At 39.1% G+C, this 144,179-nt stretch overlaps 1 protein-coding gene, 2 long non-coding RNA genes and 2 pseudogenes across 3 annotated transcripts in view; all 5 read left to right on the forward strand.

The window, feature by feature from the left end:
* Window positions 1–17,867: 17,867 nt before the first annotated feature.
* LOC127422457 (uncharacterized) lies at window positions 17,868–38,082 on the forward strand. The gene is made up of 3 exons (XR_007894170.1): window positions 17,868–18,155; window positions 28,569–28,678; window positions 37,953–38,082. It is a non-coding gene; the product is annotated as an uncharacterized LOC127422457 (long non-coding RNA).
* A 15,410-nt stretch (window positions 38,083–53,492) lies between these two features.
* LOC127418003 (myosin heavy chain, fast skeletal muscle-like) lies at window positions 53,493–70,239 on the forward strand (annotated as a pseudogene).
* A 9,172-nt stretch (window positions 70,240–79,411) lies between these two features.
* Window positions 79,412–107,526, forward strand: LOC127418012 (myosin heavy chain, fast skeletal muscle-like; annotated as a pseudogene).
* LOC127422454 (uncharacterized) lies at window positions 87,540–90,505 on the forward strand. Its single transcript, XR_007894167.1, has 4 exons — window positions 87,540–87,784; window positions 88,146–88,380; window positions 88,985–89,074; window positions 89,518–90,505. It is a non-coding gene; the product is annotated as an uncharacterized LOC127422454 (long non-coding RNA).
* Window positions 107,527–135,622: 28,096 nt separating the features above from the next.
* The window catches only part of LOC127421984 (myosin heavy chain, fast skeletal muscle-like), an 11,141-nt gene continuing 2,584 nt past the window's right edge, over window positions 135,623–144,179 (forward strand). The window contains exons 1-31 of the mRNA XM_051665271.1: window positions 135,623–135,714; window positions 135,925–135,955; window positions 136,364–136,582; window positions 136,680–136,823; window positions 136,902–137,058; window positions 137,157–137,184; window positions 137,288–137,402; window positions 137,652–137,744; window positions 137,840–137,903; window positions 137,994–138,092; window positions 138,184–138,287; window positions 138,368–138,506; window positions 138,655–138,773; window positions 138,900–139,049; window positions 139,134–139,304; window positions 139,390–139,690; window positions 139,782–139,846; window positions 139,931–140,018; window positions 140,097–140,214; window positions 140,304–140,427; window positions 140,527–140,663; window positions 141,336–141,591; window positions 141,686–141,928; window positions 142,047–142,223; window positions 142,304–142,449; window positions 142,541–142,631; window positions 142,736–143,125; window positions 143,202–143,328; window positions 143,479–143,597; window positions 143,673–143,869; window positions 143,956–144,139. Coding sequence (XP_051521231.1) covers window positions 136,376–136,582; window positions 136,680–136,823; window positions 136,902–137,058; window positions 137,157–137,184; window positions 137,288–137,402; window positions 137,652–137,744; window positions 137,840–137,903; window positions 137,994–138,092; window positions 138,184–138,287; window positions 138,368–138,506; window positions 138,655–138,773; window positions 138,900–139,049; window positions 139,134–139,304; window positions 139,390–139,690; window positions 139,782–139,846; window positions 139,931–140,018; window positions 140,097–140,214; window positions 140,304–140,427; window positions 140,527–140,663; window positions 141,336–141,591; window positions 141,686–141,928; window positions 142,047–142,223; window positions 142,304–142,449; window positions 142,541–142,631; window positions 142,736–143,125; window positions 143,202–143,328; window positions 143,479–143,597; window positions 143,673–143,869; window positions 143,956–144,139 — 4,353 coding nt within the window. The 5' untranslated portion in view covers window positions 135,623–135,714; window positions 135,925–135,955; window positions 136,364–136,375. The remainder of the gene's footprint in view (window positions 135,715–135,924; window positions 135,956–136,363; window positions 136,583–136,679; window positions 136,824–136,901; window positions 137,059–137,156; window positions 137,185–137,287; window positions 137,403–137,651; window positions 137,745–137,839; window positions 137,904–137,993; window positions 138,093–138,183; window positions 138,288–138,367; window positions 138,507–138,654; window positions 138,774–138,899; window positions 139,050–139,133; window positions 139,305–139,389; window positions 139,691–139,781; window positions 139,847–139,930; window positions 140,019–140,096; window positions 140,215–140,303; window positions 140,428–140,526; window positions 140,664–141,335; window positions 141,592–141,685; window positions 141,929–142,046; window positions 142,224–142,303; window positions 142,450–142,540; window positions 142,632–142,735; window positions 143,126–143,201; window positions 143,329–143,478; window positions 143,598–143,672; window positions 143,870–143,955; window positions 144,140–144,179) is intronic.

Here is a 144,179-nt window from a genome sequence, read left to right on the forward strand (position 1 = left end):
ATATTGTTTATGTCTTGTAGCCATACTTTTGAAATAGTGAGTATTTTAAAGTTTACAGATTGGCCCCATTCACTTCCATTGTAAGTGCCTCACTGGAACATAGATTTTTGCATTTTTTAAAGAAAAGGAGGGGCAAGTCAAAATTTATTTTTGTGCTAATCAACATTATGCCACAAATGCTGTTGATTGAGCTTACATTTTATTGAACCCAGAATATTCCTTTAAGCAGCAACAGTTAAAGCTAGCAATAAGAAGTTCAATGCACATATGGAGGAATGAGAGGTGAATTATGAAAAGTTTGAAGAGGTTTTGCATGCATACAATATAGTAGGGAGACCAGGGCTAGATGTCACAAGGGCTATGTACACTCACCGAGCACATTATATGGAATACCTGTACACCTACTTATTCCTGCGATTATCTAATCAGCCAATCGTGTGGCAGCAGTGCAATGCAAAAAATCATGCAGATACAGGTCAGGAGCTTCAGTTAATATTCACATCAACCATCAGAATGGGGAAAAATGTTATCTCAGTGATTTCAATCGTGGCATGATTGTTTGTGCCAGATGGGCTGGTTTGAGTATTTCTGTAACTGCTGATGTCCTGGGATTTTCACGCACAACAGTCTCTAGAGTTTACTCAGAATGGTGCCAAAAACAAAAAAAAAACATCCAGTTAGCAGCAGTTCTGTGACCGGAAATGCCTTGTTGATGAGAGAGGTCAACGGAGAATGGCCAGACTGATTCGAGCTGACAGAAAGGCTTCGATTACTCAGACAACCACTTTGTACAATTGTAGTGAGCAGAATAGCATCTCAGAATGCACAACACATCGGACATTGAGGTGGATGGGCTACAACAGCAGAAGACCTCTTCTGGCACTTTATTAGGACCATAGTGTTCCTGATAAAGTCCTCGGTGAGTGTATATTGTACGTCAGAAACAAGGCTATATGTTTATGAGTCAAAGGTCCACCTGCATAAATGGTTGTTTTCTCTAGCAGTGGTTTTGTTGGTTTGAACACCTAGTCAAAGTCCCTTTCAAGGCAAGTCAGTCCACTCAGCCACCATCTTGGGTAGACTTCTGGGAAGCTATTTTCTATATATATATACAAGCAGCATAAAAGTACAGCCCCTATCTACTTGAATGGGGAAAGACAGACATCTCCAAAATGGTTGGTCAAGATTACGATCAAATAACATACAGTAAAGTCTTTGGCACATAAGATGTTTTACAAAAACATTTGTCTTAAGATTATTCTTTATATCTTCAGCTTTAGTGTGCCCATAGGAAATATACATTTAGACTCCCAAACACTCCTTTATCAAATAGAATAGAATAAAATAAAATAGAAGAACAGGGAGCACTGCAACAGAAGGCATGGCCCCCACAGAGCCCCCCACTGAACACTGAGTCAGTCTGGGATTACATGAAGAGACAGAAGCAATTGAGACAGCCTAAATAGATAGAAGAACTGTGGAAAATTCTCCAAGAAGCTTTGAACATCCTATCTGCCAAATACCCAGACAAACTGTGTCCAGGTGTACCTAGGAGAAAAGGTGGTCACACTAAATATTGATTTAGCTTTTTTAATACTAGACTTTTTATGACGTTAATTGATAAATGTAAACAATTTATGACATTATTTTTGAGAAAGCCACACTATGCAAATTTTTTCACTAGTGCCTAAAACTTTTCCACAGTATTGTATATAGCAGAACAATCTGACAATAATGCTATCATAAATTGTACTTCTTAACTCAAATCATGCTAAAAAACACTATTTATCAGGCTAGTCCATCTAATGTCCGTTCTCGAATTTACTAACAGCTAGTTTCCATTTCTGAAAGGTGATTGGCTCTTTTGCCTGTAAGGCGAGACTTCCTTTTCTGCATTCCCATATTGGGTGTTCCAGTTTCTCTCATTCATTCATTCATTCATTCATTCATTCATCAGTGCTCCATCTCAGGCTAAATAGTCTCTGACCTAGTTCAAAACCTAATCTTACATTTTATTTATACCTAGTCTTACATTGAGACAATTTTGTGAATTCCACCCTACAAACAAAAATTTTAATATTACATCTAAGGGACACCGGGGCTAGTTGTCACACTTTTTAATCCAGTAAATATTTCTCAACGTAGGATTATTTACCCCGAAAAACAAACAAACAATATAGTTAAATGAAAAACACTTTAACCTTTCGTGACAAACTGTATATGTAATTTACAACACATGTGACAACCACCAGACCAGACATTTTTGAAAAATAGCTTTGTCCTACACATTTAAACCTCTCTGTAAAAACCTGTCTGCATCATACAGTTGACCTATGGCAGTGTGGTTTATGTTTGCTTGTTTATCCGAAATCCATTACAAAAATGTGATGATGGTGAAAATGTACTGTTGAGGGTAGAATTCACGAGGCTTTTAAAAAGTGTTAAACCAGTTAAATCTGACAAGAATGGTATTATAAATTGTTCTTCTTCAGCTCATATCACACTAAAAATTCTATTTTTCAGGCTGGTCCAGATAATACAGTTGACTTACAGGCTGATGTTTGTATCTAAAAGATGATTGGCTCTTTTACCTCTAAGGCGGGACTTCCTTTGCTACATCCACCATATTGGGTGTTCCAATTTGTCATTTCAGTCATTTTAATAGTCAAGTCATTTTTATTTGTATAGCACTTTTCACAACACACGTCGTTTCAAAGCAGCTTGTGTAGTTTGATTAAATATTATTGTAAAATATGTATAGAAATTAAATAATTAAATAATAATTGTATTTAGAACCCCTGTGAGCAAGCTGAAGGCAACTATTGTAAGGAACACAAAACTCAATAAAATGTTGGTTAATGGAGAAAAATAACCTTGGGAGAAACCAAGCTCACTGTGGGGGCCAGTTCCCCTCTGGCTAAACAACATGAATATAAAGCCAATATTAGTTATTTTTGTGCAGTGCAATGGTTTTAAATTTGTAAATTAATAAGCGTTAAGGTCCAGTGTTTTAAAAATAAAAATTAAATATTTTTTGAACTTTAAGATTAATGACTAATGTCTTTGAAGTCCATCCTGGATTAACTGCAGAGGTTCACATAGATGCATTGTCTTTTGTTAGTTGGCTGATGAAGGCTTTTGTTGGCAATTAAACGATAGTCTATGTATTCCATTTCAAGAGTGTAGTCCATCAATAGACAAAGGTGATGCAGGCTGACATAAATGATGAGGTGCATCGCAGTTCAATCTGCAGGTAATTTCGGTGAGGTTTGGTGGAGACCATCCTAAATCCAAGGTTCAGGCAATGGCATATGAAATATCCGATATCTTACAGTTGGAGTTGGCATCAGTTCATCCTCTGAAGTCAAAAAACTGAAGTGATGTCTGGCTAGCACCAGCTGTAGTTTGTCATCATCTCTCAGCGACACGTAGCAGTGGAGTCCGACAACAAGCAGGAACAGAGTTGGATATGGCAGGCTCTGGTAACCTCGGGATATGAATCCCAAGGTTGAGACATGGAAACAAACTAATATACTGTAATATTAGCATAGATGCCATTCAATTTTATACAAAGTTATAGATCATGATGGATGTGTCTGGTTCCGGCAGACCTAACTAAAGCAGCCTAATTGTGAGTTGAAGGAAAAGTCAAGTCATTTTTATTTGTATAGCGCTTTTCACAACACACATCATTTTCACGTTATGCAGTTATATCATATCTAGCATACCCATTTCAATCGGTAAGCCATTTATTCAATATGTATATGAGTAATATAACATGTACAAATATAACATGTTTAATATAAGGGAGTTGTTTTACACAGATAATTGTGTTAAATATACATATTTTCAAAATACATTGTGTGAATGTTATCTATGCATTAGAGAGGGGGTACACAAAAGGATGTTGAATGTTTGGAGGGGTACGCCACTGTAAAAAGTTTGGGAACCACTGCCCTAGACTTACACTGAAGAAGGGACCTGAGGTATGCTTGAGCTGAATATATCATTGAGACTTTTGACTTTGGCCAGTACAGCCTAATAACCACATAGCAACAGATAACAGCCACTTAGAACATCTGAGCAACTGCATAACACCATGAAAACTGCCCAGAACATCCTTGCATTGTGGCGGCGGCTTGTGTTACAAAGGGAAAACGTACAAATCTAGCTGTATGTTACTATTTCCATGTTTGCTGTTTCATAAATTGTTTTATGTTTTAAAACACACTATAATACTTAAAAAACAATAAAAAATAAAAAAAGTTTACTTTTGATATTTCATAATAAAAATAAATTAAAAAAGGTATATTTTTCTTCAATCAGAGTCAACAAACAGCAGTTTGATGTGCAGGTTCAACTTACCCCATAAAGTTAATATGGGGCATGATGTCGCAAAAGGTCACCATTTGCTAAATTAACTATCTTTTTTCCTGTGGAATGGAAATTTTTCAATAACCTTTTTGTTGACGAGACTTAGATATGTGTCTAAACAGGAATGAACACCCTGAAAAATATTTACTGGAGTAAAAAGTGTAATATCTTTCCCATGTCTCCCCATATTTTGATGAGGTGCAGTTACGAAATAATTTTCAATATTTACAGCCAATACAATCAAATCAAAATAAAATATTTTTTAATAATATTTTTTCTCGTACATACAATACTAATGCAATGGGTTACAATTAGACTACAATCATCACATTCATTACATGCAATAGTTGACAAGACGTTATTGAAGTAATTAAAGCATTAAGCTCTTTACCGCATTCAAAGCTATTTCCTTAAATCTTGTGGCAGTTCTTAACATGCACAAAACTTGATTGGCATCCTATTTGCACCTTCCTGCAAATGTTGCCAACCTCAGGGCCATAATCTGCTGTAACTTTCCTGTGCCCTGTAGCTCAGTCTTGTCCGAGCCAAACAGTCTACAGAAACATGCACTATTTATATACTAGCTCTCTGGCCAGTATCTCTTACGGGATCTCCATGTAAAATACATGTGATACAAGTGCCCCAAAAGGGTGGGAGGGTGGAGTGAATTCTTGTTGATTTATTATCAATAGAACTACAACCATAAAATAGTTTTGACCAATAGATAGGACAAATTTTGCACAGATGTGGGTACTGTTTATTTGTGAAGGTAGAGCCCTTGTTAACAAGGTGACCACTATTTTGAATATTGCCCATGTCTATGGTGGTTACAGCCCTATCTGAAACTAAAAAAAAAAAAAACAATTTGATTGAGGCTATAAAGTGAGTAAATTGGTCTAAAAGCAATTTTACCTGGTGACCAGATATTTGTACTAGTACACTGAGGCTTGATTAAAATGCACTTGGAAAAAAAAGTCCTAACATTTAAATTCCCTTGTGTGTGTATACAGAATCTACTGTAATGAACCATGAAAGCATTCTCAGTGATTCTCCAGCTTAAATCTCAGGCACACCTGTGGCCTAACATGCCAAAAATCATTGGAGAAGTGTCCAGTCTGTCAACTTAGACTCTTAAACTTTAATAAACACATTTGACAAATTCACACCTACTATGTTTATCTCTCATTTGGAATAGCTATGATTCTGAAAATACTTAGAGATCAGCAGCTCTTCAGGGCTTCCTCACAGCAATAATTTATAGCCACAAACCAGCCAGCAGCTATCAAGCTACTCATCACTCACTGTACTAAATACTGTCAGGGGCATTTTGTCCTTAGCTCAGACAGTCCTTCAACATGAACAGCTTATTCAAATTATAATTTCTATAGAGTTTTAATGAACCATTTTCACTGAAATGTTTAAACCAAGAAGTTAAATTAAGAAACTGCCCTCATTTAGAGTTGATATATACTGTATATACATGAACATTACCATGTTAATGTTATGTAAATGTTAAAACATTTCTATAAGTTTTAGATGTTATATTTTTTGTTTATCTTATTCTGTTGCATGTTTGAAGGGAAAGGTTGTATAGGTTTTTATTCAAAACTGTCCTTAAGATGTCCAGGGCTTGTATTTATTGGTCATTTTCCATACAAGGTATTGAATTATGACCCTTGGGTGCAGTGACCCATAAAATCAAAAAGCCTGTGAACCTGACACCCACCTTTGCTTATCACATTTTCGCTGTCAAAGCTACATTTATTTCCGACCATGTCAACTGCTAACATCTAAAACAACCATAAGGAGACCGAACAAACAGCTGCAAGCTTAGTTCAGCACCAGCTGATTGCCATACATGCGCATGGCATAACTTAGTTAACTGCAGTACTGAATGGTGTAAATTTAGCTAATCTTTAATAGAAATTATTAATAGCTGCACATGTTATGACATGTTTACTTATCTGATGCCCTTCGCAAATGCTCAAGTGCAAACTTCTAGATTTTGAAGACTATAACGTCAATAATTTTTAGAGGTACTAAGTGGACTGCTGCAATGCAAATGAGATTACATTTTGATGGTTCACAGATCCATCAAATATATTTTCTATAACAAGAATCATCACCTTGATCATTGACTTAAAAAAGTATGATAGTATGATAGCCGAGAAGTATGTATTAAATACATAGTTTGTATAAAGTGCAGAAATGAAAGGAGTTAAGAGCTTCTGGCATTCATTTTTTAAACCATGCATGTGACAACACAATTACACATGCAGTGCACCAACATATTCAGTAATTTTTGCATGATAGGGGCTTCAAGAGTGTGTCTCTCATGTTCTGCTGCTTGAAAATGCAAAGATCAGCATACATTAAATTTTAAGAGCTCAGGCCCACAATAGGGAGACACTGTCCACAAAATGGAGAATGCTATTAAATAACTTTACCAGCACTACCTATTCCTTGAAAGGTTTCCATTCTTAATATTCTGAATTTATTTCTTAATTTGTTCTTCAAAGTAGCCCCACTTTGCCTTGATAACACTCTTTATATTCTATCAACCAACTTCATGATGAAGCTGTCTTGGGAGTTCCCATATATGATGGGCAACTGTTGGCTGCTTTTTTTTTTTTTTTTTTTATTAAAGTTTTTTTTTTTTTTTAAATACATAAAATAATAGTTTTGTTAAGCAAATTCAGGAGTTTAAGCAGAAGCCTTCAGATAATAATAATAATAATAAATAATAATAGGTTTTTTTATATATAGCGCCTTTCCACAAGCTCAAGGACACTTTACACTCATATACATTTAACAGGACAAAGTACATTAATATACATTTCAACAGAAATTACAATCTCAATTACAAAGGGGGAAATAAAACATCAATCAGTAACAGATAGATAATGCGCTGAGAAAAGATGTGTTTTAAGCTGAGAGTTAAAGATAGAAATAGAAGAGATGTCACGGAGGCTCTGAGGTAGAGAGTTCCACAGTTTAGGTGCAACTACACTGAAGGATCTCCCACCAAAAGTGGATAGACGAAATCTAGGAACAGACAACAATTTGGAATCAGAAGAACGAAGAGTGCATGCTGGTGTGTATGGATGCAGCAGATCACATATATAAAGAGGTGCCAGATCATTGAGAGCTTTGTATGTCAGGAGAAGAATTTTAAATTAATACGGCATGAGTGAAGACTAAACAGATGAAAAATCTTAAAGATCACGTGAAAAAAAAATCAGGTGTTCAAACTTTTACTGGTACTGTACAGCATATAGTCCAATAGTAAATTCAAATAAACCATATCATTTTTTATTCTTTATTATTTGTATGCATGTATTGTTTGGTTAAACAGCTAAACCTGCTCCCTCGTGCGGTCGATTTATGTAACTGCATGATAAGTTATTCTATCAGAATGGGTTCATTGCCTTTAGATGAAAAGTTCTTGAAGATCACAAGACTCCTGCATTCAAGTGTGTACAAACTTTTGACTGGTACCGTATACAATCAAATAGTAAATTCGAATAAGCATTATTATTATTATTATTAGTATGTGTGTTTATTTTTTAAAAACTTACACCCTGCTCCCTCGTGTAGGGGATAAATGTAAATGCATGAAAACTCATTGGGTCCATCTCATTGTGTGGCAAAAGTTACTCGCTTATATCTATTTCTTATGGGACACAAAGTTGTCTTCCTCCATGGAGTGCATGGGGGCTCTGAAAACGGAATTCTCCATTGTTTTTGTGATGTGATTTAAAAAAAAATCCATGAAACCATGGTTTTACTACAGTAATATTGTATTAGTAACCATGGTTAATTGTGTAGTAACTATGGTTTAACTAAATACATGGTTAAACTATAGTTACTTTAGGCTCACAAATATATTTAAACAATAATAATAATAGTGACTTGAATTATTACTAAAAATAATATTTTAAATTACCCATTTTATCCCAAAAAATGTTTTTCAATTATGAATGAATGAACGTTACATTTATATAGTGCTTCTCTGACACAACACTCAAAGTGCTTTACACAGTGAACAGGGGACTCTCCTCAACCACCACCAGTGTGCAGCATCCACCTGGATGATGCAACAGCAGCTATAGTGCGCTGACCACACACTAGCTATTGGTGGAGTGGAGAGAGTGGAGTGATAGAGCCAATTAATTGATGGGGATTATTAGGAAGCCACGATTGATAAGGGCCAATGGGGGGAATTTGGCCAGGACACTTCTTGAAAAGAGTAGGGGATTTTTTTAATGACCACAGAGAGTCAGGTCCTCAGTCTCATCCAAAGGATGGTGCCTTTTTACAGTATAGTGTACCCATCACTATACTGGGGCATTAGGACCTACACAGTCTGAGCACCCCCTACTGGACTCCCTATTACCTCTTCCAGCAGCAACCTTAGTATTCCCAGGAGGTCTCCCATCCAGGTACTGACCAGGTTCAGCCCTGCTTAGCTTTAGTAGGCAACCAGTCTTGAGCTACCAGGTGATATGGCTGCTGGCTTTATCACAGATAAACATTTGTAGAGGGGACAAAAGAAAAGCCTTGCATTAATGCAACACAAATGGACATTCTAAACAAATTAAAGGGATCAAACAACAGATAAAAAACAATGCATCTGTATGATCACAGTATTTTTTTATTGCCCACCCTAATAGCTGCATTTGTTTCTCTCTCTCTCTCTCTCTCTGTGTGTGTGTGTGTGTGTGTGTGTGTGTGTGTGTGTGTGTGTGTGTGTGTGTGTGTGTGTGTGTGTGTGTTGGCAGGTTTAAGTGGTTTACGAGGACTTTTTTTAGGTTATAAACTGGTCATTACAAGGGTATTATGCTATAAAGGTGGTTTATGAGGACATTTCTAGTGTCCCCATAATTCAAAGCGCTTAAAAAACATACTAAACGATGTTTTATTAAAAATGTACAAATGCAGAAAGTTTTTTTGTGAGGGTTAGGTTTAGGGGTAGGGTTAGTGTTAGTGTTAGGGGATAGAATCTATAGTTTTTACAGTATAAAAATCATTACGTCTATGGAGAGTCCTCATAATGATAGTTGCACCAACATGTGTGTGTGTGTGTGAGAGAGAGAGTCTTGTCAGAATTGTCCTAAACAAGTAAGATAAAAGTGTCCTGCCCTTCTTTTCTCCTCAACCACTTCCTCCTTCCTCAATCTCTTTCAGGGGCAAACTGAAGCCATCTCTTTACATTAACTTCAGTCTCCTGGTCGGTGGTGTTGCATATCAGGTGATTTTTATCCTCACAGCAGCTAAAGACACAAAATTAATTAATAAATAAATATAAATCATTAAAACAGCAGGGTCGAGTGCAGGATGAGCAAAGATCAGGATCTGCTGACCGACTGAAGGAGTGGAGACAGCTTGTCATTCTTTAGTTCAGCAATCTTGTTTAAAAAGAGAAAGGGGCTGGATAAATTATCAGTAAAAGTAATTTATGACATGACAATGTCATCAGGACGTAATTGAACTTCGAATACTTTCTGGGCCATATTGTTGTCTTTTTTGTATAGTCATGCACAGTGGTTCACAAAATGAAAGATATGCTTTGATTTGTAGGAAAAACTCTTCTAAGGCTTAAAAACTGCTAAATTCTCTTGGTAGATATGTAGACATGCAAATATTAATAAAGTATAATTATGTTGGTTTGAGAAAGCCAACACACTGATCTACTACATAAGCTTATTATTATGTTGCCTTGACAAAGCCAACATACTGATCTACTACATAAGCTTATTATTATTATGTTGGCTTGAAAAAACCAACATACTGATCTGCTACATAAGCTTATTATGTTGGCTTGACAAAGCCAACATACTGATCTACTACATAAGCTTATTATTATTATGTTGGCTTGAAAAAGCCAACATACTGATCTACTACATAAGCTTATTATTATTATGTTGCCTTAACAAAGCCAACATACTGATCTACTACATAAGCTTATTATTATTATGTTGGCTTGAAAAAGTCAACATACTGATCTACTACATAAGCTTATTATTGTTATGTTGGCTTGAAAAAGCCAACATACTGATCTACTACATAAGCTTATTATTATTATGTTGGCTTGAAAAAGCCAACATACTGATCTACTACATAAGCTTATTATTGTTATGTTGGCTTGACAAAGCCAACATACTGATCTACTACATAAGCTTATTATTATTATGTTGGCTTGAAAAAGTCAACATACTGATCTGCTACATAAGCTTATTATTGTTATGTTGGCTTGAAAAAGCCAACATACTGATCTACTACATAAGCTTATTATTATTATGTTGCCTTGAAAAAGTCAACATACTGATCTGCTACATAAGCTTATTATTATTATGTTGCCTTGACAAAGCCAACATACTGATCTACTACATAAGCTTATTATTATTATGTTGGCTTGAAAAAGTCAACATACTGATCTGCTACATAAGCTTATTATTGTTATGTTGCCTTGACAAAGCCAACATACTGATCTACTACATAAGCTTATTATTATTATGTTGGCTTGAAAAAGTCAACATACTGATCTGCTACATAAGCTTATTATTGTTATGTTGGCTTGAAAAAGCCAACATACTGATCTACTACATAAGCTTATTATTATTATGTTGGCTTGACAAAGCCAACATACTGATCTACTACATAAGCTTATTATTATTATTATGTTGGCTTGACAAAGCCAACATACTGATCAACTACATATGCTTATTATTATTATGTTGGCTTGAAAAAGTCAACATACTGATCTACTACATAAGCTTATTATTATTATGTTGCCTTGAAAAAGTCAACATACTGATCTACTACATAAGCTTATTATTATTATGTTGGCTTGAAAAAGTCAACATACTGATCTACTACATAAGCTTATTATTATTATGTTGGCTTGAAAAAGTCAACATACTGATCTACTACATAAGCTTATTATTATTATGTTGGCTTGAAAAAACCAACATACTGATCTGCTACATAAGCTTATTATGTTGGCTTGACAAAGCCAACATACTGATCTACTACATAAGCTTATTATTATTATGTTGCCTTAACAAAGCCAACATACTGATCTACTACATAAGCTTATTATTATTATGTTGGCTTGAAAAAGTCAACATACTGATCTACTACATAAGCTTATTATTGTTATGTTGGCTTGAAAAAGCCAACATACTGATCTACTACATAAGCTTATTATTATTATGTTGGCTTGAAAAAGCCAACATACTGATCTACTACATAAGCTTATTATTATTATGTTGGCTTGAAAAAACCAACATACTGATCTGCTACATAAGCTTATTATGTTGGCTTGACAAAGCCAACATACTGATCTACTACATAAGCTTATTATTATTATGTTGCCTTAACAAAGCCAACATACTGATCTACTACATAAGCTTATTATTATTATGTTGGCTTGAAAAAGTCAACATACTGATCTACTACATAAGCTTATTATTGTTATGTTGGCTTGAAAAAGCCAACATACTGATCTACTACATAAGCTTATTATTATTATGTTGGCTTGAAAAAGCCAACATACTGATCTACTACATAAGCTTATTATTATTATGTTGGCTTGAAAAAGCCAACATACTGATCTACTACATAAGCTTATTATTGTTATGTTGGCTTGAAAAAGCCAACATACTGATCTACTACATAAGCTTATTATTATTATGTTGGCTTGAAAAAGTCAACATACTGATCTGCTACATAAGCTTATTATTGTTATGTTGGCTTGAAAAAGCCAACATACTGATCTACTACATAAGCTTATTATTATTATGTTGGCTTGAAAAAGTCAACATACTGATCTGCTACATAAGCTTATTATTGTTATGTTGGCTTGAAAAAGCCAACATACTGATCTACTACATAAGCTTATTATTATTATGTTGGCTTGAAAAAGTCAACATACTGATCTGCTACATAAGCTTATTATTGTTATGTTGGCTTGAAAAAGCCAACATACTGATCTACTACATAAGCTTATTATTGTTATGTTGGCTTGACAAAGCCAACATACTGATCTACTACATAAGCTTATTATTATTATGTTGCCTTGACAAAGCCAACATACTGATCTACTACATAAGCTTATTATTATTATGTTGGCTTGACAAAGCCAACATACTGATCTACTACATAAGCTTATTATTATTATGTTGGCTTGAAAAAGTCAACATACTGATCTGCTACATAAGCTTATTATTGTTATGTTGGCTTGAAAAAGCCAACATACTGATCTACTACATAAGCTTATTATTATTATGTTGGCTTGACAAAGCCAACATACTGATCTACTACATAAGCTTATTATTATTATTATGTTGGCTTGACAAAGCCAACATACTGATCAACTACATATGCTTATTATTATTATGTTGGCTTGAAAAAGTCAACATACTGATCTACTACATAAGCTTATTATTATTATGTTGCCTTGAAAAAGTCAACATACTGATCTACTACATAAGCTTATTATTATTATGTTGGCTTGAAAAAGTCAACATACTGATCTACTACATAAGCTTATTATTATTATGTTGGCTTGAAAAAGTCAACATACTGATCTACTACATAAGCTTATTATTATGTTGGCTTGAAAAAGTCAACATACTGATCTACTACATAAGCTTATTATTATTATGTTGCCTTGAAAAAGTCAACATACTGATCTACTACATAAGCTTATTATTATTATGTTGGCTTGACAAAGCCAACATACTGATCTACTACATAAGCTTATTATTATTATGTTGGCTTGAAAAAGTCAACATACTGATCTGCTACATAAGCTTATTATTGTTATGTTGGCTTGAAAAAGCCAACATACTGATCTACTACATAAGCTTATTATTGTTATGTTGGCTTGACAAAGCCAACATACTGATCTACTACATAAGCTTATTATTATTATGTTGCCTTGACAAAGCCAACATACTGATCTACTACATAAGCTTATTATTATTATGTTGGCTTGACAAAGCCAACATACTGATCTACTACATAAGCTTATTATTATTATGTTGGCTTGAAAAAGCCAACATACTGATCTACTACATAAGCTTATTATTATTATGTTGGCTTGAAAAAGCCAACATACTGATCTACTACATAAGCTTATTATTATTATGCTGGCTTGACAAAGCCAACATACTGATCTTCTATTTAAACTTATTAGTGGTGCTTGCAGAGCAAAGCATCACTATTGTAATCTCACATAATTATTATTAAGTTGGCTTGAGAAAGCCAACATACTGAAACTCTGTTTAAACTTATTATTCTTATAGTTCTCGTTCTTCTGAGACTAAAATCTTCAACTGCTACTACTCCTAGAGCTTTAATGCTACAAGCACCAAACTCGCCACAGACCTGGGGACTGTTCAACGTTTGTTGCTACATCTTTTCTACCTGATCCGACTTAACGGTTTTTATATAAATGACGATCAAAAAACAAAAAAGGATTCAATTCAGTGCTCGCGAGCTGTTTTGTGTGACACAGACACCGGAGCCGCGTCGCGTCTCTGACAACGCCCGAGCCCCGATGCCATATGACTTTCGCTTGCGTCTTCACGAAAGTTTGTCAATTGTATGTGTTTAAAGGCTCGCCAGTTTGAACAGTCATGCAATTTTACACCAAGCACAACAACTTGCAAAACAACTCACTTCAGTGCTCGTGACCTGTTTTGTATGACAGAGACCCGAGCCGCGTCGCGTCTCTGACAACGCCCGCAGCTCCTAAGCGAGATCACGTTCACTTGCGTCTTCACGAAAGTTTGTCATTTGTATGTGTTTTAAGGCTTGCCAGTTTGAACATTCAAGTGATTTTACACCATTTAAGCACAAGATATGAGCTGTTTTGTGTGACACAGAGACCTGCGTCGCGTCTCAGACAACACACGCGCCCCGAAGAGAGATGACTTATGCTTCCTTTTGCATTTGAACGGACAAATACATACAACAATGTCAAAATACATGATATCTTGGCGAGTCTGTTATGTCTCAAGTGAACAAACAGTTGAGAAAGAAATCGGATGTGTATCATTATAATGAATTCTGGCATTATGTTTTAAACCCTCAGGGGTCGACGGACGCACCAGCGCATCCTGCTGGATTTTTTCCTCATAACAGCGGAAACAACTTAAATAAAATACTTCGTTATTTAAACTTATTATGTTGGCTTGACAAAGCCAACATACTGATCTACTACATAAGCTTATTATTATTATGTTGGCTTGACAAAGCCAACATACTGATCTACTACATAAGCTTATTAGGTTGGCTTGAGAAAGCCAACATACTGAAATTCTATTTAAGCTTATTATTATGTTGGCTTGACAAAGTGGTTCTACAACCACCAAACTCGGGTCAGACCTTCAGACTGTTCTGATCAGACTTCCGGTATTCCCATATTGGACTTCCGAACTGGAAAGATTTTAAATTGACTCCCATTCAAAGTGTGAAAACTTTTCCCTGTAATAACTCCTTTAGAGGATTCAATCTACTTACTATCACTCCATCACTCATACTTTCTATCTTTGCATCACTCCACTCTTTTTATTCTTTCTTTCACCCCATCACTTTAACACCCTAGCAACTGCATACAACCTAGCAACCATTCAGTGCACCCTAGCAAACAAAACCCATTGACTGCCATTCAAAATGGCTTAGATGGATATCTCCTGATCATAATGTCCTACAGACATGAGAGTTGGCTTGTTTGAATTGGGTGAGCAATCAGTCCTCATGTATCATCATGGAAACTGCATAGCCACGCCCTAGCAACCATTTAGAGCACCCTAGCAATCAAACCCCTTTGACATCCATTCAAAAAGGCTGAGTGTGATATCTTCACATCAGAATGTCCTACAGACATGAGAGTTGGCTTGTTTGAATTGGGTGAGCAATCGGTCTTCAAGTATTATCATGAAAACTACTTAGCCACGCCTTAGCAACCATTTAGAGCACCCTAGCAACCAAACCCCACTGACTTCCATTTAAAATAGCTTAGATGGTATCTCAGGATCAGAATGTCGTAGAGACTTCATTTTTGGCTTGTATGACTTAGGACAGCAAGCAGCCTTCTTGGTTTCACAGTGGCAACTGCCTAGCAACCACGTGGGCTTACCCTAGCAACCAAGTAACAAATCAAATAACTATGCACCAGAACATCGTAGAGATTTCCGGGTTGACTTATTTCACTCAGGATGGCAAGGAGCCTAGATAAGTATCACCCTGGTAACTGCTTAGCAACCAGATTGGGTTAACCTGGCAACCAAGTAACAAATCACATATCTCTGCACCAGAACATCATAGAAACTTCTGGTTTCGTTCACTGGACTCAGGGTAGAAGGAGCCTTTTGAGTATCACCCTGGTAACTGCCTAGCAACCAAATTAGCTCACCCTAGCATCCAAGTTGAAAAACACATCTATCTATCTATCTGTCTATCTATGTGATAGAATGAATGGTCTAATAATCTATAAACTATGAACTTTTAAAACTACTACTTTAACTTGTAACTAATTCAAACTTAAAACCTTCAAACTTCAAGCTTTTACAACTACTTCAAACTTTCAGGCTAGGCTTTCTCAAGCCAACCTAAAGTTTGTCCACAAACTTTTCAATCTAGTTCTTCTTCTTCTTCTTCTGAGCCAAAATTTAAACAGTATCTCCTCCTAGAGCTTTAAAGCTACAACCACAAACTCGGGTCAGACCTTCAGACTGTTCTGACTCGGGTTGCTATATCTTTTCTAACTAATCGGACTTCCGGTATTCCCTTATCAGACTTCCGAACAGGACTGATTTTAAAATGACTCCCATTCAAGGTGTGAAAACTTTTCCCTGTAATAACTCCTTTAGAGGATTCAATCTACTTCCTATCACTCCACCAATCATACTTTCTATCTACCACTCCATCACTTTCTTTTCTATCTTTCCATCACTCTTTTTATTCTTTCTTTCACTCCATCACTTTAACACCCTAGCAACTGCATACAACCTAGCAACCATTTAGTGCACCCTAGCAACCAAATCCCATTGACTGCCATTCAAAATGACTTAAATGGATATCTCCTGATCAGAATGTCTTACAGACATGAGAGTTGGCTTGTTTGAATTGGGTGAGCAATCAGTCTTCAAGTATCATCATGGAAACTACTTAGCCATGCCCAAGCAACCATTTAGAGCACCCTAGCAACCAAACTCCATTGACTTCCATTCAAACAGGCTGAGTGTGATATCTTCAGATCAGAACATCGTAGAGACTTCCGGGTTGAGAATTTTTAAAACCTTGTAAACAAGATCGGTGCGTCTGGAAGCGAAAATCACACGGAGAGGGCTAGCGGCCGTGGCGTTGCAACAAAGCCGAAAAGACTCAAAGCGGTTACGGTCGCCCAGGTGCACGCACCGGTTGATGGGTGTGTGAGAGATCTTGATTTCATACCACAGACACCAAAACGGAAATGGTCAAGACTTTCGCTCGGAGCATCAGCTGGTATGTGTGTGTGTGTGAAGTTAACTAGATGCTAAAGTTTGTGAACATTGATGTTGGCTTGATTTCTGTTCGTTCTAAATCAGATGCAGATAAAGTAGTACAGTACAATTACATTTATTTGAATGCAATAGTGAGAGAGCGATTGTGTGTGTGTGTGAATTAGCCCTACCTGTCCGTGCCACGTTTCTCTACTAATAGTGAAGCTGAGGATTTAGTCACCTCAAACAGAAAGAAATTGTCAAAAATATTTAGTCTCAGAAGAAGTAGAATAATAATAATAATAATAATAATAATAATAATGTCTTAAATAGTATAACAATATGTATGACTTCTCAAAGCCTACATAAATATGTTAAAAACGTTATTTTATCTTTTTCCTAATTCATTCATCCTCCCTAATTCTATTTTTTTTCTTCACAGAGTTGGTTGTGGATCACCATGCAGTACCCGATATAAATGATGTTCGGAGCTGGGGTGATGGACTGATAGAATCGTGGGACGCCTGTGCATTTTCCCAGGTTTTTTTCAGGCTATTTGATGATTTAAACCTAATTGGAATCCCCGTGATCTCAGATACATCTTTCCATGCATCATTTTTCTTAAATATGTCCCTGAACATGGGCAGAGACATATCATATAACATTGGTAAATTGCTAACAGCAAGGATTATCCTTTCCTCCATCACTGCAGGAGCTGAGAGAGAGAGAGGGATCACGTGAGCTCTACCATCTTCTCTTGTATTGGCTGTCGCTCCCGAAAGTCGCTCTTCATTTGCATAAAGTTAAACATTTCTCAACTTTGTTGCGTCGTTGGACACGCCCACATCCGGTCGCCAACCTGCGCCGTCGCTCGTGTCACCGAAAGTTGCCAGCTCTCATTGAAAATGAATGAGATGAGGTTGTTTTGTCGCTGGGTGTCGCTGGCAGTGTGAACGCAGCTTTACAGACTGGGATCACATCCAGTTATAGACAATCGACACATAATCGGACTGATACAGGGCGGTTTCAAGACCATTGAGGGACGTTTTAACGCCACTGAGGGACGTATTAATGCCGTTGAGAGGCGTTTTAACATCGTTAAGGAGCGCTTGGGTGACTTTGAGAAAAAGCAGGATGATTATAAGCAGTCTGTGACGGCCACACTACAACAACAAAGTATCTGGATTAAACAAGTGATAGGATGCAGCGTTTGTATGGTGGGGTGAGCCAATGAGCAGCCCGCGATCAAAACCTGAGAACCGTGCTCATGCTTAAAAAGAAACTCGGGTGAGTTGTAAAAACATTTCACATATCAATTTTTTTTTTTTTTTTTTTTTTTTTTTCAACATTTAATCCCACTGTATGTCATTTTAGTTTGGTTGTAATAGTTGATGTTTCGGTACTGTTTTTGTTTTTACTGTATGGGACTAGTTTTATTTCCTTAGTTATTTTAAGTGTACACCCCTACGTGTGGTTTAAATAAAAAAATATAAAAAGATCTGATGATGTCGGGAGTTGGATGGTTGTGATCAGGGGCCAGCAGCTAGGTTTAGATGATGCGACGACAGTGAGATCCCCAATTGAACAGTGCAGCAACACAAAAACATTGCTCTATTTAATTCAGATAATGGAGGAGATGAATAGATCTGAGTCTACAACTGGTACATTGCAAGAATTATTAAAAATTTTGAGATCAATGTCAGATGATCAACCAGAACCAAATCCAAAGTCAGTATTAGACTGTGTTTTAAATTCTCACCAGGTGGGCGAGGGTACAGATAATCATCCATATCATTCATTTGATCCTACAGTACCAAATATGGGATTAACAACCACTGATATTGACATGCTTGTAAGAGAGGGTAGTGATATTGGTGGTTATACTGTGGTCCCAAGACTCAGATTCAGTAGTTTGGAGATACGTAGGTGTATAAATCTGCGTGTGATATCTGCCACAGATTTAGCAGCCTACACTATATTTTTGCATGATGTTTTGTCCAAAATAGTGTCATTTTCCAGACTGTTGGCTGGAGATTACGGGTTAATTAACATAACATTGAGAGGGCCTAGTCTAACCACTGATGTTAAAACTGTCTTGTCACCTAGCAATGATTACAGTGATGATGTCTTCACAAATCAGATTGAAAAGATAATGCAAAGTAACTCTGATGTGCGGGTTGATGATAGTTTGGATCTAAATGTGACTATAGCAAGGAGTAAACAAGGGGGTGTGTATCGAAAGATACGTGATCTTGCCCATAACAAAGTGATCACCAGAAACAGGATGAATCTGTTCTGCCCCATCAACACTTCAAATGATCTGTGTTTTGCAATCTGCTTGGCACATTTTCTAAACCCTCAAAAACCACACACAGATCTAGAACCTATAGCAGTGGCGATGCAGAAGATGGCGGGGTATTCAGAACAGCATAAGATAGGTTTTAATGATATCACACATTTTGAACGGATGTTACACATTAAAATATTGGTCTTCCATAGGTCATGCACTGGTGTGTTGAAGTATACATCCAATGACGCACATCATCACAAGACAGTGCTCTTGTACCTGCACAATGGCCACTATTTTATGATTAAGAAGTTGAATGCGTTCATAGGCACTCCATATGTGTGTGACTACTGCTACCAGGGTTTTACTAACCGTAGAGATCATCGTTGCAAATACGTCTGTGATATCTGCAATTGTCCTGATTGTTATAAGTACCCCGTCAAAAACAAAGCAATGCTGCGACTGTTTGCGGTACTGCAAATCTGACTATTGTTATGACGTGCATAAGCAACCGCCATTAGGTCAACAGTTTGCACAGTGTGCTGTTACAAAATACTGCCAAAAATGTAATAGATGTTATCATGTCAGTGCCACCAACCCCAAACCATACAAGTGTGCAGCCGAAAGGTGTATCCATTGTGGCGAGGAATTGATTAATGACCGTGTACATCAATGCTTTATACAACCAATAAAGCTCGAGGCACCTAGCAACAAGTACATATTCTATGATTTTGAGATGCAATACGTAAATGGTAAACACGTTGCAAACTTCGTTTGCGCCATTACATTTAAAGGGGAGGAGTTCACAGCCGCTGATCCAGACTGTATAGAATGACTTGTTAAAAGTTTTAGACATCCACGTTATCAGAATTTCACATGGATTGCCCACAATGCTCTGGTTTTGATAACTTTATACTTTTGGAATATTTCACAAAAGCAGGGCTCACACTTAAAATCACGATGCAAGGATGTCAGATAATTTAATGTATGACTACACATTCAAGCAGCGCTTTATTGATAGTTATTCATTCATCCCTATGCATTTGGCCATGACATATGCTGCATTAAATCTAACCTGTGCAGAGAAGGGTTATTTTCTGCACAATTTCAACAGATTAGAAAATGAGAATTATATAGGACCATACCCGGACAGGCGTTTCTACGGCTATGAGACAATGTCTGACAAAGAGAGGGCTCTGTTTGACGAGTGATATGTTACAGTATCAGGTAAAGTGTTTGATTTAAAAAAAGAACTTGCTATGTATGGCAAGAATGATGTCGTTTTGCTCAGGGAGGCTTGCATGAAGTAACACGATGAATTCATACTGTGTACCAAACTTGATCCGTTTAGATGCACCACTTTAGCAGCATGTTGTATGGCAGTGTATACAACCCACTTCCTACCAAGACACCCTAGCTCTGACCCATAACAATGCGTACACCAGTCAGAACAAGACATACTCAAACATTTCCATTGAATGGCTCGAATATGCTGAAACAACACGCGGCGTAGACATTCAGCATGCGTTAAAGATGGTTATTGGAAAATACCATCTCGATGGTTATTATGAAAAGGACGGTGTAAAAAAGGGTCTCGAGTTCAACAGCTGTATGTTTCACAGGCATGAATGTCATTCAAATCCTAACCATTTACACCCGTTATCAAAACTGCCCTACGGCACACTCAGAAGACAGATTGATGACAAGGTTGAAATTTTAGAGCGTGCTTGGAACACTGCTAAACAGACTGATGTTGATGTGACCACTTACATCCTGAAAGATTGAAACCATGCAACGCGCTATTTGGTGGTCGTACTAATGCGTACAAGCTGTATCATAAAGCTGACAATGGTGGAAAAAATATGATATGTCGACTTTACAAGTTTGTACCCCTTTTGTCAGGATTTTGAACCTCTTGAAAATTATTATGGATTTATCAAAGCCACAGTACTGCCCCCGCGAAAACTGCTTCACCCCGTCCTTCCCTATAGGACTGGTGGCAAGCTTATGTTTCCGCTCTGCCGTACATGTGTGAATCAGCAGAATCAGACCACCCTGTGTAGACATACTGATGAGGAAAGGGCTATTTCAGGCTGCTGGGTCAGTATCGAACTGTTAAAGGCTGTGGAGAAGGGTTATGATGTAACGAAGGTGGACGAGGTATGGCATTTCCCTCAACGATAAGAAATCTTGTTCTGTGATTGTTAAAACATTTTTACAGTACAAACAAGAGGCCAGTGGATTCCCCACGCATGTTGTGACAGAGGCAGACAAAGAATCTTACATCGATTACTTTGAGAAAAAGGGGATTAAGCTGAATCTTGACAAGATAAGTCTTAACCCTGCATGCCGGTCTATTAATAAACTTCTGCTGAACTCACTTTGGGGGCGGTTCTCTATGCACCAAAATTTGCCCTGTATGGAACTACTTTCAGACCCTGAACCGTTTGCCCAACACATTTTTGGCGACGGTTATGACATTAAACACTTCTCGTTCGTGTCAGACACTGTTGCACTAATTCAGTGGTGTTACGTGGACGGGAAAGGTGGTCAGACCCATGACAATGTCTTTCTTGGTGCGTTTACAACTGCACATGCATGTCTAGAGCTGTATGAACTAATGGATAAGTTGGGGGATAGGCTGTTGTACAGTGACACAGACAGCATCATCTTTACTTCTAGAGATTGCGCCTGGGAGCCTCCATTGGGGCCTTACCTCAGTAATCTGACTGATGAGGTTGGGGATGGGGATCATTTTGTAGAGTTTTGTTCAGGGGCCTGAAAACATACGGCTACCGCACTGCTAAGGGTAAGGTCTGCATGAAAGCCAAGGGTATCACTCTCAATGCTGTAAACACAAAAGTCATTAGGTTAGACACTCTGATTGGACTTATTGATCACTGTGTCATGGGGGAAGATAATAGTCGGCATATACTCTCATACACTGACACTATTGTGAGAAATAAAAAACACTTCACACTACACATGTCAGTCGTTAAAAATGTTAAGGTGTTGTATAACAAACGTGTGCTGCTCCCTGATTTCACCACGCTCCCATTCTGACAATCTTTTTGGACATAGGGTCTTTTGTGACACAGATGGTTTTGATTTCAGATTACAGCATCCATTTTCATGTGTGATAAGCGGCCCTTCAAACTTGGGAAAGTCATATTTTGTAAAAATGTTGTATTCTGTACAGTTGATTTCTAAAAAAATATTGTGTATATTTATGATTGTTGGCAACCATTGTATGATGAATTGTTGAAAATCTACAAAATTAAATTTGTTGAAGGACTACAACAGACTCTGAATGATGATTTGTTCCCCGTCAACAAAACTAATTTGCTGATCCTTGATGACATGATGAAAGAGGCCAGCGGTAGCAATGAGGTGGAGAAGGTGTTCACATTGTGACATTGTGTGAAGTAGCTATTAATGTTCTCTACGGCAATATACTACTCACGTCACAACAATATCAGAAGCTGAGTAGGAGGAAAAGGGAGATCAGATTTGTTGCAGATAAGATTGGGGTTAAAAGAAAAAGACGGCTGATAAACCAACAGGGTGGATTTCTTCTTCCCCTCTTAGCGTCGCAATCCCTTTTATCTCCAGCTTGGTTGCTTCTAGATAACTTTGGGGATGGAGTATGCAGAGGTGTTTTTAGTTCCACAGCATCAATTGGATAAACTAAAGACTGGTACCCCCCGCGAGTTTATTCAACAGGTTGTGGAGAATGATTTGGACATGACTATAAGAAGTATTTTGCACAGATCTGATTTGGACAATTATGAAAAGGCAAAACTGTACACAAATACTTTACATCGATTTTTTTTAACACTTGCTAGACAAGGGGACAGGGAAACCAACACATTAACATTAGCCTGACCACGCTGAAAATGAAGACCCACCCGTGACGGCCGGTGTAAGTGTCCAGGATGTTTTAGATAATGTTGTGGATGACATTTTGAAGAATGTTCCAAAGAGGAGTGTAAAAAACCGTTTGTTACATTTTAGATAAAATGTCTAAAAATAAAGATATCACTTCATGGGCTGAGTCGGGCGAGTTTGTGTTTAAAAGTAGAACAATCCCTGGTTCACACATGCTCGATTTAGTTAAAGGTGTCATGGCTCCATAAAAGATTGCTGAAGCACGGAGACCTGTTGGATGGAACGAGTTTCTGGAGGCTTTTGCTACTTTAAACATACCATATTCAACGGTGCCAAATCATTATGTCTGACATGCAATTAACTTTCAAAACCAAATCGACACCGCCTATAACCAGCTCATCTAAGAAGAGTGCACCTGAGTTCGCCATCAACACATTCAGATTATTCAGATGGCCATGTATTCAATTTGCCCTCTCTTGACCGGAGTCAGTGGCTAAGTTTTTAATCTCAGAGTTTTGAATGTTCTGTGTTCTCATGTTTTGATCTTGTTATTATCTGTATTGTTGAATGTGATGTATGTATAATAAAGAGTCAAAAGAAGACATTTCTGTTCTTTAGTTGTTTATTGAAAATATTAAGCATAAGACAAACATTTCACCTGTCTGAACACATTGAACACACTTGAAAACATTTAATTACAATGAGATTGTTTTTGTTTTAGTTTTTTCACAAAAGCTGACACCTTTTTGTCATTTTTAATAAAATCATTGGTATACAGCTTCAACACAAGCATAATCATACCCCTTTGCCATGTGGTAGAGAAAGAACACACAATGCTAACCACAATCTTGGACTTGCACTGATGAATGCTGTACCACACTAGAACTGCGGTTTAGGACATTTTTGATAATCAGCGGAAAACGGGGGTAATCTGGTTTATTACCAAAGCTGTTGAAAAAACACCCCACACCATCCTCATTTATGTAGATGGCTAACCAGTGTTCACCTGGGAGTCCTGAATAATGTGTGTTGATTATAACCATTGATGGTAATTTTCTTAAAGGATCTTTTGGTAGATAGTCACACGGGAGCACACCGAGAAAATGGATGTTGCATGAGATCTTATCCATGATAGTCATAAGATGGACAGTGTCCATTTTTACATATTAATCAACCATGATCTGTCGGCGATTTGACACTTCTATGATGCTGTCGAATATGATAAGCGATATGTGCTGACTGCACTCCTCATCTGGTGTGAGATTGAATGCGTAGAGATTATAGCCATGCAGAAAGTCCTCCCTATCAATAGATAGAGCCTGATTTTTAAGATGATTTCCAGAAGTCAACGCTAACTGGTAAAATTCCCACACTGCAGAACCACTTTCATATTCAGGCTGCAGAGGCTTCGCTGGGTGCTGTTGTCCGTCCAGATAAACGGCCAAAAATTCTAGGTCATAGTTTTTAAATGCAAATGGGTTTTTATTATAGGATCCTGTAAACGCATCATTATCAACCATCACCAGAACCACAGATTTTGGTAGCATAAGTTTTCTTGATTGCAGACACGTGAGCCTGCAGGAATTGAGAAGTTTTTCAGGCACACTCTGTCGATGGGGTACTTGACAGTTGTTGAGAGCAGTGCTTGTGCATGGCCCAATCTCACAGCTGGTGATACAGACACCTTTTTCACAAATAGTGAGGCTGACAGGATGTTTAGTTTATAGGCTACAGTGTCGCTTCTCATCAAGCAGAATTCATCTTTACCTCTTGTCGTGCAAATTTTAATGTCCACCCCGTTAAGCATCAGTTTTTCTTGAAAGAAAATATCACTGTGAACGGGTGCGAGTAGCTCAACCACATTATTGGTGTTAGTAAAGGCCGCTCTCTTTGTCAGACCGCGATTACCCCCAGCGGGGTCTGCCACATCCATATGTCCAGCCATGTCTTTGTAAAAGAGCCCTGCAGAGAAAAGCGTTTCAAGGGCATCTTTACCATAATTGGTAAGACATTCTATAATGCAACGATAAGGATGTGTGCTAGAACTCTGTGATTATAAGACAGTCTCCAAGCGACACATACACTTGTGAAAATATTGTTGCCCCTGCATAGTTAATAAGACCCACGGGGGCTCCATCTGCAATATCTGTGCCGTCACCATTAGTGAATTTGAGATGCAAAAACACCAGTGTGTTGTTTAGGTGTACATAATCCTCTTCAGTCCCCGCAATAAAAAACTCCAAAGGTGATGAGTCCGATATCGCTGATAATGGTGGTACTTCTATATAAGTATTTTTTTCAATAGCGGTTTGAGTCAACGGCACTGTGAACAGATTCAGTTTGGTTTTTAAACACTCTTCTGTCATGTTGTGTAGTAAAGACATGCTCTTTGGTCTTTTTGATGTAGCACGTTTTGTTGTCTCCTTGCGCTTGCATTTTACGACTGCTTTCTTAGGTTGTTTTCTTCTGCGTTTGGCCACTCCTCCGCACCCCTGGTGGCCTAGATGCTCTTTTGCGAGCCATCACCATTAGCCCAGATCCGTCTTGAGTATTGTTGTTATTAAAAGACCATGATAATGTGTTGCTAACAACGTTGCTTAGTATGTTTTTTGCAGCTGATTTAAGATGTGGCTTGGCTATGCTAAATCCTTGTTTTAGCAATGGTATAGCCATTCTAAAGAGTCCTCTAAACATCCCCCCCCAAACCAGCTCCATACATAACCCCGCCCTCGGCGTAGCTGAGGAGTCCATTGCCGGCCTGATTCTGGTAATAGGCCACATAATGCGTGGGGTCGGCATTGTGATTGTTGAAATATGCAATTTTTTTAAACAAATTGTTTCACAGGTCTAAAGTGTAGCTTAGCACACACCTTCCCGTAACTGAAACATACGTCTTGAATTTGATCTTCTTTCACTTGTATGGTAATCTCGTGATGGACGATTTATTAACTGATACGTAATGAGAATAATACGTAGTTGAGAATGAACGCAGCATCTTCCTCATTAAATATGTAACATGACACAGGATATTCAAATTCGATCAATTCAACATGCCTTTAGTGATGTTGCTTTTAGGTTTATAGTTCTCGCTAACCTGGTTGTATAACTAGATATGCGGTTTTCCGGATAAACAGATAACGAGGCATTGCAGGGCAGCGTGACATAAAATCCACCCTCAGCCATGGTTGGTTTTTACATGAATGTGTGCGACCTATGTAGGTCTTTTGTTTTTATTGCTTCTGTACATCAACCAGTTATTTCTGGTCGATCCATGACGTGAATTTTGCAGGCCATCCGAGCCAGCGAACCAACACTAATGTTTTCTGGCCTTGTTTCTTCTTGTCTAAATTTTTCCCCACTTTAAATGACATGTTTTTGTTCACAAATATTTGTTGTAATTCCTCATAAAAAAAAAAGCCATCGATGACATCGCCGTCATAATCACACAGTCTGTAGAAGGGTGGGTCGCGTGGGATGCACACTGTTATAGTGAAAAACTCCTGCATATAGTTTTTCTCATACCCTTTTGTGAATGGGCCTCTTACTTTAGAAATTCTAACAATGTCGCCAACTTTATATTTAAATTTTGGGTTGACACCGTGACCCCCACTAGACCAATATAGATTATGAAACACCACAGATTCATTTTCTTTGTTCACATCAAAGTTTGCAAAACAAGTTTGTAATATTACTCTTCAACTCAGTGAATCAGCGGTTAGATGCTGGATTTAAATTTAGACCCTCAGAACACTTTAGACATGGGTATTGAACCCATGGATGGCAGTCAGCAGTCATGAGAACAGGATGACCAATCGTATAAGAGCCCACATCATTTTCAGTCTTTTTTTCTCCGGACTTCCTCCTGGAGTATTAACAGTTTCAATAAATCATCTGGCCCAGCCATCTGCAATGGTGAGGGACTGGTTCCAGGCTGAGTTAATGAAACAACATACACATAATGAATACAAAAGAAAGGGTAAAACATAGTTAGTATCAAAGACACACAGAATAGATGCATGAATATGAAGTTATTTATGATGTTCGATTTAATCTTAATGTTTCTCCATGGGTTTCACTTACTACAAATTACCAGTTTTTCCTTAACATTATCAATATTTTTTACAATCAAATACGTCACAGATATTTCTTAAATCTTCAAATCTTTCATGTCATAGTAATGTGATGCTCAGACTCAGGAATAGGCCATGCACGTTCGTGGACCTTTGTCTTGTCATTGCAGCAAAAAATATAAGGAATCATGCCGTCCCACTCGGCGATGTACAATGACACAGACAGCACTCACACTTTCAGTCATAGTGCTCGTTCAAAGAGGGAGCAGTGCTTCCTGAGGTAATGACAGTATCTGGAGTTATTCACACTAAGTAATGACAAACCTAGACATGGCATGTATTATAATGGGCTTGTTTGACCATTTTTACAGGTTTATTTAAATTCAGAGTTAAAACATTGATAATGTTCTGTAATCTTCATTAATAAATGATACCCTTATGAAAACTTACCATGGATTTACTGTAGTAATATTATAGTAACCATGACTGTAGTAACCATGTTTTTTTTTTCTTCTTCTTTTTGGCAGTAACCAAGGTATCGATACAATTAACCATGGTTTTACTACAGCATTATGTGGCTTATACTAACAAATTTTTAAGGGGTAAACAAAGCAGCATAATAATTTTCTGTTTAGGCCCATAAATCTATGTATATAAAAAATTAAGTAATAAAAAAGTTACTAATTTTATCCAAAGAATTCATATAAATTCAATTTAATAGAGGTATTGGTGTAGGTATCGATATCGGCGAAATTGGCCTAAAAGTACTTGGTATCAGATCGAAAAGAAAATAAGTGGTATCGCCCATCCCTACTGCAGGGGCTGTTTTTGGTGTAAATGAAAATTGGAATTGAGGCAAATTGACTTGGGTATGGAGGGTAATTGGACTTCTGATAACAGGAGCAACATGAGATGACAAGCATTAAACAAAGTTTAATGTAAAGTACAAATGAATGTACTCTATGTGTCCACCAAACAAAATGGATGTTGTCAAGGCAATAAAAAATGAGGAAGAATATGGGGAAGGATGGACTCCACACCATGCTAGAATATTCACATCAGGTTAGTGCAGTCTTGTAGATTCTGTTTATGTTGGCAGTCAAGTGATATATTCATTAGTAAACATGTCATGTCCCACACATGTAGAATAATATCTTACCTTTTACATATCATAAAGCCATATTGTATAATTTCACATGTTATGTCAGAGTTCTGTCAAATTGGTTAATCTGAAATGTTGCCTGTGCAAAACAATGGACTGTATGGGGACATTCTTTTTTTTGTAGATAATTACAATGAAGCAAGGTTAAAGTTGATTTCTTTGCTAAGAAGAAACCAAAGCAAAGGAAAGCATAAGTTTCAGTTGCTTTAAGTTTGTTTTCTATAATCAGTTTATAAACTGTCAATTAGATTTCTCTCTCTCTCTCTCTCTCTCTCTCTCTCTCTCTCGTTTAGTGTGCAGACTAGAAGAACTGCCTGGTGGACAGCAGATTTTTCACTCATCTCTTTCTAACTCAAGGGGCTGACACCACTGAGAAGAACGTCTTGGCAAGACCAAGGAAAACGTAAGAATTTGTTAATTTGCGATTTATAATTATTTATTCAACTTGTAAAATGTTCTGATATGTTCTGTAAACCACTCAAGTCACATTTAATTGAGTGAAAAAACTTTAGATAATGTCGATTTGTCTGTCATTAACTTCGACTCGATTCTTTGAATTTGTTCACCAAAAAGATTGATTCACTGATTCGTTAAGTGACTGTTTTTGTGAAAAGACAAAAACAAAATTCTCATTTACTCACTCTCATGCCATCCCAGATGTGTATGTCTTTCTATAGGTCCATACAATGCAAGTGAATGGTGATGAGAAAATTGAAGGTTCAAAAAGGACATAGAGGCAGCATAAAAGTAATCCATATGACTCCAGTGGTTAAATCAATGTCTTCAGAAGTGATATATGTGTGGGTGAGAAACAGATCAATATTTAAGTCCATTTTTATTGTAAATCTACACTTTCACATTCTGGTGTGGAAGTGACTTCCACACATTCAGCCACATACTGGTCGGGGCTGGTCAAAGGTGGAGATTTATTGTAAAAAAGGACTTCAGTGTTGATCTTACTCACCCACACCTATCATATCGCTTCTGAAGACATGGATTTTTCCACTGGAGTCATATGGATTAGTTTTATGCTGCCTTTATATTAGAGCCTGAGCGATACCAATTTTAGAGGGGGAAAATTCACCGATTACCGATATAGTTAATTTTTGAGCTGGAATGAAAACAGACCTTTTCTATGTGGACTGTTCACCGATTCTGCACCGATATGACTATGCAAAGGTACTCATAAGGCTGCTTTCTTAAATATTTTTATCAAAGAATATTTGACATTATTATTATACACTGTCAACAAATTTTAGAAATGAACACTGAGAAAATAAAGAATAAATAAAAATACAATAAATAGCTAAATAAACATCAATAGTACTGTTTAGTATCAGTCACATGCTGACTATTTTAATACTGCCAGTCAATTAGGGGCAGGTTGTAAAGAAGAAGCATTTACACCTGCCGAGACAAGAGAAAAACAGCAGCAGCGGTGTTGCACCTTATTCTGCTATACATGTTCAGGGGAAACGTTCAACAGTGGAAAATAAGTATTTTCTTTTAAATATTAAGTATGTTAAATATTATAAGACTTTTAAATATTACATTTTATAAATGCAACAACTGGAATTGTTTGGTTGAAGGGGGTACCAAACTGTGAATCCTGAACAAAACAGTTTGGTGAATACATGTTTAAACATTAGCTTCCACTCAACTGACAAGGGATGAAAGTAGCTACGTGGTTAGCTAGTTAGCTATGAGCTTGTTGTCACGGAGAGCAAAAGATGGACTTTATTTACTTTCCAGCATTGCGTCTCACCAACTAGGTAACAACGTAGCATAAAATCAACACTCAACAGACACAATCCACCACTGCACCATTGTCTGCTGAGCTGCAAACATTATGCTCTGATGTTTACCTTTCAATCTGCTACATTACTGACTGCACTGACAAACTATAGCTAGCTAACATAACAAACAGATGTGATAAGGTTGTCGGACAGGGTTAACGTTATATTAGTTATATTGAAAAGAGAAAATGATGGGGTCATTGTTTAGTAACTTTCCATTATGTATTTCATAAACTAGTTAGCAATTTACAGAGAAGACACCGCTAAACTCCGCACCGCTTAACTCCCTGTCTGCAGAGCCACTGTCAGTTCAGAGTCAGCTCTGTAAACAGTGGAGTCGGAGCATGCTCTGCTGAGCAAACTACGTTATGACACCAATTCTAAAGCATTGTTTTCTGCATTATATGTTCTGCGTTTTATATCTGCGCATATCGGTAAACATATACTGCGATACCGATATATATCGGTGAAAGGCTAACAGTCACTGATATATCGGTCGGGCACAAAGCATGTGAGCGGAGCGGTGATAATTTCACCTGAGCGGAGAGCGCCTTTTTTTATATATATATTGGACAAAATCTCACTTTATGCAGGACATATATACTTTTTTTTTTTTTTTTTGTTAAATCCATGGTTAAATCATGCTGTACTTATAAAGAGCACATACACAACACATGATCATTTGACGCATATAAAATTCAGATTCACTTTATAATGCTTTAAAAATATAAAGAAAAATACAAAGGGGGTACATGCTATCTACTAAATTATTATATAGATAACCACAGTCCTTTTAGATTGCATATGATTCGTACATATAAAATTGTAGGGAATATTAATAAAGCAACACCACTGAAAAAGAGAAAAATATTCACTGCTCTTTTCTGGATAACTTAAACCCTTCAAAACTGAACACAAAATTAGGATGAGAAATTGCTCATTTTAATTTACAGACCCAAAGTCTGATAGCATTAAATCAGAAACATATTAATGTATCAAATCTATAATCATTCCATGGAGACAACGCAACTGAAAAACAATTATGAATTTCACTTTTACCTGCAATATTTTTCCTGGTACCAGTCCATGTTTTCATTATTGACATAAATGACTCGAACAAACTTTTCAAAGTGGAAAAGATTGTGGTTTTCTGGGTCGGTTGTATCACTCAGGTCCAGTTTAAACTGAAAAGCACAAATTTGCGCATAAGCCAGTTTCTGCGCCAACGCACTTACAGTCATGTGAAAAAGAAAGTACACCCTCCTTAAATTCTATGGTTTTACATATCAGGACATAATAAAAATCATCTGGTCCTTAGCAGGTCTTAAAATTAGGTAAATACAACCTCAGATGAACAACAACACTTGACATATTACACTGTGTCATGATTTATTTAACAAAAATAAAGCCAAAATGGAGAAGCCATGTGTGAAAAACTAAGTACACCTTATGATTCAATAGCTTGTAGAACCACCTTTAGCAGCAGTAACTTCAATTAATTGTTTTCTGTATGACTTTATCATTCTCTCACATCGTTGTGGAGGAATTTTGGCCCACTCTTCTTTACAACGTTGCTTCAGTTCATTAAGGTTTGCGGGCATTTGTTTATGCACCGCTCTCTTAAGGTCCCGCCACAGCATTTCAATCGGGTAGAGGTCTGGACATTGACTGGGCCATTGCAACAGCTTGATTCTTTTCTTTTTTTAGCCATTCTGTTGTAGATTTGCTGGTGTGCTTGGGATCATTTTCCTGCTGCATGACCCAGTTTCAGCCAAGCTTTAGCTGTTGGACAGATGGCCTCAAATTTGACTCTAGAATACTTTGGTATACAGAGGAGTTCATGGTCGACTCAATGACTGCAAGATGCCCAGGTCCTGTGGCTGCAAAACAAGCCCAAATCATCACCCCTCCACCACCATGCTTGACAGTTGGTATGAGGTGTTTGTGCTGATATGCTGTGTTTGGTTTTCACCAAACGTGGCACTGTGCATTATGGCCAAACATCTCCACTTTTGTCTCGTCTATCCAAAGGACATTGTTCCAGAAGTCTTGTGGTTTGTTCAGATGCAACTTTGCAAACCTAAGCCATGCTGCCATGTTCTTTTTAGAGAGAAGAGGCTTTCTCTGGCAACCCTTCCAAACAAGCCATAATTGTTCAGTCTTTTTCTAATTGTACTGTCATGAACTTTAACATTTTACATGCTAACTGAGGTCTGCAGAGTCTGAGATGTAATTATTGTGTTTTTTTAAATTTCTCTGAGCATTGCACGATCTGACATTGGGGTGAATTTGCTGGGACATCCACTCCTGGGAAGATTGGCAACTGTCTTGAATGTTTTCCACTTGTGAATAATCTTTCTCACTGTAGAATGATGGACTTTAAATTGTTTGGAAATGGCCTATAACCTTTCCTAGATTGATGGGCAGCAACAATTGCTTCTCTAAGATCATTGCTGATGCCTTTCCTCCTTGGCATTGTTTTAACACACACCTGAATGCTCCAGACCAACAAACTGCTAAAACTTTGGCTTTTATAGAGGTGGTCACACTTGCTGATGATCAATTAATCAAGGGCATTTGATTAGCAGCACCTGGCTACTACTTAGCCTTTTAATTCCTATGGAAGCAGTAAGGGTGTACTTCGTGTTTCACACATGGCTTCTCCATTTTGGCTTTATTTTTGTTAAATAAATCATGACACGGTGTAATATGTCATGCGTTGTTGTTCATCTGAGGTTGTATTTACCTAATTTTAAGACCTGCTAAGGACCAGATGGTTTTTATTATGTCCTGGTATGTAAAACCATAGAATTCAAGGAGGGTGTACTTTCTTTTTCACATGACTGTATGTTTTATCACTTGTAGAGGCATGTTTGATGACTTGTTTAAAGTAAATAATGGTAATTTAGAACAGAATTTTAAGGTATTATTTGAAGATGTTGATGGTGTGCTAACAGAAATATTTGACTGATTACAAATGATAATTCAGGTCTGGTAGACCTGATTATCTAACAGCCATGTAAACCAGTCCAAAATAAACAGCGAGATTTTATATACAAAAACACAACAATACAAACACATAATTTCAGATGTGTACATTACTAATCATTTGATCATTTAATAAATGTCAGCCTATAGTCTATATTTCACCTAGAGGGGCACATCAGCCCATGTGAGCAAAGGGGCAGTTGCTTGGGCCACTGTAGCTACCCCCTGTGTACGTGCTTGGAACCAAGTATACTACAGAGAAATGTAATGTTGGAGTGGGATTTGAGGGAACGCTTTTTTACCGGTGAGTGTGAGCGGTACTTGAGCAGAGCGTCTGCTTGGGCCGTGAGCGGCTGAGCGGAGCGCACACGCATGGAGTGGGTTATTGAGCGGAGTGTCACACCGCTCTGCTTCACTCACATGCTCTGGTCGGGCACTACTTTATATCCTTTTAGGACCTTCAAGTTTTTCATCACCATTCACTTGCATTGTAAGGACCTACAGAGATTATTCTTCCAAAAACCTTCATTTGTGTTCTGCAGAAGAATGAAAGTCATACATATCTGGGATGGCATGTGGGTGAGTAAATGATGAGTTCATTTTTTCTAACCAACTATTCATTTAAATCATTGACAACTTACTGAGTTGTTCATGACCGAAACAAGTGTAATTATACTTTATTAATATTTGCGTGTCTACAAATCTACCAAGAGAATTTAGCAGTGTTTAAGCCTTATAAGAGTTTTTCCTACAAATCAAAATGTCCTGGTTACTTGCGTAACTGCCGTTCCCTGATGGAGGGAACGAGACATTGTGTCGATGTAGTGACACTAGGGGTCACTCTTGGGAACCCGAGACACCTCTGGTCTTTGATAAAAGGCCAATGAAAATTGGCAAGTGGTATTTGCATACCACTCCCCCGGACATACGGGTATAAAAGGAGCTGGTATGCAACCACTCATTCAGGTTTTATGCTGAGGAGCCGAGACAAGGTCCCTCCATCAGGAAACGGAGGTTACGCAAGTAACCAGGACGTTCCCTATCTGTCAATCACTCGACATTGTGTTGATGTAGTGAGACTAGGGGTACCATTACGAAATGCCGCAACTGGCTGAACTGTTACATGAACTGGCAGTGTGTGACGGGCAGACCACTGTGTGCCTCGTAGCCAGTGTACCAGGCTGACACGTAACCTCCCCCAACGCTGTTATGAGTGTCGAACGGCCCTTTGGGGACAAGTCAACTGCCCAAAAGATAGAGACAGGCTAGCCCAGTTGTGGCCTCTTATCCTCTTTTTCTTTTTTTTTTTTTTTTCTTTTTTTTTTAAATTGAATTAGCCGACTGGGGCCACCAGGTCTAGTCGGTGGGGGGGGGGGGTCACTCCCAAGGGGAAGACACTGTGGATACCACACCCCGCCCAAAGTGAGGGGGGGGGTATTTTGAGTGGAAATACATCACATGGTCTTGCCAAGCTTTGTCGGAAGTATGTCATGTGGAGAAGTCCCATGGTAGGTCCTACCCTGCGGGGGAGGAGTTTCTACAAGCATGGTGACTGGGGCAGAGGGGCAGATCACATGAGAGTAGCCCGGACCGAACTCCAGGCACGTTTTGCTGACAGAGAACGCTTGCAGGTCTCCTACCCTCTAGATGGAAGTGAGCGCAGTTAGGAGGGCAGTCTTCAAAGAGAGTGCCTTAAGCTCAGCTGACTGCAAGGGCTCAAAAGGGGCTCTCCGTAGACCCTGAAGAACTACAGAGAGGTCCCATAAGGGAACGAGGCACGGTCTGAAGGGATTCAACCTCCTGGCGCCTCTCAGGAACCTGATGATCAGGTCGTGCTTCCCTAAGGACTTACCGTCCACTGTGTCATGGTGTGCCGCTATAGCAGCTACATACACCTTCAAGATGGAGGGGGACAGCTGCCCTTCCAACCTCTCCTGCAGGAAGGAAAGCACCGATCCGACTGTGCATCTCTGGGGGTCTTCGCGTCGGGAAGAACGCCACTTAGCGAACAGACACCACTTAAAGGCATACAGGCGCCTCGTAGAGGGGGCCCTAGCCTGAGTGATCGTGTCTTCCACTGTGGGTGGTAGGCCGCTTAAGTCTTCCGCATCCCGTCTAGGGGCCAGACATGGAGATTCCAGAGGTCTGGTCGCGGGTGACAGATGGTGCCCCGTCCTTGAGAAAGAAGGTCCTTCCTCAGGGGAATTCGCCAGGGGGGTGCTGTCGCGAGGAGCGTGAAGTCCGAGAACCACGTCTGGGTGGGCCAGTAGGGTGCTACCAGGATGACCTGCTCCTCATCCTCCCTGACCTTGCAGGGTCTGTGCAAGTAGGCTCACTGGGGGAAACGCATATTTGTGAAGTCCAGGGGGCCAGCTGTGTGCCAGCAAGTCTATACCAAGAGGTGCCTCGGTCAGGGCGTACCAGAGCAGGCAGTGGGAGGATTCTTGGGAGGCGAACAGGTCTAACTGTGCCTGCCCGAATCGACTCCAAATCAGCTGGACCACCTGAGGGTGGAGTCTCCACTCTCCCCTGAGGGTAACCTGCTGTGACAGCGTGTCCGCTGCAGTGTTGAGGTCGCCCGGAATGTGAGTGGCTCGCAGCGACTTGAGGTGCTGCTGACTCCAGTAGAGGAGACGGCGGGCGAGTTGTGACATACAACGGGAGCGAAGACCACCTTGACGGTTGACATATGCTACCGCTGCCGTGTTGTCTGTCCGAACTAACACATGCTTGCCCTGGATCAACGGCTGAAACCTCCGCAGGGGGAGCAGAATTGCCAGCAACTCGAGGCAGTTGATGTGCCAACACAGCTGCGGGCCCGTCCATGAGCCGGCGGCTGCGTGCCTGTTGCATACAGCATCCCAGCCCGATTTGGAGGCATCTGTCGTAACTACGACATGCCTGAAGACCTGCTCTAGGGGAACGCCTGCCTGTAGAAAAATGAGGTCGGTCCAAGGGCTAAAGAGGTGGTGACAGATCAGCGTGATGGCCACGTGATGTGTCCCGTGGCGCCAGGCCCATCTCGGGACTCGAGTCTGAAGCCAGTGCTGAAGCGGTCTCATATGCATCAACCCGAGCGGAGTGTCCACCGCTGAGGATGCTATATGCTCCAGAAGCCTCTGAAACAGTTTCAGTGGAACCGCTGTCCTCTGTTTGAACGCCTTCAAACAGGTCAGCACCGACTGTGCACGCTCGTTCGTGAGTCCAACTCCTTGCCGAGAAAAGAGATGCTCTGAACCGGGAGGAGCTTGCTCTTTTCCCAGTTGACCCGAAGCCCTAGTCGGCTGAGGTGCGAGAGCACCAGGTCCCTGTGTGCACAACACATCCCGAGAGTGAGCTAGGATTAGCCAGTCATCGAGATAGTTGAGGATGCGAATGCCTACTTCCCTTAGCGGGGCAAGGGCTGCCTCTGCGACCTTTGTGAAGACGGAGCTTTGAGCGCCCGTGCCAGGTGGCGGCGCTCCACAGGCATAGGTGCACCGTGAGCACCTTATCCACCGGGGGAATCGCCGAATAGCCCCTGGCCGCCCCACCATCGAGGGTAGTGAGGGTGGGGAAGCTGAAAGATCAGGACCGGGCAGTAAAAGGTGCCTCCCACAACCTTGTCAGCTCCTCGTGCACTTCCGGGAAGAAAGGAACTGGAGCGGGGCGTGGCTGTGAGCGGCGCCGCGAGCCCAGGAACCAATCATCGAGCTGCGAGGGTTCAGAAGAGAGCGGAGGGTTCCACTCTAGCCTGACGCTCACGGCTGCTAGGGAAAGCATGTCCGTTATTTCCATGTCAGCCTGTGACTGGGCGACTGTACCCGAGGGGGGGAGCCCAGCTGAGGCTTCTGTGTCTGACTGGACAAGAGGTCAAACTCGCCGTGAGACGAGCTGGCGGACACATCCGGAAGCCCGATCGGGGCAGACGAGCGTGCTGGGGAATGGGAGGTCCGTGGGGGGATACCCGGCAGAGGTGGTCCCATTGGGGTCCCCAAATCACCCCCAGTGCTAGCCGCGTTGGCCTCATACCCGTAGGTAGAAGGACCGTGGCGGGGAGCCGCTGGGGTGGCTTGCTAGCCGCGACCGCAACGTTGACATGGTCATGTTCTTGCAATGAGTACATGATCCATTCACAAATTCTGTCTCCATGTGGGTCGCGCCCATACACAAAAGACAGCGATCGTGACCGTCAGAAGTTGAGAGATAACGAATGCAACCAGGAATAACACACAAATGGAAAGGCGTCTTTAAAAAGACGTTCCGTGTGTGCCGCTCTTTTAGAGAAATATACTCTCTTATTTCTGCCGAAGTGCCCAGGGGCATTCTCTGCAGTGCACCAGTGCAGAGGAGGGAGAAGCCGCTGAAATGCGGCATCAGATTGAGGTGAATGAACAGTCAGCTCAATAAACATCGACCGTTCGGCTCCAAAGAGAAAATCTGAATGAGTGGTTGCATACCAGCTCCTTTTATACCCGTATGTCCGGGGGAGTGCTTTGCAAATACCACTCGCCAATTTTCATTGGCCTTTTATCAAAGACCAGAGGTGTCTCGTGCTCCCAAGAGTGACCCCTAGTGTCACTACATCGACACAACATCGAGTGAGTGACAGATAGGGAACAAAGTATATCTTTCATTTTGTGAACTGCTCTGCATGACTATACAAAAAAGACAACAATATGGCCCAGAAAATATTCGAAGTTCAGTTACATCCTGATGACATTGTCATGTCATAAATTACTTTTACTCATTTATCCAGCCCCTTTCTCTTGTTAAACAAGATTGCTGAACTAAAAGAACAAGCCGTCTCCTCTCATTCAGTCGATCAGCAGATCCTGATCTTTGCTCGTCCTGCACTCGACCCTGCTGTTTTAATTATTTATATTGATTTATTAATTAATTTTGTGTCCTTAGCTGCTGTGAGGAAAAAATCGCCTGTCATGCAACACCAACGACCAGGAGACTGACGTTAATGTAAAGAGATGGCTTCAGTTTGCCCCTGAAAGAGATTGAGGAAGGAGGAAGCGGTTGAGGAGAAAAGAAGGGCAGGACACTTTTAATTACTCTCTCTCTCTTTTTCTCTCTCTCACACACACACATACACACACAAATAAATGCAGCTGTTAGGGTGGGCAATAAAATAACTACTGTGATCATACAAATGTATTGTTTTTTTTTTATCTGTTGTTTGATCCCTTTAATTTGTTTAGAATGTGCATGTGTAATGCATTAATGCAAGGCTTTTCTTTTGTCCCCTCTGCAAATGTATATCTGTGATAATTGGGAAACATTGAATTAATTGCATTTTAGCTGTTGCAGGTGTTAATTTGATTTATTTTAAATTTGAGTTCAATTTAGTTGGTTTATTTTACTTTTAGTTAAGATCATTGTAAATGCTTTGTGTATGTGCACTGAACAAAAAACACAAAATTAACAAAATTGTAATTTGTCTAAAGGACCTAATTTTTTATATACAAAAATAAAACCTTTTCATGCAATAGTTGTTTTGTGGTGTATTCTACATGTATATGATTTGGGGATATTACGGCTGAGAAGAGATTCTGTGTGGAAATTAGGTTAAATGAGGCTTGGGTCCCAGTTATGGGGTTTCTGGTTAAAGGCTGGTGATGATATGGTTTACAAAAGGCTGAGATTTGGGCCAGTTATGGCCCATGCTTGGCCCTTGTCTGAAATCCGGATCTGGGCCACTAGAGTGCCGTAATAATTCATTGCTGTATGTGGGCAAAGGGAAAATAGATTATGTGGACCGGAGCTGGGCCAGACAAAAATTGCTATGTGGGAAGCATCTCCTCCATAGACACCCATTCAAAAAGAATGGCCTCTTGTCTCCTCGCCAGTGTACCGACCATTGAATGTCTATGGGACCGCCGTGTTATGCTAATTAATGCTTGGCTTCTAGGGTTCCTATGTAGAAGGGCTTTCACTTTCACATTCTTCTTCTTGTGTTTTTGGTGATTCACATTCTTCATGCATACGTCCTCTACTGGGCAGGGAGTAAGGATGGGCAAAACCACTTATTTTCTTTTCAATGCAATACCAATAATTTCAAGTCCAATATTGTTGATACTGGTACCAATATGATACTTCTATTAAATTGAGTTTTTTGCGATTTCTTGGGATAAAATGGGTATTTTAAAATATTATTTTTAGTAATAATTCAAGTCACTATTATTATTATTGTTTATATATATTTGTGAGCCTAAACAGAAAATTATTAGTCTTCTATTTTGTTTACCCTTACAAAAATTTACCATGGTTTCATTGCAGTAACTATAGTTTAACCATGGTATTTAGTTAAACCATAGTTACCACACAATTAACCATGGTTACTAATACAATATTACTGTAGTAAAACCATGGTTTCATGGATAATTTGTAAAATCACATCTCAAAAACTATGGAGAATTCCATTTTCAGAGCCCCCATGCACTCCATGGAGGAAGACAACTTTATGTCCTATAAGAAATAGTTATAAAACATTTGCCACACGATGAGATGGGCCCAATGAGTTTTCATGCATTTACATTTATCCCCCACACGAGGGAGCAGGGTGTAAGCTTTAAAAAAAAAATGAACACACACACACACACACACACACACACACATACATAATAATAATAATAATAATAATAATAATGCTTATTTGAATTTACTATTGGCCTGTTTAATGTACCAGTTAAAAGTTTGTACACACCTGAATGCAAGAGTCTAGTGATCTTCAAGAACTTTTCATCTAAATGCAATGAACCCATCCTGATAGAATAACTAATCATGCAGTTACATAAATCGCCCGCACGAGGGAGCAGGTTTAGCTGTTTGACTAAATACATGCAAACAAGTAATAAAGAATAAAAAATGATATGGTTTATTTGAATTTACTATTGGACTATATGCTGTACAGTACCAGTAAAATGTTTGAACACCTGATTTTTTTTTCACGTGATCTTTAAGATTTTTCATCTGAAGGCTTCTGCTTAAATTCCTAAATTTGCTTAACAAAACTATTATTTTATGTAATTTTTTAAAAATATTTCAATTAATTAATAAAAAACAAATAAAAAGCAGCCAAAAGTTGCCCATCATATATGGGAACTCCAAGACATCTACATCATGAAGTTGGCTGATAGAATACAAAGAGTGTTATCAAGACAAAGTGAGGCTACTTTGAAGAACAAATTAAGAATGAAAACTCGAATAGAAACTTATCAAGGAATAGGTAGTGTTGGTAAAGTTATTTAATATCATTCTCCATTTTGTGGACAGTGTCTCCCTATTGTGGGCCTGAGCTCTTAAAATTGACTATGCTGATCTTTGTATTTTCAAGCAGCAGTAACATGAGAGACACACTCTTGAAGCCCCTATCATGCAAAAATTACTGAATATGTTGGTACACTGCATGTGTAATTGTGTTATCACATGAATGGTTTAAAAAATGAATCCCAGAAGCTCTTAACTCCTTTCATTTCTGCACTTTATACAAACTATGATCAAATTTAATACATACTTCTCGGCTATCATACTTTAAGTCAATGATCAAGGTGACAATTCTTGTTATAGAAAATATATTTGATGGATCTGTGAACCTTCAAAATGTAATCTCATTTGCATTGCAGCAGTCCACTTAGTACCTCTAAAAAGTATTTAAGTTATAGTCTTTGGAATCTAGAAGTTTGCACTTGAGCATTTGCAAAGGGCATCAGACAAGTAAACATGTCATAACATGTGCAGCTATTAATAATTTCTATTAAAGATTAGCTAAATTTACACCATTCAGTACTGCAGTTAACTAAGTTATGCCAGGCGCATGTATGGCAATCAGTTGGTGCTGAACTAAGCTTGCAGCTGTTTGTTCGGTCTCCTTATGGTTGTTTTAGATGTTAGCAGTTGACATGGTCGGAAATAAATGTAGCTTTGACAGCGAAAACGTGATAGGCAAAAGTGGGTGTCAGGTTCACAGGCTTATTGATTTTATGGGTCACTGCACCTAAGGGTCATAATTCAATACCTTGTATGGAAAATGACCAATAAATACAAGCCCTGGACATCTTAAGGACTGTGTTGAATGAAAACATATACAACCTTTCCCTTCAAACATGCAACAGAATAAGATAAACAAAAATATAACATCTAAAACTTGCAGAAAATGTTTAACATTTACATAACATTAACATGGTAATGTTCATGTATATACAGTATATATCAACTCTAAATGAGGGCAGTTTCTTAATTTAACTTCTTGGTTTAAACATTTCAGTGAAAATGGTTTATTAAAACTCTATAGAAATTATAATTTGAATAAGCTGTTCATGTTGAAGGACTGTCTGAGCTAAGGACAAAATGCCCCTGACAGTATTTAGTACAGTGAGTGATGAGTAGCTTGATAGCTGCTGGCTAGTTTGTGGCTATAAATTATTGCTGTGAGGAAGCCCTGAAGAGCTGCTGATCTCTAAGTATTTTCAGAATCATAGCTATTCCAAATGAGAGATAAACATAGTAGGTGTGAATTTGTCAAATGTGTTTATTAAAGTTTAAGAGTCTAAGTTGACAGACTGGACACTTCTCCAATGATTTTTGGCATGTTAGGCCACAGGTGTGCCTGAGATTTCAGCTGGAAAATCACTGAGTGCTTTCATGGTTCTTTACAATAGATTCTGTATACACACACAAGGGCATTGAAATGTTCATACTTTTTTTTTTTTCACAAAGAAACATATGCATTTCTTCAGTGCACACATCTGGGTAAAAATTTTCTTATCTAATGATCAAAACTATTTTATGGTTGTAGTTCTATTGATAATAAATCAACAAGAATTCACCCCACCCTCTCATCCTTTTGGGGCACTTGCATCACATGTATTTTACATGGAGATCCTGTAAGAGATACTGGCCAGAGAGCTAGTATATAAATAGTGCATGTTTCTGTAGACTGTTTGGCTCGGACAAGACTGAGCTAACAGGGCACAGGAAAGTCACAGCAGATTATGGCCCTAAGGTTAGCAACATTTTCAGGAAGGTGCAAATAGGATGCCAAGCAAGTTTTGTGCATGTTAATAACTGTTCTGCCACAAGATTTAAGGAAATAGCTTTGAATGTGGTAAAGAGCTTAATGCTTTAATTTCTTCAATAACGTTTTGTCAACTTTTGCATGTAATGAATGTGATGATTGTAGTCTAATTGTAACCCATTGCATTAGTATTGTATGTACGAGAACAAATATTATTAAAAAATATTTTATTTTGATTTGATTGTATTGGCTGTAAATATTGAAAATTATCAAAATATGGGGAGACAGGGGAAAGATATTACACTTTTTACTTAAGTAAATATTTTTCAGGGTGTCTCGGCAACAAAAAGGTTATTGAAATATTTCCATTGCACAGGAAAAAAGATACAGTTCATTTAGCAAATGATGACCTTTTGTGACATCATGCCCCATATTAACTGTATGGGGTACGTTGAACCTGCACATTATGAAATATCAAAAGTAAAAAAAAAAATTTAAAAAAAAATTATTATAGTGGGTTTTGAAACATGAAACAATTTATGAAACAGCAAACATGGAAATAGTAACATACAGCTAGATTTGTACATTTTCCCTTTGTAACACAAGCCGCCACCACAATACAAGGATGTTCTGGGCAGTTTTCATGGTGTTATGCAGTTGCTCAGATGTTCTAAGTGGCTGTTATCTGTTGCTATGTGGTTACTAGGGTGTACTGGCCAAAGTCAAAAGTCTCAATGATATATTCAGCTCAAGCATACCTCAGGTCCCTTCTTCAGTGTAAGTCTAGGGCAGTGGTTCCCAAACTTTTTACAGTGGCGTACCCCTCCAAACATTCAACATCCTTTTGTGTACCCCCTCTCTAATGCATAGATAACATTCACACAATGTATTTTGAAAATATGTATATTTAACACAATTATCTGTGTAAAACAACTCCCTTATATTAAACATGTTATATTTGTACATGTTATATTACTCATATACATATTGAATAAATGGCTTACCGATTGAAATGGGTATGCTAGATATGATATAACTGCATAACGTGAAAATGATGTGTGTTGTGAAAAGCGCTATACAAATAAAAATGACTTGACTTTTCCTTCAACTCACAATTAGGCTGCTTTAGTTAGGTCTGCCGGAACCAGACACATCCATCATGATCTATAACTTTGTATAAAATTGAATGGCATCTATGCTAATATTACAGTATATTAGTTTGTTTCCATGTCTCAACCTTGGGATTCATATCCCGAGGTTACCAGAGCCTGCCATATCCAACTCTGTTCCTGCTTGTTGTCGGACTCCACTGCTACCTGTCGCTGAGAGATGATGACAAACTACAGCTGGTGCTAGCCAGACATCACTTCAGTTTTTTGACTTCAGAGGATGAACTGATGCCAACTCCAACTGTAAGATATCGGATATTTCATATGCCATTGCCTGAACCTTGGATTTAGGATGGTCTCCACCAAACCTCACCGAAATTACCTGCAGGTTGAACTGCGATGCACCTCATCATTTATGTCAGCCTGCATCACCTTTGTCTATTGATGGACTACACTCTTGAAATACATAGACTATCGTTTAATTGCCAACAAAAGCCTTCATCAGCCAACTAACAAAGGACAATGCATCTATGTGAACTTCTGCAGTTAATCCAGGATGAACTTCAAAGACATTAGTAATTAATCTTAAAGTTCATTAAAACAAAATACAATAAATACAAATTTAAAACCATTGCACTGCACACAAATAACTAATATTGGCTTTATATTCATGTTGTTTAGCCAGAGGGGAGCTGGGTCCCACAGTGAGCTTGGTTTCTCCCAAGGTTATTTTTCTCCATTAACCAACATTTTATGGAGTTTTGTGTTCCTTGCAATAGTTGCCTTCAGCTTGCTCACAGGGGTTCTAAATACAATTATTATTTCATTATTTAATTTCTATACACATTTTACAATAATATTTAATCAAACTACACAATGATCACTGTAAGACATTATAGATATAACAGTTTAAGTTTTTATTTTTATATTTATTTTTTTATGCATGATTTCCTGTAAAGCTGCTTTGAAACGATGTGTGTTGTGAAAAGCGCTATACAAATGATTCTCTGCATTATCTGGACCAGCCTGAAAAATAGAATTTTTAGCATGATATGAGCTGAAGAAGAACAATTTATAATACCATTCTTGTCAGATTTAACTGGTTTAACACTTTTCAAAAGCCTTGTGAATTCTACCCTCAACAGTACATTTTCACCATCATCATATTTTTGTTATGGCTTTAGGATATACAAGGATATACAAACATAATCAAACCACACTGCCATACATTTCAGGTATAGGTCAACTGTATGATGAAGACAGAGAGGTTTAAATGTGTAGGACAAAGCTATTTTTCACAAAAGTCTGGTCGGGGGATGTCTTCACATTTGTATCAGGGCAGGATGTCACATGTGTTGTAAATTACATATACAGTTTGTCACGACAGGTTAAAGTGTTTTTCATTTAACTCTATTGTTTGTTTGTTTTTCGGGGGTAAATAAACCTACCATGAGAATTAATCACTGGATTAAAAAGTGTACAACTAGCCCCTTAGATGTAATATTTACATTTTTGTTTGTAGGGTGGAATTCACAAAAATGTTTCAATGTAAGACTAGGTATACCGATTGCATTGGTTGTGATGGAGGCAGTAAACAAAATACTAATAATAAAGATGCTCGGACTTCTTCACTGATCTCAATAAATTTCTATTTGTATTATTATCTGTTGAATGAGACCAAGCATGACAGAAAAATCTAAAGTGATATCCTTTCACAACACTGACTGGTATTTACTTTCTGCAATCATTCGTCAGAAGCTCCAAACAACAGCAAACCCTCAATCTGTAGGGTTTATTATTGGTCCATGACCCTGACATGCATGAAAAACAAATTTCCTACCAACTACCAAAAAGAAAAAAGAACTCAAGAAAAGACCAACAGCTCCTTTGTGTCTTGTATGACACTTAGGTGAGTTTAAAAGAATATTCCGTGTTCAATACAAGTTAAGTTCAATCGACAGCATTTGTGGCATAATATTGATTATCACAAAAAATCATTTTGACATGCCCCTCCTTTCCTTTAAAAAAGCTAAAATCTGGGTTCCAGTGAGGCACATACAATGGGAGTGAATGGGGCCAATCTGTAAATGTTAAAATACTCACTGTTTCAAAATTATAGCCACAAGATGTAAACAATATGCATACTAACATGATTTTGTGATAAAATTGCTTGCTTACTTTTTCTGTGTAAAATTATAGCCAATTTTACAACTTTGTTGCAATGATGATGTAATGTCAACAAACCCTAAAACAACTGTAAAAATTACGATTTAAACATCTTTACAGCTCAAATAATACATGAGCTTTTATAATATTATAAGCTTCACATTTTTTCCTTTAAACCCTCCAAAAATTTGCCCCATTCACTTCCATTTTAAGTGCCTCACTGTAAATTCGATTTTTGCTTTTTATAAAGAAAAGGACGGACGAGTCAAAATAATTTTTTGTGGTAATTAACATAATGACACAAATGCTGTAGACTGAGCCTTTCTAGAAATTAAGTCCACTGTCGGTCATTTTTGGAACACTCTCAGGAAGCTGTTTCCAGTCATGCCAGTGCTGCTTCTGCCTACTTGATTGGGGAAATACTGAAATCTCCTAAATGGTTGGTCAAGATTACGATCAACAGGGTTGGGAGGGTTACTTTTGAAATGTATTCCACTACAGATTACTAAATGCTGTAAAATGTAATTTGTAACGTATTCCGTTAGATTACTCAAGGTCAGTAACGTATTCTAAATACTTTGGATTGCTTATTCAGCACTGGTAGATTTTTTCACTTGTTTTGACTATAAAAACTCTGCCAGTACAGTAAGACAAAATACACATGTTAAAAATACATTCTCTGAAAAACCTAAATATCTTATGCAGTGTAGTTTCTAAAACAAGATAAATCTAATTGATCTTTTTTAAGGATTTTTAGATATTTTTACAGGAAAACAATACAAAAATTATTATCAAGAATACGATTTTTGCCCTAATATCAAATGTCTTAGTTGAAAAAAGAAATTATGATCTAACGTGAATTTTCTTGATAACAAAATACGATCATGCCTGGTAACATGTGCATGTAAAATGGCTAGAAATAGCATGTTAGCTTAGCGTAAAGCTGGCAATTTACACAAGGTTTATTTCTATTTTTCTGCTCCAAACTTACTTCAAACTTCTCTGTCTGCTCGTATGAATGTAACACATCATAAGAAAACATTTCACAGCTGTTCAAATGCACTTTGGATCACATCATTTATATGTATAAATGTTTTCCATCTGAAAGGACTAAATATTAAATGAAACAAATGACAATAAAATGCAAAGTAATCTCTTCAGTAATCAAAATACGTTTGAATGTAACTGTATTCTAATTACCAATGATTTAAATTGTAACTGTAGTGGAATACAGTTACTTATATTTTGTATTTTAAATATGTAATCCCGTTACATGTATTCTGTTAATCCCCAACCCTGACGATCAAAGAACATATTTCAAATCGGCAGTGAAATCTGACAACACTGGAATCATAAACTGTGCTATTAACCTCGGATTACGCTACAAAACGCAATTTTCCCAGCTTGTAGCTAATGTGCATGCACTTTGCTGAGTTAATTGACAGGCGATGTTTGTATCTAAAAGGCGATTGTCTCTTTTACCTGTAAGGCGGGATTTCCTTTCAACATCCGTTGGCTGCTGTTGGGCATTGCAATTTCTCCCATTCATTTTAATAGAAGTGGCCCATCACTGCTAAATAATTGGCCAGGAAGAAGAGTTGGGAAGGGTCGATGATGTCAGTCAGCTTGTGTCTTCTGCTGACGGACAGCTCTCTGTAGATGAACATGGACATGTTGCGCCGCATCCAGTGGTCATCTGCTGGTAACTACAAAGGTTCTCCCAACCAGGGAAAGAGTGGAGGTTGATATCCCAGGATACACTGAAAGGGGGTCTAACCATTAGAGGAACTGTGAAGGGAGTTCCTGGCATACTCTGCCCAGGGGAGAAATCGACACCAATCATACTGATTAGAGAGACAGAAGGTGCGGAGATAGCGACCTACTTCTTGGTTGGTACGTTCAGTCTGGCCATTCGACTGGGGATGATATCCGGAAGTCAGGCTAACATTGACATTCAGAAGTTTGCAGAACTCCTCCAATTCCAGGAGGTAAATTGAGATCCTCTGTCAGAGACGATGTCATCTGGCAAACCGTAGAGCCGAAACACCTGATGGAAGATGGTCTCAGCAGTCTCTAGAGTGGAAGGTAGTTTCTGGTGAGGGACGAGACGACAGGGTTTGGAGAACCCATCCACCACCACCATGATGGTTGTGTTCCCTTGAGGTAAATCAATGAGGAAGTATATGGTAATGTGTGACCAGGGACGTTGAGGGATGGAGGAGTCCTGCTGGAAGTCTGGGAGATTTAGTTTGGACACAGACAGAACACCCCTTGATATGCTGAGCAACGTCTCGTGACAGGGATGGCCACCAAAATTTATTCTGAACCAGTTGTATGGTGCGGTTCTCACCAGGGTGACCAGAGCTCAAGGATGTATGGACCCACTGCATGACTTAACGGTAATGGCATTTAAGCCTCTATAGTCAATACAGGGCTGGAGTCCGCCATCTTTCTTTGCCACAAAGAAGCCAGCTGCTGCAGGTTACGTGGAGGGTTGAATGAAGCCCATCTGTAGTGCCTCTTTAATGTAATTGTGAAGGCAGTCGATAAGGAGGACACGTGAGGCAGGTTGCTCCACTCACAGGTAAGGATTTTAATGACCACACTTCAACGCTCACAGCTTCACACACTAATCTCTTCAGCTTCACAATAATAAATTCTTAGCTTCACAATAATAATCTTTTCAGCTTCACAATAATTATATTCTTAGCTTCACAATAATAACTTTCTGGACCCAGGCTCTCTCTCGTCTGCTGGTTGTGTGGCTGCTTTTATGCTGCTCTCCCCATGCTCACTGGAATTAGAAACAGGTGTTAGGCATAATTTAGCTCAGGTGTAAGCGCCCTTACCGCTTTCTGTCTCTCCAGATGGGTGCTTGACCACGCCACCGCTGCCACATACCCCCACCGCCCGACTCAGGCCGGGGAGCCATCTGGCCTGCCTACCACTCCCCCCCCCCATTTCTGGAAAGGAAGTCAGCGACAGCCATCTGTGCCCCCGGTCTGTGGATCACCTTGAATTTAAAAGGCTGGTGAGACAGATACCAACGGGTGATCCACGCGTTGGTATCCTTCATGCGGTGGAGCCATTGGAGTGGGGCGTGATCTGAGCAGAGGGTGAAGGCCCACCCCAGCAGGTAGTACCGGAGAGTGAGGACCGCCCACTTGATGGCCAGACAGTCCTTCTCCACGGTGCTGTACTTTGTCTCCCTTAAGGAGAGCTTACAGCTGATGTACATAACCGGGCATTCCTCCCCCCCACCACCTGTGAGAGTACGGCACCCAGTCCTCTGTCTGAAGCGTCTGTCTGCAATACAAAAGGGAGAGAGAAGTTAGGTGCTTGCAAAAGTGGCCCCCCGCAAAGTGCGGCTTTAACCTGAAAGTATGGACCCACTGCATGACTTGAGGACGGAGCTTGGCAGGAACATAGACACGGTCTCTAGGGCAACTGGGTGGCAGTTGTTCTGTCAGAGTGGCCTGCTCGATGTCCTTCATGATGTCCCACTGAACAGGGGCTGCGATAACAGATTCAGGCAGGATGGTCAGAGGGGACTCAGGAGATTCAGGGGAATAAATCCGAGAGAGGGCATCAGCCTTAGTGTTCATAGATCCAGGATGATACGTCACAGAGAAGTTTAATCTGGTGAAGAACAGTGCCCAACAAGCTTGTCTTGTGTTGAGATGTTTGGCGGAGCATAAATACTCCAGGTTGTGATGATCTGTGAGGATGGTGAATGGGTGTTGGGAACCCTCTAACCAGTGACGCCATTCCTCAAGTGCATCCTCCATGGCCAGAAACTCATGATTCCCCACATCATAGTTCTGTTCTGCTGAGTTGAGTTTGCGAGAGAAGAAAGCACAGGGATACATCTTGGCTGGGTTACCGTGTCGTTGGGAGAGAATCGCTCCAATCCCAATGTTAGAGGCGTCCACCTCCACTATGAAAGGCTTGGAAGGATCAGGATGATGGAGTACAGGTGCAGTGGTGAATCTTACTTTAAGACCCTGGAAGGCCCTTATGGCCGGAGAAGTCCACTGAAGATTTTTAGGTTTTCCTTTGAGGAGAGAGGGGCTGCTATGGTGCTGAAGTTGTGAATGAATCGCCTTTAGAAGTTAGTAAAGCCCAGGAAGTGTTGGAGTTCTTTGGTTGAACCCGGTCGAGGCCAGTTCTTGACGGCATCAATTTTGAGGCATCAAAAATCTCTTCAGCTTCACAATAATAACTTTCTGGACCCAGGCTCTCTCTCGTCTGCTGGTTGTGTGGCTGCTTTTATGTCGCTCTTCCCATGCTCACTGGAATTAGAAACAGGTGTTAGGCATAATTTAGGTGTAAGCGCCCTTACCGCTTTCTCTCTCTCCGGACGAGCACTTGACCATGCCCCCGCTGACACAGTAATCCTCCATGGCTTGTGTCTCAGGGATAGACAGGGGATAGATACAGCTTTTGGGAGGTTGAGTGCCTGGAAGGAGGTTGATAGCGCAGTCAGTAGAGCGATGAGGTGGTAATTGAGTATCCTTGGTCTTACTAAACATGGACAGGAAGTCTTGGTAGGCTGCCAGGATGGTAGATTGCACAGAGGCCTCAGCGGGGTTGATGTGAGTGGTCAGGAGGGAAGCGGGTTGCACTGACTGTAGGCAGGAGGTCAAACAAGAGGCTCTCCACTGTATGATCTCTCCGTCAGTCCAAGAAATGTGAGGGTTGTGTTTAGTGAGCCAGGGGTATCCAAGTATGAGAGGGTTCTTAGGAGTGTTGGTGACGAGTAGTTGTAGTGTTTCATGATGAAGAGCCCCCACTTGCACAGAGACGGGTTGAGTGATGTGAAGCTCTGTGTCAGCATGAAGAGGGCAACCATCTAGCACTGTAACAGAGAGAGAAAGAACACGCAGTATCCAGAGATAACAGATTGCAGAGATCAGAGTCAATAAAATTGCCTGCAGCCCCAGAGTCGATAAGAGCTTTGACAGAAATGGAATTCTGACTGGAACAGAGTTACTTCAACAAGTAAATTTCGATTTTAGAAAAAATAAGAGCTGACGGTACTCACTGAAGTATTCGTGGGTAAGGAGGAACGTGAGGGACAGGAGGAGAGGAAATGGCCTGGCTCTCCACAGTACAGACAAAATTTGTAGCGAATGCGTCTTTGACGTTCCTCTCTTGACAGACGAGAGTGACCCAGCTGCATGGGCTCGTGTTGAGGCATAGTTATGGCAGATAGCAGAGGAGGGGGTGATAGGGTAGTTGGGGTGCGGCTCTGCTTCAAATTGTCCAGTTTGATAGAGAGTAATAAACTGGTCGAGAGCAAGGTTATCGTCTCAATTGTACGAAACGCAAGTGCGTAGTCGGCTGCCGTTGAACTCCCTTGTGTGAAACGAATAATGCGATCACACACGTCTTCACCACCCACTGGATTCTGAAAAACACTCTAAAAATGGAAAAAGAAAGCTTCAAGAGTTACGTATCTTGCTATTACGATTCCATACAGCCGTAGCCCAATCCAGTGCTAGACCTGTGAGCAAGGAGGTGATAAAGGCCACCTTGGATTCCTCAGTGGGGAAGCAGGAGGAAGCTTGAGCGATGAAAATACTACACTGCAGCAAAAAAACCATCACACTGACCTGGCATGCCATTGAATCTCTCCGGGAGAGCGAGATGAGGAGCTCGAAGATTCGGCTGATGCCGAGAGGCTTCCGAGGGAGCAGTCAGTGATGGTGTGGGGAGTGGATTAGCGGCTGGTATGGGAGACCTGGCTGAGGAAGTGGTGCGTAAATAACTTAACACCTCTTCCATGGCAGAGGAAAGCTGTCCCAGTTGATGGTGGTGAGCTGCCAGCTGTTCAGCTTGGAAAGTGAATGCAGCTTAAAAAGAAAACAACTCCGCTGGATCTGACATTGGCGAAGTCTTCTGTAATGAGTCAGAGTCAGACACAAAGTGAAGATCCATGTGCAGAGTTTAATAACAATCATAGTCAAACAGGCAGAGGTCAAAACCAGGTAAGCAATCCAGGCAAAGTAACAAAACAAAGACGGTAATCAAAGAGGAAATCCAAGGGACAAGCAGTAATCAATAACAGGCAGGCAGAGGCAGGCAGGCAGGCAGGCAGGCAGTCAGGCAGGCAGGCAGGCGATAACAATAACGCTCAGAAATGCAAGACAACGGGGTGAATAGGCAAGAATTCACAGAGAAGTGTGGTGAGAGCAGAGTATATATACACAGGGAGCTGATTAGTGAGTGAAGATCAGGAGTGAGAGTAAATGGCGGGAAGAGGGGGATTCTGGGAAGTGTAGTCCGGGTTGAGGTTAGTACTCAGGGGAAGGGGATCTTGTGGGAACAGATCAAGAGGATATGACACTGAGACTTTGATAGTGGTTGTTAATGCCGTGTGAAATTTGCACATATATATATATATATATTTCAACAGATCTACCTGGGATGCTGTTTTCTTGTCAAATTTGTTATCATATCAATGATATCAAAATGGCGATTAGTCCTATTATATATTATAGGCTATTATGGGCTGCTAGGAGTTCCAATGGAGAAAAAAAATTGAAAAGTGTTCAGATTAAAATAAAATTAAATAAAAACTGATGATTTTCCAGAATAAAACACAATTTAGCTAAAACTTTCAGGCATGTAAGTTGTCATTGTTTTAATAAACGCCATAAAAAAGGCATCACACTACAACTCTCAATGAGTTTCTTTACATCTGTGGAACTAACTTTAACACTGTAAGGTTGAATTAAGCATGTTTGAAGTACAGGGCATTACATTTACATTAATGTCTATTACATACCTGCAATCACTCTGCCAGCACTCATGACTTCAGAATCCGACCATTACATTTTTTTACTACCTCCTCCAAAAAAGGACTCATTGACTTCAGTCAATTGTCCAAGTAAGATATTAATAGACTTTAAATAAAATATATATGTTTGACATCTACTATGAAATATGTATTATATATGGTAATTGTAAGCTGCAGTGATGCTGCTAAAATAAAATGCTCTGTTAAAAAAGAATGTAAAGACTACAAATGTGACTACAAATGTTTATGCATCTGTTAAATGACTAAATGTGAGTGTGGCATGTGAACTTCAAGAAGTAATTAGAATGCTTAAAGTAATCTATTTAACAAATAAAATGATGACTGATCACGTCTGTGAAGCGGTAAGTTTGTATATTACCCACTCATAAAATGGGCTGACACAAAATACAGTAGCATTATCTTATCAGTTAGACTGCCCATATTTAAGTTAAAATAAAAATGGCATTGCGTTCACACCAAAAAAAGCATGTCATTTCAGTTTATGACTGTGGATGCTTGGAAAACCTACACATCAGTCAGAATGTATGGGCATGCCCATGTATAGATTCTGCTTAGTGTGCATGTTTACTTTAATAAAAGCTGAGGGGGGTCCTGGGAAGTTACTGCAAGTGGTTAGAGCTTGTGCTACCGGTGACTGTAAAGGATTTGGATTTAATAATTAATTGTTCATTTGTGCTTAAAGTAAATGTGTTAATTTTTCATTGAAGGCTAGTGGAAGTTTCATCTGGTCTTGAGGTGATGATTCAGTGTCACTGTGTGTGCATGAAAACAGTGGAAAACAGTTGTTAGAGTGAGAATTAAAGAAGACAACTGGCTTGCTTCCTTTTCAGCATCGTGCCATGAATAAGCAGTAAAAACATTTAAAAGAAAAAAACAGAAAAGTGTATATTTTTAATCTATTTACATTAAAACACTTTGGAAAAGCAGAAAGTGTACATTTGAAATGTATTTGTGTTATTTATTTTAAAAAACTTCAAAAAACAGAAAAGTGTGCATTTATAAATTACTTTATTTACTTAAAACAATTTGAAAAACAGAAAAGTGTACATTTATAATTTACTAATACGTTTATTGAAATTTATTGCTGAGACAAATTTGAAGAGTGGGACGTTAATTTATTTTTTTGTATTTGCAAGTCACAGTTTTGGCCTGAGGTTTTACAAGTAACCATAATATGTGTCTGTATTCATGTGTAGGCCTAAACATTTGAATATGTCTCCTTCATGAACACAATTCCTGTGACTCTTGTCTTTATTTTTACATGTAATGCTTGTGATGTTTTAAATGGATAATGTAATTATCTCTTCATGTCTCTTTAGTAAGCTGCCACCATGAGTACGGACGCAGAGATGGCCATTTATGGCAAGGCTGCCATTTACCTCTGTAAGCTTGAGAAGGAGAGAATTGAGGCTCAGAGCAAGCCCTTTGATGCTAAGACTGCCTGCTATGTGATTGATCCCAAGGAGTTGTATGTCAAAGGAACAATCAAGAGCAAGGATGGTGGCAAAGTCACCGTTATTGTGCTTGACACTAAGGAGGTGAATTTACACATTTCATGAAAACTGAATGCTCATCCCATAAAAATCAATTACATAGTTTTGATAAATCTAATATTTGCTGGATGACATGTATAGGAGAAGACTGTTAAGAAGGATGATGTTCACCCAATGAATCCTCCCAAGTTTGACAAGATTGAGGACATGGTCATGATGACCCACCTCAATGAACCCTCTGTGCTCTATAACCTCAAAGAGCGTTATGCAGCATGGATGATCTATGTGAGTTAAGAAGCTACGTAAAACAGCATTCAAGTTCATTTTGACTGTGATGCTGTAAACTTCTCTGCTCATTTCAGACCTACTCTGGACTGTTCTGTGCTACTGTGAACCCCTACAAGTGGCTCCCAGTGTATGATGCAGAAGCAGTGTCTGCTTACAGAGGCAAAATGTGTATGGAGGCCCCACCCCACATCTTCTCTGTCTCTAACAATGCAAGTTCATACTTACTGGTAAGATCTAGATTTAAACAAGCTGATTCTGATTTTGTGAAATTTTAGTTTTTATAAAACAATTATTACAAATTATTGCCTTTGAATTTACAGACAGAGAGAACCAGTCTGTCCTGATTACATATGTACTGTTATAAGAGTTTTATTTTTTCTCATGGAACTTGCACATATCTAATCATCTAATCTAATCACATGTCTCTAATCTCTCATAAACCAGTAGAGAATCTAGTGATGGAAAGACCGTGAACACCAAACGTGTCATCTAGTACTTTGCCCAGTTGCAGTGGTGGGTGGTGACAAGAAGAAAGGGCAAGCTTCAGGCAAAATGCAGGTACGAGATACAAAACTATATTCATATTTATGTTAAAAATGCAAAATATGGTGCAAATGATGTTTAGATATGAGACATAAAATAAGTTAAACCCTTCACACAACACAGGGATCTCTTGAGGACCAGATCATTGCTGCCAACCCTCTGCTTGAGGCTTATGTTAATGCCAAGACTGTGAGAAATGACAACTCATCTCGTTTTGTAAGTTCACCAGTTTAATTTATACAGAGCACTTGGTCAGTTATGTTGGATTTTTCTGTTGCACAGTAACAACAATGTTATTTTGTTTTAAACAGGGTAAATTCATCAGAATTCACTTTGGCGCAACTGGAAAACTGGCTAGTGCTGATATTGAGACATGTACATGGACATGAAATTCAAGCAGAAGCAGCGTAAGGAGCAGGCTGAGCCTGATGGCACAGAGGGTGAGACTTGGGTGACTGGGTGAAGAGTTCAAATGTATTATTTTAGAATGTGTGCTTCTTACAGTAGCTTGAGACCAGTCTTATTGCTTGTATTTTAGCCAGGGTTTTAAAATATTAAGTTAAGTCTCATTTGTCTGATCAGTAACTGAAAGTGTGAGAAATTAAGTATGGACATTTGAATGTGGTGCTTTGATTTAGAATGAGCCTTATTATGCTTAAATTAAATATAGAATTTATATACAAATATACTGAAGAATAAATGAATAAATTAAGAACCATTTGTTTTGTTTTTTCAAATATTTATTAGATGCTGACAAAGTCGCCTACCTTCTGGGCTTGAACTCGGCTGATATGCTGAAGACTTTGTGCAACCCCAGAATGAAGGTCGGAAATGAGTATGTAACCAAAGGTCAAACCGTGCCACGGGTATGTAGTATTAACATGTGTCAAGCAACAAGAGTTGCCAGCTAAGACAAATTATCACAATAGCAGAGTAGGATTAAATAACATTTACACTAAATTCTATTCACAGGTGTACAATTCTGTTAGCGCGTTGGCCAAATCTGTCTATGAGAGGATGTTCTTGTGGATGGTCATTCGTATCAACCAGATGTTGGACACAAAACAAGCCAGACAGTTCTTCATTGGTGTGCTAGATATTGCTGGCTTTGAGATCTTTGATGTAAGAATTTTTATTGTATCTAATTTTAATGTGAGTTGACTCAAATTCAGTGTTTAGTAAATGCTTCTTTCTCTCCAGTTCAACAGCATGGAGCAGCTGTACATCAACTTCACCAATGAGAAACTGCAACAGTTCTTCAACCACCACATGTTTGTGCTGGAACAAGAGGAGTACAAGAAGGAGGGCATTGTTTAGGAGTTCATTGTCTTCGGCATGGACTTGGCTGCATGCATTGAGCTAATTGAGAAGGTTTTTACTGGTTTACTTCTACATTTTTATCATTTGCCATTCACAAAATCTGAAACTTTTAGTAATACTCTTCATTTATTTACAAAAAGCCCATGGGTATCTTCTCCATACTTGAAGAGGAGTGCATGTTCCCCAAGGCTACAGACACTTCCTTCAAGAACAAGCTGTATGATCAGCACCTTGGCAAGTGTGTAGCTTCCCAGAAACCAAAGCCTGCAAAAGGCAAAGCTGAGGCCCACTTCCCTCTGGTTCACTATGCTGGAACTGTGGATTACAACATCGCTGGCTGGTTGGACAAGAACAAGGATCCACTGAATGAGTCTGTTGTGCAGCTGTACCAGAAGTCTTCTGTCAACCTTCTGGCTACTCTCTACCCACCTGTTGTTGAGAGTAATTATAAATGACAAATATTTTAAATACAGAATGATTGAAATAGCAATGTGGCTCATTATTTTATAGTTCAGGGTATGTATAGAGGACGATGAACTTGAGAAGACAACAATATTGCTGTGTTTGAAAAAAAAATGAGAGAAGTCTTTATTTTCCACAGGAGAACTTGGGAAAGCTTATGACCAACTTGAGAAGCACTCACCCTCACTTTGTGCATTGTCTGATTCCCAATGAGTCCAAGACTCCAGGTTAAAAATGAATTAATTAATTATTGGGGTTACAGATATTCTGTTCAGATATAATGGTAATGTGAAATCAGAAAAGGTATCAGAATTTGCAGAAAGGACTTCCCCAGCAGAATCCTCTATGGTGACTACAAACAGAGGTAAATGGTCTGGGTAGCTCTGCGAGTATTGACGCTGACTACCAACCCTGGAGTCGTGAGTTCGAATCCAGAGCGTGCTGAGTGACTCCAGCCAGGTCTCCTAAGCAACCAAATTGGCCCGGTTGCTAGGGAGGGTAGAGTCACATGGGGTAACCTCCTTGTGGTTGCGATAAGGGGTTCTCGCTCTCAGTGGGGTGCGTGGTAAGTTGTGCATGGATCGCAGAGAGTAGCATGAGTCTCCACATGCTGTGAGTCTCCGCGGTGTCATGAACAGTGAGCCACGTGATAAGATGCACGGATTGACTGTCTCAGAAGCGGAGGCAACTGAGACTTATCCACTGCCACCCAGATTGAGGTAACCATGGCTCCACAAGCTACCACTACTAAGTAGTGGGAATTGGGCATTCCAGATTGGGAGAAAAGGGGATAAAAAAAAAAGAATTGTATAATGGAACGCTAAATTTTAATGGCCAGATTTAAACATGCCCGCATTTATCCACCAATATATGTAGGATTTTATTTGTAAATTAGTTTAGGAATCTTGGCTGCGTTCGACCACCATTATATTAAGGATAAATAACAAATGATCAGATTAGAAATCTGAATAAAATTTCTCCATCATTAAATATGTAATACAACAGGCTTGTTGTATCTGCTCACAATTTATATTTGAGGAATTTTAGCTCAAGAAGGGAATTATGGTTAATTCGAGGAATTTTGAAAGAATTAAGGTGTACGTATGATCACTCGGCCATGCAGAGTTGATATGACGCATCTGTTAACTCTTTAGAGCAATACTATTCTCATGGCTATTGAAAATAATATTACAAATATGTTGAAATATTGTTCGAGCACAGAGTGTAGATCTTTAAGAATCAATTGGTGAGATTATTTATCAAAATATACCACAGTTAAATCCAATTTGAATACAAACAAGACTTTATTGCTAATCTACAACATCAAACTAACTAACACACGTAGACAAACAAAAACAGGTTGGTGAGTGAGCTGTAACAGAAGGTGAATGGAAGTGATCTGTAACAGAGAAAATTGAACTTTATGCAGTCTATAGACCATGCCTGAACCATCGATACTTCATTTAGTACACCTTGATTTGCAATCGGGTTACCTGAAGTATTTAAATAAAACACAAGCACTGTCTAGAAAAAGTCTGGATGTGTACTTGCATTTCATTGTGTTGATTTGGTTCTTTGGCTGGGTCCGTTGATAGTTCTGGTTGTTCTCCGTTGATGTTTTTGGACCTTTGTTAAGATCATGGATGCCGGGTAGTTCGGTGCTGGAAAGATTAGGCAGGGCTTTGAAGCGAGGCCTCTCGCAAGGGAGACTCGCGACTCCCCGTCATGTGTGTGATTCGTAGAGCAGAGAAGAGAGAAAAATACCTTGGAACTTTGCGTTCTGAGCTTTCCTGAACCCTACATTGTGCGGAACCTGGGCAGAGGGGCGCTGAAGTGAAGCCAGCCGAAGAAGGTCTAAGAGAAGAGCAAGAGCCAAGAGAGAAGAGTTCGTCCTAGGCGGGGAGGTTTTGTTGAGTTGAGGATGGCCGCTTCCCAAAGGTGTCTTGAGCCTATCAGAAGTGTCTTTTACTGGGTCACATGGTCATTTCTGTCCTCCCATCAAGATAATTAATTTATAGCCTTTGTTCTATGGTTTGTCAGTTTTCCCACTCAAAAAGTGAACATACTTTTATCCTGACTTTTATATAATGAAATCGGTGCAAGAGACATGACATTTGTTAACATCAACATTCTGTACATAAACAGACAAGCATTTACATATAAAACATGACATACTTTCATGAATATTCAATGTGCTAGTTACAAAACATGAAAATATCTGATTAAAAATCATAATGGTTAATTAATTGGTTTTACAACATGGATAATACATTACACGTTATGAGAAACATACTTTTCAGGGTTATAATTTGCAAAGGAAGCATTTGTCCATTTTTTTATATAATCCTACACATGACTCTGTAATGAAGTGAAATGAGAAAAGTCCAAAGTCCATGTCAAATGTTCATGAATTCAGCTTCATGGGAGCTGGTGAGCTGAAAACGTGCCTCATGATTAGTACAATAATTTTAAGTGTAGAGAGTTGGTTATATTGAAGAACAAATGATTTCCAAGGATTTCATAGAAGAGCAGTCCACAACAAATGACCAGTCATGTGCTGACCATTAACGTTTAGGGCATTTCTGATATACAACATGGACAAAGAGGGGTCTTGGTGCGTCCACAGAACTCTCTTTTTTCTCAAGATGGTTAAGGTTAGGCAGCTGTGCATTTTGTCTCATTTGCACAGGGTTGCTTCAGAGTTCAGGGCACCGTCATTAGCAAAGTCTTGAAATGTATTGCCCTGAGGAATTTCAGTGTGACTGTGGCCTCTGTGTCTTAGTTTTAATAACCTGGAAGGAAAATATCAGTGTAAATCCTGGAATCAAATTGTTCTGCATAGAAACTGCTCATTCTTCTGCCCATAATATACTATAGGTTCATATTCTGCATTAAAACAATTCAAAGATTCAATAAACATGCTGTATGTTTTCAGCTATGATTTAAACAAACTCTGCATTATTGTGCATTAATTCAGGTGTTCTTCAAAGCTGGTCTTCTGGGTACTCTTGAGGAGATGCGTGATGAGAAACTGGCTGCTCTGGTAACAATGACTCAGGCTCTCTACCATGGTTACCTGATGAGGAGGGAGTCTGTGAAGATGATGGAGAAGAGGTTGAGTTATATCATTAATAAGGATGGCTACAATAATAAATGTGACAAGAGTAAATAATGATATTTATTACATTTACTGAGTAAATAATGATATTTACTTTCCATCACTATTACATTTACACCATCCAATACAACATCCACTCATTCATGAATGTCAAACACTGGCCATGGATGGTTTACTACAAGATTAAACCGCTGCTGAAGAGTGCTGAGACTGAGAAGGAGCTGTCAAATATGAAAGAGGACTATGCAAAATGCAAAGAAAATCTTGCCAAGACTGAAGCAAAAAGAAAGAGCTTGAGGAGAAGATGGTAGCACTGCTGCAAGAGAAAAATTATCTGCAGCTTCAAGTAGCCTCTGTAAGTATGCACTAATGAATTCATTCAAATTTGGCTGTGTAAAAAAAGATCAATATGTTCTCCAATTACAAAACAATCTTTTTTTCCTCTCAGGAATCTGAGAATCTCTCAGATGCTGAGGAGAGGTGTGAGGGTCTGATCAAGAGCAAAATCCAGCTTGAAGCTAAACTCAAAGAGACAACTGAGAGACTGGAGGATGAGGAGGAAATCAATACTGAACTCACAGCCAAGAGGAAACTGGAGGATGAGTGCTTTGAGCTGAAGAAAGACATTGATGACCTGGAGCTCACCCTGGCTAAAGTGGAAAAGGAGAAACATGCCACTGAAAATAAGGTTTGTGACAGAATTGATTTAATGTTTTATTTCAATTCTATTATGCACCTAAATTTTTGTTAAAGAACATTAATTAGAACAAAAGGAAGAAATTTAGTATCCAACATCACACAGGTCAAGCACCTGACTGAAGAAATGGCAGCACAGGATGAGAGCATTGCCAAGCTTACAAAGGAGAAGAAAGCCCTCCAAGAGGCACATCAGCAGACACTGGATGATCTCCAGGCAGAGGAGGACAAAGTCAACATTCTGACCAAATCCAAGACAAAACTTGATGATGTGAGTTGTTGTACAGAGTTATGATTAGGTTATACATTAAATATTTCAGTTTGAATATTTTACAAACCACCACTAGAAGAGAAGTGTATTGCTAATGAAACCATCATATAATAATGATAATTATAATTAACATATGTTTTTCAAATCAATAATTTTTTATCACAGCTTGAGGGTTCCCTTGAACAAGAGAAGAAGCTATGCATGGACCTTGAGAGAGCCAAGAGAAAGCTCGAAGGAGACCTGAAATTGGCTCAAGAATCCATCATGGACCTGGAGAATGACAAGCAGCAATCAGATGAGAAACTGAAGAAGTGAGAATTCTTTCCAACTTATCACAATAATATTAAAGTTGTGGTTTATATTCCCTTTTACACACAGGAAAGACTTTGAAACAAGCCAGCTGCTCAGCAAGATTGAAGATGAACAATCTCTGGGAGCTCAACTCCAGAAGAAGATCAAGGAGCTTCAGGTATTTAATGGGATTCTTTTGTAACATTGTTAAAAATGATAAAATCAAGACCTATAAAGTTTCACTAATTGCTCCTGTAGGCACGCATTGAGGAACTGGAGGAAGAGATCGAGGCTGAGCATGCTGCTCGTGCAAAGGTGGAGAAGCAGAGAGCTGATCTCTCCAGGGAACTTGAGGAGATCAGTGAGAGGCTTGAGGAGGCTGGAGGAGCAACTGCTGCTCAGACTGAGATGAATAAGAAGCGTGAGGCTGAATTTCAGAAGCTGCGTCGTGATCTTGAAGAATGAAGCCACAGCTGCTGCCCTTCGCAAGAAGCAGGCCGACAGTGTGGCAGAGCTGGGAGAGCAAATCGACAACCTCCACTGCATCAAGCAGAAGCTTGAGAAGGAGAAGAGCAAATACAAAAGGAGACTGATGATCTCTCTAGCAACATGGAGGCTGTTGACAAAGCAAAGGTGTGCAACAATGAAATGCAATATAATTAAATTAAAAAGTTCACACCCAGAAAGCATATTCTGAAAATGTTTACATTTACAGGCAAATATTGAGAAGATGTGTCGTACTGTTGAGGATCAACTCAGTGAACTCAAAGCCAAGAATAATGAGAATATACGTCAGTTAAATGAACTCAGTGCTCAAAAAGCAAGACTTCAAACTGAGAACGTTAATCATTATTATTTTTGACAAATCTTATGTTATCCAGGGCTCTCTTGTAAATGAAAACCAAGTGTCTCTTAATTGTGGATATTATTATTTTCTGAATGTCATAAATATTCATACAGGTGAGTTTGGCCATCAGCTGGAGGAGAAAGAGGCTCTGGTTTTTCAGCTGACTAGAGGCAAACAAGCTTTCACTCAGCAAGTTGAGGAGTTAAAGATACATACAGAGGAGGAAGTGAAGGTAAAAATAACTAAAAAACAACTGTTGGAAAGAACTTTGTGCTAATTGATCTGAGGAATCTGATGAATTTTAAAATGCGTTAAATATAAACGGTCTTTTTTAGGCCAAGAATGCTCTGGCTCATGCTGTGCAATCAGCCTGTCATGACTGTGACCTGCTCTGTGAGCAGTTTGAGGAACAGCAGGAAGCAAAGGCTGAGCTGCAGCGGGGAATGTCTAAGGCCAACAGTGAGGTTGCTCAGTGGAGAACCAAATATGAAACTGATGCTATCCAGTGTACAGAGGAGCTTGAAAAGTCCAAGTATGAACATAAGAAGAGCTGATAAACATGTTAATATTTGAAAATGTTTGCATCATAAAATTATTGTTCATAGGGTGTGGCCAAATTATATCACGTTTACCACATATCAAGCATTCATTGTTTAATAACATTTTTTAAATATCTAGGCTACAGAAAAAATAGACCAAGTCAAATTAGAAATGTGTCCTGTTACATACTGTAGCAAATGTAAATCAGAGAAACTATATAAATGGACAGAACATACAAAAAAAAAAAAAAAAGAAAGAAAGAAAATGGTGCATAGGACCTCATTTTTTAATCCTGCAATAAATGTACAGGATGCCCAGCTGTACCTTGATGGTGCCCTGAGAGGACAGGAAGACATGAAGGAGCAGGTGGCCATGGTGGAGCGCAGAAACACTCTGACGCAGGTTGAGATTGAGGAGCTGTGAGCTGCTCTGGAGCAGACAGAGAGAGGCCGCAAAGTGGCTGAACAAGAGCTGGTGGACGCCAGTGAGCGTGTTGGACTCCTGCACTCTCAGGTAATCATTACACAAGATTTCTCTTAAAACACAATGGCAATCAAATGCAGATGTAATATTTTTACTTTACATATGTCTCCATTTCAGAACACAAGTCTTCTGAATACCAAGAAGAAGCTTGAAGCTGATCTTGTCCAAATTCAGGGTGAAGTTGATGATATCATCCAGGAAGCAAGAAATGCTGAGGAGAAGGCTAAGAAGGCCATCACTGATGTTAGTTTTTAAGTTATAAAAATTACAACCATTTAAACTAAAATCGAAGTTCACCTCTTGAAGTGTAGCAAAGACTCTCACTGATTGTGTTTATTTGTTAATTAGGCTGCAATGATGGCAGAAGAGCTCAAAAAGGAGCAGGACACCAGTGCTCACCTGGAGAGGATGAAGAAGAACCTGGAGGTCACAGTAAAGGACCTGCAGCACCGTCTGGATGAGGCTGAGAATCTGGCCATGAAGGGAGGAAAGAAACAACTCCAGAAACTGGAGTCCAGGGTGAGATTTTAGTTATTTCCATGTTTATAGTCTTGATGTGGGTAATGTGAAATACAGTATATGTTATGAAATACTGTATTTTGTTTGGATAAAATGAGTTTAACAATATGTTTCGTATAGGTCCGTGAACTTGAGACTGAAGTTGAGGCAGATCAGAGACGTGGAGCTGATGCTGTTAAAGGTGTCCACAAATATGAGAGGAGAGTGAAGGAACTCACATACCAGCTATAACCATACCCTGCTTAAGTTCTTTCTTACAAAAGAGTTTGCATAATATTGTTCATACTGGAAATAGCTATTTGTCAAAGAATCAAGAATAAATCTACTATATGTATTGTTTGCAGACTGAGGAGGATAAGAAGAACATCACCAGACTTCAGGATCTGGTTGACAAGCTGCAGCTGAAGGTCAAGGCTTACAAGAGGCAGGCAGAGGAGGCGGTATGTAAAATCTATTAGAACAATTTGATACTGTAATTACTCGCATTGCAATGCCAATTTGTTGATTTCACTGGTCGCGTTAATACAGTAACTAAAGAATAGTTAATAGACATGCCACAAAAAACCTTTAGGAGGAACAAGCCAACATTCACCTGTCCAAGTTGAGGAAGTCGCAGCATGAACTGGAGGAGACTGAGGAGCGCGCTGACATCGCTGAATCTCAGGTCAGCAAACTCAGAGCCAAGAGCCGTGATGCTGGAAAGGTCAGATTGAGTAGATGAGTTCTTTCATGAATAATCATTCTTTATCCAAATAAATTTTTCTGATGAATTTTCTCCAAATACAATGCTAATTCTCAGCAGCAGTAGAATTTTGTTTATAGCATTTTGCTAATGTTACATACGTACTGTGTACTGTTTTCAACTTAAACATCTGTGATATTATCACTATATGAAGTGCAGCATTTTTACAGTAACCAAGTTAATAAGGCTTATGTCAAATTTCCCTCTTCCTTCTCTTATAGGGCAAAGAAGAGTGAATCCATAAATTTGAAAAGGAGCATCCACTTAAGTCATATAATATGATTGTTTTGTAGCAATACTTTTCTTGCCTTTGTGAAATAAACCTGTACATACTGTATCAGCATTAACCTTGCCTTTGTGTGATTTCATAACAAGGTAGACTGAATTCAGAAAACTGAAATTTAAATTATTAAATCAAAACTTTTATATTCACATTATACAGTTTGCAACTTACTGGCAGTTTTGTGTATTGCATCTACTTAAATAGCAAGTAACAATCAAAATTTGTGGTGAGAATAAAAAACTCAGAATGTTCCATAAAGGTTAAAAGGTCCTATAAAAAAAAATTTAAAATTTAAAAAAAAAAAAATTAAAAAAAAAAAGATTTTTTATGTCATTTTCATAGTCAGTTTGCACTCTGAATAGATGTCAAGTTCAGCGAGTGATCTACTTGTATTCTAATGTACACTGCAATGTAGACTAGATTAGATTATTGCACAGTCCCCTCATGGGAGAATACTTGGCTTTGCTTAAGTCAAATTTGCCTCTCTCTTTTTTCTCAGGGCAAAAAAAAAAAAAAAAATATAAAAAAAAAAAAAAAAAATATATATATATATATATATATATATATATATATATATATATATATATATTGAATCTTTAAAACATCTTAAACTGTAATATAATTTCAGTGTAAAATTACCCTCCCTGCTCTTGTGAAATACACTGCCATTCAAAAGTTTGGGGTCACTTGACTGAAATGTTTCTCATGATCTTAAAAATCTTTTGATCTGAAGGTGTATGCTTAAATGTTTGAAATTAGTTTTGTAGACAAAAAAAAGAATTGTGCCAACATATTAATTTATTTCATTACAAAACTAAAATGTAATTTATTTATTTATTTATTTATTTATTTATTTATTTTTTAAATGGATGACTTGGACCGAATAATAAAGAAAAGCAGCCAATAAGTGTCCAGCATGGGATGGAAACTCCTTCATTACTGTTAAATGGCATCCCAGGGTGATACCTCAAGAAGTTTGTTGAGAAAATCTTAGGAGTACATTTCTGCAAATTCTAGGCAAAGGGTGACTGGCTACTTTGAAGAGTCTAAAATATAACAGTTTTGATTTATTTTTTTATTTTTGATAAAATGTAAAACAAACAATAAACAAATAATAAAGAATGAGTAAGTGACCCTAAACATTTGACTAGTAGTGTAAATCTGTACATATCAGCATATATTTTGCTTTTCTGTGATTTTACAGCATAGGACAGTCTCATCGCAAAACTTTTTTAAACTTTTGTGCATTTTTGTATGGTTTTATTGTTGTGAGACATAAAGATTGAAAGAGAAGCTCTAAAAATGGATTCTGTGAACTATTAATGAGGTTTGTAATGACGGGCTCTGTGGTGACGTAATCACAGCCGCACTACACAGAACTAGTAAAGCTATCTGGACCACTTAACTCATAAATCATGTTTTCATTTACTGTTTATGCTTTGTTACACACTATTCTTTTCGCTATTCATGTCAGTTTTGGTCCAAGATCCCCTAAAAAAGTGCTGTTATATCAAGGTACTCTCATTTCTGGATTTAGTTGTTGTTTGTGTATGCTCATTGATAGGTGCGTATATCTATGGGTATCCCAACTCACTACATCCCATTCATTCATGCAGTAGTTTACAACTCCCCATTAATCACACAGAGACATGTTTGGTGATATATACTTTAACATTTATTCATTTAACACAACATTTAAACCGCCATTTAATCAGTTGCAAATTGCGTTTCTATAACCTCTTCCTGCTTCCAGTGACTCTTCCTAGGAGGGGCGTGTCCTAGTGCAGTGTTTCCCAACCACTGTGCCGTGAAAGATTGTCAGGTGTGCCGTGGAAATTATACAATTCCACAAAATAAATAAATGTATGAAAAAAAATTATAATAATTTCAGGGATCCAAACTCCTCACCTTTCGGAGAAATTCGCTGTTTTGAAACCATAATCTGTCAATTTTGAGATTGTGAAGAGCAATGATTAATGTGCAAATATGGCTGATATTTATACGCGTTAATCTTCTTTCACATGACTCGCGTCAGCGCTGCAGAATACATTGAAGTCTATGAAGTGACGCCACTTTACACCAAAGTGTTTTTCACACGTCTTTGCTTCACCATTAATGTCTTTGAGAGTACTAAGCAATAAGAAATATTTAAAAACTGTCCAAATTTGTGAAGAGACATCGAATGTCTCATAATTTATTTTAATTAAATATTACCTTATCTAATGTTTGACCTAAACATAAACGAGTCATTTTATTACTTTGTGTTATCAAAGCAACTGCAAGCTTTTTTTTCTCTCTTCCAAATAAATGTTTTCAATGTTTATTGTGCACACCTCCCGCTTTTTTGTGGCAAACTCGTAAAATCGCCTCTCTGTGACGCTTTCTGCAACGCTTGTCATGTGGAAGGCAATGTGGCGCTTGACGCCTCGACTCAACTCATGTGAAATCGATTTACAATGACGAAAGAACATTATTAAAACTCAAAATTATTATTATTTGTCTATTATTGTGGTCTTTTCTGATAAAAGCCATGCTCAGCAGTTTAAATAGGTTACTGTAGGAAAATGATACCGTAGATCTGCTTTGTGTTTATAATTCTTATACTGAAGTCAGCAGATTTGTAGCCATGCAAGTTTTAATAAAGGAGAAGGTAAGGACGTTATTGAAACTCACTATTATTAGACTATTATTGTTGTCTTTTTGGATGAAAAATAATGCTCAGACTGAAGGAAGACTATAGATCTGCTTTGTTATTTTAATGCTTAAAACACTCAAATGTCTCTTGGTAGATTTCGGTCATGAACGACTCAAAATGATTCACTGACTCACTCATAGCACATAAGACGCTCATTTGTCGCCACCTAGTGACATTTCCAAAAGGGGTCACTGAACTAATCAGTTAATAAAACTGAACAAATTTGTGAAACAGAAGCAAGCCTCACCAAAATACTCTTTATTTTGCAGCTAATTCTGCACAATTGTAAACTTTATTAAACTTGAATCACTAAAATAGCTGGAATTGGTGCTTTTAGCATATTCTTTAAAAAAAAAAATATCCCAGAAAACAATGTTCGTGGACCAGTGATTGTCTTACCTTTTTCACCCCTCATGTGTTTGCATCCCTGTAATTTGTTGTGGCATTGCAAGAACAAATCTACAAATTAGAAAATCAAATTTGTTGTTTTTTCATTACCCATTTAACGCTCTTGCCACCTGTGACCTCACAGCGTAGCCTTCCTGTGTGACTTTATTTTGTTTTGTTTCTTGTATTTCTTTTTTTTGTTTTTTTTTTTGTTGTTGTTTTGCATAGCCATTTTTGCGTTTATTGTTGCCTTTGAGTTTTGAGATATAGTTTAAATGTATGTATATTTGTATGTGTTTAATTAGGGTGACCAGACTCCTGCTTGTGGAAAATGGGACAGCCCCCTCCCAGCAAAAATGAAATGGATGTATCCTTACCTAGGTGCAGATCAATGCGAAGTAGAGGGTGCATCCACATCTGTAACTGCTGTTGTATTTTTCGCTGGCAGCAATTTTTCTCAGGGCGCTTGTCTTTAAAGAGTTTATCGTAAAATAGTCCAGTCTAAAATTAAGACGTATAAAAAGCATTGCCTTTATGACTGTTACACTGAGTCGAGATTTATCCGGTGTCCATGCTGCATTCATTAATTTATGTTAATTCTGAACTGTACCACAACCGGGTGTAGAAAGAGAAGAGTTGGAGAGAAATTGCCAATTCTCCTGCACAGTCAGGTAAGCAAATAGGTAGATTTTTCAGTACAGGGCTCAACGCTAAGGATTTTTTCTACTGGTCCGGTTGGGCTTCAGATTTTTACTGGCCCTGCCAAAATTTTCACTGGCCCCAACACAATAATGATAAATAGCTGTTTTTACCATCATGGCTTTAAAAATGTGTCCAAAGATAATTATTTTTTACATATATTATGTTTTTAAGAATGTCCCCCCAAACTGAATCACATTTATAATTTGCAAGATATGATTTATGCCTTATGTAATCCCATATAAGCGCTTTACAGATATAAATTCATAAATACATCATATTAACCTCAGCCGTCCTGCCATTTACACATGAGTTTTTAAGTGAAGAGTTCTGTTGTGCAGATGATGGGTTTTCGGGCACCCGTTTAGTCATGCTGTCGTGCAACTTTTGGCCATGTGTAGTATATTCACACACAGGATCAAATATTTAATCACTGAGTTAAATATGTGATTATTGTCTGAATGTAATAAACATATGAATCCCTGAGAAGAGACTTGCTACCAAATCGGTTGTGACGTGTAATATACATTAGGGAGATAATAGGCCTAATCTGTGAATTAAGAATGTGTATATAGCATGAATTCAGACAACCTAAAGACCAACACTGACTGATGCACAAAAACAAAAATACCTGTACGGTCCAGAAATTAGACATGTAACAGGTGTTTTATAAGGATGATATAAAGTAGACTGTTTCAAATATTCATCTTCACCCTGCAGCTGAACAGCTCTGATAATAATAGCCTAATAGCATAGTGATTTTGTTTCTTTTCTTATCAAACGCCATTATAATGTCGAATTAATGATTACATTTTGAAACTAACCTAATTCAATCTATATTAAATTTTGGATATTGAGCAGCTCGTGATTTCCAGACACGTGTATAACTGGGGTTTAACAAAGTTTATTACGTCTTATTCGGCGCTTCATCTCTAAAGGCGAATTAATGAGAGAAAATGTGCGTTTTTTTTACAGTGGGAATAAAACTAGCGCTCTGTCCCTTTACGAGAGCACATGCATGTTAAACAGACTACGCTTATGGCAAGCCGTTTTAGCTTTTATTCATTCGCAGAATATTAATTGTTGATATCAACAATTCAGTTTTCACTAGTTAGAATTCTAATTCTTGATATCAAGAATGTAATTTTCACTAGTGGAAATGCCAATTGTTGATATCAATAATTACATTTCCACTAGTAAAAATGTGAATTCTTGATATCAAAAATGACGTCATCACTCGCGGAAATACATTCTTGATATCAAAAATGGGATTTCAACTCGTGAAAATTACATTCTTGATATCAAGAATTAGATATCATTCACTCTTATTCAAAAGGCAATTATTGATATCAAAAATTAGTTTCTTACTAGTTGAAAGTCCAATTTCACATATCAACAGTTCTTTTATTACAAGTAAAAATAGAATTTTTGATATCAAGAATGTAATTTCTACTAGTGGAAATGCCAATTTTTGATATCAACAATTGAATTCCAACGAATAAAAATGCTCATATTTGATATGAGTGATTCGGTTTTAACTAGTGACAATTTTAATTTCAATTCAAAATCAAATCAAATCAAATCACTTTATTGTCACACAGCCATATACACAAGTGCAATGGTGTGTGAAATTCTTGGGTGCAGTTCCGATCAACATAGCAGTCATGACAGTGATGAGACATATACCAATTTACAATAACATCAAATTAACACAACACAATTTAAACATCTGATATACACATAATTACACTCAACAGTATACAAATAATAACATACACTGTACAGTATACAATACGCACTATATAGATACATATTATTCAATAAAAATAAAAAATAAAAATATATAAAAAAGTATATAAATATAGAATGTACAGTATTGTACTGTATTGACATTCAGGCTGTCGGTTGATAGTCAGTTGTTAAGAGAGAACATAATATAATAATAATATAATTTATGACAGTCTGGTGTGAGATATAAGAGTAAGAGTAATAAAGTGCAGTGCTGATGTATTTTGATCGTGGGAGATCAAGAGTTCAAAAGTCTGATTGCTTGGGGGAAGAAGCTATCATGAAGTCGGCTGGTGCGGGTCCTGATGCTGCGATACCGCCTACCTGATGGTAGCAGTGAGAACAGCCCATGTCTCGGGTGGCTGGAGTCTCTGATGATCCTCTGAGCTTTTTTCACACACCACCTTGTATATATTTCCTGGAGGGAGGGAAGCTCACCTCCAATGATGTGTCTGGCAGTTCGTACCACCCTTTGCAGTGCTTTGCGGTTGTGGGCTGTGCTATTGCCGTACCAGGCGGAGATACAGCCAGTCAGGATGCTCTCCACAGTGCAGGTGTAGAACCATGTGAGGATGTGGCGGTTCATTCCAAACTTCCTCAGCAGTCTCAGGAAGAAGAGGCGCTGATGAGCCTTCTTCACAACGCCTTCAGTGTGGATGGACCATGTGAGTTCCTCAGTGATGTGGACACCCAGGAACTTGAAGCTGCTGACTCTCTCCACTGGTGCTCCATTGATGGTGATGGGTCTGTGTTCTCTGTCTTTTCTTCTGAAGTCCACCACAAGCTCCTTTGTCTTACTGACGTTGAGGGAGAGGTTGTGCTCCTGACACCAGTGTGTCAGAGTGTGTACCACCTCTCTGTAGGCTGTTTGATCATTGTCAGTGATCAGACATACCACCGTCATGTCATCAGCAAACTTAATGATGGCATTGGAGCTATGTGTTGCCACACAGTCATGTGTGTACAAGGAATACAGTAGTGGGCTGAGAACACAGCCCTGCGGGGCTCCAGTGTTGAGGGTCAGTGATGAGGAGATGTTGCTGCCTATTCTAATCACCTGGCGTCTGCTTGACAGGAAGTCCAGGATCCAGCTGCACAGCGAGCTGTTTAAGCCCAGAGCCCGGAGTTTCTCATCTAGCTTGGAGGGCACTATGGTGTTGAATGCTGAGCTGTAGTCTACAAACAGCATTCTCACATAAGTGTTCCTTTTTTCCAGGTGGGAGAGAGCAGTGTGTATTGTAGATGCAATGGCATCATCAGTGGAGCGGTTGTTGCGGTAAGCAAACTGCAGCGGGTCAAGAGAGAGTGGCAATACAGAGCAGATGTAATCTCTGATTAGTCTCTCAAAACATTTGCTGATGATGGGGGTCAGAGCAACAGGATGCCGGTCATTTAAACAAGTTATTTTTGAATGTTTTGGAACAGGCACAATGGTGGATGTTTTAAAGCATGTGGGAAAGAGAGGGAAAGGTTGAAAATGTCCGTAAAAACACCAGCCAGCTGGTTCGCGCACGCTCTGATGACACGGCCCGGAATGCCGTCTGGGCCAGCGGCTTTACGGATGTTCACCCGTCGGAAGTGTTCTCTCCGCGAGGGCAGTGTTATTTCCCTCGAAACGAGCATAAAAAGTATTTAGCTCATCCGGTAGAGAGGCAGCGGTGTTCACGGCAGAGTTTTTATTCCCTTTAAAGTCCGTGATGATGTTAATTCCCTGCCACATGCTTCTAGAGTTGGTGGTGTTAAACTGTCCTTCAATCTTACTCCTATACTGGCGTTTTGTGGTTCTGATAGTTTTTCGGAGGGCATAACTGGCTTGTTTATGCTCCTCCACATTCCTGGAATTAAAAGCGGAGGTCCGCACATTAAGTGCCGCGCGAACATCGCTATTGATCCAAGGCTTCTGATTCGGATAGATTCGTACAGTTCTGGTCAGAACCACGTCCTCTATGCACGTTCTGATGAAACACATTACGCTATCAGCGTAAAGCTCGATGTTGCCATCAGAGGCGGACCGGAACATCTCCCAGTCCGTGTGATCAAAACAGTCTTGTAGCGTAGAATCTGATTGGTCCGACCAGCACTGGATCGTTCTGAGGGTGGGTGCTTCCTGTTTCAATTTCTGCCTGTAAGCGGGCAGAAGCAGAATGGAAGAGTGGTCCGATTTGCCAAATGGTGGGTGGGGGAGGGATTTGTAGCCATCCCGGAACGGAGAGTAGCAATGGTCCAAAACCCGGTCCCCTCGTGTGTTGAAACTAATGTGCTGGTGATATTTTGGTGCGACTGATTTTAAACTGGCTTTATTAAAGTCCCCGGTCACAATGAACGCGGCCTCAGGGTGCGCGATTTCCTGCTCACTTATAATCCCATACAGTTCCTTGAGTGCCCGGTCTGTGTCGGCTTGTGGCGGGATGTACACAGCTGTGATAATGACCGCTGTGAATTCCCTCGGTAGCCAGAATGGTCGACACAGAAGCATAAGAAATTCCAGATCAGGAGAGAAGAAAGACTTGATAGAATGTACGTTCCTCTGATCACACCAGGATTTGTTGATCATAAAACATACACCACCACCTCTGCTTTTACCCGAGAGGTCTTTCGCTCTGTCCGCTCGGTGCACGGAGAACCCCGCGGGTTCAATGGCTGAGTCTGGAATCTCCGCAGACATCCAAGTTTCTGCTAGGCAGATAATGCAGCAGTCCCTCGTCTCTCGTTGGAAAGAGATCCGTGCTCTCAGCTTGCAGAGCTTGTTATCCAAAGACTGAACATTTGCCAGTAGAATACTGGGTAGCGGGGGTCGATTTGTGCAGCGTCTTACTCTGATGAGAACGCCGGCTCTGTTTCCCCTTTTCCTCCTGCGTTTCCGCGGCCGTGCTGCCCAGACAAAGGGGTCCGCTGGCGTGTTTGTAAACAGCGGGTTGGCATTGAGGAATGTGAAGTCCGGTTTACGGTGTGAGATTGCTGAACCAATGTCCAAAAGTGTTTGTCTGTCGTAGACAATAAGGCAGACAACATCCGAGACAAAAAACATAAGAATTGTGAACAAAACAAACAAAACATTACTATGTTGTGTCGGAGCTCGCAACGCAGCAGCCATACTCGGCGCCATCTTGAGTCTTCTGATATCTGTTATGTAATTTTTACTAGTAAGAAAGTCTTGTTAGATATCATTAATTACACTCCAAATTATTGATATCTGAAATCCACTTCCAGATATCAGAAATACCAAATGTAACATGTTGAAATTCAAAAATTACCATTTTCACTAGTTGTAATTCAGTTGTTGATATCAAGAATGAACATTTTACTAACAATGTAATTATTGATATCAGTAAAGGGAGCTCTACTTGTAACAGTTATTGCCTTGATAATTAAAATAGCCTTTGCAACTAGTGAAAATGGAATTACTGATATCTTAAATGTGATTTTAACAAGTAAAAACACTATTATGGATATCTAGAAATACAATTTTAACAGGTAAGAATAGCTATGGTAATGACTTTATGAATATTAATGAAACCTGGATTTCCATGTATCCACTTTTAGAGCCAATAGTAGCAGGTTCAAAAATGGAGGGAGACCATTTGGGTAAAACAGCTTGTTTTTATTTTTGTACGTTTTTTTTTTTTTTTTTTTTTTTTTTTTAATGCTTCAGAAACGGAAAATGAGAATTCATTTAAATTTTACTTTTTTGTCCATTGTTAAAAAAGGAAAAGAAAAACAATATTAGATTTGCATATGTGGGCGGCACTGCAACGCCCCTTTCATCTGATTGGCAAACCTGCCGTCTTCTACTGCCTTAATCCTTTTAGCCAGAATAACAGTTCGTACCGCTCTGCATATTTGGCTCAATTTTTATTAAATATTGTCCAGAACAACCACTAACTGTAAACTACACATGCCATACGCAGAAAAATCTTGTTGCTGGGCACAAAACTGGTGCTGTTGCAAGGTGTTGTCTCAATGGATGATGCGTAAGAGATCGCAAGCCACATCATATGCTGACTGGGAGTTTAGTCTCTATAATATATAATTTTTATATTGAATAAATTGTTTGATTTTGTAATACATTTGTTTTCATAGCGTTTTAATAAATGCAATGGCGAACGGGATTAATGGAGTACAGAAGGAGCAGGTGTAAATTTTATTCATTCCAACTGCAATATACTGCTCATTATTCACAAATAAGGGTCGTTGTACAGTCCTGTGTGCCGACGGAGTTACAATCGGGATGCGTTTTGTCCGAATAATTAGTCTTAGCTATAGTTTGATGGTTTTAAATGAGTGTTTAAATTTGACATTGCATGATTTTTCTGACATAAGAAACCAGTAATAAAAAAAATCACTCCCTGCGCTAAACGCCTCCCACATCTGCTGCTGTCTGTCCAAGGAAAAAGTCTTCTTACCTGCTAAGCCAAAATCGTGGAGGAATGGGTTACAATAGCGCATAGTAACATAAACGAATCTTCTAGAATGTTAATATTGTACGTCTGTGTGTTACTGTATGGTAATTAAGTGCAAGAAGCGCAAAAATGTTTTTTTATAATAACGGGCGGACCCTTTCAACCAAAAAACGGAAATTTTATCTTTATGGAAAGTATTATATGTATTATAATTACACATATTAATTTCATAACAAAATTTTATCAAATTATAGTTAGCAATCTTTAACAATATTAAATCAATAAAACTTGAATAAATGTAAGTTGTATTAATATTAGTTAAAGATCACACAATTATTATGTTATGAAATTGAAATGTGTAAATCTTAAATATAAGCAATATATATATATATATATATATATATATATATATATATATATATATATATATATATATATATATATATATATATATATGAGGTCTATTATTTTCAGTTAGAAAGCCAAGGTAATTGTTAGTGCTGTCAACAGGGCTAAGAGACTAAATTATCATTTTTACCTTAACCTGTTGATGTTCATCGTTCTGCAAAACAAAATGCAGTCATTATGTGGTGAATTAAGTTGTACATTTAAGAAAATATTTTTCAATATTCCCAGCGAGGTAAATTACAAACATTTTTAAAGATACGCACAAATATAATGAAGTGGCAATGACGAGCAGCACTACAGCCACATTTCAGCACTGTCACACGGACAGCGACTCTCTTAAGTAGCACTTAAACTGCGTCCTCGCACGTTCATGTTAAACGCAGTTTTGGGAAACGCACGTTAAAAATAACAAACATTCATAAATTCGTTGGTAGAAAACTCTCTTAACCGCTAAGATCAATCGTAATTGGGAAACGAGGCCCCGGCTGTTAAATTAGTGCATTTCATTTTAAACTAAAGTGCATAAAATAGTAATAATAATAATAATAATAATAAAGATTTAGCCAATTTATTTTCTCAAAGGTTAAGTAAAAAGTAAAACATGAAAACCATTATTTTTACGGCTTCTTTACACACACAGGCACACAAGTTGGTTAGATTTTTATATCTATTCATCCTTGTTCCTCCTACCCAAACATTAATTTAGCCTACGATTTTATGCAAAGTGAAGGAACACGTTTTCATACATTTATCAACAGCACACAGATACATTAGACACAATAGTATCCATCTGCTGAGCCACAGAGCCGTATAGGTTTGACAGAGAAGTATAAATCGGCCTTAAGTCACAGCAGTTTCAGGCCCGCAGTCTCCGGACTGATGTTACGGACGGAGTTAATGACAGAACAATCATGCCGGAAAGCACGGTAAGTTGTTGTCTATGTAAAGTTTTATTAAATCTAGCATTTTTGGTAAACAATTACTTTATTAAGCTAAGTATTTATCTGCAAACTACTGGATCTGTATAGATGTGTTTTATAATGAATATTATTCTGGAAACAGTTCGATTGTCGATCAGGTTGTATTTATTTATTTTTTTTAAATGATTTGGTTTTGAGTCACTCAAGCTTTTGTTGTTCAAATAATTATTTTAGTTTAGTTTATTATTATTTAAATTTCTTATCAATTCTGTAATTGATTTTTTTATTTTATTTTGCATTGTACTACATTTGATTTGATTAAATACATATGACATTAAATGCCCATTCTTTGTGTCTTTTTTAAGTACTCTTTGTAACTTTAAAGAAATCTTTGAACAGGAAAGAAGTCAAATGATCACATATAGGCCTAATATAGTCAAATGGGTAACACCGTACAATAAAGTTTCATTTGTTAACATTTGTTAACTTGAAAAACAATGAGCAATACATTAACAGCATTTGTTAAACTTTGTTAATGTTAATTTCAACACTTACTAATATATTTTTAAAATTAGAAGTTGTAAATGTTAACATTAGTTCATAAAATATAAATTAACAAAGAACAATGTTTTACCCATTAACATTAACAGAGAATAATAAATGCTGTTAAAAACATTTTCTTTGCTAATTCATGAAACTGTATTAACTAATGTTAACACATGGAACCTTACTGAAAAGTGTTGAAAAGGCTACCATTAAATGTTTTAGTAATCAATTCAAAATCGATGTAAAAACAGCACATTTGAAATCTAAAAAAGCAAACAAATGTAAGAAATTATGCTCCAAACTATAGATGGCGCTAACACTGCACTGGTCCTGAGACTGCTGTGGCTCTGCGGCTCTGCAGATGGACGTATCTCGATACACATTACAAAATCATACAATGTTATTAAATATAAAATAATATACACCTTGTGGTGTTGATATGAAAAATTAAAGTGTGGTTTATAAACGACAGAGGAAACGGATCGTGGGGATGAAGAAAGTTCTCTTTTCCGCTTGCGTATCCCCTGCAAGGTTCCACACCTTTCTTTTTAAATATTCACAAGGTATGTAAGCAACTCGTAAGCACTCCTCATTATTATGCACATATCCAAAAAGGAATTTATGATATCTGAAATGACCATTTTAACTAGTAAAAAATTACATTTCAACATGTAACAATTCCTTTTTTACATGTAAGAATTCAGTTACAGATATCAAGAATTATAGTTTTTACTAGTTGAAATTCCATTTTTGATATCAAGAATGTATTTCCGCGAGTGATTACGTCATTTTTTATATCAAGAATTCACGTTTTTACTAGTGGAAATGTAATTATTGATATCAACAATTGGCATTTCCACTAGTGAAAATTACATTCCTGATATCAAGAATTAGAATTCTAACTAGTGAACATTGAATTGTTGATATCAACAATTCATATCCTACATGTGATTAAAAGTTAAAAGGGCACCAAAACTATACAAAGGTCATTACAGATATCAACAATTAAATTAAGTAGTTAAAATGATAATTCTTGATATCAAGAATGTACTTCTTACTAGTAAAAATATCATTTTTGATATCAACAATTACATTGTTACTAGTCAAATATAAATTTCTGATATCAAGAAATTCATTTTCACTAGTTAAAATGTTAATTCTTGATATCTATAAATGCATTTCAACATGTTACAATTGGGATTTCAGATATCAATAATTTGGAGTGTAATTAATTATACCTAACAAGACTTTCTTACTAGTAACAATTACATAACAGATATCAGAAATTAAAATTGCCACTAGTGAAAACTGAAAATCGGATATCAAAAATGAACATTTTTTGCTAGTTGGAATTCAATTGTTGATATCAAAAATTGGCATTTTCACTAGTAGAAATTACATTCTTGATATCAAAAAATTATATTTTTTTACTAGTAAGAAAATATTTTTTTATGTCAATAATTGCGTTTTGAATAAGAGTGAATGACATATCGGTGTGAAACTTTACTAGTGAAAATTAAATTACAGATATCAAGAATTCACGTTTTTACTAGTAGAAATGTAATTATTGATATCAACAATTGGCATTTCCACTAGTGAAAATTACATTCTTGATATCAAGAATTAGAATTCTAACTAGTGAACATTGAATTGTTGATATCAACAATTCATATCCTGCGAATGAATAAAAGTGAATTCGGCTTGCCATATACGCTGCACGGAGAGAGATGATGATGAGACATATGCACTGAGAGACATGTATTTTTAGTCCTATAGAATGAAACTGTTTTTTTGTGTGTGTGTGTGTGTGTGTGTGTGTGTGTGTGTTCCAATGTGTGGATTACTGCTTTTCACCAACATGTACAATTGAAAAATGTGGGGATTTCGCGCACTGTGAACGCGGAATGTGCGGGGATACTTAAAATGTTGCACAAGACGTTAAATCCCACTACGAAATTCATTAAGTGGGTTTTTATTTTTATTTTATTTTTTCCTTCTATTTTCTACACATTGGTAATAGCTGCTGCTAAGACACTTGGAAAAGAGCGAGGACAGTGCTAGGAGAGTGCGCTCGGTGTCTTTATGATCTTGTGCGTGCACAGGACTGTGCCTTGGCGCGTCCAGTGGCACGCTAGCTCGCGCATCTTTGCGAGATAAATATATTCACGCTCGCTCTTCGGTAAGAAGACTTTGTTCGCTCTGTGTAATTTTTGTGCTCTCTCACTTGTTGTTTGCTTGCACTAATGTTATAAATGCAGCACTGGCCTGATCGGGCAAGTGACCGTTAGCAACTGGCCCGAATCTCTCTCAAACTGGCCCCGGGCCATCGGGCAGTCCTTATTGTCGAGCCCTGCAGTAGGAGGTACTTTTTCATATTGTAACCAATAAAATGTATGATGCTTTTACACATTATGTAAAGGCGATTAAAAACATACACATCATGTTCTGAAATGCATAACATATGATCATGCATTTGTTTTCGTTTCTCGTATCACTTCTCGCGTGTACTCTGTTGTGAAACGTAATTTGGAGTACAGGCAGAGTCGTCGGGGATTCGTCAGTAGTGAAATGTTTTGTAATGTGTTCGCCCCTGTCGCTGATTCTTCGTGTAATTTGAAAACCCTACGACTTCCATGACAAGACAGACAGTTGTGTAATATGAACGGTACCACAATCCGACGTCTTTGAAAGTCCTGTAGTGTGTCGGAGGCATACGAGCGGGGATTCTGGAGTAGAAATGTTCGAAGCTGCTCTGAATGTCTTTCCACTCTGGGATGTCTCTCAGGAAAGATGCCTGGGCCCTCTCAAGTTTTTCTGTGTTCTCCAATGAGTGGCTCCAGTTTTGGAGGTAATCCACCGATGCTGAATAAAAGCCTCTCACTGCACAAAACAAATCATCCTCTTGCATATCACCAGCTTCAACCAGGCCCGGGCATCCAACATGCAGAGATGCATCCTATGACTAAATGTAGTTTATGTGTAACTGTATTTCTTGACTGGTCGGTAGAAGCTTCATCTGGTCTCTAGAAGGAAGGTAGTTGCCCCATACATTATATTGCTTCATTGAAGATGCAGATGGATAAGCAGTCTGTTGTCAAATGTATGAATGTATGCTTATGTCAGCTGTTTGTCATATATTGTCAACTGTGCTGACGTTTTTGATAAATTAGGCTTATGTTTTCTGCAGCCAAATTTTGATTCCTGACATTTTCCCACACATGTATAAAATCTAAATATGTGGTATACAGAACTGTCTGGGAATAAGAGAGAAAACGTGGATTTAAAAGGATATTTTTCCATTTTGTCTTCATCTGTGTATTTGTTTTCATTTAATCAAAGACTCCATAAATTAAGAACAAGTGTTTTCACACAATTTTTTGTATCCCTTTGTTGACATTTGCATTTTAGTAATAAACAGCTAAACTAAGTGAGACTCTTAGTGAATACAGTGTATGAATTGCACATTTGATTACTATAGTGCTTCTTTTTACATTTTTAGTAAGCCGCCACCATGAGGACGGACGCAGAGATGGCCATTTATGGTAAGGCTGCCATTTACATTTATGCATTTGGCAGATGCTTTTATCCAAAGCGACTTACAGTGCACTTATTACAGGGACAATCCCCCCGGAGCAACCTGGAGTTAAGTGTCTTGCTCAAGGACACAATGGTGGTGGCTTGTGGGGATCGAACCAGCAACCTTCTACTAGTTATGTGCTTTAGCCCACTATGCCACCACCACTCCGCAAACCTGAGAAGGAGAGAATTGAGGCTCAGAGCAATCCCTTTGATGCTAAGACTGCCTGCTATGTGGTTGATCCCAAAGAGTTGTATGTCAAAGGAACAATCAAGAACAAAGATGGTGGCAAAGTCACCGTTATTGTGCTTGACACTAAGGAGGTGAATTTTCCACGATTCATAAAAAAATTGAATTCTCATCTCAAACCAATCAGTTACATAGTCTTGATAAATCAATATATGCTGGATGACATTTATAGGAGAGAGTTGCTAAGAAGGATGATGTCCACCCAATGAATCCTCCCAAGTTTGACAAGATTGAGGACATGGCCATGATGACCCATCTCAATGAACCCTCTGTGCTGTATAACCTCAAAGAGCGTTATGCAGCTTGGATGATCTATGTGAGTTAAGAAGCTACGTAAAACAGTATTCAAGTTCATTTTTACCATGATGCTGTAATCTGACAACTTATCTGCTCATTTCATACTCTGGACTGTTCTGTGCTACTGTGAACCCCTACAAGTGGCTCCCAGTGTATGATGCAGAAGTGGTGGCTGCCTACAGAGGCAAAAAGCGTATGGAGGCCCCACCCCACATCTTCTCTGTCTCTGACAATGCCTATCAGTTCATGCTTACTGGTAAGATCTAGATTATAAAAAGGTAATTCTGATATGTGGATATCTGGTCTTTAGTTTTCATCAAACAATTACTTTTTCATCAAAAAGTTATTGCCTTTGAATTTACAGACAGAGAGAACCAGTCTGTCCTTATTACGTATGTATCTACTTCTTTGAGATGTAAAGAACAGTTAAGCTTTCTTCTCATGGAACTTGCACATGTCTGATCATCTTTTGTCTTATCATCTCTCATAAACCAGTGGAGAATCTGATGCTGGAAAGACTGTGAACACCAAACATGTCATCCAGTACTTTGCCACAGTTGCAGTGGTGGGTGAGAAGAAAGAGCAAGCTTCTGGCAAAATGCAGGTATGAGATATAAAACTATGTTCATATCTTTATGTGAAATATATTATTTTAAATGATACAGTGTCACAAAAAATATGATTACTATATTGAGCATTGTCAGCTGAATTTGCAATATACCAATCACTGACTGCAAACATGAAACAGAAAATAAATGTAAATCCTTGGCACGAAACAGGGATCTCTTGAGGACCAGATCATTGCAGCCAACCCTCTGCTTGAGGCGTATGGTAATGCCAAGACTGTGAGAAAAGACAACTCTTCTCGTTTTGTAAGTTCACCAGTTTTTTATTTACATGCAGTACAATTGGAATGTTCTATTACATTTTTCTATACACTGTTGCCTGAGAAGTCTGTTCATATTTTATATAGCCTTCTGTCTTTGCACAATAGCAACTCCGATGTTATTTTGTTCTAAACAGGGTAAATTCATTAGAATTCGCTTTGGCACAGCTGAAAAACTGGCTAGTGCTGATTTTGAGACATGTACGTGGACAGGGTTGGGAGGGTTACTTTTGAAATGTATTCCACTACAGATTACAGAATACATGCTGTAAAATGTCATTTGTAACGTATTCTGTTAGATTACTTAAGGTCAGTAACGTATTCTAAATACTTTGGATTACTTCTTCAGCAGTAGTAGATTTTTTCACTTGTTTTGACTATAAAAACTCTGCCAGTACAGTAAGACAAAATACACATGTTAAAAATACATTCTCTGAAAAACCTAAATATCTTATGCAGTGTTGTTTCTAAAACAAGATAAATCTAACTGATCTTGTTTTAAGGATTTTAGATATTTTTACAGGAAAACAATTACAAAATTATTATCAAGAATACGATTTTTGCCCTAATATCAAAGGTCTTACTAGAAAAAAAGAAATTATGATCCAACATGAATTTTCTTGATAAAAAAATATAATTGTGCCTGGTAACATGTGCATATGAAATGGCTAGAAATAGCATTTTAGCTTAGCGTAAAGCTGACAAATTACACAAGGTTTATTTCTATTTCTTCTGCTCTAAATTTACTTCTTTGTCTGCTTGTATGAATGTAACACATCATAAGAAAACGTTTCACCGCTGTTCAAATGCACTTTGGATCACATCATTTATATGTAAAAATGTTTTCCATCTTAAAGGACTAAATATTAAATGAAACAAATGACAATAAAATGCAAAGTAATCTCTTCAGTAATCAAAATAATTTTTGAATGTAACTGTGTTCTAATTACAAATGATTTAAATTGTAACTGTAGTGGAATACAGTTACTTATATTTTGTATTTTAAATACGTAATCCCGTTACATGTATTCCTTTACTCCCCAACACTGTACGTGGATATGCTTTTAATTTATCAATCTGTATATTCTTCTTTGTCTATCACTCTTCAGAACATGACTTCATTACATTCTCTCATCAGATCTTCTTTTGAAGTCTAGAGTGACATTCCAGCTTCCAGATGAGAGAGGCTACCACATCTTCTACCAGATGATGACCAACCATAAGCCTGAGCTGATTGGTAGCTGCACAAATGTTTTTCAATTTCATTTTGAAATGTCAGTGTATATTGTAAAAGGCTTGGTGATGAGCACTCTGCTTATTTTACAGAAATTACACTCATCACCACCAACCCTTATGACTTCCATGTGCAGTCAGGGTCAGATCACAGTGGCAAGCATTGATAATAAAGAGGAGCTGGTTGCAACTGATGTAAGTTTTAAGAACAACTGAAATATACAGTATGCCTCTTAATTGTTACTGCATATACTGAAAATAATATAAATTTTTTAGACTGCTATTGACATTCTGGGCTTTAGTGCTGAGGAGAAGATTGTTATCTACAAGTTTACTGGAGCTGTGCTGCATCTTGGCAACATAAATTTCAAGCAGAAACAGCGTGAGGAGCAGGCTGAGCCTGATGGCACAGAGGGTGAGACTAAATAGTTCTTATTTGTTATCAAGAATGCTTTGAGGGATCTTTATTTGCATTAAGATTTGCATTTTTTTTTTATTTAAGGCAAGAAACATTTTTTGTAAAAAAAAAATAATTGCAGAGGCTGACAAATTCGCATACCTTCTGGGCTTGAACTCTGCTGATATTCTGAAGGCTTTGTGCTACCCCAGAGTGAAGGTCGGAAATGAGTATGTGACCAAAGGTCAAACCGTGCCACAGGTATGTAGTAGTAACATGTACTAAGCAACAAGAGTTGCCAGCAAAGACAAATTATAAAACAAGCTGTATGATCAGCACCTTGGCAAGTGTGCAGCTTTCCAGAAACCAAAGCCTGCCAAAGGCAAAACTGAGGCCCACTTCTCTCTGGTTCACTATGCTGGAACTGTGGATTACAACATCGTTGGCTGGTTGTACAAGAACAAGGATCCAATGAATGAGTCTGTTGTGCAGCTGTACCAGAGGTCCCCTGTCAAAATTCTGGCTACTCTCTACCCACCTGTTGTTGAGGGTAAGTGTATTCATTACAAGTGCATATTTAAAATATAGTTCAGTTGGGATCACTTTTATTGAAAAATATCTTAATTTTAATTAATTGGAAGCTCGGGTACGGCACGGGACCCATCTTTATGATGGTAGCCCGTGAAAGGAACAGTGGCGCGCTCCTTCCCTCCGTAGTGCTAGTGTCTTCTCCTTGGGCAAGAGAGAACAACCCTCAAGCCCCCCTTGCTAGGGTCACAGCTATAAAGGTTTTTCCATCACTCTGTAAGAACCCAGAGTTTAATAGATCCCTTTTTTACCTCTTTACTATTATAAGAAATAGGAAAAGAGATGACTCATTTGCCGTGAGTTGCGACCCATGTTGGTGGAGGAAGAGATCCTGGTCCCTGAGAAATGCGGTTTGCTGCGGACTCCATTATTTCAACATGTTATTTTGGCTCCTACTTTACCTAGGCGGGAGGTTGGAATGGCTCGATCCAATCAATTGGCTGGTCAAGACTTGCCCTGGGACTGCTCTAGGTAGGATAACTGAACATCAGATATTTCTCAGTCTCCCAGTAGGCGTTGGCTAAAGGTCGGTCAAGTAAATTGAGCAACTTGTTGCTCAGTTTGCTTGAGTATATCATCCCTGTATCCCTGATGCATAATCAGCTGGAGATCTGCTGTGCTGTGCATCTCTCTCTTTTGAGCTCCAAGGTGAGTGGGGAGCAGAGATGATGAAACTGAAAACCTAAAACATGGCTACAAAACACAACTCAAAAAAAGGTTTTTGGACTTGGACACTGATAATACTTCAGAAAACAAAGATGCCTCTGTACCGAATAATGATGACTGGCCAAAATGTATCATCATTGAAGCTGCTGCTCCAGACTTTCCAATCAGCAAACTTTCCCCTTTTGCTATACAAAAGAGTATTGCAGGAATTGCAGGTACAGTAAAAGAAGTGAAAAAGCTTCGATCTGGTCAAATTCTTGTGGAGTGCAGTAAAAAGGCCAATGCTGAAAACCTACTACATGCCAGCATGTTAGCTGGAGTACAGATAAAGACCTTCTCTCATCCAACTCTGAATTACAGTAAAGGAGTAATCCACACTAGAGAGCTGGATGACGTGGATGAAGAAGAAATAACGCATGAGCTCAAGACTCAAGGTGTAACGAATGTTAAAAGAATAATAATCAAGAGAGGAGAGTGAACTATCAAAACTAGTACATACATCCTCACTTTTAATAAACCGCTATTTCCAGAAAAAATTTGAATTGGATACCTAAGTGTTCCGGTGGACCTATTTGTACCCAACCCTCTGCGGTGTTTTAACTGTCAAAGGTATGGACACAGATCCAATGGCTGCAACAACAAACATATCTGTTGCAACTGTGGGGAGGAGCGCCATGACAAAGAGGGTTGTGAAAAACCACCTAAATGTTGTAACTGCTCAGTTGACCACCCAGCTGCATCAAAACAGTGTCCTATGTGGATCAAAGAAAAAGAAATACAGAAGATCAGATGTACTAAGAGAATCCGTTATCTTGAAGCAAAGAAAATGGTGGCTGCTGTCCCTGTGTTTACTCTGAATAAAACTTTTGCCTCTGCAGCAAAAAAAGCTATGAGAACAATAGATTGCCAGACAGATATTACCTGGATGCACAAAAATAAACCCCAAACTATAAATTATAGTAATACTCCCCCAAAGACGAAGAATACAGGCCAACTATTCTTCCTAACAGGTAATGGATAATGTTATCATCCAATGGAACTGTCATGGTATCAGGGCTAATTTTACAGAGCTACAACGTTTAATTGCAATCACCAATCCTATAGCCATATGCCTTCAGGAAACACAATTACCATCAGATTGTACTCTCTCTTATAAAATGTTTAACATTTTAATAAGAAATGATGTGATCCATAGTCATATAAATATTAAAAGCAACCTACAGGTGACAGCAGTATGACTGACTCTGCAGAAAACCATCACAGCCATTTCTATCTACATTCCTCCAAACTCAAACTTGACACACATGGACCTAGATCAACTTGTTGCTCAGCTCCCACCCCCCTTTATTCTCATGGGTGTTTTTAATAGTCACAAATTTCTGTGGGGCAGCAATCATTGCAATACAAAAGGTAAGAATATTGAAGATTTTATAGATAACCATACTTTATGCCTTCTAAATAATGGATCAAATACCTATTTACACCTGGAACATGGAACATCCTCTGTGATTGACTTAACAATTTGTCAGCCTGGATTGTAATTGGACCTATCACGGAGAGTCTGGCATGACCTCTGTGGTAGTGACCACTTCCCAATCATTGTAACCATCAAAGGAAGAGAGGAAGATACAAATATACAAAGATGGCAAATTAAAAAAGCTACTTGGTTTCAATTTCAAACCCTCTGTTATGAGAGGCTTGCACAGTTTCCAGAAGACAGCCCTGATGCTATGCAGAATTTTACTAAAACACTTATAGCTATAGCTAATGATACAGTCCCAAGAACATCTTTAAATATGAAATGTAGGCGACTTCCATGGTTTGATAATAAATGTAAGGAAACCATAAAAGAAGGGAAGAAAGCTGAAAGGCTTTTCTTTAGACACCCGTCAACTAAAAATCTTATCAAACTCAAGATGAGTAGAGCACGAGCAAGAAGAATCATAAATTAAGTTAAAAAGGAAAGCTGGAGAAGATTTGTTTCCAACTTGACAAGTATTTCATCAAACCAAATATGGGAAAGGGAAAAAACAATGGCCCTCAAATACAACACATCAAACAGCATGGTACACTCCTGATGTCAAAACAAGAAACTGCAAACATTCTAGCAAAAACTTTTGAAAGCAATTCATCTGTTGAGAACTGTCTTCCTGCTTTTCGAATATTTCATGCTCAACAAGAAAAAGAGAAGATTAACTTAGGCTCTAGCAATGCAGAGCCCTACAACCAACCCTTCTCCATGGAAGAGCTACAGCGAGCAATAAAATAAAATCCCACGACACAGCTGTTGGACCAGATAAAGTCCACTATAAATTTTTAAAGAATCTACCCCACCTCTTTCTAAAAATGCTCCTTAGAATTTTTAAATCCATCTGGATATCTGGAAAAATTCCACCCGCTTGGCATGAAGCAGAAATAACCTATTCCAAAGCCAGGAAAAGACCATAGTGATCCCATAAATTATCGCCCTGTAGCCTTAACCAGCTGCTTATGTAAAACAATGGAGAGGATGGTCAATGACCGCCTGGTCTGGGTACTGGAATCTGAACATCACATAAGTAATGCCCAATGTGGTTTCAGGAAAGGCCGAAGCACTACAGACCATCTTATTTGTCTTGAAAGCTATAATCGTGATGCTTTCATTAGATATTTTTTTTACTGACATTTACCATAAATAATTACAGATTTTTTCTGTCTTTTTCATAATTAAAGAATATACCTGTAAAATACAGAAAAACCTAGTTTTTCAATAAATCTGCTGTAAAAGTACAGTCAAAGTCTGTAACTTTAAATGATAAGAATCCACCGTTTTATAACACGACTGTACAATTTTTTTTTTTATGGTTTTGAGTGTTAATTTAGTAGATATCAGTGTAAAAACACAGTTATCAGTGGAAAAACACTGACCAATAAATTTTACATTTTCCCTGCTCTGTGCGCATTTATTTAAAAACACAAAAATGTATGTATGTTTGCTGTAAATTTTAAGTAATAAACACATTATAAAACCTAATGAAAATCAATTTTACAGAACTGTTCTATAAAATTACTTCCAATACAGTGTCATAAAAAAATACGACAACTGCAACTTAACTGTAATTTTCCATTTTCTAACATTAAATGCATGGTAAATGTATTTAAGTTCCACTCAACAAAGACATTACATTTAACCAAAAACAGTAGCTTAACATCTGCATTTGACCAAACCTGGGCTTATGGTCAAATATTAATGATTTAAAAGTAAAAATATATTTGGACAGGGATATTTTAATTTCTACGCTCTAGCACAATACTTGTTTTTATTATAATGCACTGGTCCTTCATACATACACAGAAACACCCACCGGGAATAAAATAATAAAGGATATTTTGATGCAAATAATTTAATAATGTCAAACTGTTAAAGCTAAGGTGTGCAATCTTTTCCAGAAACATTTTTTGTTATACTGGTTGAAAGTCTCTTCACATCCTGATAGCAATCAATAATTTAAGTGGTCAAAATGTACAAAAAACCCCATATTTATATATATATATATATATATATATATATATATATATATATATATATATATATATATATATATATATATATATATATATTCTGTGGAAGGGACAGGACTAAAAAATGATCGACCAATCATTGCATTCGGTCCGAATGTAATGATAGGATGTCCTTTCTGTCTGTCAATCTATATTTGCATACCGCCGCGCATCTTGTGTGCAGCAAGCTGTGCAGAGAGCGAGCGTGAGAATGGAAGGCGAACCGCAGCTACCTTATGTTACTCCTGAACCACCAGTAAAAGTAAACAACAACAAAAAAAAAAAAAAAAAAAAAGACCGTGTTAGAAACTTCTACAACGAAAAATCGTCTGGATCAAGAGCGTGCTAAAAGCATAATTAACACTGGCATTGCTTTTCCACGCTGGAGGCAACTGTGGGATTCAAAGGGTCTGAAAAATGACGCCATGGTTGCTGTTTTTCTTTTGGACAGGTAATTACATGGTTTGATTTGTTTTTTATATATATTGTTAATGTAATGAAGTATTTAGCTCATGTAGTTTGTGTACATTTACGAATTATCTCAACGCTAATCTGACATCTGAAACCGTTGCGATGGATTCCACCAACAAGTCTCTCGTCCTGGCGTTTAGACTCTGATCTGTGTGTGTGTTCATGTGTGATAGAGGAAGCGTGGCTTTGGAGACACCTCTGAAGCGAGGGCGGGCTCTATGCTTTCAAAGCTAGCTTGCTAACTGCTAGCCTCTCTGGATTACACACCCTAGCTTTAAGTAATTCGTTACTATTTTCTTTAAAAAATGTGGTAAATTGTAATATCATTTTATATTTGGCAGAATACAACTTTATTGTAAACCACAGAAAATGAGATCAGCAAACAGTTCTGTGTTGTGATTGGACAAAATCGTCGTTGCCGGAACTGTTCAGCCAATGAATGCCCGAGAATCAGTTGTTTGAATCTGAGCGCCAGCTGCGCCGCGGGAGAGCTGTCTGTCTGAAGAAGGAAGAGACAGCCTGGCTGCACAGAAGTCCGTGTTCACGCCAAGTGTTAATGTTTAGGATCAACTAAAGGTAATGTATTGGTTTTATTTTTGTCAAATATCCGCTGCTTTGCTGGGAGTGAAAACAGCTTACTTTGTTTTTAGTTACTTTTATGAATAGTGGCGTTCAGATGTCAAGCTAGTGCAAGCTAACAGCAAGGTTAAGCTAAGTTGTCAAAGTGTACAGATTTAGGCTATCAAAACAATACCAGAGCTGAAGTTTTAACCCCTTTAACGAGCTGAGGTACGTTAGTCTTAGAAATTTAATTTGATGGTGCATCTGTTAAGTTCAGTACAGGCAAACAAATGTTACTTAGTTTGTAGTGGTCGTTGTTGTATTATTGAGCTTATTTTTAATGTGCTAACTTGGCAGTAAACGTGAAAGATGCAGTTAGCTCTTGATAGAAGTCCAAAGAGCTAACGTTATATGTGATTACTGTTATAAAGCTGACTAAATTAATAATGAAAACCTTGTTAAATTTGTGTAGCATTTTGACACAGAAAATGTGTTGGAACCGTACTTAAATAGTGATTACAATTAACCCTTATAGTGAATAGTGGATTTTAACCCTTATCTTATTTCTGTGCTTTTTTGTTTTTTCTGTTTTTTGTCACTTCTGTCCCTGATATGTCAGAAAACCTCAGTTCAACCCAGTCATCAGGACCATATTTCGCTGTGTTCCCACGTCTTCAGAAGATTCCTACAAGCAACAGACGTGACTAAGGTATGTTTTTTGGTTGTTCACACAACATTAGAAAATGGAATAACCAAATTGATGCAGTATGAAGGCTGGAATGTTAGTGCTACAACTACACATACTATGATTCAATATTTTATTTTTTTATTTTTATGAATTTGCCAGCAGGTTATATTATCAAACTTCTTATTATGCCTGACAACACACTCTTAAGTGTTAGTTACAATAACAGAGCAAAGTAGAAAATCAGTCATTGAAATTCAGTAACTTCCAGCTGATCAGCTAATTCAGATACTAATACTACAATTACTAATGATAACAACAACAGTTATCATGATTTCAGATTTTTACATTTTACGTTACAGTACGTTACAGTAAATTGATCTAAAAAGTGCACAGGATGTGTCAGAATTACTGTACACAGGTTGCAGGTTCAAACAGATAAACAGTTTGATTTGATCTTTTCACAGATGTGGCGGTGGCCACTGGTTTAATGATGGCTAACAAGATCATTGAGAGAAGTGTCCAAAGCCTGGAGTTATGGAATTTTCTTCCTTATGGATGCCTCCTAAGATGACTGACATCTTTCTCAGAGATAATGTTAAAACTGTTATGTAGTGACGGGTAAGGGTGAGTGAATTGAGACTGAAGAAAACTAAAGTGCACAGTGATAATGAACAGTGACATGTCATTCTATGAGATATTTGATGTGAGCATTTCATATAGTTAAAGGTGGGGTATGCGATATCATGGTATTGTCATGGAATAGAGCGAACAACGACACCGCAAGTAATGTAACTAACGTTAGCTAGGTTGTGGGTTAGCTTAGCTAGGTTGCAGGTTAGCAAGCTGTCTCTATAGTTGCTGCTGCGAAGCTAACAGCCAGAGAGGATGAGACAGTTTCCCAGAGCCAGCAAACCAGCTCCAGACAGCGATACTCACAACTCAACTGCTACTATAGCTAACATCACAACAACAGCATATCTTGGCAAGCTAGAAAGTAAGCTGAATGTCTGTGAGCAAGTAATGTAACATTCCCTGACACACAAATCATGGCTGGAATAGTGGTGTGTGGCTAGGTCCCAGCCACTTTGTTTATTTCCCATTTACAGAGCCAGGGCTCTATACAAACACCGGAGTATTTTTTCAGCGCACACACTGAACGGACAACTAGCATACTGTGAGGAGATATTCCCTGAATTTGACAAAAAGACGTGTATTGGATTAGAATCGCATACCCCACCTTCAAAGTCCCAATCCTTTAAATTTTTTCAGCACACTTTCCATCTTTACTGTTACTGCTGAAAATGCACTAAACAACTGTGTGTAGGCCCCTTTTAAGGACTGTAACAACTGTTTCAGTGTTAGGTTCTGTGATTGGCCCTTGTGCTTTGTATTGGGGGGGGGGGGGTTATACAGATAAAAATATTAAGAACACTTTACCCTATTATTTCACCATTTTAATTCTTAATTGTGTGTGTGTGTATAGATATATATATATATATATATATATATATATATATATATACACACACAATGTGTGTATATATATATATATATATATATATATATACACACACAATGTGTGTATATGTACAGGTGCATCTCAATAAATTAGAATGTCGTGGAAAAGTTCATTTATGTCAGAAATTCAACTCAAATTGTGAAACTCGTGTATTAAATAAATTCAATGCACACAGACTGAAGTAGTTTAAGTCTTTGGTTCTTTTAATTGTGATGATTTTGGCTCACATTTAACAAAAACCCACCAATTCACTATCTCAAAAAATTAGAATATGGTGACATGCCAATCAGCTAATCAACTCAAAACACCTGCAAAGGTTTCCTGAGCCTTCAAAATGGTCTCTCAGTTTGGTTCACTAGGCTACACAATCATGGGGAAGACTGCTGATCTGACAGTTGTCCAGAAGAAAATCATTGACACCCTTCACAAGGAGGGTAAGCCACAAACATTCATTGCCAAAGAAGCTGGCTGTTCACAGAGTGCTGTATCCAAGCATGTTAACAGAAAGTTGAGTGGAAGGAAAAAGTGTGGAAGAAAAAGATGCACAACCAACCGAGAGAACCGCAGCCTTATGAGGATTGTCAAGCAAAATCGATTCAAGAATTTGGGTGAACTTCACAAGGAATGGACTGAGGCTGGGGTCAAGGCATCAAGAGCCACCACACACAGACGTGTCAAGGAATTTGGCTACAGTTGTTGTATTCCTCTTGTTAAGCCACTCCTGAACCACAGACAACGTCAGAGGCGTCTTACCTGGGCTAAGGAGAAGAAGAACTGGACTGTTGCCCAGTGGTCCAAAGTCCTCTTTTCAGATGAGAGCAAGTTTTGTGTTTCATTTGGAAACCAAGGTCCTAGAGTCTGGAGGAAGGGTGGAGAAGCTCATAGCCCAAGTTGCTTGAAGTCCAGTGTTAAGTTTCCACAGTCTGTGATGATTTGGGGTGCAATGTCATCTGCTGGTGTTAGTCCATTGTGTTTTTTGAAAACCAAAGTCACTGCACCCGTTTACCAAGAAATTTTGGAGCACTTCATGCTTCCTTCTGCTGACCAGCTTTTTAAAGATGCTGATTTCATTTTCCAGCAGGATTTGGCACCTGCCCACACTGCCAAAAGCACCAAAAGTTGGTTAAATGACCATGGTGTTGGTGTGCTTGACTGGCCAGCAAACTCACCAGACCTGAACCCCATAGAGAATCTATGGGGTATTGTCAAGAGGAAAATGAGAAAAAAGAGACCAAAAAATGCAGATGAGCTGAAGGCCACTGTCAAAGAAACCTGGGCTTCCATACCACCTCGGCAGTGCCACAAACTGATCACCTCCATGCCACGCCAAATTGAGGCAGTAATTAAAGCAAAAGGAGCCCCTACCAAGTATTGAGTACATATACAGTAAATGAACATACTTTCCAGAAGGCCAACAATTCACTAAAAATGTTTTTTTTATTGGTCTTATGATGTATTCTAATTTTTTGAGATAGTGAATTGGTGGGTTTTTGTTAAATGTGAGCCAAAATCATCACAATTAAAAGAACCAAAGACTTAAACTACTTCAGTCTGTGTGCATTGAATTTATTAAATACATGAGTTTCACAATTTGAGTTGAATTACTGAAATAAATGAACTTTTCCACGACATTCTAATTTATTGAGATGCACCTGTATATACAGTTGTGCTCAAAAGTTTGCATACCCTTGGAGAATTGGTAATATTTGTACCATTTTTAAAGGAAACATGAGTGAGCAGGCAAAACACATTTCTTTTATTTCTTATGGGATTCATATTCAACTGTATGTTATAACAGAATGGCACATTCATAAAACAAAACATGGCAACAAAGAAATAAATGAAATGACCCCTGTTCAAAAGTCTGCATACCCTTAGTTCTTAATACTGTGTATTGCCCCCTTTAGCATCAATGACAGCGTGCAGTCTTTTGTAATAGTTGTCTATGAGGCCCCAATTTCTTGCAGGTGGTATAGCTGCCCATTCGTCTTGGCAAAATGCCTCCAGGTCATGCAAAGTCTTTGTTCGTCTTGCATGAACTACACGTTTGAGATCTCCCTAGAGTGGCTCAATGATATTAAGGTCAGGAGACTGTGATGGCCACTCCAGAACCTTCACCTTTTTCTGTTGTAACCACTGGAGGGTCAACTTGGCCTTGTGCTTAGGGTCATTGTTGTGCTGGAATGTCCAAGAGCGTCCTATGCGCAGCTTTCGTGCAGAAGAATGCAAATTGTCTACCAGTATTTTCTGATAACATGCTGCATTCAACTTGCCATCAATTTTCACAAGATTTCCCGTGCCTTTAGTGCTCACACACCCCCAAAACATCAGTGAGCCGCCACCATGCTTCACAGTGGGGATTGTATTCTTTTCACTATAGGCCTTGTTGACCCCTCTCCAAACATAGCGCTTATGGTTGTGACCATAAAGCTCTATTTTGGTCTCGTCACTCCAAATTACAGTGTGCCAGAAGCTGTGAAGCGTGTCAAAGTGTTGTCGGGCATATTGTAACCGGGCTTTTTTGTGGCATTGGCACAGTAAAGGCTTCTTTCTGGCAAATCGACCATGCAGCTCACTTTTGTTAAGTATCGTCATATTGTGCTCCTTGAAACAACCACACCGTCTTTTTCCAGAGCAGCCTGTATTTCTCCTGAGGTTACCCGTTATGTTTTTCTTTGTATCCCGAACAATTCTTCTGGCAGTTGTGGCTGAAGTCTTTCTTGGTCTACCTGACCTTGGCTTGGTATCAAGAGATCCCCGAATTTTTCACTTCTTAATAAGTGATTGAACAGTACTGACAGGCATTTTCAAGGCTTTGGATATCTTTTTATATCCTTTTCCATCTTTATAAAGTTCCATTACCTTGTTACGCAGGTCTTTTGACAGTTCTTTTCTGCTCCCCATGGCTCAGTATCTAGCCTGCTCAGTGCATCCACGTGAGAGATAACAAACTCATTGACTATTTATACACAGACACTAATTGCAATTTAAAAAGCCACATGTGGGAAATTAACGTTTAATTGCCATTTAAACCTGTGTGTGTCACATTGTGTGTCTGTAACAAGGCCAAACATTCAAGGGTATGTAAACTTTTGATCAGGGCCATTTGGGTGATTTCTGTTATCATTATGGTTTAAAAAGGAGCCAAACAACTATGTGATTAATAAATGGCTTCATATGATCACTCCTTAAATAAAATACTTGTTTTTTTTTTTTTTTTGTTTTGTTTTTTGCATGATCAGTCATATTTTCAAAATCAATGCCAAAATTTCACAATTTCTGCCAGGGTATGCAAACTTTTGAGCACGTGTGTGTGTGTGTGTGTGTGTATATATATATATATATATATATATATATATATATATATATATATATATATATATATATTATATAACTACGCAGTTTTTTTTCTGTTAGTCAGACAATGTCTCTTCAGGAGCAGCTTAATGCTTCATTTGCAGCTCAGTGGGCAGAGGGAGTCGGGTTTGACACACAGTGCTCTTTTTATTGAATCAAATGATTTTGAGTCGTGAATTAAGAATTGATTTAAATCTAATTGTAACACCAAGAATCGGAATCAAACTGAATCGTGAGATTCCCCCAAATTCCCACCCCTACATGGCAGTACCACCATGTCCAAATAATATTTTCTAATCTGAATCTTTTAATAAATGTATACTGATACAGTCCATACTACAGATAAATTGAGAATTATATAGAAGGTAATTAGTAAATCTTTAAAACCTTAGAAGCATTATTGTAAAGATCCACAGTAACCATTTCTTTGCTTCCATTTTGTATTTATTTTGAATGGTTGGTTCAATTGTCATGATTGTTGAATTTCAACTGTCAAAATAAAAAATTGAAAGCATGTATTGTTGTTGCGCTTTTATTGTTCTGGCCAATAGCTTCACATTGTTTTAAAAGAGCAGTAGTGTATTGGTTGGTATGTATATATGTAAAATTAAAGTACACCATTCTTTTATCTGCTGAAGTAAAATGTTAACATAATTAAGCATATTGATTCCTGTATAAAACCTGTAATTTGAAGAACAAAAGAACCACAAAAATACGTATACTTATAGGTATATATTGTAAAATTGGTAGATCTTAAGGTGGTTTTAATAGAAACTTAAAATGTTATTACATCCCAAGCACTGTAAATGAATTGGAAAGTGTTGCATATTTAATGGATTATTTGATTTTAGAAATTTAAAATGTTCTATGAATTTCTGTGAATATATTGAATGATCACAAAAAATAAAAGCTTAGATCTGTGAACACACTAACCATAAACTTTTATATAGGGTTAATTACATGTAATTTTACATTATTTTTCTGTATTTAACCAATAGAATTCAGTGCTGTAACAGTGAGATCGCATGGATAAACAGTACATCATAATAGTTTGTAGGCAGGTCAACCAATATTTAACGGTTATGCATTGTAAATTTATAGGTTAAGAACATTTATTGACAGATTACCTCTTGAAAATTTTTAAATAAGATTTAAAAAACAGTAAAGAGACTAATTTAAATAATTATTTTACTTTTAAAAATGTGTACTTTGACAGGCACATATTGTAGAATGATTGAATAATTCTATGAAACAACATAATTCCGCTGTTATTTAAAAGATAGCAACCTTCAAATTGTGGGCTTTAATTGTATTTATGCAGTATTTCCTTGATTTTATTACATTTTAGAGATGTTTTCTAACAATAAAAATGTGTAATTCTACTAAAATTTGGCCGTAAAATTACAAAGAATATATACAGGGAAAAGCTGTAATTTCACAGTAATTCATTGTTGAATTAAGTATAGTATTTTACTGTAATGTTATGGTAACTGTTTGGCAACTTTTGCTGTGTGTGTTTTTTTTAATTTTTTATATATATATATATATATATATATACAGTTTAGCTGTCTTTAATCTAGAAAGAGCCTATGGCATGACATGGAAACATGGCATTTTAAAGGATCTGTATCTAATTAATTTTAGAGGTCACCTGCCAATCTTCATTGAACATTTTTTTTTTTATCAAACAGACTTTTTAGAGTAAAGGTAGCAAACACCTTGTCTAATCTACATAAACAAGAATTCGGAGTACCTCAAGGTAGTATTCTATCAGTAACTCTCTTTAGTATTAAAATAGACAGCATTGCGAAAGTCATTGGTTCTGATGTTCATTGTAGTTTATATGTAGACGATATCTGCATTTGCTACAGAAGCAAGTACATGCTTACTATCGAGCGAGAAATACAACTGAAGATAAACAAAATGCACTCCTGGTCAACTCAGAATAGTTTCAAGTTCTCACAAACAAAAACTGTCTGTATGCATTTCTGTCAGCTCCATTCGTTGCACAATGAACCAGAGTTGTATATGGACCGAGTCCCCATCAAAGTCGTTAAAGAGAACAGGTTCCTTGGTATCAACTTTGATAGTAAGCTGTCTTTTATCCCTCATATTAAATTATTGAAAAATAAATGTTTTAAAGCTATGAATGTTTTAAAGGTTTTATCCACAACCAAATGGGGAACAGACAGTTTAACTCTTGAATCTGTACAGAACCTTGATTTGCTCAAAGATGGATTATGGAAGCATCATTTATGGATCACCCAGGAGATCTATACGACTTCTAGATACTGTTCACTACCAAGGTATTCGACTGGCCTTAGGAGCATACAGAACATCACCAATTCAAAGTTTATACAGGTGCATCTCAATAAATTAGAATGTCGTGGAAAAGTTCATTTATTTCAGTAATTCAACTCAAATTGTGAAACTCGTGTATTAAATAAATTCAGTGCACACAGACTGAAGTAGTTTAAGTCTTTGGTTCTTTTAATTGTGATGATTTTGGCTCACATTTAACAAAAACCCACCAATTCACTATCTCAAAAAATTAGAATACATCATAAGACCAATTAAAAAAAACATTTTTAGTGACTTGTTGGCCTTCTGGAAAGTATGTTCATTTACTGTATATGTACTCAATACTTGGTAGGGGCTCCTTTTGCTTTAATTACTGCCTCAATTCGGCGTGGCATGGAGGTGATCAATTTGTGGCACTGCTGAGGTGGTATGGAAGCCCAGGTTTCTTTGACAGTGGCCTTCAGCTCATCTGCATTTTTTGGTCTCTTGTTTCTCATTTTCCTCTTGACAATACCCCATAGATTCTCTATGGGGTTCAGGTCTGGTGAGTTTGCTGGCCAGTCAATCACACCAACACCATGGTCATTTAACCAACTTTTGGTGCTTTTGGCAGTGTGGGCAGGTGCCAAATCCTGCTGGAAAATGAAATCAGCATCTTTAAAAAGCTGGTCAGCAGAAGGAAGCATGAAGTGCTCCAAAATGTCTTGGTAAACGGGTGCAGTGACTTTGGTTTTCAAAAAACACAATGGACCAACACCAGCAGGTGACATTGCACCCCAAATCATCACAGACTGTGGAAACTTAACACTGGACTTCAAGCAACTTGGGCTATGAGCTTCTCCACCCTTCTTCCAGACTCTAGGACCTTGGTTTCCAAATGAAATACAAAACTTGCTCTCATCTGAAAAGAGGACTTTGGAACACTGGGCAACAGTCCAGTTCTTCTTCTCCTTAGCCCAGGTAAGACGCCTCTGACGTTGTCTGTGGTTCAGGAGTGGCTTAACAAGAGGAATACGACAACTGTAGCCAAATTCCTTGACATGTCTGTGTGTGGTGGCTCTTGATGCCTTGACCCCAGCCTTAGTCCATTCCTTGTGAAGTTCACCCAAATTCTTGAATCGATTTTGCTTGACAATCCTCATAAGGCTGCGGTTCTCTCGGTTGGTTGTGCATCTTTTTCTTCCACACTTTTTCCTTCCACTCAACTTTCTGTTAACATGCTTGGATACAGCACTCTGTGAACAGCCAGCTTCTTTGGCAATGAATGTTTGTGGCTTACCCTCCTTGTGAAGGGTGTCAATGATTGTCTTCTGGACAACTGTCAGATCAGCAGTCTTCCCCATGATTGTGTAGCCTAGTGAACCAAACTGAGAGACCATTTTGAAGGCTCAGGAAACCTTTGCAGGTGTTTTGAGTTGATTAGCTGATTGGCATGTCACCATATTCTAATTTTTTGAGATAGTGAATTGGTGGGTTTTTGTTAAATGTGAGCCAAAATCATCACAATTAAAAGAACCAAAGACTTAAACTACTTCAGTCTGTGTGCATTGAATTTATTTAATACACGAGTTTCACAATTTGAGTTGAATTACTGAAATAAATGAACTTTTCCATGACATTCTAATTTATTGAGATGCACCTGTATGTGGAAGCCAATGAACCTTCTTTGGAAATCTGACGCCTAAAGCTGGCCTTAAAATATGCAACCAAACTAAAAACAAATAAAGACAATCCAGCTTATCCAGCAGTTTTCTCAACTCAACATTCAATACTATATGAAAGAAAACCAAGTCACATTCGTCCATTTGGCCTACGTATAAAAACACATCTGGAGAATCTGAAAGTGGATTTAAACATTCTGGAGCAGACACATATTTGCGAAATCCCCCCATGGGATCTCAAAAAGCCCAAAATCCATCTGGATTTAACGAGAAACCAAAAATCAAAAACTCATCCGAATAAGTATTACCAGCAATTCCTGGATATAAGAGCAGTGTTCCCACAACATATCCCAATATACACAGATGGGTCCAAATCTGGAAATCAAGTGGCAGCAGCCTTTGCAACAAGTCAACTGTGTCAAGGCATACGCATCCCTGAACAAAGTTCAGTTTTTACTGCAGAGGCAAATGCTTTATTACTAGCACTGAAGTTCATTGAGACTGTTCCACAGAAATGTAACTGATTCCAAATCATGTCTGGAAGCACTGGAGTCTATAAAAACTGATCACCCAACAATTGAGAAGATTTTTAAAAAATTTTCATCTCTGGAATCAAAGAATTTTAGTATTATTTTCTGCTGGGTACCTGGCCACTCAGTAATATCTGGTAATGAGTAAACAGATAGAGCTGCCAAAGAAGCATTATCCTCAGAACCAGTAAAATGCTCTATTCAATTCACAGACCTAAAACCAACATTAAACGTATATACTAAAAACAAATGGCATTCGGTATGTGATCACTGTTTAAACAACAAATTACAGGAAATAAATCCTGTTGTTGGGACAATACACATATTCCCTTTTAATAATTATTGGGATCAAGTCATTTACACTCGATGCTGGATAGGACACGCAAGGCTCACACACCAATTTTTACTATCTGGAGAAAATTCACCAAAGTGCCCATCCTGTCCGAACCCACTATCCATTAAACATGTCTTACTGGACTGTAATGCTTCTACACACTTGAGGGACCTGTATTATTCTGTTGACACTTTTGAAAAGGTTTTTAATCAAGTAAATCTAAATTTAGTTTTAAGGTTTTTTTTTTAAAAAAAAAAAGAATCTTAAACACCTTTTTTTTGTTTTATTCTTGAATAACTAAACTGGCTCTCACCATGAATATAGCCATTGAAGCTGGCATGGCATTTAAAAAGGAAAGAAAGAAAAAATGTATGAGAAGCAATCTGTTGTTGTTGTTGGCATGGTTCTGTTTTGGGCAAACTCTGCTCACTAATGCAGCAATGCTTGAATAGAGTGGGGAGAGCAGCAATTCACTGCACAATTACATTACAACTTGGTACAAATATTTCACAAAAATGCTTTCAGAAAAGATGTGGATCTGGGGATGTAGGGGGTGTTAAATCAACCTGGGGCAATGCAATTAAAAGGCAGCTGAAGAATGAAGGACTTAAAAAGAATCACTCTGAAATTTGTTACTGTCATAATTCAGCTGACCGCAAAGATTGACTGAAGTGACCTGCCTGAACTAATGCAATGCTTAATAAGAACTTGGGCAAGCTCATGACCAAATTGAGGAGCACTCATCATCATTTTGTGCTTTGTCTGATTCCCAATGAGTCCAAGACTCCAGGTAGAGTAATAAAGGGCTTAGAGATATTCTGACATCAGCACAATATATGATAATGGTCATGTGAAATGTTCATGAATTGAGCTCAACATGTAAGCTGTTCTTTATAGGTCTCATGGAGAACTTCCTGGTTATCCACCAGCTGAGATGTAGCGGTGTACTGGAAGGTATCAGAATTTGCAGAAAGGGCTTCCCCAGCAGAATCCTCTATGGTGACTTCAAACAGAGGTATATAGGCCTGCATGTAAATACTACTTCCTGTTGGAGGGTTATCTCAATGTAAAAATATGAAGCATTTTGATCAATCTTCCACAGATACAAAGTGCTGAATGCCAGTGTTAACCCTGAGGGACAGTTTATGGACAACAAGAAGGACTCTGAAAACTCCTGGGATCCACTGATGTTAATCAGAATCAGAATGAGCTTTATTGCCAAGTATGCTTACACATACAAGGAATTTGTCTTGGTGACAGGAGCTTCCAGTACACAACAATACAAAACAGCAACAAGACTTTTAAAAAATAATAAAAAAGTGAATAAAAAATAAATATTGAAAATAAAGTATACATAGAATACATAATAGACAATATATATATATATATATATATACACACACACACACACCCACACACACACACACATACATACATACATACATACACATACGTGTGTGTGTGTGTGTGTGTATACAGGTGCATTTCAATAAATTAGAATGTCGTGGAAAAGTTCATTTATTTCAGTAATTCAACTCAAATTGTGAAACTCGTGTATTAAATAAATTCAATGCACACAGACTGAAGTAGTTTAAGTCTTTGGTTCTTTTAATTGTGATGATTTTGGCTCACATTTAACAAAAACCCACCAATTCACTATCTCAAAAAATTAGAATATGGTGACATGCCAATCAGCTAATCAACTCAAAACACCTGCAAAGGTTTCCTGAGCCTTCAAAATGGTCTCTCAGTTTGGTTCACTAGGCTACACAATCATGGGGAAGACTGCTGATCTGACAGTTGTCCAGAAGACAATCATTGACACCCTTCACAAGGAGGGTAAGCCACAAACATTCATTGCCAAAGAAGCTGGCTGTTCACAGAGTGCTGTATCCAAGCATGTTAACAGAAAGTTGAGTGGAAGGAAAAAGTGTGGAAGAAAAAGATGCACAACCAACCGAGAGAACCGCAGCCTTATGAGGATTGTCAAGCAAAATCGATTCAAGAATTTGGGTGAACTTCACAAGGAATGGACTGAGGCTGGGGTCAAGGCATCAAGAGCCACCACACACAGACGTGTCAAGGAATTTGGCTACAGTTGTCGTATTCCTCTTGTTAAGCCACTCCTGAACCACAGACAACGTCAGAGGCGTCTTACCTGGGCTAAGGAGAAGAAGAACTGGACTGTTGCCCAGTGGTCCAAAGTCCTCTTTTCAGATGAGAGCAAGTTTTGTATTTCATTTGGAAACCAAGGTCCTAGAGTCTGGAGGAAGGGTGGAGAAGCTCATAGCCCAAGTTGCTTGAAGTCCAGTGTTAAGTTTCCACAGTCTGTGATGATTTGGGGTGCAATGTCATCTGCTGGTGTTAGTCCATTGTGTTTTTTGAAAACCAAAGTCACTGCACCCGTTTACCAAGAAATTTTGGAGCACTTCATGCTTCCTTCTGCTGACCAGCTTTTTAAAGATGCTGATTTCATTTTCCAGCAGGATTTGGCACCTGCCCACACTGCCAAAAGCACCAAAAGTTGGTTAAATGACCATGGTGTTGGTGTGCTTGACTGGCCAGCAAACTCACCAGACCTGAACCCCATAGAGAATCTATGGGGTATTGTCAAGAGGAAAATGAGAAACAAGAGACCAAAAAATGCAGATGAGCTGAAGGCCACTGTCAAAGAAACCTGGGCTTCCATACCACCTCGGCAGTGCCACAAACTGATCACCTCCATGCCACGCCAAATTGAGGCAGTAATTAAAACAAAAGGAGCCCCTACCAAGTATTGAGTACATATACAGTAAATGAACATACTTTCCAGAAGGCCAACAATTCACTAAAAATGTTTTTTTTATTGGTCTTATGATGTATTCTAATTTTTTGAGATGGTGAATTGGTGGGTTTTTGCTAAATGTGAGCCAAAATCATCACAATTAAAAGAACCAAAGACTTAAACTACTTCAGTCTGTGTGCATTGAATTTATTTAATACACGAGTTTCACAATTTGAGTTGAATTACTGAAATAAATGAACTTTTCCACGACATTCTAATTTATTGAGATGCACCTGTGTATATATATATATATATATATATATATACACACACACATATACACATATACACTACCGGTCAAAAGTTCTGAAACACTCATTCTTTATTATAATTTTTTTTTTTTCACATTTTAGAATAATAGTAAAGTCATTAAAACTATGGAATAACATAAATGGAACTATGGGAATTATGTTGTGACTAAACAAAATCCAAAATAAATAAAAACTGTGTTATATTTTAGCATCTTCAAAGTACTCACCCTTTGCCTAGAATTTTCAGAAATGTACTCTTGACATTTTCTCAACCAACTTCTTGAGGTATCACCCTGGGATATTTTTTAAACAGTATTGAAGGAGTTCACATCTGTATGCTGGGCACATATTGGCTGCTTTTCTTTATTATTTGGTCCAAGTCATCAATTTCAAAAACGTATATATATATATATATATATATATATATAGACACACACACACACATACGTAGTGCAAATCTAAATACAAATCGATTATATACAGTGCAAGGGAATGTAATGGCAGAAGAGGTTGGATAATATAAAAAGACTAAGCTGTGTATTGCACATTAATTGTTGATCAATGGGGCAGTTTTAACTGTTCATGAGAAGGATAGCCTGAGGGAAAAAACTGTTCCTGTGCCTGATGGTTCTGGTGCTCAGAGCTCTGAAGCGTCGGCCAGAAGGCAACAGTTCAAAAAGGTAGTGGGCTGGGTGAGTGGGACAAGTATATATTTGGGCACAGAAAGGTTCATATTCTGAATTAAAACAATTCAAAGATTCAATAACCATGCTGTATGTTTTCAGCTATGATTAAAATAAACTCTGCATTATTGTGCATGAATTCAGGTGTTCTTCAAAGCTTGTCGTCTGGGTGTTCTTGAGGAGATGTGTGATGAGAAACCGGTAGTTCTGGTCACAATGACTCAGGCTCTCTGCCGTGGTTACCTGATGAGGAGGGAGTTTGTGAAGATGATGGAGAGGAGGTTAATTATATCATTAATAAGGATGTCTACAATAATAACTGCGACAAGAGTAAATAATGACATTTATGACATTTATTGACAAAATAATTCACAGGGAACATCCTCTCATTCATGAACGTCAAACACTGGCCATGGATGAAGGTTTACTACAAGATTAAACCTCTGCTGAAAAGTGCTGAGACTGAGAAGGGGCTGGCAACCATGAAAGACGACTTTACAAAATGCAAAGTAGATCTTGCCAAAGCTGTAGCCAAAAAGGAGCTTGAGGAGAATGATCTGCAGCTTCAAGCAGCCTCTGTGAGTGAATTGAAGAAAACATTAATTTGGATTATTTCATAAGAAACCTCAGATACAGTAGGTATGAGCACAAGCTTTTAATTTAATGTGTATATTGACTTTTTCATATTTTGCGCATTATGCACTTACTACCATAAAAACAGGAATCTGAGAATCTCTCAGATGCTGAGGAGAGGTGTGAGAGTCTGATCAAGAGCAAAATGCATCTTGAAGCTAAACTGAAAGAGACAACTGAGAGACTGGAGGATGAGGTAGAAATCAATGCTGAACTCACAGCCAAGAAGAGGAAACTGGAGGATGAGTGCTCTGAGCTGAAGAAAGATATTGATGACCTGGAGTTCACCTTGGCTAAAGTCGAAAAGGAGAAACATGCTACTGAAAATAAGGTTTGTGACAGAGTTGCTTTAATATTTTATTACATTTCAACTGCACCTAAATTTTGTTCAAGAATATTAATTATAACAAAAGAAAGTAATTTAGTATCAAACATCACAGAGGTCAAGAACCTGAATGAGGAAAAGTCAGCATAGGACAAGGGCATTGCCAAGTTTACAAAGGAGAAGAAAGCCCTCCAAGAGGCATATCAGCAGACTCTGGATGATCTCCAGGCAGAGGAGGACAAAGTCAACACTCTGACCAAAGCCAAGACGAATAGTAACGAAGAAGAGTTACTATTTCAATATGTCCTTAATTCATTAAATTCTAATTTTTCTTTCAACATTTATTTATTATTTTCCCATAGCTTGAGGGTTCCCTTGAACAAGAGAAGAAGCTCTGCATGGATTTTGAAAGAGCCAAGAGAAAGCTTGAAGTAGACCTCATATTGGCTGACTGAAGTAAGGAAAAACATAAAATCATTAGAAATTATATTGTTATGTTTGTGTTGTATTGTTTTATGTATGTTATTGTTTTACAAACAAGTTATTATTGATCTCCCACAGGAAAGACTTTGAAACAAGCCAGCTCCTGAGCAAGATTTAGTATGAACAATCTCTTGGAGCTCAACTCCAGAAGAAGATCAAGGACCTTCAGGTATTTTTTGGACTCTTATGTTACATTGCTAATTGTATTTAAAAAAATCAAGATCAGAAGTTCATTAATTATTTGCCCCTGAAGGCTCACATTGAGGAACTGGAGGAAGAGATGAGGCTGAGCGTGCAGCTTGTGCAAAGTTGGAGAAGCAGAGATCTGGTCTCTCCAGGGATCTTGAGGAGATCAGTGAGAGGCTTGAGGAGGCTGGAGGAGCAACTACTGCTCATATTGAGATGAATAAGAAGCGTGAGGCTGAATTCCAGAAGCTGCATCGTTATCTTGAGGAGGCCATCCTCCAGCATGAAGTCACTGATGCTGCCCTCCGCAAGAAGCAGGCCGACAGTGTGGCTGAGCTGGGAGAGCAAATTGACAACCGCCAGCATGTCAAGCAGAAAATTGAGAAGGAGAAGAGCGGATACAAAATGGAGATTGATGATCTCTCCAGCAACATGGTGGCTGTTGCCAAAGCAAAGGTTTGCAACAATGAAATGCAAGATAATTTTATGAAAAGTCCACATCCACAAAGCAATCCACAATATTTTGACATCATTCTGAAAACATTTACATTTACAGGCAAATATTGAGAAGATGTGTCATACTGTTGAGGATCAACTCAGTGAACTCAAAACCAAGAATGATGAGAATATTTGTCAGTTATATGACCTCAGTGCTCAAAGAGCAAGACTTTAAACTGAGAACGGTAATTGTTTTTTATTTTTTTAGTAAATTACTGTTATCCAGGGCTTTTTTGTAAATGAAAACCAAGTGTCTCTTAGTTGTGAATATTATTATTATTTTATGAATATCATAAATATTCATGCAGGGGAGTTTGGTTGTCAGCTGGAGGAGAAAGAGGCTCTGGTTTCTCAGCTGACTAGAGGCAAACAAGCTTTAACTCAGCAAATTCAGGAATTAAAGAACATATAGAGGAGGTGGTGAAGGTAAATAAAAAAAATAACTAAAAAAAACAACTCTTGGAAAGAACTTTGTGCTGATTGATCTGAGGAATCAGTTAATCAGTGATTTTTAAAATACATTCAACACAAACTGTATTTTTTAGGCCAAGATTGCTGTGGCCCATGTTGTGCAGTCAGCCCGTCATGACTGCGACCTGCTCCGTGAGCAGTTTGAGGAAGAGCAGGAGGCAAAGGCTGAGCTGCAGTGGGGAATGTCTAAGGCCAACAGTGAGGTTGCTCAGTGGAGAACCAAATATGAAACTGACGCTATCCAGCGCACAGAGGAGCTTGAAGAGTCCAAGTATGAACATCAGAAGAGCTTATAAACGTGTTCAAATGTGAAAATGTTTGCATCATAAGATTAATGTTGACAGATTCAGAACAGGAAGAAGCTGGCTCAGCGTCTGCAAGAGGCAGAGGAACAAATTGAGGAAGTGAACTCCAAATGTGCCTCTCTGTAGAAGACCAAACACACTCCAGATTGAAGTGGAGGACCTCATGATTGATGTGGAGAGAGCAAATGCTTTGGCTGCCAACCTTGACAAGAAGCAGAGGAACTTTGACAAGGTAAATTTAAAGTCTTTCTGTGACATGACTTTGATTTGAGTCTCTTTAAAAAATAGTTTAACCTGACCATGAAATATCTCTACCCAGGGTCCTGGCAGAATGAAAGCAGAAGTACGAGGAAGGTCAGGCAGAGCTGGAAGGTGCCCAGAAAGAGGCTCGCTCACTCAGCACTGAGCTGTTCAAGATGAAGAACTCCTATGAGTAGAGTCTGGATCAACTGGAGACACTTAAGAGAGTAAATAAGAATCTGCAGCGTAAGACCACAACTGTTCAATTAATTATTAACTTTAACACTCTTACAGTGTTATATCAATATTGGGAATTCAATGTATGTACTTTTTATAATATGCTGATACTATTTTCTTTCTCTTCTGTAAAGGAGATCTCGGCTCTGACAGAGCAGTTATGTGAGACTGGTTAAAGCATTCATGAGCTGGAAAAGGTCAAGAAGGCAGTGGAGACAGAGAAGTCTGTGATTCAGACCACCCCGGAGGAGGCTGAAGTGAGTTTCTGGAGATGAATGTGTATTATTTTGTTATAATCCTTGCTAAAAATTATAGCACTATCCTGTCCTGTTAATGAATGTTTCAAATTCAAAAATTATTTTTCACATTTCATAGCGCACCCTGGGGCATGAGGCGTCCAAGATTCTTTGTGTCCAGCTTGAGCCAAACTAGGTCAAGAGTGAGATCAACAAGAAGCTTGCAGAGAAGGATGAGGAGATGGAACAGATCAAGCGGAAACAGCCAGAGAGTCATTGAGTCCATGCAGAGCACTCTGGACTCTGAGGTCAGGAGCAGGAATGATGCCCTGAGAATCAAGAAGGAGGAGGAAGATCTTAATGAGATGGAGATTCAGCTGAGCCATGCCAATTGCCAGGCTGCTGAATCTCAGCTAAGAAATGTTCAGGGACAACTCAGGGTATGTGACCTCTCTCTGGTTTTCAGTTGTATAAGTATGCTGAACAAAATTGAAAGCAAAAAACTAATCAGGGAGCCATCAAAAAATTGTTGTGTGCAGGATGCCCAACTTCACCTTGATGATGCCCTGAGAGAACAGGAGGACATGAAGGAGCAGGTGGCCATGGTGGAACACAAAAACACTCTGATGCAGGCTGAGATTGAGGAGCTGAGAACTGCTCTGGAGCAGACAGAGAGGGGCTGCAAAGTGGCTCAACAAGAGCTGGTGGACGCCAGTGAGCGTGTTGGACTCCTGCACTCTCAGGTAATCATTACACAAGATTTCTCTTAAAACAGGATAGCAATCAAATGCAGATGTAAGATTTTAACTTTATTGTGTACTATTTCCTCTATTTGAGAGCACAAGCTTTCTGAACACCAAGAAGAAGCGTGAGGCTGAACTTGTCCACAATTCAGGGTGAGGTTGATGATATCGCCCAGGAAGCAAGAAATGCTGAGGAGAAGGATAAGGAGGCCATCACTGATGTTAGTTTTTATGTTATAAAAATTACAACCATTTATACTAAAATCAAAGTTCACCTTTTGGAGTGTAGGAAAGACTCTCACTGAATTTTTTAAAATATGTTAATGTGGCAGCGGGGGCATGGTCGAGCGTCCGTCCAGAGAGAGAGAAAGCGGTAAGGGCGCTTGCACCTGAGCTAGATTATGTGTAACACCTGTCTCTAATTCCAGTGAGCATGGGGAGAGCGGCATATAAGCAGCCACACCACCAGCAGAGAGAGTGAGAGAGTCTGGCACAAATAAGGCCACGGTGCTCCTGAAGCTGTTACGTTTAACCTGTTATGTTTATGAAGCTGATGTGTTTAAGTGACTACGTGTTTATGAAGCTGATGTGTTAAATGCCTACGTGCCTGTGAAGCTGATATGTTTGTGAAGTTGTAAAGCACTGAAATGGCCTATTAAAAGTCCTACCTGATCCAGGAAAAACCTGTTTCCCTGTGTTGTCCTTCCCGCCTGTTGTGAAGCTGTTCTACACTGGTGCCGAAACCCAGGATCATTGAGGTACGCCCATGGAGCCCTCGCAGTTGGCCGAGATCTTCCAGTCCCTCGCCAGCCTAGATCAGAACCACCAACAATCCCTGCTTGAGCTCCGCCAAGACCAGGATCGCCGCTTCTTTGAAATTCTGCGAGCTCAAGCAGAGGACTGGCATGCGATCTGGAGCGTTCTTTGCCAGGAGAGAGCCCCGGCTGCGACCCAGGAAAACAGAAGCCCCCTGCCCCCACCCACGCTCCTGAAAATGGTGGCGGAAGACGATGCGGAGGCTTTTCTTGACCTTTTTGAGCGGACGGCTGAGGTCTGGAGCTGGCCGCGTGACCAGTGGGCGGCAAGGCTCCTTCCGCTCTTGTCCAGGGAAGCCCAGCTTGCTGCCCAACAGCTGCCGGCAGTTAACCTCCTAGCCTATGATGACCTGAAGAAGGTCATCCTGCAGCGGGTGGTTCGAAGTCCGGAGCAGTACCGACAGCTCTTCCGGACCTTGAAGCTGGGGAATTCCGACCGCCCGTTTGCCTTTTCCCAATGGCTCTGAGACACGTGCCAGAAATGGCTGCTGGAGGGGAACCGTGACGTTGTGGGAGTCATCGATCAAGTGGTACTGGAGCAGCTTATCCTTTGTCTGCCAAAGGGAATGGCGGAGTAGGTCCAGTGCCACTGCCCGGCATCATTAGAGGAAGCTGTCCAACTCATAGAGGACCATATGGCGGCATACCCGAGGGCGGAAGAACCCTCTTCTTCTTTCTATCTCCCTCTTCCCCCTCCCCCTGTGTGTTCCTCCTCCCCTCTCACTCTGCTCTCTCTACAGAGCCCGTTCCTGCCCCACGGAGGCGAGGAGCTCTGCCACCACGGCCAGTTCCCCGAGCTAGGTGGGGGACACATCCCCCTGCCCCTACAGTGCCCCGCTGCTCTCCCCCTCAGGTGGAATTGTCCGCCGACACAGGTTTCTGGATACTGGTAAGTGTCAAGGGGGGTATTCACCAAGCATTGGTGGACACGGGTTGTAACCAAACCACTATCCACCAATGCTTGGCTCAACGTGAGGCTTTGGGCACAGCTAAAATGGTGAGGGTGAAGTGTGTGCATGGGGATATTCACAACTACCCTCTGGTGACCCTTGTTATTAAATTTCGGGGAACAAAACATAGAGTGGAGGCCGCGGTTAGTTCCCGCCTCACCCATCCGCTGATTTTGGGGACTAATTGGCCTGAATTTAGAAATGTATTAAACGGAATATGCGCGGATGGGTCCTGCACTAAAGCAATGAGATGTGAGATGTGCGATGCTCTGGCAGGGGAGGCAGAGCCAGGGCCGTCTTCGTCTGCTCCACGTCAAGATGACATTGGGGGGGAGAGGCTGCAGCCCCTCCCGTCCTCGGGGGATTTCCCGAAGGGGATTTCCCTTTGGAGCAGTCACGAGACGAAACCCTCAAGCACGCCTTTGACCAAGTGAGAGTGATCGATGGTCAACAACTCCAGCCAGGTGTCGCCCTTTCATATCCTTATTTTGCAATTATAAAAGAGAGGTTGTATAGAGTGACGCAGGACGCTCAAACAAAGGAAGATACAACCCAGCTCTTAATACCTTGGAGCCCTTGGGAAATGGTGTTCCAGGCGGCTCATTATAATCCCATGGCGGGTCATCTAGGGGTAAGATAAACACTGAACCGTCTAATAGCCCATTTTTATTGGCCGGGCATTGGCGGCGATGTCTGCAGGTGGTGTGCGGCATGCCGCGAACGCCAGCTGGTGAATCCACCGGCCACTCCAAAAGCGCCATTGCACCCTCTTCCGCTGATCTAGGTCCCCTTCGAGAGAATTGGAATGGACCTTGTCGGGCCATCAGAGCGGTCATCACGCGGACATCGCTTTTTATTGGTCCTAGTGGACTATGCAACGCGAAACCCGGAAGCAGTGCCTCTGCGCAACATCTCAGCACGCAGTGTTGCGGAGGCACTCTTCAAAATAATCTCCCGGGTGGGGATTCCGAAAGAAATCCTCACCGATCAGGGCACAAGCTTTATGTCACGAACACTACGCGAGCTTTATGAATTATTGGACATTAAATCAAACCACACCAGCTTTTACCATCCACAAACAGATGGCCTGGTGGAGTGATTTAATAAAAACCTTAAAAATACAATTCGTAAGTTCGTGCATGAGGATGCTGGAAGTTGGGACAAATGGCTTGATCCCCTGTTATTCGCAGTACAAGAGGTCCCGCAAGCCTCCACGGGATTTTCCCTATTCGAGCTGCTATATGGGCGGCGCCCGTGCGGTGTGCTTGATGTTATGCGCAAAGCTTGGAAGGAGGGACCTTCAAACAGTAAGAATGAAATTCAATATGTTCTTGATCTTAGAGCAAAACTCCACACTTTGGGGCAACTACAGAGGGAACGACAGAGCCGACTGTACGACAGAGGAACGCGGCTGCGGGAATTTGCACCGGGAGATAAGGTACTCGTATTCCCAAATCGAGCTCCAAATTACTCGCCAAGTGGCAAGGACCCTTTGAGGTCACACGACGAGTGGGGGATCTCGATTATGAGGTAAAGCGAACCGATAGGGGGGGGGGCATGTCAAATATATCACCTCAACCTCCTGAAATTGTGGAGGGAAGCAGTCCCTGTGACGTTGGCTACGGTAGTCCCGGAGAGGGCGGAGCTCGGGTCAGAGGTGAATACAAAACACAATAATTTCACCCCGGTCACTTGTGGAGACCACCTCTCACCGTATCAACTCGCAGAGGTTGCCAAGTTGCAAAAGGAGTTTGCAGACGTGTTTTCCCCTCTACCGGATCGTACGAACCTCATACAGCACCGCATCGAGACCGAGCCGGTATGTAGCCGTCCCTACCGATTGCCCGAGCACAAAAATAAAATTGTCCAGGAAGAATTGGATGCAATGCTCGATATGGGGGTAATAGAGGAATCCCACAGCGATTGGTCCAGCCCAGTTATTCTAGTTCCTAAGAGCGACGGGTCTGTACAGTTCTGTGTGGATAATAGAAAAGTCAATGCGGTGCCTAAATTTGATGCATACCCAATGCCTCGCGTTGATGAGTTGCTCAATCGGTTGGGCACTGCTCGATTTTATTTGACATTGGATTTGACAAAGGGTTATTGGCAGATCCCCTTGACACCAATTTCCCGTGAAAAAACAGCCTTCTCCATGCCGTTCGGATTACACCAATTTGTGACGCTTCCGTTCAGTTTCTTTGGAGCCCCGGCAATGTTTTAGCGTCTCATGGACCAAATCCTCAGACCACATTCAGCTTACGCCGCTGCCTACTTAGATGACATCATTTACAGCAATGATTGGCAGCGGCACATGCAGCATCTGAGGGCGGTTCTGAGATCGCTGAGACGAGCGGGACTCACTTACACCTTAGCTAAATTATGCCTAACACCTGTTTCTAATTCCAGTGAGCATGGGGAGAGCGGCATAAAATCAGCCACACAACCAGCAGACGAGAGAGAGCCTGGGTCCAGAAAGTTATTGTTGTGAAGCTGAAGAGATTATTATTGTGAAACTAAGAATTTATTATTGTGAAGCTAAGAATTTATTATTGTGAAGCTGAAGAGATTAGTGTGTGAAGCTGTGAGCGCTGAAGTGTGGTCATTAAAATCCTTACCTGTGAGTGGAGCAAACTGCCTCCCGTGTCCTCCTTATCGACCGCCTTCACAATGATTTATGTCTAATTTGCTTCTTTTTTATTTCTTAGGCCAAAGAATAGTGAAACCCTAAAAACCACCAACTGAAGTCATGTCATTTTACAGAACAATCATATTATCTTTCAAGTTCCTTTTGAAATAAATATGTACATACTGTATCAGTATATTAATTTGTTTTAGAGTGATTTTATTCTCAAAGGATTCAGATGCTTTAAAATCTGTATAAAACTACTTAAAAAGGGTATTAATGACATTATCACTTACATTAATGACAGATATCACTGAATTACTGTATTTCTGTAGAGTTCTGCTGTATGGTTTCAAGTTAATGGCTTCCCTAGGAAAGTTAGTGAATGAGCCTGTTCATGAAGTCTTCTTTTATTAATGGCAGACAATTACAGTTTTACATTTTTTGGAGTTATAATGTCTATTAGAACTCACACTTGGGTGACTAGGTAAATGGTTAAGAATCTACTGCTAAAACAAGACTGCCGTTTCAGAGCAATGTTCAGTGAACTGGCAATAGGAGAGTTACTCAAATCTCAATTCTGCTTTGAATATTGTGTTCTCAAACTAGTTTAGTGTTGTGAACCTACAATTTGTGTAAGGGAAGTTGTTTGAATGAAAAGTGTATGCAAAAGGCTGCCATGGCAGGAGAAGAGAAAAAGTACACAAGCATTTAACTGGACTGGTTGAAAAATAATTTATTTAATTTACGCGGTCCCAGTGAAACAATTTCAGAGGCTCCTGGGGCATATGGCATCCTCAGCGGCAGTACTCCCCCTCGGGTTGATGCATATGAGACCGCTCTGCAATAAATTGAATGGCATCTATGCTAATATTATTTTAATTGTCTCCCTGTCTCAACCTCGGGACTCCTATCCTGAGGTCACCAGAACCGGCTGAATCCAGCTCCATTCCTGCTTCGTGTTGGACTCCACTGCTACATGTTGCTGTGTGATGATGACTAATAGCAGCCAGTGCCAGCCAATCATCACTTCAATCTATTACGATGGACTTCAGAGGATGAACTGATGCCAACTCCAACCATAAGACATGGGATACTTCATATGCCATTGCCTGAACCTTAGATTTAGGATAGCCCTCACCGAAATTACCAGCCAGGTTGAACTGCGATGCACCTAACTGATCTTTGCCTGCATCACCTCGGTCTAATGATGGACTACACACTTGAAATGGAATACATAAACTATCAATTAATTGCCAACAAAACCCTTCATCAGCCAACTAATAAAGGACAATTGCATCTGTGTGAACTTCTGCAGTTAATCCAGGATGGACTTCAAAGACATTAGTCATTAATCTTACAGTTCATACAAAATCTTTGTTTTAAACACTGACCCTTAACACTTAGTTTAATAATTTTAAACCATGAATTGCACTATACATAAGTAATATTGGCATTATATTCATGATGTTAGCCAGAAGGGAACTGGCCCCCACAGTGAGTCTGGTTTCTCCCAAGGTTATTTTTCTCCATTAACCAACATCTTATGGAGTCTTGTGTTCCTTGCCACAGCTTGCTCACTGGGGTTATAAATACAATTATTATTTAATTACTTATTTTTAAACACAATTCACAATCGTATTTTATCAAACTATACAATGATGATTCTAAGACATTATAGATATTACAGTTTTATCTTCTGTTAATGCCTGATCTTCTGTAAAGCTGCTTTGAAACGATGTGTTGTGAAAGGCCCAATTCAAATAAAAATGATTTGACTTGGCTCCAGCACTGGCTACAGACTCGAGTCCCGAGGTGGGCATGGCACGTGATTATCACGCCCCGTTGCTGTCAAACTTTCAGTCCTTGGTCAACCTGGAGTTTCTACGGGCAGGGGTTCCCTTAGAGCAGGTCTTGAGGTGTGTCGTGGTCATGACATGCCTCAAATTTGGGCTGGGGCACTGTGTGCAATGGGCAGGCAGTATCGGGTCTCTGGACAGGGCCCCGCCTACAATGGCACATCAACCGCCTAGAGTTGCTGGCAGTACCGCTGGCCCTGTGGAGGCTTCAGCCATTGTGGCGTACATAAACTGCCAGGGCGGGGTACACTAACGTCATATGTCGCAACTTGCCCGCCGCCTCCTCCTTTGGAGTCAGCAGACGTTGAAGTCTCTGTGAGCCACTCACCTCCCGGGTGTTTTCAACCGTGCAGCAGACGTGCTCTCACGGCAGGTAACGCTCCGCGTAGAGTGGAGACTCCACCCCTGCACAGTCCAGCTGATTTGGGAGAGATTCGGAGAGGCGCAGGTGGACCTGTTCGCCTCCCGAGAGTCCTCTCACTGCCCCATTTGGTACTCCATGTCCGAGGCTCCCCTCGGCACGGATGCCTTGGTGCACAGCTGGCCTCGGGGGCTGCGCAAGTATGCGTTTCCTCCAGTGAATGTCATTGCACAGATGTTGTGCAAAGTCAGGGAGGATGGGCAACAAGTTCTGATGGTTGTGCCATACTGGCCCAACCAGACTTGGTTTTCAGACCTGATGCTCCTGGCAGTAGCCCCTCCCTGGCGCATTCCCCTGAGGCAGGACTTTCTCACTCAGGGGCAGGGCATGCTCCGGCACCCACGGCCAGACCTCTGGAATCTCCACATCTGGCTCCTGGATGGGACACGGAGGACCTTGCAGGCCTTCCGCCAGCAGTAGTAGACACGATCACTCAGGCCAGAGCCCCCTCCACGAGGTGGCTGTATGCTCTGAAGTGGCATCTCTTTGCGAATTGGTGCTCTTCCCACGGGGAAGTCTGCTTTGGAGGACAGCAGAAGGGGAAAGCTGTCTCCAAACAGAGGTTGTCCCATTGGATTGTGGATGCCATTTCTCTGGCTTACCAATCACAAGACCTGCCGTGCCCTTTGGGAGTCCGGGCACACACCACCAGAGGTGTTGTGTCCTCCTGGGCACTGGCAAGGTGCCAAAGGGCGGAGTGGGTCCAGTGGGCTACACCCAATACCTTTGCAAGGTTTTACAACCTGCGCATAGAACCGGTTTCGACCCGAGTGTTACGGGGTAACAACAGGTAGGCCGGTCGGGTGTATCGCTTGCATTGCGCCTTTCCCCTTTTGAGGTGATAATGTGCGCTATCTTGTCCACAACAGTTCCCCGTAACTGGTGAACACTGGACACTTCTTTAATTCCTTAAGCACTATTCGGTGGCGAACTCGGTGGAGGAGTAACGCCGCCAGGCCCAGTACTCGTGGTATGCCTCTTTTCAGGTGGGCTCGTGTACTTGGCCTCAGTGCTCCATACGTGGTGATTCCCCACTCGGTAATCCCGTATGATGCATTTCCACTGTTAGTTTTCCCCTCAGGTGAACCCTGTGTTTCCCCTCATCAGAGCTCTGCTCTGCCTCGGCCACTGTGGCTGTGTACCCTTTCCATAGATAGGATCTTCCCAGTGGTATCATTCCATATGTGAACTTCCCCGTCGGTAAGTCCATGTGAGGTATTCTCCACATGTTAACCTCCCTCCCATAGGATGTGGTCTCCATAGTGCTCTCCCTCCTGGAGAGGGAAGAGCACTTCCCCAGCATTATTCTAGCAGGTACTCGGCGGGAAATTGCTTAATACAAAAATCAGGAAAGGCCACCGCCTGTAGCTTCCTTGGGTAAGTCCTCCTCCCACCCTTATTGGGACCCAGGAGACGCCTTACCTAACTTGCAGGAAGGTCACGACGCGGTCAAGTGCTCACTGCGAGGCACGCAGCAGCCTGCCCATGTCCGCTCCTCCATACTTCGCGACATGGTTAAGCGCCTGTGGCATTTCATATAGGAGCCCCTAGTGTCGCTACATCGACACAACGTCGAGTGAGTGACAGACAGGGAACGTCCTCTGTTCCTTGATGGAGGGAACGAGACATTGTGTCCCTCCTGCCGCGGCGCTGAACCGACCACTGACATGGCCGGGACTCTCTCTCGGCTTCTCAGCACAACTCTGAATGAGTGGTGCACGCCATCTCCTTTTATACCCGTATGTCCGGGCGGAGAGTGGCATGAAAATTCCAATTTTCATTGGCCTTTTCTGAATAAAGCAAAGGTGATTGGGGCTCTCAAGAGTGAACCACTAGTGTCACTACATCGACACAATGTCTCATTCCCTCCGTCAGGGAAAAGAGGTTACATCAGTAACCAAGATGTTCTTGTACATATTGAATACATAATTCAAATATTCACAGTGTAAGTTGGAAAAGGTATGTGAAGCCCTAGGCTAATGACATCAACAAAAGCTAATTAGAATAAGGAGTTGGCAAACCTGGTTTATCCCAAGTTTAGCAACATATTCTACAGGATGGGGGCCTGGGTAGCTCAGTGAGTAAAGATGCTGACTACCACACCTGGAGTCGCGAGTTCAAATTCAGGGCATGTTAAGTGACTCGAGCCAGGTCTCCTAAGCAACCAAATTGGCCCGGTTGCTAGGGAGGGTAGAGCCACATGGGGTAATCTCCTCATGGGGTAATCTCCTCATGGTCGCTATAATGTGGTTCTCGCTCTCGGTGGGGTGCGTGGTGCATGGATGCCGCAGACAACAGCGTGAAGCCTCCACATGTGCTATGTCTCCACGGTAATGCGCTCAACAAGCCACGTGATAAGATGCACGGATTGACGCTCTCAGACACAGAGGCAACTGAGAGTCGTACTCCGCCACCCGGATTGAGGCGAGTCACTACACCACCACAAGGACTTAAAGCGCATTGGGAATTGGGCATTCCAAATTGGGGAGAAAAATAAATATAATAAAAGATATCCTACAGGATAATGTCAGGGTGGCTGTGCGCCAGCTGAAGTTCAATAGAAGTTGGTGCATAGCACCATAAACATCGAAGTAAATCCACTACAGAATGGTTTCAAAAAAAGAAAATCAATCTTTTGGAGCAGCCCAGTCAGAGCCCAGATCTTAATCCAATAGAGATGCTGTGAAATGACCTCAAGAGAGCCATTCACACCAGACATCCTAAGAATATGGCTGAGCTGAAGCAGTTCTGTAATGAAGAATGGTCCAAAATTCCATGTAAACGTTGTGTAGGTATAATCTTCAGCTATCGGAAACTCTTGGTTGAAGTTATTGCTGCCAAAGGAGGATCAACCATTTATTAAATCCAAGGGTTCACTTACTTTTTCCACAGCACTGTGATTGTTTAATGTGATGTGTTCAGTAAAGACATGATAGATTATAATTGTTTGTGTGTTGTAGGTTTAAGCACATTGTGTTTGTCTATACTTGTGACTTTGATGAAGATGAGATGATATTTTATGACCAATTAATGCAGAAAACCAGCTAATTCCAAAGGGTTCACATACTTTTTTGCCACTGTATACATGCAGGACAGTTTAAATCACTAAATTATTATTAATAAAAAAAAAAACTGATAAGAAAATGTTCTGCAGAACATTTTCCTGTAGGGATCTAAATATAAATTGTTCTTTATCATAATCCCATTACAAGGTTAATTTTTAATCTAAATTTAGCGCCCAATATATTATCAAAATTAATATTTTTCTTAAAGTTACTGAAATTCTTTTCTCTGTTGGGCTCCGTTTGATTGACGCGCCAGCACATTCGCTCACTCAGAAATGCATTTAAAGTTTCACAGTGACTCGCTTGCTGTTCTGTTGCATCCAGATTGGATGTGGGATCTTCCTACTTAAATTTCTCCAATCCCCAACCATACAGGCATTACATTACCCTATGCTCGGAAGGTTACGTACAAGTAAAAAACAAAAACAAATAGTTGCTGACAAAACTGCAAAACCTGTTATCTTAGCAGCAGTACTGGGTAGATTACATCGAAATTGTAATCCGTTAATGATTACAAATTACATGACTGTAATTGTAACAAATTACATAATCTCTCAAATTACCATTTTTAGGTAATGTAATAATCTGATTACTTTTGAATTACTTTCGGATTAGGCTACCTTTGACCTAACTTTTATTTTATTTTTTTATGTCACTTGCATTTAGGATAATCTTGTACCATTTGGACATAATGTTCATGCAGCAGGACAGCGGGCTTATTGATTCACTTACTATAGGACGTAGAGCGCCGCTCACCAAGGGGAAGCGGTTGAGCATAATGTGTGGGGTGCATGATACACGAAGAGGAAATGGCCCTTTTTCTGAGAATGTGTGAGCATCCCATGTTTGTACAATGGGTGCTTTTTCTCTTTTGTGAGAACAATCTCTGTTTGAGTAATAAAAAGCAACATTTTGAACATTGTCCCATTCCTGATGAACTGTAATGGGGAAGCAGGGAGAAACACTGTGTACCTCAATTTGAGCCTTCTTCGGCTCTGAGCCGTGAATAACGTCAAGCTCTGTGCTCATCTTCACAGGGCTGGGCATGTCAGGATCATTTCTTTTGCCCAGCTAGAGTTTTTCCGTCAGCTCATTTTCTTGCTGAGACAGCGGGTGCTTACACTTGGGCCCCGGTTTGCGTGGCTTCACTGACGGCTCAATAGTAGCCTTCAGCTGCACTGGGGCAGCAAGAGATGGATTTTTTGCCGGGTGCTGACCGGAATTAGATCGGGAGCGTACTGAGAAACGGGAAGTGCTACTGCCCTCCTCCTCATCGCAATATATATATATATATATATAAAATGATACTGTAACTCCAGCCAGAGCACTGTGGGAAGCATGTAGGAGTCTTCGCTGAAGTGCCGTGTTGATCAACGATGAGCGTCTGAAGCGAAGAACCTGTTCACTGAGAGCGCCTTCGATGGCAATGTGGAGAACTCTTCACTGGAACACACAGGGGAGTGGAAAGTCTCTATGTGCAGGCGCTGAGCACAGGCGACGAGTCGTCCTGTCCGCGTCTTACTGAGAAGTTCTGTCCGAAGTTCGCAGTCTTGAAGGAAGAAAATTCTGAAGAAATGGTGACTGAGCACCCGCTTATATAGGCCAACTGCACACCTGAAGGGGCGGGGCTCAGACACCATTAACAATCAGAGGATTGGCATTATTGAATAAGGGTTTCAACAAGGTCGTCTAGAAGGACTTCCCACAGAAATTTCGAGTGAACTGAATCGGTAGGGAACCACGCTGTAATATCCGATGTAGTGCTTACTCCACTTTGCACACATTCATTTTGTTATAATCAGTATAAAATGCATTGTTTATTGCACAGTTCCTTATTGCTCTCTGCTGCTTTGTTAATGGGATGGTAAGGTTAATGTAAATTGTGTATATAATATATAACATTTATGAAAATAGGTGAACAAATCTGGTTCAAATCTGAATAAATCAAGGATGACTTGGTGTGTCGATAGGGTGTGGTCCTGTGTCTGTCTGCGGGAAAGATGTCTGGTGTGGCTTGTCAAGCTGGTTGACATGATTTCTAACAGCTGTTTCTCATTACAGTGATAGCGGACAGACGCCTTAAAATAGCCGACGACCAGAGCGCAGTGACTGGCGTGCCTTATTGTGTGTCTTTTTATTATTATGATTGTTGTGAAGCTGAAGTGTTCGGAAAGTTATTAAGAGATCTGTTGCTTTGAACTGACAAATAAGAAAGCTCTGAGAAGGCTGCACTCAAACTAATTGTAGGCAGAGAATAAAAGCTACCTGAAGCGTGTCACTGCTCCCCGTCTCCTCCTTTTTCATACCCGAACCTGAGGATCCATTACACTGGTGCCAAAACCTGGGAATTGAGGAGACACGTCGTCATGGAGTCCTCACTCCTGATCAAAACCCTTGCCGGCATCCAGCAGACCCAACATAATGCCCTCGTCGAGCTGTGGCTGGAGCAGGAGCACTGTTTTCAACTCCTGCTCCACAGCCAAGCGGAGGACCGACAGGTATTCCGGAGCCTGGTCAGACACGAGGGGGTTGCTGCTGCAGCCCCGGAGCTCACCCAGGCTGTCCAACCAGTCACCCTCGTCAAAATGGGGCCAGCCAATGATCCCGAAGCGTACCTCGATCTCTTCGAGAAGACAGCCAAGGTGTGGGAATGGCCGCCTGACCAGTGGGCAGCCCGACTGTTACCACTACTCTCCAGGGAAGTGCAGCTTGTGGCCCAACAACTCCCCGCAGCCAACCTCCTCGTTTATGCAGACTTGAAGAGAGCCTTCCTGGAAGCAGTGCTCCAGAGTCTCTCTCTCTGTCTTCTCTCTCTCTCCCCTACCCCCAAACCCTGCTTCTGCCCTCCTCTTTCCATCCCATTCCTGCCCCCAGGAGGCTGGGTGGTTCGATGCCCAGGTTCCCCCCCTTTTAATAAGTCTCAAAGGAGGGAATATATAGTATATTTTTCTATATTACAGTGTATTTTTAATATATCAAACATTGAAAAGTACTGATAGAGAATAGTCTGGATATTATGAGATCCAGAGTCCTAAAAAGTGCTTATGCTGCAAGAAACACACAGTGCACTCAGCTGTAGCAGAAACAATGGAACCATGGTACGAGACAGAGCAAATGCATTCCTAAAGCACTGAGAGACACAGCTAAGAGTTAAAGATAAACACAGCCAATGGTCAGAGTGACTGTGTTATGCTCAGATTGTTTTATTCTATTTACTCAAAATTTCAATCAAATCAAATCACTTTATTGTCACGCAGCCATATACACAAGTGCAATGGTGTGTGAAATTCTTGGGTGCAGTTCCGATCAACATAGCAGTTGTGACATTGATGAGATGGTACCAATTTACAATCACATCAAATTAACACAGCACAATTTAAACATCTGATATACACATAATTACACTCAACAATATACAAATAATAACATACACTGTACAGTATACAATACGCACTATATAGATACACATTATTCAATAAAAATAAAAAATAAAAATATATAAAAAAGTATATATAGTAGTATATATAGAATGTACAGTATTGTACTGTATTGACATTCAGGCTGTCGGTTGATAGTCAGTTGTTAAGAGAGAATATAATATAATAATAATATAATTTATGACAGTCCGGTGTGAGATATAAGAGTAAGGGTAATAAAGTGCAGTGCTGATGTATTTTGATCGTGGGAGATCAAGAGTTCAGAAGTCTGATTGCTTGGGGGAAGAAGCTGTCATGGAGTCGGCTGGTGCGGGTCCTGATGCTGCGATACCGCCTGTCTGATGGTAGCAGTGAGAACAGCCCATGGCTCGGGTGGCTGGAGTCTCTGGTGATCCTCCAAGCTTTTTTCACACACCGCCTTGTATATATTTCCTGGAGGGAGGGAAGCTCACCTCCGATGATGTGTCTGGCAGTTCGCACCACCCTTTGCAGTGCTTTGCGGTTGTGGGCGGTGCTATTTCCGTACCAGGCGGAGATGCAGCCAGTCAGGATGCTCTCTACAGTGCAGGTGTAGAACCGTGTGAGGATGTGGCGGTTCATTCCAAACTTCCTCAGCAGTCTCAGGAAGAAGAGGCGCTGATGAGCCTTCTTCACAATGACTTCAGTGTGGATGGACCATGTGAGTTCCTCAGTGATGTGGACACCCAGGAACTTGAAGCTGCTAACTCTCTCCACTGGTGCTCCATTGATGGTGATGGGACTGTGTTCTCTGTCTTTTCTTCTGAAGTCCACCACAAGCTCCTTTGTCTTACTGACGTTGAGGGAGAGGTTGTGCTCCTGACACCAGCGTGTCAGAGTGTGCACCTCCTCTCTGTAGGCTGTTTCATCATTGTCAGTGATCAGACCTACCACCGTCATGTCATCAGCAAACTTAATGATGGCATTGGAGCTATGTGTTGCCACACAGTCATGTGTTTACAAGGAGTACAGCAGTGGGCTGAGAACACAGCCCTGTGGGGCTCCAGTGTTGAGGGTTAGTGATGAGGAGATGTTGCTGCCTATTCTAACCACCTGGCGTCTGCTTGACAGGAAGTCCAGGATCCAGCTGCACAGCGAGCTGTTTAAGCCCAGAGCCCTGAGTTTCTCATCTAGCTTGGAGGGCACTATGGTGTTGAATGCTGAGCTGTAGTCTACAAACAGCATTCTCACATAAGTGTTCTTTTTTCCAGGTGGGAGAGAGCAGTGTATATTGTAGATGCAATGGCATCATCAGTGGAGCAGTTGTTGCGGTAAGCAAATTGCAACGGGTCAAGAGAGAGAGGCAGCACAGAGCAGATGTAATCTCTGATTAGTCTCTCAAAGCATTTGCTGATGATGGGGGTCAGAGCAACAGGACGCCAGTTATTTAAGCAAGTTATTTTTGATTGCTTTGGAACAGGCACAATGGTGGATGTTTTAAAGCATGTGGGGACTACAGACAAAGAGAGGGAAAGGTTGAAAATGTCCGTAAAAACACCAGCCAGCTGGTTCACGCACGCTCTGGTGACGCGGCCCGGAATGTCTTCTGGGTCCGCGGCTTTGCGGATATTCACCCGTCGGAAGGATCGGGTTACATCCGCTACAGAGACGGAGAGTGAACTAACCTCTGTAGCTTCAGCCGCGAGAGCTCTCTCCGGGAGGGCGGTGTTATTTCCCTCAAAACGAGCATAAAAAGTATTTAGCTCATTCGGGAGAGAGGCAGCGGTGTTCATGGCGGAGTTTTTAATTCCCTTTAAAGTTCGTGATGATGTTAATTCCCTGCCACATGCTTCTAGAGTTGATGGTGTTAACTGTCCTTCAATCTTGCTCCTGTACTGGCGTTTTGCTGTTCTGATAGTTTTTCGGAGGGCATAACTGGCTTGTTTATGCTCCTCCGCGTTCCCGGAATTAAAAGCGGAGGTCCGCACATTAAGTGCCGTGCGAACATCGTTATTTATCCATGGTTTCTGATTCGGATAGATCTGTATTGTTCTGGTCGGAACCACATCCTCCACTCACTTTTTGATGAAACACATTACGCTATCAGCGTAAAGCTCGATGTCGTCATCAGAGGCGGACCGGAACATCTCCCAGTCCGTGTGATCAAAACAGTCTTGTAGCGTAGAATCTGATTGGTCCGACCAGCACTGGATCGTTCTGAGGGTGGGTGCTTCCTGTTTCAGTTTCTGCCTGTAAGCAGTGTAAAATTTACACTTTCATAATAAATGCATTTAAAAGGTTATTTTAAAAAATTAACTAAAAGCTAGATTTCCACCGTTAAAAAGAAGTCAGAGGGTCTGTGAAATAAAGGTGGTGGACGAAACCCACTGACTACAAAAAAATTATAAAAGGGGCGTGTGCATGAGGTAATGCAAGATAACAAACTGTATAAAAAATGAGGGTTTGGACCAAGTAATTCAGATCTCAGCTGGCATCTCTGGTTTGTTGGTTTGCTCAATAAACTCTAACCTTTGACACCTGGAACTCCTGACTTCGAGAGTTTTCTTACTGAGAGGGAAAAGAGTCCTCAATACTCCATGACACAACAAATGCAATTAACAAATGTCAAGATGGATAACCTTATGCCCTCTGGGATTAGGGCTGCATTCCATTTCAAATATTTATCCCCTTCCCTCGCAAACTTTACTCCGTCTCATAGACTCGGATGTACGTCCCTGCTTACGTTGCGCGAGTGTCCACTACTGGCGGAAGACGTGCTATGGGTTTAACTGGAACACCTTTAACCCTTGATCACTTGGAGCATGTTGAAGGCTGATGTCAATTTGTGAAATTATTTAGTGATTCTTGCACCTGAGAAAACAATGTTGGAGATTGATTTCAGAGGCTTATGTATAAATCTTGTTTATTTTTTTCTTCATTAGAATGAATTGTTAGAAAGGATTAATCAAGATTTACACAAATGAAAATGTTAACATAACAATGAACACATAGGCTCTAACTGTGTGATATACAGTTTAAGGTAGCTACAAGTATTATGCTGTTAAATCTCAATATAACTTTTCTAAACTGCTTAATTGACCTAACTTCACTTCCATCATACATTAGAGTTGTGTGGGGGTGAAGTTTGTGAAGTGCAATCTGCTGTCACATCACAATCGAGTTGCATTGTGGGATATGGAGCTGCCTGAAGCTTACATCATTGTAGACTCGCTCCCTCGGTCAAAATCGAGGGGTTGAGGGTCTGTCAACAGAAACTTCCCTCGCTCACTGAATGAAGTGGAACGGTCTTCCAAAATAGCAGTGGGGATTCCCCCGAGGGGAAGTGCTTAGGGTTAGTTAGACCGTGTGTCCACCAAAGCCTTTTTTGCAGCTTAAAATGCCAGGTGCTCTTCTGAAAACGCCCAGCTGGGAGCGCTTGAGAGCGCTTTGGAGGCACAGCGTTTTTTCATCTGAGACGTTTTGGTTGCGATGATACGGAATATCCGCGGAAGTAATGTGTTGCAAGTACCTAATTTCGCAGATAGCTTGCGTTATCAACAAGTACTGAATGTAAAAATGTCGGTACAAGGAAGAGTACTTGCTCTGGCCCTTGCTCTGGAGGAAGGGAATGCTGAAGCATTATGTTTTTTTCATATTAATATTGTGGTAGTCCGTGAATGTCATCTGGTACAGACATGAATACTCAGAGACCAGCAAACTTCTCCATTGTTGTTCAGTCATTGTACAAGTAGGATGTGACGGTTGGTCGATGTGGTATTTGTCCCACCCCTCCTCCACTGTGATTGGACGGCTGGGTAAAAAGTGACAGTGACGAGCGCTGTGTTTTATCCAAAGTTGAACATTTTTCAACTCTCCGCGACCAGAAAAAAAACCCGGCAAACTTGTAGCGCTCAGCGTGGAATAGACATTCAGCGCCTCGTCATGCTCCTGGCTTTTTTAAATATGTGGCGCTCCCATTGCAAACAATTGAAAAAATTTGCTGGCCTCAGGAAAACATTTGGTGGACACACGGCCTTAGCCAGTGGATGTTAAAAGTGAAGTGGAGCGCAGCCTATGTTGTGAGCTAACCACGATACTCTTATATGTGTACAGTAAAATATCTATTTGAATTTCAGTGAACTTTATTAACACAATGACAAATATTTGTTTATCCACCTATAGCATTATTTAATTTACTATGAACTGTATTAAACAGTCTATTTAACTGATTTTAATGTAATACTTTTTAAACATTTACAATTATTTATTCATCTCTATTTGTTTACATATTTGTTTGTCTAAAATGGAATAGTTTTAGACTGGGCTACATAAATTAAGGACATGAACACAAAACATAACGTTACATTAGGTTGTTAAAGAAAATAACAGGGAAAATATTTCATACCTGATATCGCCAATATTTGTGCAGGATATAAATTCACTAAACTTTACTTGGTTGACCAAACCGATCCCGTCTGACCCTTCCTCTGTGTCTATATTCCAGTTTTTTGTGCTCCGCTGACATCCCACAACTTAAATTCACTCGAAATAAGAATTTGGCAGGCAGATATAAAATAATCCATGTAATAATCCAGGCGAAAACCATTACTAGTGGACTGACCTAGTAGCAGTGCGGAGTCTGTGGATGCCCAGCAGTAGCACACCCACTCAAACAGACATATTTTCAAACTTAACAGAGAGACATGCACAGTTGTCATTAGACAGTTTCCTGGATGACAGTCAGATTAACCAATCATGCTCAAAGCAACATGGTGAGACAGCCAATAGCAATTGTTTCAGCATGGTAACATAGCAACTATAGGAAAAGATGACTTGTTTTAAAAGAAAATAATTGTAGGCTGTTATATTTAATTAATTGGTCAAATGGTGTTTTCATTGCAGTGTATGAATACAATTTTAACAATGTATGGTAAAGTTTTATTAATACCTATAGACTTACACCAGAGATGGAAACTCGAGTCTGTGAGTTACTTAAAGGTGCAGTATGTAAGATTCAGAAACTGCAGCCAGCTACCTGTTGCTCGTGCTTGCGCTCATGCACACACACCATAGGAACGCCAGCGAGCAAGCATCCAAAACAATGATGTAATGTACAAAGAGACTGAATGTGATTCACTGGCATCATGCCGACAGATGAGGTAGCATAATTTAAATTACACAGTTATGATTGTTTTACTACAAACTTTGAGACTAAACTAAAACTACTTATCAGCTAACATAGCATACTGACACACACATACAGCTACATACTACCGAACTATACCAGACTGTTTACTGTTGCACTGCACTGTTATGTTGCACTATTGTATGTTTTGTATGCCATATGTTGTACTACAATTAAGAAATCAGCGTATTTGCTTAAATTTATCCTGTATACCTGACTTTTAGTATAAAGAGAAGATTGTTGAAATTATTTCAAAGCGATACCATGCCGATGTTCACTGTAATTTCGCTCGACCACGATCATGTTCAGGCTTAGCCAGATGGGATTCAGTAGATAAATGTTTTTTTTTTTTTTTTTTTTTTTGGCTTACTCTGAGTTTGTGTATGAGTCAGTGTTGTGGTGGGAGCCGGACGTTTGCTGGATTCCATCTCTAAGATAACGTTACCTAGTGTTGCAGTTTGTTGTAGCTGTTGAATAGCGGAAGAGAAGCTATTACTGTCTGAGGCAAGACTCTCGGGAGCACGCATAAACGTCACATCCTTTGGATTTTCCCGGCAAAAACGACCCGCCCCCTTCCAATGAAAATCAGTCTACAGGCTTTAATAGGCAACCAAGGAAGTCCGGGAAGGTCTCATTTTTAAGCTGCAGTACAAGCCATTCACACATTGGCAAAAAAAGGCGAATATTACATGAAAATTGTTACATAGCGCACCTTTAAATACTATAAAGTTTCTTGGCAGATTTCGGTCATGAACGACTCAAAATGATTTAGTGACTCACTCATAGCACATAAGACACTGGTTTGTCCCCACCTAGTGGCATATACAGAAGTGGTCATGAAACTAGTTAATTAATGAAACTGAACAAATTTGTGAAACAGAAGCAAGCCACGCAAAAATACCCTTTATTTTTGCAGTTAATTCTGCACAATTGTGCAGATAATTTGCTATACTTGAATCAATAAAATAACGTAAGTTGATGCTTTTAGCTTATTCTTTTAAAAAATAACTCATGAATCGTGGATCAGTGATTGTCTCAATTTTTTCCTGCCAGTTATAAACTTTATACAATGATGAGAATCGGACCACTGATTTTAAAAAAATAAATAATTCACACTGGGTTGGTAGCATGGTGATTCGGCCTTTATACCTCGTGATGTAAATTAACTTTCAATAATTCAACGATTGGAGTCAGCTTATACCACGATTACCACATGTAGTTAGGGCTGAAACGATTTGTCGACGTTATCGACAATGTCGACAATAAAAAATTGTCGACAAAAATTTTAGTTGTCGAATAGTCGTTTGATCTCATTTAATGTAACATTAGATCACATTAAACTCTAATGATGACGTCGACAATATAAAATTGTCCACAAAATTTGTCATTGTCAAATAGTCGTTTGATCTCATTTAAGTAACATGAGATCACATTAAACTCTAATGATGAGCACTGCAGCTCACGTCTGACTGAGGAGAGGAAGAATTACACAGCTCACAGTCCAGATGCACTCAAAATTTTCGAAACAGCTTCAGGTGATGCAAAGTATGACAGAGTTATACAAAATAAGTAAATACTGAAGCACTCTAATTGTGAAATAATTGGAGCTGGAGCAAAACTTGCATGTCGAGCGTCTTTAAACAAAACACCCTGCCGTTACATCTTTATTGCAGTTATATTTAATGCTTTATAGTTTTATTAAAGTTTAAATAATAAGGAAGCAGGTCATGTAAATAACTACAAACTCCAAAACTGGCATTCTCTGTGTGGACAGCACCTCTTCTATGAGTTGCGTGAATGTCCTGATCTAAGGGGGAGAGATTAAAACTGCACCCGGCTGATGCACACTCTGTCGCGGGGACGCTGGTCCCTCGAGCACGAGCGCTTCATGCAGCTAGATTATAATGTGATGGCTCATGACTTATTGAATCATAGTATATGTATCTCTGTGCATTTCTTATTGTGAAGAAAACTGGCAATACGCAGCTTTATTAATAAGAGAGAGTTTGTTTTTTGAGAGTTAAAGATGGACTGAAGTGAACAAAAAAGTGAGAGAGGTAGTCTTTGCCCCATTATATACTGCAACAAAATACATTTTTGATTTGTATGTTTTTTGCTTGTTTTCCAATATAAATTTCTAAAACTCCTTTAAAACATACATTATCTTTAGCAGCTATACTGCAGAAGAAAAAATTGTTATCTGAGAATGTTGAATAAAATATTAAAAATACAAATATTTTTAAATATCTAAAAATCATTTAAAAAAAAGATGCATTCACCTGAGAAGCAGCATATAAGATATTTAGACTTGCTTTTAGAGAATAGATCTTGAATATAAGTGTATTTTGTCTTTACTGCACTCGCAGAATTATGCTGTAACCAAGTGACAAAATACACTTATATTTAAGATACATTCTCTTAAAGCAAGTCTAAATATCTTATATGTTGCTTCTCGAGTAAATGTATCTTGTTTTAAGGATTTTTAGACCATTTTAAATGGAAAACAAGACAAAAACACTTGATAAGAATAGGATTTTTTGCAGTGAATTTCTTTACTGAATTAAATTATTTTTTCCCTTTCAGGTAGTGAATGTAGTTAAGTCATTTAGAGGTATTTTTAAAAGATGATTTTGTCCTCTTTATTGTTAGTAAGCATGTTTAATACAACCTTTTATGTCTGGGCTCAAGCTGAATAATTGGTTAAGACCTAATGATTAATCATTGCAATAATCGCCGAATAGTTGAATAATCATTCTAATAATCGTTAGATTAATCGATTATCAAAATAATCATTAGTTGCAGCCCTACCTGTATTATGCGGAAAACATGGAATTTAGTCATAAAAATAGCATTAACAATAAAACGCAGAATGTCATGTAATATGACACATTTAGATGAAAATGAATGTTTGAATGTACAATTAATTAAATTAAAATTGTGATATGTCCTAGTGTGATAATGAAACAAAAAAAGTATCTGATTTAATTGAAAAAATAAATAATCTTCAAGTGATGCACGCTTCAAAATGAATGTGCCTAATTGTGCCTTGAAAAGAGTGGGAACCCAGAAAGAGCATCAAGGTCATTATCCTCAGTATATTTGCTGACCATAAATGACTTATTGGTCAGGGAATGGATATTCAATAAGGCAAAATTAAGAGCATGTGAGGTGTGATGTAGTATGATTGAGAATGATGGGGATGAGGTTATCAAGATTAGCTTTAGAAATACCTCTGTTTACATTAACTGACCTTTCAGAAATCATAACAGGAATAGCAGGTGGGAGTACAGATAAGGACCTACAGGGATGTTTTTTTTTTTTTTAATAGGTTGATTTGGGATGTTAAAGTGAGTGGGATCATATGTACATACAGACCTGTCCACCTCTAGTTTGTTGTCTTGATGATGTCATTTACTGTCGGATGAGGGGGACACGTGTGGTAAAGACCTTACAGGATGTTGTTTGTCAGCACACGTGACCCTCGTGCACTGAGTTGCAGACCGTCTTTTGTTTGTCATGATTCCAGAAGAGATTAAAGTTGTCAATATAGCCCACGTCGTACCTGGCACAGATTGAGGAGAACCAAAGCGCTCGATGCTGCGACAAGATGCAGGTGAAATGAAAACCTGACCAGCTGAGGATGTACAAATAACATTAAACAGATTAACAAAGTCAGCCTTCAGCAGTTCATATTGCCGACATGGGATATCTTTCGTTCCAGTATGAATGATGAGTCGCTTCACAGTAGTTTTGCATTCCCATGTCTCTGTCAGTAAGCCAATAGTTAATATTGTTTTTTGTATGTGTGTCTGTGTGTGTTTTCCCCTCATGATGTAATGTAAGTCGGCTGGTCATCCCACAAAATTATCCAGGAAGTAGCTCTGCATTCCGATGGCCATTTAATATGCATTCTGTGTAAAAACCTTTAACTTTGACTATTTTAAACTTCAAAACATGCACACTTGAACTGAATTAAAATGGACTTTATAAAACACCAATAGATGATAAAACTATCAGGCTGGTAGTTGTGTGTGTAAAATATGATCTGAACAAGTCATTGTAATGTCCATCAATGCAGATATGTTTTATAAAAAAACGTTTTGTTTGTTTTACAAATTTTTCCTTTAACTACACTGAAATATATCATACGGATTGTGCTTGTCTTGAAGAGATGAAACCTGTTATGTATGTGTAGTTGCCTGGTTCTTTCTGAGTAATTTTTACATTCCCTTTTCCAACACTGATAACTGCTAATGATAAGAAACTTGCTTACATTTTTTTAGATCAAGCGTTGAAACACTAGTAAGTATCAGTAGTAAGTATCATCTGCAGTATATAAGACAAGATATTAGTAAATTTTAACCACTATTTCTTAACCTTACATTGTGATTAATACATGTAATATTAAGTATGATATCTTAAGTAATTTAATGATCTCATCAAAGTACATGTGTAAGACATTTCCCACACTGGCGATAGAAAAACTGAGTAACTTTTATTTTTGTCTTCCTCTGAGTTGGCACACTGAAAGGGGAATAGACCATCATCATCATCAATCCTTTATTTAATTCTCAGAAGAACATTGAGGGAAATACCTTCATGACCCTCAGATATGTCATAACAGGATAAACGCAGCTGCAGTTAATACAATTATTATATGGTTGGTTTGATTTTGGTGTACTATTTGGCTTTTTATTTTATTTTTTAGCTACAACTGTGTTTACCTTGCTATAATACATGCATCAAGGATCCAGCTGATTACTGGCAATTTAGAGGAGGATTGTTCTTTATCTGCTATGTTGCATGGTCACTTCTGGTACAGATTAATTTGACCTTTGTATATTTAGGATTCTGAATTAAAAGACAGATTAATGTTTGTCCACATATATTATCAGAGCAGAATATTGGTGTGTACTTTATTTGTGATGAAGTTTCCAACCCCACTTTAATTGAAACAGTGAAAATCTTTAGATGTATCAATTTATTTTTTATTTCTTCAGTATGTTTTCAGTTGAGGATATTTCACAGTAATCTTAAATCTTATATTTTAAGAGAATTTGAAGAAAAATGTCTACTTTTAATCAGGACAGTAGTTTAAATATTAAATGTTTAATTTAAGGTTTGTACTGTAATCCTACAAAAACTGAATCATTAAATATTGTATTTATATTGTATTTATACATGTTTTAACATTACATTTTTAAACATTAAATCTAAACAAACACTGCAAGCCAAAGTTTCAGATTATTTTAATCTGTTTTATGCAGTATTTTTAGAGATTTTATTTTGTCTTTAAATATAAATCTGTTATTTTACAATCTTGAGCATGTCTGAACACTTTATTGAAGGTGTTTGGTCGTAATAATTCAGGACAAATCTGTAAAATGACAGAGTTTCTATTCAAAACATTTAATGAACATTTCTGTAAATCTTTATTTGAATTAGGATATTTTACTTAAATTTTACAGGTTTTGTTTGGCAGCCATTGCTGCCAGTCATTTGACAGTTTTTTACGATTGTTTTTTTTTTTTACTATCTATCTATCTATCTATCTGTCTATCTATCTATCTATCTATCTATCTATCTATCTATCTATCTATCTATCTGGCTTTCTAACAGTTCATTCATTCATTTAATTGTCTGGCTTACTTATCTAAGCTTTCTGATGGAATAAAAGCTAACACTAACTTTAGAAAGAGCATTTGCTTCCGTGTTTCTTTTGCTGCGGGTACAGTTGTAAGACGTCTTTCCGCTGACCACCTTGCATATTTACCTGATTTTCTCAGTGACCAAGTATCCTAGCATGTCCCAAAATATGATCAATAATTAAAACAAATTTCATGGTCAGGCAGAAATAATGATTTATTCACACTGAAAGTGGAGTAAAAAAAATGAAAAAATGTGACTATGCGACAGCAGTGATAACGCCAGAACACCCACCACACACCAACTACCGGTGGAGAGGACAGACTGCGGTCAGGCCAGCCTCCACTTGGAAAAACATGGTCAAGCTAGTATATACTATGCATTATGGTAAGAGCGTGTAAGAACTCATTTCAAAATAAAAACGACCTTCAGGTGAACGTCATTTCACATTCAGTCAGTCAGTCAGTCTGTCAATAATGAATGAAAAAAATGAATAAATATTAAACCAAAAATTTACTTTTAGGAAAAAATTAACACCTGCAAACTTAATAATAAATAATACATTTCCAAAGACCATCTGACTTTTAAGCACCAAAATGATAGACTGTCATTGATAAACTTCCTGTTTACACAGACCAATTTCACTTCAGAATGAAAGTACACCACCTCAGAATGGCATTCACACAAATTCATAAAGTCCTGACATCATTCTGAAGTGAAATTGTTCTTTGGAAACAGGGAGTTTTCTTTTACTATCCATCTGAATTAGAAGGAATACAGCTTATATATGACATTTTAGAGAGCTTTAATTTTGAAATTCAGCATCAGACAGTCCTGACATTGTGTGAGTGACACTCTGAGGTAGTGTACTATCATTCTGAAGTGAAATTGTTCTTTGGACACAGGGCGTTTCCTTTAAATATCTATCTGAATTTATAGAAAACACAGCATGTATATGACATTTTAGAGGGCTTTAATTTTGAAATTCAACATCAGACAGTCCTGGCATTGTGTGTGACACTGACACTTTTGGTGCTTAAAAGTTATTAAGTTTGCAGGCATTATTTTTTAATTAAAATAGTTACATTTTATATATATATATATATATATATATATATATATATATATATATATATATATATATATATATATATATTAGTTTTGTTTTATGTAGTTATGTATTTTTATTTATTAATTTATTTATTTTTTCATTCATTCATTATTGACAGACTGACTGAATGTGAAATGACATTCACCAGAAGGTCGCTTTTATTTTTAAATCAGTCCTTACACAGTCTTACCATAATGCATAGTGTATACATGTACCGCAAAACAACGTGGGGGCTAGCTTGACCATATTTTTCCAAGTGGAGGCTGGCCTGATTACAGTGAGGAACAGTACAGTGATTAGAGGTCTGCATGGGCCTTAAAATGAAACCTGCACCCATGACGCGTGACCCGGCTCGAACGATACCATCAAATTTTAAGCCCAAGGGGCCTGGGTAGCTCAGTGGTAAAATACGCTGGCTACCACCCCTGGAGTTCGCTAGTTCACTAGTTCGAATCCCAGAGCGTGCTAAGTGACTCCAGCCAGGTCTCTTAAGCAACCAAATTGGCCCGGTTGCTAGGGAGGGTAGAGTCACATGGGGTAACCTCCTCGTGGTCGCTATAATGTGGTTTGTTCTCGGTGGGACACATGGTGAATTGAGCGTGGTTGCCGCAGTGGATGGCATTAAGCCTCCACACGTGCTATGTCTACAAGCCACATGATAAGATGCACGGGTTGACTGTCTCAGATGCAGAGGCAACTGGGATTCATCCTCCACCACCCAGACTGAGGCAAATCACTATGCAACCACGAGGACTTAGAACGCATTGGGAATTGGGCATTCCAAATTGGGAGAAAATTTTAAAAAAAAATTTAAGCCCGAACCCAAAATCGCTTACTATCTAATTTCTTCTCCTAACAAGTACTGTTGCAATAGGCTGTATTTTATGTAGGCATATAGGCAACATTCGTAACAGTAATGAAACAGTAAACATACACAGTTTTAACAAGAATGAATGAATGTTACATTTATATAGCACTTTTTCTGACACTACACTCAAAGCGCTTTACACAGTGAACAGGGGATTCTCCTCAAGGAGAGCAGCCCCTTAGTACACTAGAGCAGAAGGGAAAAAAGCATTGACTTACTGTTTATTTGATGAAACTTCACTTGGTGCAGAACAATGTGGAATAAAATGAAACAATGCAACAGTCTCCTCTATGCAGACTGAACTTGTTTAGAACGTTGAATCTTTGTGACAACTGTGCTAAAAACAATCTGACCAGTGCAAAGAATGAAACAGAGCGCAGGTGTCTCAACATGTGTTTTTGAAATTTTGAAGTTCTTTTTAACTTGACATGGTGTTTAAAATGTGCCAGTCCTGCACGAAACGCTGAAGAAAAAGCGAGACGCGGTGTAAATGTCAAAGACATTCGTCCAGCATGTGTTTACATAGGAAAACAATGGGAAAACAGAACAGACGTGCGCAAAAACTTGTTTGGTGTGAACAGCCCCTAACTCGTCCGTTCGCGCATATCTGTGAGTGAGAGCGCGTGCGCGAAACAAGTTCGGTAAGCCTGTTTGTTTTTTCATTCATACAAACCCGAAGTCCTACTTGAACCTGTCAGGCCTGGGTCGGGTTGCAGACCTCTAACAGTGTTGCAGATCATTCATATTTATAGGGGATTATTTGGAAGCCATGATGGACAGAGGCCAATGGGCAAATTTGGCCAGGACACCGGGGTTACACTCATCCTCTTTCTGAGAAATGCCATGGGATTTTTAATGATCACAGATAGCCAGGACCTCGATTTAATGTCTCACGCGAAAGACGGTGCTACTGTACGCTGTGAACAAATTACCTTTTTGGCGCCACCCAGTAGTGTAGTCGGGCATGCGCAGGCATACGCCGTATGCCCACCTATCTTTCAAAGGATTTTCCGTATGCCCACCTAAAATTAGCTATGATACCGCCAGAACACCGAGGAGGCTTTTGACCCATAACCTTTAATTATACTGAGGAGATGAGTGAGCCAGGTCTCCTAAGCAACCAAATTGGCCTGGTTGCTAGGGAGGGTAGAGTCACATGGGGTAACCTCCTCGTGGTTGAGATTAGTGGTTCTCGCTCTCAATGGGGCACGTGGTAAGTTGTGCGTGGATCGTGGAGAGTAGCATGAGCCTCCACATGCGGCGTCTCCGTGGTGTCCTGGTGTGTACAACAAGCCACGTGAAAAGATGCGCAGATTGGCGGTCTCAGAAGTAGAGGCAACTGAGACTTGTTATCCGCCACCCGGATTGAGGTGAGTAACCGCGCCACCACAAGGACCTACTAAGTAGTGGGAATTGGGCATCAATTTTTATTTATTTATTATTATTATTATTATTATTTTTATTCAATTTGTTATTATTTTTTATTATTATCTATGTCTTGTTGCTGTTTTGTATTGTTGTGCACTGGAAGCTCCTGTCACCAAGACAAATTCCTTGTATGTGTAAGCATACTTGGCAATAAAGCTCATTCTGATTCTGATTCTCAGTTATACATATACAGTGCTTAACAGTATATTGTGTATAAGGTTTTGTATGTATTAGTTTATTAATTAGAGTAAGTATAAAGCCCTTTTGTACTGTTAAAAGAACAGTTAATCAAACCTATTTATTTAAATAGATATTTAATATTAAGCTTTTGTAGTGTACTCTACACCTTGCCAGCAAGAAACTGTCTGCCACAAAAGGTATGTCAGAGTAAAATAGACTATGATTACAACGAACCATAAATTGTTAATATTATTTGTTTATGTATTGAAAAATATAATTTTTCTAACTTTATAAGTGTAAATAAATGACTTTTTGAGACCAGGTTTATTATTATTTCCCCACCAACTCTTCAGTCACTACTACACCACTGGCGCCACCTATTGCATGACCAACTTTTCACCTTGCTCTAGTGTGTGCTGGGAGAGGGAGAAAAACAGGGTGAAAGAACACAACAAGAAAAGAAGGGTAACACAAACCCTTTATATCGCTGACATCAATCCAACTTTACACATTTCTCGAATTTCTTAACAATTATAATAATTGAGGTAAGTTTTGTTAGTCATTCACTGTTTTGTAAACAAATGACTAAGCAAAACGATTAATGAAGAAAAAACATCACCCGCATATTTGATCAAATGGACAGTTTAATCTATAATTATGAATAAAACGATTTTAACGTTTACACACGATAGTGTTGACAAGCCATACGGATAATTTCTCCATGAACTCACAGTGAGTCAGCATGTGTGATCATGAGTCAGCTCCCACCCCGTGTGGCGAAATGCCCAGTTATAACACATCAGCTTGCCATGGTGTAAATAGAAATGATATAAAACAAATACGCAGTGGTCAGCTTGTCATTAATGTAACTCAGTATGTATCTGTTTTGATGAAAGATGTTTGTCGTAAAAAATATGAGAATCATTCAGAGTATTCTCAATGTTTTACATAATTTTGTTATTCAGGTTCCAGCTGAAAATGAAAACCTGCATACAATCCATGGTATTCCCTTATAAATATGTTATAAGACCCATACAAATTTAAATGATCCACTGATTATGATTCTACCTGATATCTCTATTACATTTGATACAACTTCTTTATTGCTTATTTCTGGAACTGGTTTCTAATAAGGCTCTACATCCATTCTTAACTGTAAATGGACAGCTTAAATACACAGTAATTAAAACTCTAATGCCTGTCCATATTTAGTATCTGCTTAGTGTGCCAGTAAATCTTAATATAAGAGAGGACCGTATGATCAGCCCAATAGAAGACTGAAGGAGCTCCAGCTGGTGGTAAGTTGATTTGCATGGATGTTGGCATAGACTTTGCAAGATTGATGTTAACCACTTCAAACCTGCAGGGGAAGCAACACGGGATAAACTGATCATACATCTAGGATCCTGTTTAGTTTGTAATGAAGCAGTATCAATTATAAAAATGCTCTGTGTTTACAAAATTCATCATTTGGGTAATCATGGATGTTTAACTGTTTTATTTTGCAGGAAATCTAATCTGGTCTCAAAAAGAGGGAAGGTAGGTGGATGACATCTGTGTGTATGTTTATGTAGCTTATTCTATGTCAAGTGAGTCTTTGTTTTTTACACCTTGGTTAAGATTTTGTGTTGTTTTTGACACTATAACTATATTTGTGCTTTGTAGATAATTTCATACTGTTGTGGGGAATTAGATACAGTACAGAGATAGAACATCTTGACTGCAGAGTTTATCAGACATGTATCATTGCTATCAGACTTGTTTTGAAACAAAATTGAATTTTTGTTATTTATTGTTAATTTAGTATAATATTTTAGATGAAAATTAAAATGTAGGTACAAAATTGCAAATCACTTTGTTAATAGTGTGCTTGGTGTAATGGTGTAAAGTTGCATTTTTTTAATGTTATTATTTCAAAACAATACAATTTCCCTTTATGTTTTCCAGTAAGCCGCCACCATGAGTACGGATGCGGAGATGGCCACTTATGGCAAGGCTGCCATATATCTACGCAAGCCTGAGAAGGAGAGGATTGAGGCTCAGAACAAGCCCTTTGATGCTAAGACTGCTTGCTATGTGGTTGATACCAAAGAGTTGTATCTCAAAGGAACAATCAAGAGCAAAGATGGTGGCAAAGTCACCGTTATTTTGCTTGACACTAAGGAGGTGAATTTAACTTATTGCTTGTAAACAAGATGCTCAATACATTACTCATTGCCATTTTTCTGTGGTAAATTTAATATATGCTGGATGACATTTATAGGAGAGAGTTGCTAAGGAGGATGATGTCTTCCCAATGAATCCTCCCAAGTATGACAAGATTGAGGACATGGCCATGATGACCCATCTCAATGAAGCCTCTGTGCTGTATAACCTCAAAGAGCGTTATGCAGCATGGATGATCTACGTAAGTTAAAAAAAAAAAAGTTTTCAAATTCATTTAGACTGTGATGCTGTAATCTGACCACTTCTCTGCTCATTTCAGACCTACTCTGGACTGTTTTGTGCTACTGTGAACCCCTACAAGTGGCTCCCAGTATATGATTCAGAAGTGGTGACTGCCTACAGAGGCAAAAAGCGTATGGAGGCCCCACCCCACATCTTCTCTGTCTCTGACAATGCCTATCAGTTCATGCAAACTGGTAAGATTTTAATTTTAACAAATTATTTTGATCTGTGTAATTCTGGATTTTAGTTTTTATAAAACAACTATTAAAAAATATTACCTTTGAATTTACAGACAGAGAAAACCAGTCTGTCCTGATTACGTATGTATCTACTGTTATAAGATGTAAAGAACAGTTATATTTTCTTCTCATGGAACTTGCACATGTCTAATCATCTTCTGTCTTATCATCTCTCATAAACCAGTGGAGAATCTGGTGCTGGAAAGACTGTGAACACCAAACGTGTCATCCAGTACTTTGCCACAGTTGCAGTGTCGGGTGGTGACAAGAAGAAAGAGCAAGTTCCTGGCAAAATGCAGGTATAAAACTATGTTCATATCTATGTATGTAAAAAATAGTAAAGAATTATAAAGAACTGCAGTTGTCTTACATAATATTTGACTATTATATTGAAAATTGCCAACTGAATTAGTAAAAAACCTGCACCTTTTGTAAAATATTTGTAACTATATCATTTGTAAAAAACAAACGAATAAATAAATTAAAACAATCCTGACTAAATTTAGACATGAAGCGTACAATACATTAAAACACTTCACACGATACAGGGATCTCTTGAAGACCAGATCATTGCTGCCAACCCTCTGCTTGAGGCTTATGGTAATGCCAAGACTGTGAGAAATGACAACTCGTCTCGTTTTGTAAGTTCACCATTTTTTTTTATACAGAGCACTTGGTCAGTTGTGCTGGATTTTTCTATTGCACAGTAACAACAATGTGATTTTGTTTTAAACAGGGTAAATTCATCAGAATTCACTTTGGCACAACTGGAAAACTGTCACGTGCTGATATTGAGACATGTAGGTGGACATGCTTTTAATTTATCAATCTGTACATTTTTCACTGTCTATCACTCTTCAGAATGTGACTTTATTACATTCTCTCAACAGATCTACTGGAGAAGTCTAGAGTGACATTCCAACTTCCAGATGAGAGAGGCTACCACATCTTCTACCAGATGATGACCAACCATAAGCCTGAGCTGATTGGTAGGTGGACACATTTCATTCAAAGCCGTTTTTTTTAATGGAAAATAATATTGTTAAATACTTTTTCATAAATGCTCTGCGTATTTTACAGAAATGACACTCATCACCACCAACCCCTATGACTTCCCCATGTGCAGTATGGGTCAAATCACTGTGGCAAGCATTGATGATAAAGAGGAGCTGGTTGCAACTGATGTGAGTAATTGCTAATACGATTATTGACATACAGTATTCCATGTAAATATGGCAGATCTAAGTGCTTTTTTAATTTCCAGACTGCTATTGACATTCTGGGCTTTACTACCGAGGAGAAGATGGGCATCTACAAGTTTACTGGAGCTGTGTTGCATCATGGTAACATGAAGTTCAAGCAGAAGCAGCGTGAGGAGCAGGCTGAGCCTGATGGCAATGAGGGTGAGAACAAATTGTTTAATGTGTAATCCCAGTTAAGAATGGTTTGATTGAAAGATCCTTTTCTATTTGTAAATAGGAAAGAGTATTTCCTATAGTTTTCAGGGCAATAAATGGGATGACATTATAAATTTTGAACTAAAAATTGCAGAGGCTGACAAAGTCGCCTACCTTCTGGGCTTGAACTCTGCTGATATGCTGAAGGCTTTGTGCTACCCCAGAGTGAAGGTCGGAAATGAGTATGTGACCAAAGGTCAAACCGTGCCACAGGTATGTAGTAACATACAGTATGTCCAGCTACGTATGTGTTAGACCTAAATATTATGAGTGAATCTGACTATTATTGCAAAAGCAGAAGGACGTTGGAATAAAAATGACACAGTATTTTATCCACAGGTGTACAACTCTGTTAGTGCTTTAGCCAAATCTATCTATGAGAGGATGTTCTTGTGGATGGTCGTTCGTATCAACCAGATGTTGGATACAAAACAGGCCAGTCAGTTTTACATTGGTGTGCTGGATATTGCTGGCTTTGAGATCTTTGATGTAAGAATTATTCTTTTATCCAATTTTAATGAAAGTTGAAATTCAGTCAAATTCAGTGTTCAGTAAATGCCCCCCCCCCCCCAGTATAACAGCATGGAGCAGCTGTGCATCAACTTCACCAATGAGAAACTGCAACAGTTCTTCAACCACCACATGTTTGTGCTGGAACAAGAGGAGTACAAGAAGGAGGGCATTGTTTGGGCGTTCATTGACTTCGGCATGGACTTGGCTTCTTGCATTGAGCTCATTGAGAAGGTTTTACTAGCTTATTTCTTAATTTTTTATCATTTACATTTCTTAAAATGTGAAACATTTAGTAATACTCTTCATTTACAAATAGCCCATGGGTATCTTCTCCATTCTTGAAGAGGAGTGCATGTTCCCCAAGGCTTCAGATGCTTCCTTCAAGAACAAGCTGTATGATCAGCACCTTGGCAAAAACCAAGCCTTCCAGAAACCAAAGCCTGCCAAAGGCAAAGCTGAGGCTCACTTCTCTTTGGTTCACTACGCTGGAACTGTGGACTACAACGTCACTGGCTGGTTGGACAAGAACAAGGATCCACTGAATGAGTCTGTTCTGCAGCTGTACCAGAAATCTTCTGTCAAACTTCTGGCTACTCTCTACCCACCTGTTGTTGAGGGTAATTGTATATATTATAAGTGCATATTAAAAATAGAGAATGATATAATTAGCTAATTTGAATTTTGCTTATAATTTTAATGTTTGTAAAGACACTACCAAGAAGGGAGGCAAGAAGAAGGGTGGCTCCATGCAGACTGTGTCCTCCCAGTTCAGGGTATGTATAAAGGATGTTGAAGCTGATATAACAACAATACTGCTGTATTTGAAAAAAGATAGAACTCCTTTTTATCTTCCACAGGAGAACTTGGGCAAGCTCATGACCAACTTGAGGAGCACTCATCCTCACTTTGTGCGTTGTCTAATTCCCAATGAGTCCAAAACTCCAGGTGAAGTAATGAAGGACTTTCAGATTTTTTAATGTGAATTGTTTATATACAAAGCTCTTGATATAAACTGTTTTATAGGTCTCATGGAGAACTTCCTGGTTATCCACCAGCTGAGGTGTAACGGTGTACTGGAGGGTATCAGAATTTGCAGAAAGGGCTTCCCCAGCAGAATCCTCTATGGTGACTTCAAACAGAGGTAAATAGGACTGCATGAAAATACTACTTCCTGTTGGAGGGTTATCTCAATGTAAAAATAAGAAGCATTTAAAAAAAATTATTTCACAGATATAAGGTGCTGAATGCCGGTGTAATCCCTGAGGGACAGTTTATGGACAACAAGAAGGCCTCTGAGAAACTACTGGGATCCATTGATGTTGATCATGACGAGTATAGATTTGGGCACACAAAGGTTCATATTCTGCATTACAACAATTCAAAGATTCAATAACCATGCTGTATGTTTCAGCTATAATTTAAACAAATTCTGCATTGTTGTGCATGAATTCAGGTGTTCTTCAAAGCTGGTCTTCTGGGTGTTCTTGAGGAGATGCGTGATGAGAAACTGGCTGCTCTGGTCACAATGACTCAGGCTCTCTGCCGTGGTTACCTGATGAGGAGGGAGTATGTGAAGATGACGGAGAGGAGGTGAGTTATGTAAGGGATAATGTGCGGTCAGCTGGTCATTATCACAAAATAAACCCAGACAGGGGAATCAGGACCTCAGTGCAAAGCGGAGTGGTCTTGTTTCACCCCGAAGGGTGTTATTTTGCAATAATCACCGACTGACTGTATATTATCTCGCTTAATACACATCTACTTACCACCAAATAAATAAATAAATGGACATAAAATATAGATTTGCATTGAAATTATGTTATTATTTGAGAAGAATGAAATTGCTGAACAGCTAAATTCAACCTCTGGTTTTGAGTTCTGTTGGTGTTTATTTTGTCTGACTGTGCATTATCCATCTAATTACGACTCTTATTACAAAATAAATAAATGTACATTAAACATTGATTTAAGTTGAAATTATTTTATAAGCTTACTTGTCGAGAATGCGGAGTGATACGAGAAGTAGCCAATAACGTTAGAGCGACAGCAGTAGAAACGCCCACTAGCGACTTAGAGTGCAATGACTAGTATCAAGTGATAAAGTTGCTGCCTGTGAATAGGGCTTTAATCCCTGGATGCGCAGTTGTTACTGAGAAATATTAGACTGCTAGATCATGCCATTGGCCAATCAGAATTAAGTATTTCAGAAAGCCGTGTAATACATTATGATATTTGTGACATTTAATCACCAATTATTCACAGGGAGTCCATTTACACCATCCAATACAACATCCGCTCATTCATGAATGTCAAACACTGGCCATGGATGAAAGTTTACTACAAGATTAAGCCTCTGCTGAAGAGTGCTGAGACTGAGAAGGAGCTGTCAAACATGAAAGAGGATTTTACAAAATGCAAAGAAAATCTTGCCAAGGCTGAAGCCAAAAAGAAGGAGCTTGAGGAGAAGATGGTATCACTGCTGCAAGAGAAGAATGATCTGCAGCTTCAAATAGCCTCTGTGAGTATGCACTAATTAATTTACTGAAATTTGGTTCCATTTAAAAATGATACACATTTTTTATCATAATATGTCAAATCCTTTTTCCTGTCAGGAAGGTGAGAATCTCTCAGATGCTGAGGAGAGGTGTGAGGGTCTGATCAAGAACAAAATCCAGCTTGAAGCTAAACTCAAAGAGACAACTGAGAGACTGGAGGATGAGGAGGAAATCAATGCTGAACTCACAGCCAAGAAGAGGAAACTGGAGGATGAGTGCTCTGAGCTGAAGAAAGACATTGATGACCTGGAGCTCACCTTGGCTAAAGTGGAAAAGGAGAAACATGCTACTGAAAATAAGGTTTGAGTTTGATTTGGTTTAATACAGTATATTATTTCATTTCTATTGTTACCTAATATTTTTTTAAAGAATATTAATTAGGACAAAAGGAAGTAATTTAGTATCCAACATCACACAGGTCAAGAATCTGACTGAGGAAATGGCAGCACAGGATGAGAGCCTTGCCAAGCTTACAAAGGAGAAGAAAGCCCTCCAAGAGGCACATCAGCAGACTCTGGATGATCTCCAGGCAGAGGAGGACAAAGTCAACACACTGACCAAAGCTAAGACAAAACTTGAGCAACAAGTTGATGATGTGAGTTACTATTTCAACATGTCCTTAATTCATTAAATGTACATTTTAGCTTTGAACATTTATATATTGTTTTCCCATAGCTTGAGGGTTCCCTTGAACAAGAGAAAAAGCTCCGCATGGACCTTGAGAGAGCCAAGAGAAAGCTTGAAGGAGACCTCAAATTGGCCCTTGAGACCACTATGGACCTGGAGAATGACAAGCAGCAATCAGATGAGAAACTGAAAAAGTAATTAAAAACATCAAATTATTAGAATTTCTATTGCTATGTTTGTGTTATGTTGTTTATGTATGTTATTTTTATTGTTGAACTCCCACAGGAAAGACTTTGAAACAAGCCAGCTCCTCAGCAAGATTGAGGATGAACAATCTCTTGGAGCTCAACTCCAGAAGAAGATCAAGGAGCTTCAGGTATTTGGAATTTTTTGGTATTTTTTTTTTATTTTTTTTTGGTTACATTGTTATTTGTTTAAAAAAATCAAGATCAGAAATTAATTAATTACATGCCCCTGTAGGCTCGTGTTGAAGAACTGGAGGAAGAGATTGAGGCTGAGCGTGCTGCTCGTGCAAAGGTGGAGAAGCAGAGAGCTGATCTCTCCAGGGAACTTGAGGAGATCAGTGAGAGGCTGGAGGAGGCTGGAGGAGCAACTTCTGCTCAGATTGAGATGAATAAGAAGCGTGAGGCTGAATTTCAGAAGCTGCGTCGTGATCTTGAAGAGGCCACCCTCCAGCATGAAGCCACTGCTGCTGCCCTTCGCAAGAAGCAGGCCGACAGTGTGGCTGAGCTGGGAGAGCAAGTCGACAACCTCCAGCGCGTCAAGCAGAAGCTTGAGAAGGAGAAGAGTGAATACAAAATGGAGATTGATGATCTCTCTAGCAACATGGAGGCTATTGCCAAAGCAAAGGTTGAGAATTGTGTTTCTAAAGAAATGAATCAAATGTGTAGGATTTTTTGAATATCTAACGACTTTGTATTTGCAGTCCAATCTAGAGAAGATGTGCCGCACACTTGAGGACCAACTCAGTGAAATTAAGTCCAAGAACGATGAGAACCTTCGCCAGTTAAATGACCTCAGTGCTCAAAGAGCAAGACTTCAAACTGAAAATGGTAAGAGATGAAAATTATTAACAAATTATTAATATGTTGAGAATTATTAAGTATAGTGTATTAAAATAATTCTTCATTGAATTTCTGACTCTTAACAAAGGCTTATTAGAAACAAACATACTGATTACTAAAATACTTGCTCACCAAAAGGTGAGTTTGGCCGTCAGTTGGAGGAGAAGGAGGCTCTAGTTTCTCAGCTCACCAGAGGCAAACAAGCTTTCACTCAGCAAACTGAGGAGCTTAAGAGACATATTGAAGAGGAAGTTAAGGTATTAGAGCAAAATTATTGTGACCACATATTTGCCTCTGCAGAGTAAAGCTAATAGCTTGACTTTGCATCCTAGGCCAAGAATGCTCTTGCCCATGCTGTGCAGTCAGCCCGTCATGACTGTGACCTGCTCCGTGAGCAGTTTGAGGAAGAGCAGGAAGCAAAGGCTGAGCTGCAGCGGGGAATGTCTAAGGCCAACAGTGAGGTTGCTCAGTGGAGGACCAAATATGAAACTGATGCCATCCAGCGCACAGAGGAGCTTGAAGAGTCCAAGTATGAACATCAGAGGAGCTGATAAACACTTGTTAATATGTGAAAATGTTTGCATCATAAGATTAATGTTGACAAATTCATGACAGGAAGAAGCTGGCTCAGCGTCTGCAAGAGGCAGAGGAACAAATTGAGGCAGTGAACTCCAAATGTGCCTCTCTGGAGAAGACCAAACAGAGACTCCAGGGTGAAGTGGAGGACCTCATGATTGATGTGGAGAGAGCCAATGGTTTGGCTGCCAACCTTGACAAGAAGCAGAGGAACTTTGACAAGGTAAACAATTTGACTGCTTCTGTGATATGATAATTCCTCT

Source organism: Myxocyprinus asiaticus, chromosome 3 (assembly GCF_019703515.2).
Source record: "Myxocyprinus asiaticus isolate MX2 ecotype Aquarium Trade chromosome 3, UBuf_Myxa_2, whole genome shotgun sequence".
Lineage (NCBI taxonomy): Eukaryota > Metazoa > Chordata > Actinopteri > Cypriniformes > Catostomidae > Myxocyprinus > Myxocyprinus asiaticus.